The sequence below is a fragment of the Arvicanthis niloticus genome, chromosome 13 (genome assembly GCF_011762505.2).
Source record: "Arvicanthis niloticus isolate mArvNil1 chromosome 13, mArvNil1.pat.X, whole genome shotgun sequence".
NCBI lineage: Eukaryota > Metazoa > Chordata > Mammalia > Rodentia > Muridae > Arvicanthis > Arvicanthis niloticus.
Window position 1 is genome coordinate 51095035 of NC_047670.1, and position 118828 is coordinate 51213862.

The 118828-nt window shown below is 51.9% G+C and overlaps 7 protein-coding genes, 1 long non-coding RNA gene and 1 pseudogene across 32 annotated transcripts; 4 read left to right on the forward strand and 5 right to left on the reverse strand.

Annotated features, from left to right (window-relative positions):
• Positions 1 to 5698: 5698 nt before the first annotated feature.
• Ccdc166 (coiled-coil domain containing 166) lies at positions 5699 to 10380 on the reverse strand. The gene is made up of 2 exons (XM_034516019.2): positions 6976 to 10380; positions 5699 to 6859 (listed from the first exon to the last, which is right to left on the reverse strand). Exons 1-2 carry the CDS (start codon positions 7402 to 7404, stop codon positions 5918 to 5920), a joined length of 1371 nt encoding a protein of 456 aa, XP_034371910.1. The 5' UTR covers positions 7405 to 10380; the 3' UTR covers positions 5699 to 5917.
• Positions 10381 to 17169: 6789 nt separating this feature from the next.
• Positions 17170 to 24583, forward strand: Mapk15 (mitogen-activated protein kinase 15). 5 transcript variants are annotated; one of them, XM_034516896.2, is made up of 15 exons: positions 17172 to 17287; positions 17921 to 18284; positions 19311 to 19409; positions 19521 to 19550; positions 19683 to 19773; positions 21242 to 21372; positions 21459 to 21622; positions 21778 to 21917; positions 22543 to 22600; positions 23023 to 23160; positions 23254 to 23359; positions 23484 to 23688; positions 23796 to 23899; positions 23975 to 24103; positions 24210 to 24583. In XM_034516896.2, the coding sequence occupies exons 2-15, from the start codon at positions 18216 to 18218 to the stop codon at positions 24393 to 24395; spliced, it is 1650 nt and encodes a 549-aa protein (XP_034372787.1). In that variant the 5' UTR covers positions 17172 to 17287; positions 17921 to 18215; the 3' UTR covers positions 24396 to 24583. The 5 variants fall into 5 exon arrangements, with proteins under 5 accessions (XP_076768366.1, XP_076768367.1, XP_076768364.1 ...); XM_076912251.1 differs by having other exon boundaries at positions 17170 to 17287; positions 23796 to 24103; XM_076912252.1 differs by lacking the exon at positions 24210 to 24583 and having other exon boundaries at positions 17170 to 17287; positions 23484 to 23684; positions 23975 to 24110.
• A 1914-nt stretch (positions 24584 to 26497) lies between these two features.
• Fam83h (family with sequence similarity 83 member H) lies at positions 26498 to 39948 on the reverse strand. Of its 4 annotated transcripts, none has more exons than XM_076912232.1 (5): positions 39846 to 39948; positions 31712 to 32173; positions 30496 to 30660; positions 30302 to 30426; positions 26498 to 30107 (listed from the first exon to the last, which is right to left on the reverse strand). In XM_076912232.1, the coding sequence occupies exons 2-5, from the start codon at positions 32156 to 32158 to the stop codon at positions 27248 to 27250; spliced, it is 3597 nt and encodes a 1198-aa protein (XP_076768347.1). In that variant the 5' UTR covers positions 32159 to 32173; positions 39846 to 39948; the 3' UTR covers positions 26498 to 27247. The 4 variants fall into 4 exon arrangements, with proteins under 4 accessions (XP_076768347.1, XP_076768345.1, XP_076768346.1 ...); XM_076912230.1 differs by lacking the exon at positions 39846 to 39948 and adding an exon at positions 38400 to 39047; XM_076912231.1 differs by lacking the exon at positions 39846 to 39948 and adding an exon at positions 35353 to 35477.
• Iqank1 (IQ motif and ankyrin repeat containing 1) lies at positions 36617 to 70547 on the forward strand. The gene is made up of 13 exons (XM_034516040.2): positions 36617 to 37034; positions 40474 to 40560; positions 59229 to 59362; positions 59548 to 59712; positions 59823 to 60014; positions 60082 to 60207; positions 68850 to 68989; positions 69088 to 69142; positions 69258 to 69350; positions 69626 to 69734; positions 69838 to 69934; positions 70009 to 70143; positions 70214 to 70547. The coding sequence occupies exons 1-13, from the start codon at positions 36842 to 36844 to the stop codon at positions 70515 to 70517; spliced, it is 1830 nt and encodes a 609-aa protein (XP_034371931.2). The 5' UTR covers positions 36617 to 36841; the 3' UTR covers positions 70518 to 70547.
• LOC117718642 (cytochrome c oxidase subunit 7B, mitochondrial pseudogene) lies at positions 51785 to 52123 on the forward strand (annotated as a pseudogene).
• Positions 70548 to 70728: 181 nt separating the features above from the next.
• Scrib (scribble planar cell polarity protein) lies at positions 70729 to 93841 on the reverse strand. Of its 9 annotated transcripts, XM_034516847.2 has the most exons (38): positions 93306 to 93841; positions 91684 to 91801; positions 91496 to 91574; positions 91317 to 91406; positions 91172 to 91228; positions 91023 to 91086; positions 90854 to 90928; positions 90640 to 90784; positions 90090 to 90208; positions 89116 to 89315; positions 88873 to 89039; positions 88660 to 88790; positions 88439 to 88564; positions 87586 to 87747; positions 86654 to 87025; positions 85603 to 85665; positions 84970 to 85059; positions 84327 to 84404; positions 83219 to 83542; positions 83036 to 83116; positions 82700 to 82957; positions 81723 to 81833; positions 81328 to 81621; positions 81072 to 81260; positions 75326 to 75436; positions 75176 to 75232; positions 74959 to 75033; positions 73593 to 73655; positions 73034 to 73117; positions 72779 to 72877; positions 72506 to 72665; positions 72282 to 72429; positions 72014 to 72199; positions 71797 to 71939; positions 71686 to 71723; positions 71493 to 71567; positions 71187 to 71238; positions 70729 to 71103 (listed from the first exon to the last, which is right to left on the reverse strand). In XM_034516847.2, the coding sequence occupies exons 1-38, from the start codon at positions 93462 to 93464 to the stop codon at positions 70958 to 70960; spliced, it is 4989 nt and encodes a 1662-aa protein (XP_034372738.1). In that variant the 5' UTR covers positions 93465 to 93841; the 3' UTR covers positions 70729 to 70957. The 9 variants fall into 9 exon arrangements, 4 of the variants coding, with proteins under 4 accessions (XP_034372738.1, XP_034372743.1, XP_034372742.1 ...); XM_034516852.2 differs by lacking the exon at positions 73034 to 73117 and having other exon boundaries at positions 93306 to 93840; XM_034516851.2 differs by lacking the exon at positions 71493 to 71567 and having other exon boundaries at positions 93306 to 93840.
• A 419-nt stretch (positions 93842 to 94260) lies between these two features.
• On the reverse strand, positions 94261 to 105022 carry Puf60 (poly(U) binding splicing factor 60). 8 transcript variants are annotated; one of them, XM_034516857.2, is made up of 13 exons: positions 104928 to 104958; positions 103504 to 103623; positions 101702 to 101800; positions 99589 to 99684; positions 99394 to 99483; positions 98459 to 98509; positions 96301 to 96462; positions 96127 to 96219; positions 95798 to 96011; positions 95524 to 95714; positions 95253 to 95388; positions 94827 to 95062; positions 94261 to 94706 (listed from the first exon to the last, which is right to left on the reverse strand). In XM_034516857.2, the coding sequence occupies exons 2-13, from the start codon at positions 103504 to 103506 to the stop codon at positions 94407 to 94409; spliced, it is 1671 nt and encodes a 556-aa protein (XP_034372748.1). In that variant the 5' UTR covers positions 103507 to 103623; positions 104928 to 104958; the 3' UTR covers positions 94261 to 94406. The 8 variants fall into 8 exon arrangements, with proteins under 8 accessions (XP_034372748.1, XP_034372747.1, XP_076768373.1 ...); XM_034516856.2 differs by lacking the exon at positions 103504 to 103623 and having other exon boundaries at positions 104928 to 105022; XM_076912258.1 differs by lacking the exon at positions 103504 to 103623 and having other exon boundaries at positions 101702 to 101797; positions 104928 to 104978.
• LOC143434192 (uncharacterized) lies at positions 104966 to 108553 on the forward strand. Its single transcript, XR_013103532.1, has 2 exons — positions 104966 to 105501; positions 107980 to 108553. It is a non-coding gene; the product is annotated as an uncharacterized LOC143434192 (long non-coding RNA).
• A 3259-nt stretch (positions 108554 to 111812) lies between these two features.
• Nrbp2 (nuclear receptor binding protein 2) lies at positions 111813 to 117801 on the reverse strand. Of its 3 annotated transcripts, none has more exons than XM_076912274.1 (18): positions 117590 to 117801; positions 117035 to 117157; positions 116864 to 116965; positions 116679 to 116768; positions 116472 to 116512; positions 116274 to 116368; positions 116076 to 116099; positions 115923 to 116006; positions 115786 to 115841; positions 115614 to 115709; positions 115066 to 115198; positions 114851 to 114953; positions 114711 to 114761; positions 114497 to 114632; positions 113701 to 113754; positions 113553 to 113616; positions 113404 to 113467; positions 111813 to 113326 (listed from the first exon to the last, which is right to left on the reverse strand). In XM_076912274.1, exons 1-18 carry the CDS (start codon positions 117710 to 117712, stop codon positions 113308 to 113310), a joined length of 1458 nt encoding a protein of 485 aa, XP_076768389.1. In that variant the 5' UTR covers positions 117713 to 117801; the 3' UTR covers positions 111813 to 113307. The 3 variants fall into 3 exon arrangements, with proteins under 3 accessions (XP_076768389.1, XP_034372789.1, XP_034372791.1); XM_034516898.2 differs by having other exon boundaries at positions 113412 to 113467; positions 117590 to 117796; XM_034516900.2 differs by having other exon boundaries at positions 113412 to 113467; positions 116679 to 116733; positions 117590 to 117753.
• Between the last annotated feature and the right edge of the window lie 1027 nt (positions 117802 to 118828).

The window sequence follows — 118828 nt, forward strand, 5'->3', positions numbered from 1 at the left end:
ATCTATCTGTTTGGCTCTCTTGACTCAGAGCAGCCTGCAATTTACTCCTTGCATCTTTAAATCCTTTTTCATCTGTTTCTATTTACTTATTTCTTGCCCCGTTTTTGTTACTATGCAATCACCTTTGTTTCACTTCGGAATTCAGCCAGCTCCGTCAGTCGACTGGTTCTCCAGCGCAGGGTGTCTTCCACTGTATCCCGCTTACTGGAGTCCCTGTTCGGGTGCCACTAATGTTGAGGCCCACATTCTGCCTCAACACTTTTGCCTCAACACTTTGGTGCTAAGTGCTTTGGTTAAGAGAGAGTGTGGCTCTTGGGGCAAGAGACTCGAAGAATGGAGACAAGACAGGGTATGATTCAGTCTCTTCTATTTTCTCAAGTCTCCCTTATTGAAGGGAATTCTGAGGTATTTATATACACAAGTAGGAGAACACAGGTGAAAACATTTTACCACGTGCACCATACAGCTGAGGTCACTAAACAGCAAAACAAGCTATGTGGGATAAACAATATATCAGAGTGTGCTTCAGCTGTTATAGGCTTTTGACAACCAAGTCTTTTCATCAGGGTATATGGTTCCAGATGGCTGCAAAGTTGATCTAGCCGCTTTCTACTAAAGTTGGCTCCCAACATCTGCCTTCCACCTAAAGGCTGCCGGGCAGGTAGGTGTCTGTTTCTTGTCCAGTAGTTGGAGTTGGGAGGGGCTTTCATAGGTAGGAGCAGGCAGAAAGGTCTGCTTTGCCCTGTATCTGAGAAGTGGGGACTGACTTGAGTAGATTTGCTTGTGGTTCTGGAGATCTGAACCTAGCTAGAGCTAGGCAGGTGCTGAACTGCTTCCCCGGCCCTCTTTGAGACAGTCACATTGTCCAGGCTGATTCTGAATTTTCCATCCTCCTGTCTCAGTCCCCAAGTGGTTGGGATTACAAGCCTATATCACCAGTCCCTTGAGTTGAGTGCTTCTCCACAACAGCTGGCCTCTACCTGGTTGTGCGTGTGTGTGTGCGCGCGTGAGAGAGAGAGAGAGAGAGAGAGAGAGAGAGAGAGAGAGAGAGAGAGAGAGAATATGCTTGCTACATCTCTGCCCACTCACTACCTTCTCAGAGCTGAATATGGGACCAGCAAGTGTCAGGATTATGCCTATGACCTCTATCCCTGGCAATACTCAATTTGTTTAGCCAGCAAGTTATAAAACATGTGGCATTCACTGGTTACCTGAACCAAAGATAAGGTCCACAGAGCTAGGGAGAATACATCTCCAGTAGGACCAGCGCTGCCTCACCCACCCCAGCATCTGGAAGCCATGGCTAAGCAGGTTCCTTAGGTAGTATACCAATTAGACGAGGGTTTGGTGCCCATGGTAGTTGTGGCATATTGTTGGCTGTGTGTCAGTTTTGGAGAGTTTTAAATCCACAAGAACTTGGGGTGGAAGACCTACTTCTCAGCACATGTCTATCCCCTAACAGTCAAAAGCTTGTGTTTATATCTGGGACCTACATTGTGGGTCTCTAAATGACATAAAAAGAGTCGGCTCTTGGGTGACTGAATGTTGGAAGCACATTGGCTCTAAACTTGGATCAAATGTATCCTTTTCGAGGTGTCAATCACCTCTTCACAGTACTGTGGAAACCTGAGATCCACTCACAGTGGCGCCTTGGGATCATGGAAGGCTGGGGCCACCTCTCCACCCAGGTAGAGTTGATACTTCACTCAGGCATGTTGCTGCCTCTGCATACTTGTTAGGCATTTGACAACCTGCCTCAGTTGGCGATGCTATACAGGACCTACAGAGGTATTTCCCATTTCAAACCTGAGGCAAGACAAGCCTAAACCTACAATGACCCATCGCTTGCCAGCATGTTCACTGACTAAAGGTGGGCAACCACTGGAGCTTAGAATGTTTTGGTGGGTTTGTCACAGCTGGGATATTGTCACCAATGGGGATGGGAAGACACAGATGGCCAGCAGCACCTTACCCCTTTGTCCCACCTGTTTTACCCTATTTACAACTGCAAAGCCATTTCATCTCACTTGTTTTGAGATAGTCTCTTCTGTGTAGCCCAGGCTGGTCCTGAACTTGATTCTTTTGCCGCCTCAGCCCAAGTGCTGGGATCACAAGCCTGCACCACCACAGCCGTCGGCAGCAGATTGGCCAACTCAGCCTTCCTCATGCCCCTTTAATACAGCGCCTCATGTTGTGATGACCCTCAAACATAAAATTATTTTTGTTGCTACTTTGCAACTGTAGTTTTGCTACTCTTGTGAATTGTAATGTAAATATCTGTTCCCTGGTGGTAAGTAACCCCTGTGAAAGTCATTTGACCCCCAAAAAGACACAGGTTTGACAACCACTGATGACCTGAAGCTTCATCTAGCAATTGCTGTGGGCCAGCTGTTCCCAGTGCCCGTTATTGCTCCTATGCCTTCTCAGTCCACAGGCCATGTGGAAAACTACAAAACCCCACACCATACAAAGGAAGAGGAGAAACAGTACCTCTTGTTTAAAAAGGTACTTAAAAGGTGAGAAGGGACCTAGTGTCTCATGACTTTTGCTGGGATGCTGTAGTAGTCGCTTCTCTGTTGCCATGGTAACAGCAAGGCCAACAGCAGCTTAAGGAGAGTTTATTTTGACTCCGATCCAAAGAGATCAGAGTCCATCATGTCAGGGAAGCATGGCAGCAGGCAGGCATGGCAGCAGATGGAGGAACCTGAGAACATGCATCCTCAACCACACACACTAAGCAAAGACAGCACTGAAGGTAGGATGGGGTTCTTAATGGAAAAGTCCGCCCCCAGAGACACACTTCTCCATTGAAGAAGTGCCTCAAAAACATCACCGAAACAGCACCACTACCTGGAGGCCAAAGGCTTGAAATTTACCACAGAAGCCGTGGTACTCCCCCAACATTGACAACCACAGAGAGTTCCAAGGAAGGATTCCACTCAAGTGTAACCTGGTGAACCAATATTTTACTTTATGGAGAAGCTTCATGAAGCTTCACACGAGTTTCACCTTCAGTTAACACCCCACCTATACACTCAAGCACTTCTGAGAACTGCCTGCAGCTGGGCAATATCAGACAAGGTTGGGCGCTGGCAGCAGGGGGTGGCCATAATCTTAGCTATGGTCTGATGACCTACCCCCCCCACCACCACCCTTTGCAGAAAATGTAGGTAGGCTTGAGTTGGTGAGGATGTTTGGCTAACCGACTCAAATGGCAGTAATATCTAGTGAGTATTTCATACTCATGCGGTAGTATCTGAGGGTTGGGGGATGGCTCACTGGATAAAGCATGTGCTTACCTGCATGGGGGCCCAAGTTTAGATCCCTAGCACCCACGTAAAAAGCTGGATGAGCATGTAACCCACCCATAATGATAGAAACGGGATTCCTGGGGGCAAACTGGCCAGCTGGACTAAGTTCAGTCAGAGACCTTATTGATAGAGCAGAGGGTGATCAAGGAAGACCTCTGATGATGTTGAACTCTGACCTTCACAAGCACACCCACATTTATGCAGACATACATCTAGACATCTGCAACACACAGATGATTTCAGTATCTGCTGTTAGGTCTAATGGAAGAAGTCTGGTTTCTAAACGGGTCACAAGGCTGCTCTTGGACAGCAGGACATACACCCTTGTGGTCTTATAGGATTCCATGCAGGGAGCTGGGGAGACAGCTCAGTGACAAGCATTTGCTGCTCTTCCTGATGACCCAGCTTTAGTTCCACCCACACAATGGCTCACAAATATCTAACTCCAGTTCCGGGAATCGGACACCTCTCACCTCTGCAGGCACCAAGCATGCATATGGTACACACAGAAAACACCCATACACATACAAATCTAAAGTCTTTAAAGATTTATTTTCTGTATATGGGTGCTTTGCATGTACACATGAAGGCATCCAGTCCCATTGTCATGGTTATGAACACCGTGCAGATGCTCAGGATCTCTGGAAGAGCAGCCAGTTTTCTAAACTAAGATTCTATTTTTGAGACAGGGTTTCTTTGTGTAGCCCCTGGCTATCTTGTAATGCTCTCTGTAGACTAGGCTAGCTTCACCAGCCTTTGCTTCCTGAGTGCTGGGATTAAAGGCATGAGCCACCACCACCAAGCAAATATATATTTTTTTAAAAACAGCCTTATTAAACCCTAAAACTGTCTCCTGAGGTGTCTCTACCATTTGCATTATCCCTCAACAATGGGTGAGTGGGTGAGAAGGTTTGGTTAGTTATGCTAAAGAAAATCCACACTGACCTCTTGGGTGAGATGCCTCTACTTTGCTAGTCCCATCCAATCTTGTCCCAGAAACAGATGCATCAGAGTTCTAGCAAGTGTCTAGCCAACCTACCCTGGTCCAAACATGTGGAAGGTCCATGGTATTTCTGTCGATGACCATGTCTTTGAACACATGAAAGTGAGGATCCCCAAGGCAGTGGTAGAAGGTTGTGGGCTCCCTCATCTTGCACCTTGGGTCAGGAGGTATCACCTGCCCTGAACTTCCTGGACAGGAAAGGTGTCCAAAGCCAACACACTCCAAACCTCAGGTAAACTTTTTTTTGGGGGGGGGGGGGAGGTGAGGTCAAAACAGGGTTTCTCTGTATAGCCTGGGCTGTCCTGGAACTCACTCTATAGACCAGGCTGGCCTCGAACTCAAAAATCTGCCTGCCTCTGTCTCCCATGTGCTGGGATTAAAGGCGTGCGTCACCACTGCCCGGCAGAAGCATCTTAACGACTGGCTTTGCACATTAAGACAAAACGGGCTGCTCCTCCAGAGGTCCCAAGTCCAATCCCCAGCACCCACAACATGGTGCCTCAACAACCATCTGTAATGGGACCCAACGCCTTCTTCTGGTGTGTCCGAAGACAGCTACAGTGCGCTCATATACATAAAAAAAATTTTTTTAAAGAAGTTTAAAAAAAGAGACAAGACAAAGGGGCTGAGGTGGTGGTAGATGCCTTTAATTCCAGCACTGAAGAGGCAGAAGCAGGAGGATCTCTTGGTTTCAAGGCCAGCTTGGCCTACACAGAGACCCTTTCTAAAAAGAAAAGGTCAGACCAGCACAAGGGAATTTAAGACGTAAGGTCCATAGCTAGCTTCAGACACCACAGGGACAATCTGGCCAGTATGATTTAGTTTATAGTATTCTCTCCAAGATGCATTTCCTAATTTTAATCATGTCTTGAAGAAAGTTGGACAGGACTTGGGATGCAGCTCAAGATGTAGGGTTGTTTATCATCCATACAGCCTGGGTTCAACACCCAGCACCAGAAAAAAGCAGGTCAAAGTCCTATTCAGCAAACACACTGAATAGGGATGTATTTAAAATTAAGGGGCATAACTGTCTCCAACAGAATCCCAGAGTGCTGAAAGTACCAAATACATAAAATGCGTCCCTGTTCGTTCATTTAGATAGGTGACAACGGGAATTCCCAATAATTCTTGCAGTGTTCCCTAAATTGGAATATGTATATATGTATGTATGTGTGTATGTACGTATGTATATGTTTGTGTATATATGTGTGTGTATGTATGAATGTATGAATGTATGTATGTATGTATGTATGTATGTATGTATGTATTGGGAAAGCCCATTAACTTTCCCCTATACTGAGAAGAAAATCGGCTCTCTGCTGCTGAAACTACACTACCCAACTTCCCCTGAGCACCGCCTATGCCTGCCTTGCTGGCTGTTCGGTGGAAGATCATGTTTCCAGCAGCTAAGGAAACATCGAGCTCACTTGTAGCTCCAATGGCAGGCCCCTGCTCACTTGAAATACGGGGCCATCGACCCAGGCAAGAGCCAGAGCATTACAGAGTTTGTTTTACACTTTTATTAACATATTTATGCACCAAGAAATCTTCCAAGGTATGTCTCTCCACCCCATGCCCTACTGGCCTGCCCCCTCGTGTGTGTTCAGGCTTGCTCCAAGACAGTTTCTGTGCCCTCTTCAATGCTTTCTGTCTCCTCCAACTGTGGGCTGAGAGGGACCTGATCTTCCGACACAACAGAGAGAAGCTTGGAGCTGGACTTTGAAGGTGTGTCAATTTCTGGAGAGACCTCACGCAAGGAGGGCTGTGGAGAGATCCGAGAGCCCTCACGCGACCGCAAGGTACCTGAGGTCATGGATGGAACCCTGGAGCCCTTGCGTGACTGGGTCGTGGATGAGACCCGCGAGCCCCTGCGTGATGGAGTCAGAGATGAGACTCGAGATCCTGGACGTGATGGACTCCGGGGAGCAATCACAGACTCAGCCTTCCGAGACCGGGCGGGAAAAGACTCACTGGATAATATAGATGGAGTCTTGGAGGCTCGGTGTGACTGATCTACCGATGGGATCCGGGAGCCCGGAACTGATTGGGGCGTAGCCTGGGCTCTTAAAATGTGATAGGTTGAGTCCAGCGCGGTGGCAATTGACCCGATGCGCAAGTTGGGCTGGTGGCTTTGAGGTGGCTGCCAGAGTGGTGGCCCCCCGGGGCCCCTGTGCAACCAGCCGTGCATTTGCTCCAGGTTCTGGGTGTCCACGTGCTCCCGGCGCAGCTGCTCCCGCTGCTCTAGCAGCTGCTGTCGCATGTCCTGCAGTAGCTGGGTCCTCTGGAGAAGCCTCATGAGTTCTTGTCGGAGACGCCCATTGTCTGCCTTGAGGGCATGTGCGTGGGAAATGAGGGAACGCGCTGCCTCCCGCTCTGCGCGGCGCGTCATGGACTGCACGTGCAGGCGTGCCTCCCGCTCCAAAGCCGATTTGTCATCCAGGAAGCGTTGCTTCACCCGGTGGAGAAGCTGCGTGTGCTCCACGCGCATGTGCAGCAGCTCGCGCTCCAGGGTCCGGATTCGCGCCAGCTGCTCCAGCTGCAGCTCCTACATGGGGTGAGGTGGGGGTTGGGGTGGGGGGGTGCCGCCGGTCAACGCACCGGTAGGGAGCGCGCCCATCCCTCTCGACCCCGCCCGGTCCGCGCGGGGGCGCGCGCACTGGCCTTGTAAGGCTGAAGCTCCTGCACCTGCTGCGTCATGTCTTCCGCGCGCTTCTTCATCTCCTGCAGCTGTGCGCGCACCCCGTCCTCACGGCCGTGGTAGAAGGATGCCAGCTCGGCTCGCTGCCACCGGATCTGCGCCAGGTCTATGCGGTTCTGGTCCTCGAGGCGCACCACGGCGTTGGCGCAGCGCAGGGCGTGCGTGCTCACATAACTGGCAAAAAGCCGGTTCTCTTCGCGTAAGCGCTGCGCCTCGCCGTTCAGGAACGCGTTGTTCTGCAGGACCTGGTCTATCCGCTGCTCACAGGCCACCAGGCTCTCTGAGAGCAGCACATACTCGCGCTGTAAGTACTGCGCGTGTTCCGAGAGCGGTGGCTCCGCACTTTCCTGCTTGCGCCCGGCGTTTTGTCCGCGCTTCTTCTTGGGCGCCATGGCTTGAGGCCCAGGCCAACTGGACTCATGAGAGCACCGTGCTCCACCCGCTCCCCTAACTCAGTTACTCCCCCCCTCTTAACCCGAAAATTCTGAAGAACTACACCCCTAGGTTCAGAGAGATGTGTCTTCAGTTTATGAAGTTTCAGAGCAGGCAGGATTAAGGATCAGAGAGCACCGTGGCCAATCTGTATTTGAGCGCTCCCTCCAGACCACAGCTTTCGCATAATGATGTGTACCTCTAGGAATGTTGATGTCCAGCTTGCGCATCCTCTATGGAGACAGAACTTGGTCGCGGTGCCTCGACCCCACCCCATTCTGTTGCTCTGGCAACAGCTTGATTCAATATTTCGTTCCCTACCGTTTGTTATATCCATGCATGACCCTTCAGCCATAGCGTCCCAGTCAGGCAAAGCTTCAACTTCAAGACACTGAACTAACGTCCAAGTCCCCACCCTCAACTCGTCAGGGTCTCAGTGCTCTCACAGTCACTCCACCAGATGCTCTTCAGGTCCCACAGGACCAATCACAGATCCAGGAGGCAAAAGAGACCTTTAACATGATCAATTAGGCTGGGCAGTAGTGGCGCATGCCTTTAATCCCGAGGCAGAGGCAGGAGGATCTCTGAGTTCGATGCCAGCCTAGTCTACAGAGTGAGTTCCAGGACAGCCAGGGCTACACAGAGAAACCCTGTCTGGAAACAATGACAGCAACAAAGCGATGCTCAGAAACCCTACCTTGGGGATTTAAAAAAGACATTGATTAGAACCAGATTGGCTTCCTGAACAAGGAAGAATTGAGAATTTCATGGTCTATTTGCCTCACTGGGAAGAAATCCAGTTGGTGGATACCTGGATGCCACACTGAACTAGGTGTCAGGCTCCATCAGTGTCACCGTGTTCCTCAGTATATTTGGTGAGATGTCACCTGGCAACAAATCCTGAAGATGTCATTAGGAATGCTTTTGGTAGCTTGAATGAAGAAGCAGCTGGTCCAGAAAGACTACCATAGATAGTGGCTGACATCCCGGGGTGACTGTACAGAGGAGGAAGTGGGTGAGCTATACAGAGAAACCCTTGTTCACAAAAGTAGATTTCATCTACATGGAGTTCACACACAGCTTTCCAGAGGGAGCAAAAGACAAAGATGTCCAGATAAGCACACAGACAAACATTCCTGCTGCTGCTTGGGTTGTTTCTGAGATTTTTGTCCTTAGCATTACAGCTTTTTTTGCCTTCCTCATTTTGTACTCTTAACCGTTTGGGGGCATATGTGAAGGGACTCGGCCAGCTTGAGCTTGGTGAGCAAGTCTCACCAAGGCCTTGCCCTCCTTCCCTATTCCCTCTGCCTTGCTAAAAACCATTAGATTACGCCCCTATCAAGATATCAAGGTCTGTTCCCCTATTTGGCCACTTCCTCCTCCTGAGGCTGACTACCAAGGTCCAGCTATCAAAGAATTGAAATCCAGCAATCAAAAGCCCCCTTTGGCTCACCTAATTAACATGCACAATTAAAATTAAACATTTCATCCTAACACAGGGGATTCCCCCTTGTATCTTTATAAAACACAACTTTCCTATGTGCCACAACTGTCACCTCTATCCAGAGGCAGCCCTTTTTTTCTATTCCAGGACAAATAACCCTTCCCTCTCTCCTTTGTTCCTTGCCCTTCTCCCTCAGTCTCTGTCTCCTGTGTTTGACTCTCACTTCCTATCCTTCTGGGTCAAATAAATCTCCTTTGCAGGAGAACTGGGCCTTGGGGTGTCCTGAGCCAATACTTTTCCTTTCAGCATGTATCTTTATAATCAGACTGGAAACAGGACTTTCTGTTAGTTTCAGCCTTCCTGTCTCTCCCACATAACTACAGCCCATACAGAGCCTTTTTTTTTTTTTTTCAAAGAAAGTTCTTTACTGATTTTGTTTTTCCCTGAGTGATGAACTTTTTTAAATGGGAGTGTTTCTCTGGAGCCCTGTAAAGCACCGCCCTGGGGGCTATGTGTCTGTTTCTCCTCCAGCTAGAAGTCTCAGCCTTCAATACAGCTCTGACTGAAAACTTACATGTGTGCTGATTTTGCTTATTCTTGTCAGCATCAGAATTTCTGTTCAGGTTTATCCATGCTTACTTACACTCTTACAAATCTTATGGACAGATTTGAGGATCATTGAGTTTATGAAACCAAATATAAAAAAAAAAGATTTTAGTAACCCTCAAATTCTGTGACTCTTCCTGGGGAGACATGAACAAACCACCTCAAAATCTGTTCCACCTAAGTCTAGCTTCATGAACGACTGAGTTTACTGGGGTTACTTATAGGAACATAGACCATTCAAAGGCAACTGCATCACCAGAAGCCCACCCAGCACGTGTGAAGGAAATCTGCATCACTGGGAGTCCCTACAGGGCTTTCAGGCAGCCCAGTAGGTGAGACTTCTGGCCCTGAGTGAAGGCAACGTGGGGACATATATAACCTCGGGTGAATCTCACTGTGAATGGGCAGTGAGGCTTGAGTAACCTTGACTGGGGCTACTGAGAATCTTGTAAATTTCAGATTTCTGGTTTCTTTTACTTCCTGAGCTTCAGGAGTTGCCTCCTCTCTTCATGTTTCAATTTTGTGGAATTTGCTACACTCACTACAAAGCATTCTTACTGCTTTGAGAACTTACTGTTATTAGGCCTGGCTGGGTAGGTGTTGGGGGTCACCTCATAAAAAGTGTATAAGTACAACTGGGTGTCAAGGTTTGATCCTGTAATTTTAGCACTTGAAAGGTGGTGGCAGGGGTATCATGGAGCTAAAGACTAGCCTGGGCTACATAAGATCCTATCTCAAAAATAAAATTGTATACATAACTGGGTGGTGATGGCACAAGCCTTTAATCCCAACACTAGAGAGGCAGAGACAAGTGGATCTCTGAGTTTGAGGCCAGCTTGGTCTACGGAGCAAGTTCCAGGACAGCCAGACCTGAACAGAGAAAGCTTGTCTCAAAAAAAAAAAAAAAAAAAAAAAAAAAAAAAAAAAAAAAAAAAAGTAATCCCAGCATTGGAGAGGCAGAGGGGCCAGCCTGGTCTATGGAGCAAGTTCCAGGCCAGCCAAACCTGAACAGAGAAATCCCATCTCAAGAAAAAAAAAAAAAAGTATAAGTGAAATTACTAAGTGTGATGATTTGAAAAGGTATGGCTCCCACAGACTCCTGTGTTTGGTTAAGAGATGTGGCCTTGTTGGAGAGTGTGTTGAGTGTCACTATGGAAGCCAGCCTTGAGGTCTGTGCTCAAGCTACACCCAGTTGGCATACAGTCTCCTTCTGCTGCCTGCAGATCAAGATCTAGAACTCCCACCTCCATCTCCAGCACCAAATCTGCCTGCATGCTGCCATGCTTCCCACCGTGATGATAATGATAAACCTCTAAAAGCGTAGTCAGCCCCATTTAAATGCTGTCCTTTATAAGACTTGCCTTGGTCATGGTGCCTGTTCAACAGCAGTAAAACCCTAAGACACTGAATTTAGGGTCTGGTGAGATGGCTCAACAGGTTACGGCACTTGCCACCTAGGCTCATGACCAGACTTTGACTGTTGGAATCCATATACTGCAAGTTATCCTGTAACATTCTCACACTTGATACACATAAATAAAAAAATTACATTGAAAGACAAGGGAGAACCTGTTTTAGTATTAATATTTAAAGTAACTTGACTATGAGAGTCTTGTAAGGGAACTAGATGTTGGTCTTTAAATACTGTCTTTTAGGCTGAAGAGATGGCTCAGGGATTAAGAGAACTGACTGCTCTTCCAGAGGTCATGAGTTCAATACCCGACAACCACATGGTGGCTCACAACCATCTGTAATGGGATCCGATACCCTGTTCCAATGTGTGAGAAGGCAGCTACAGTGTACTCATATAAATAAAATGAATAAATCTTTTAAAAAATACTGTCTTTTACTATGAAAGTGTACTTTCATATGTAATCTGTTACAGAAAACTGCGAAAAGACAAAAACCATTAGGGAATTGATCAATCTACTCAGAATCTATGACCCAGCGGTTATATATGACTGACTGTCCTCTGAGTCAGCCACCTGTCATCCTCAGGAGTTCAGCCATGCCCAGTAGACCAGTCTAGCTGGGCTTCTTGTCTACATCCCCACAGAGAGGGACAAGGATAGTCATGGGACCCTCACCTGAGTCTGTAGCAACTGGCTGTCTTCAACTCTGCCTTAAGTGCACATGGCCTAAGGGAGGAGCTGTAGGGATGGAAAGGATGAGGACAGAGGCCTTAGTCTAAGGAGCTGTGGGAAATCTACCAATCCTGTTGAAGAGGACTTTCAAATGCACCCTTTTGGTGAGGGGCACACCCTCGCCCTGCTGAACAACCCCTTGTCCATGCTCGGTCAGGAAGTCCAATAAACCCAGTAGTCTTCCCCAGAGTAAACTTCAATAGACCTGTGCTTTGGTTTATCTTGGGATCATAGGAGGAGAGAGAGATGTTTGTGAGGTTGCCTCCAGAACAGAATTTTAGCAATAGGTGCTCTTAACATTTTATCTTCTCCTCATGACCTGTTCCCATGCAGATCAGGACAACTGATACATATACTAAGTAACTTTTGTGAACTTTTGACATCGCCTGTTAAGGTAGCTGCAGTTACATAAACAATAAAGACAAATCAGAATTCTAAGAGTCAAAGTACTTATCAGGCATGAATTGATATTTGAAAAAAAATATTGAAGAGAATGTGGAGCTGGAGAGATGATACCCCAAGGGGCAGCAGGAATGTTTGTCTGCCAATCTGGAACCCAGTCATCTTTGTCTTTTGCTCTGTCTTGAAAGCTGTATGTGAAATCCATGTAGCTGGAATCCCTTTTGGTCAACAGCTCAATAGCTCACCCACTTGAGACAACTTACAGAAGGAGGGTTTATTTGGGGCTTCTTGTTTCAGAGGGTTGAAGACCATGGTGCATTAACAAGGGAAGGCAGCAGGCATCCATTGAAAGTGCACACATCTTCTGGGGTTTTCTGGGTTAGGACTTTTTTTTTTTTTTTTTTTTTTTTTTTTTTTTTTTTTTTTTTTTTTGAGTCAAGGTCTCACTATATCGCTTGGCTGGCCTGGCATTTGTTGTGTAGACCAGATTGTCTTCATATAGATCAGCCTGCCTGTGTCTCCCCAAGTGCTGGGATTAAAGGCATGTGCCAACACCACTGGCCTGAGAGCTCTGACATGCCTCCTTCAGAAAAGTCATACCTCTTAATCCTTCCCAAACAGTTCAACCTCCCGAAGAATCAGGTATTCTAATGCCTAAGGCTTATGGGAAACATCTCGTTCAAACCACACACTCTTTAAAAAGAAACAAAACAAAACAAAACCATCTTTTCTTGCCTGTGTGTCCTCTAGTCTACAAGACATGAGGCATATTGCAATTAACCAACCGAATTTGTAATTAGTGACCCCATGATCAAAGAATGGGCTGAAACCCTGGCAGAACAGAGGAAAGATGTATGCCCTTCCCTTCTGAGTATCAGATTGATCAGATTGTAGTTATTTTTACTTAAAATATTGGGATATTTAATAGGCATGCAGAAGTTGGAGCCTGAAGTTGGCTGCCAAAGAAAAGGGGGAAAATCCCACAAACCCTTCTGTTTTACATCTGGTGGACCTTGGAACAAAGAACTCTGCCAAGTTCAGGAAGGATGAGGATTTACACAGGTTACTACAAACTTCTGCGACTTCATTCTCTTTTGAACATGGAGGAGTCTTTAAGACAGTGTCTATCCTATCTCCTTCAGGCCCAGACTTGAACAAGAACCTGTGAGACCATAGAGGCGACCAGGAACCCAGCTACCATTTCCCTAAACAACGATCAGCTAAGCTGTCCCTCAGTGAGGCCAGCGTCAGAGAAGGAACTTGAAGCCTTGAACATCATGCTGGTGTGTGCCCGGAGTTCAGTTTCTGGAGGCAGAAACTGAAGCAAAAGCCACGGAGGAGGCTGCTTGCTGGCTTGCTCCCATGGTTTGCTCAGCCTGCTTCCTTATAGGACTCAGAACCATCAGCCCAGGGGTGGCACCGCCCACTGTGAGCTGGGCCCTCCCACATCTATCATCAATCAAGAAAATGCCCCACAGGCACACATAGAAGCCAATCTGATAGAAGCACGTTCTCAATTAAGATTCCCTCTTCCCAATGGCTCTAGTTTGTGTTAGGTTGACAAAAGAAAAAAAAAAAATAACCTACACTGAATATTCATTCATTTCTGTTCCTTAATTTTTTTTTTTTTTTTTTTTTTTTTTTTTTTTTTTTTTTTTGTGACACAAGAAAACTCAGGTGATGTGCGAGGGAACCAGAGTGCATGGCAAGAATCTGAAAGCCCACCCCTGTGTTTTGTCAGTTTCCTGTCCTACAGTAGAAGAGAACAAATCCACCAGTGACTGACACAGAGGGAATCCAGGCAGGTGGAAAGCCAGGTCTCTGGGCAAAGCTGCACGGTCAGCTATGGCATCAGCTGTCTTGGCTCGAATATACTGATATCCCCTTTAGTGTACAACTATCATCCCCTCCCCCTTTTTTTTCGGGGAACAATTATGCCCTGAAACTGTTTGAGAATAAGTTGATGGCATGAAGATCTTTTCATACGTAGATTTTACTGCCAGCATGGCCCCTGAGAAGGTGCCAGAATTTGGTACATAAGATTGATGAATTGAAAAAAATATAAGGAAAGGACCTGACTTCCCCTAGGTATGGTGGAGGTGTTTATTATAGATATATAGGAGAACATAGCCCAAGGCAGATACAACTGGAAGAGTCCAGAGTGGTCATGACCCTGAACCATATGGGAGAAGGGGAGGGGAGAGCACTGTAAGTACAGCAGCCAGGAGGCCAAAGGTACAAAAGGAGAGCAGTAATCAAAATATCTGGATTACAGAGGGAAGAGCCTCTGGAGGAAGGGCAGCCCAGCCCCTGGGCTGGAGAGTTTAGGGGTAGAGGGTGGGGTATGCCAGCCACACACTGTAACTGGTAGGGACTGAAGTATGTTAAATAGACTACCCAGCTGCTTGCCCCTCCCCCTTTTTTTTTGAAATTAGAAACTCACAAACTGAAGAAGGTGCCAAATCTACCCTCATTTTTTTTCTCAAGGCCAAAGAAATGGGTCAGTAGTTAAGAACACTTGCTGTTCTTGTAAAAGACCTGAGTCTGGTTCCTAGCATGCAAATGATAACTCACAATCATCTGTAATTTTAGTTCCAGTGACTCTTGTGCCCATTTTGGTTGGCTTCTGCAGGCACCAGGCACACATGCAGTACACATACAAACATTCAGAAAAAACACTCATACACATAAAATAAAATAAAAAAATAAAAAACCAAATACATCTTTAAACAAAACCCACCAGGGTCTCTCTATTTAGTCCTGGCACTTACATGTAAATCAGGCTGGATTCAAACTCACAGAGATTTTCCTGCCTTCCCAGTGCTGGGATTAAAAGTGTGTGCTACCATACTCAGTGAAAATAAATAAATCCTTTAAAAAGTTCCTATATTTTGGGACTGGTGAGATGGTGCAGTGGTTAAGAGCACTGACTACTCTTCTGGAGATCCTGAGTTCAAATCCCAGCAATCACATGGTGGCTCACAACCGTCTGTAATGAGATCTGATGCCCTCTTATGGGGTGTCTGAAGACAGCTACAGTGTACGTACATAAATAAATACAAAAGGCTTTGGGCAGGAGCGAGCAGGTCTGGGGCAAGCAAAAAAAAAAAAAAAAAAAAAAGTGCCTATATTTTAAGTAAGGAAACTTGCACTGTTACTTTAGAAACACTTCCCCCAATTTTCTCCGAATGCACTATTTCCTGTGTTCCACCTAACAAACTTGGAGATCCCAGTACAACCATGCTTGTGGGGTCCTCTCTCTCTCTCTGTGTAGAATTTCTGGGTGTATTTATGTGTGTGTTCATGTCTGTGCAGGTGCTTATGTGTGCCACTGCCTATGCAAATGTGTCTGCACATGTGCACATGTATGTAGGTAGACCAGAGGTTAGTGCCTTAAGAGATCTCCATTTTGTTTTTTGAGACAGGGTCTCTCAGTGGGACCTGGAACTTAATTAAGCCAGGCAGGCTAGCCAGCAAGCTCTGGGGATCCACCTAAGCTCTGCTTTCAGGCAACGGGACTGGTTCTTCTGTGCTGGGGACCACACTCAGATCCTTTTGTCACACTCAGATTCTTTTGTCCTCACATCTGCCTGGGTACTGAGGCAGGAAGTGAGATTTTACTACAAGCACCTGGGGAATAACAATGAAACAAATTTTCATAACAGTGTACATCCAGTTCTGGCTTAAGCCCAAAGAGAAATTGGACTTGGACAGAAATACTTTGCAGCTAACATGGATTTTTAAACGAGAAGATTCCACACTTGGACTTATCCATAAGTCTCTTTCAGGTCCCAGCCTCGAGTTATACTTTGAGCAATTATACATGGTTTGCAGAGACTGCAAACTTGGCCATTTTGGACAAAGGGGAGATTGACGCAGCAAAGATAGTTCCCAGCTATTTTGAGATAGATCATTGTTGTTTCTAGGTCATTGTTAAGCAGAGTCATCCTGCCTGACAGGATTACACTCCTTTTGATATAGAAACAGATCCTAATGGGCAGTCTTGTGAACAAAACCTAACAAAAATATACCCCACCACCACCACCACCACCCTCCCCCTTACCTTAAGTACACAAGAGTATGGCTCTACATTTCTTATCTTTCTGTAGTTCTTAAGAGGTCAGGTTAGTTCACTACTTACCTTCCAGTCATATTGGAAGCAGGGTTCCTTAGCTAAACTCTACTTTTATTTAATGATATATCCTAAGCATGTTTATTGGTAGATCCTTTTTAAGTTCAGCTTATTATTTTCTGTCATCACAACCTCCTGAGCTATCTCTCCAGCCCCAGTGGGGCATTTATTACTCCCCAGGATGCAGGAGGAGCACACCATTCCTGCCAGTGGTCAGTGTGTATGGCAGACATCCCAGCAACTGAGTAGTCACACCTCACAGTGCCACCAGATATGCATTATACTTTGGCCACTAGTTACTTTGGCCACTTAGTTGCCACAGGCCTGACGTATCTGCTACCACGATGGATGATAGACATTTAGTGAAGCAAGGCAGAAAGGACCGAAAAGCCGAAAGCTCTTTCTTCTTCTTATTTTTTTTTTAATTTTATGTGTTTTGCCTGCATGTATAACTGTATGAGGGTGTTGGGATCCCCTGGAACTGGTGTCATAGACAGTTGGAACTGAGCTGCCACGTGGGTGCTAGGAATTGAACCTGGACCCTGCAGAAGAGCAGTCAGTGCAACTGAGGAATCTCTCCAGCCTTAAGAAACTCTTCAAAAGCTGCAGCACTGGGTGATTTAACTACCCAACCCAGAAACTCAATGATCATGATGATGGTTTCTTTTAAGTTTGAGGTTGGCATATTTTTGGTAGTTCACATTCAATGTATTTTACACAACATTTTGTGTAAATATTTTACACAAATATTTATCTCCAACAGATATAAATTATGCTAAAAAGGCTGGTCCCTAGGCGTGCTGGCCATTTGACAGTGAATGTGAAAGCCTGAATCAGCTCTGCCTGGCTTCTACTGTCCCCAAGTGGCATTCTAGTCCAATACCTCTGTGTCACCGGCTCCCTCCACCATCTAATCTCTCTAACACACACAAAGTAACTCATATACACCCAGGCGCACATAATTCCTGCCCTTATTCTAGGTACCACTCAGGCTTGGTGGGCCCTGCTTATGTGACCCTGAGCCATGCTGATGGAAATGGTCCTTCACTCTCAGTGACTACAGTGGACCAGGCCTCTCCAGAGCATCTGGTGGAAACAAGAGAAGGGTCCTTGAAGTAGGTGACTGACAGGTGGGAGGAGCAATGGGATTACTCTCCCTGTGGCTTGGGGGGTTGGGTGGGAGAGAGTGTGCCCTGGTTGGATACTTGCCTTCAAGGATGAGGTCCCTGGGTCTCACCTAGTTTTCTTAAGGAAATTGAGGCATAGGAAACTGGGGGATGCATAATCGGCATCTTTGATCTTCCATCTTCGTTTTGTTGGGCATGCTAGGGATGGAACTCTGGTCTTCGGGCATGCTAGCTAGGCAAGCACTCTGCCACTGAGCCACATAGCTTGCATTCTGGGTCTCTCTGGTCAGCCCAGGCTTGCCATCCTTCCCACATCCTAGCAAAGTCCCGGATCTAGTTCCACACACTGTTCCTGCTCTTGTGTGGTGTTTCCAGCCCCGCATAATCGCTACCTCCTGGCCCCTGGCAACCTCTTCCCTCTCATCAATGTGCCCAGTGTTTTGGTCCTCTGGGTGGCCCATGCCTTTGGGCTCCATCCAACTCCCCTGCCAAGCAGGCCTGGGGCCTCAAAGCGCTGGGCTCACTTTCCCGGTCACCTACTCTAGTGCTCTTCCACCAGGGTCTAGGGCACCCGCCACACCCTGATCTCGCTAACTTTTCATTCACTATTGCATCCAACAGCTTCGCTCCTGAGAGAGCCTGGCTCTGAATCCCCGATACTTAGCACTCCCTTGTACCCTGAGACACGAACAGCCCAGAGGCTGGCAGAGCTGCCTCCCCACCTCAACCTCCAACCCGCGTGCAGCACTGACCAGGGGAAACCAAGCGGACAGGAGGGGCTGGCTGTAGACCCCGCCCATTGGCGCAGGCGCAAGGGAGGAGCATCGCGGCTGCCGGTTCCCAAGCCAACGGATCAACAGGTCCAGCTTCAAGGAAAGAATCGGTAGACTCCAAGAGCCAGCGTCTGCCTCTCGCCATGTGTGCTGCCGAGGTGGACCGTCATGTAGCCCAGAGATACCTGATCAAGCGGAGGCTTGGGAAGGGGGTGAGCGCGGGGACCCCCGGTCATCTGAGGGACAGTGCAGTCACTTGCGGGTCTGATCAACCCTCTCAAGATCTAGTTCTTCTGACACTCCTGGGCTTGAGTCCTGCCTCGTCCGAGGCTCCTGTACCCCTGTTTCCATAAGGAAACTAGGTAGCATTCGAGAATCTCTCCCTGAAAGGCAGGCTCAGGAAGGTCTGAGTGGATATGAGTAGAATGAGAGCAGGGATTGTGTGTGAGCATGGCTGTATTCGTGATTGTCCTGGGTCTGAGCATATGGGGTTATATGTGTGAATGTGTGTGATTGTACACGTGTTTTCTGTGTATCATGGAGAGGAGCAAGCAAACAGCAATTGCAAAGGCCCTGAAGCAAAGACCTGTTGGCTGTTGGAGACACTACATTTTTATGCATAGAGCCAGAAGGAGTTAGGATATAGTGACAGTGTCAGTTCCCATGGTGTGGAAGGGATCTGGGCAACCTTCAAGACTTTAATTGATGAAATGTAGCACTTGTGGGTAACACTTTACAAAGCTCACCCTGTTTACTCTGGTGAGGCTCTGGGGTGGTAATGGGTGGGAGTGGCTGAGAGAGTGGAGAGCCAACCCATAAGCGGGGCTGGAAGCTTGGGCCAGTTTTTGGAGTAGATAGGAGAGAGGGAAGCCGGCCGGACCTGGATAAGTTCTGAAGGTAAATCAACAGGATTTGCTAAGTAGGTGGGATGGGGTTGTAGAAAAAGAGAGAATGTGTGGGGAGCTGGAAGGGTTAAAGGTCATTCCTGAGACAACAGGTCCTGCCCAGTAGTGCCCACTTGTGGCTTCACGTCCACATGGGGACCTCGCTAGCTCTCATGCCCTTTCTCACTCCAGAACATGATACAATTAGTTGTTGTGGGCTCTGTCACTCCAGATCTGTTGCACTCTGACCTCTCCCAGTATCCAGAGGTGGATGGGGCAACCTGACTGGCTGGAATACATATGTGTGTGTAGTAGAGGGCCCATGTTCCACAAGCTGAGCCTTGTGTTCCTCAGGCCTACGGCATTGTGTGGAAGGCCATGGACCGGAGGACTGGCGAGGTAGTGGCCATCAAGAAAATCTTTGATGCCTTTAGGGACCAGATAGATGCTCAGGTAAGTGAACAGGGAGGAAGTGTGGGGAGTATGGGGGTGTGGGAGGGCCCGTCACAGCAGGATTCCTGGCATTTCTGGGCCAGCCCTGCTGGGCATTTCTGTTTCTTACAGAGGACCTTCCGTGAAATCATGCTTCTCCAGGTAAGTGGCCCAGGCCATCCTGCCACAGCATCCCTTCCCTGGGTGTAGGTCCCCACAGACAAGGGAGAAGCTGGCCCCGGTGGCCTAGAGCACAGGCCTGATTTCCCCTGCAGCAACAGTCTGTCTTCCTAGGAATTTGGGGGTCATCCCAACATCATCCGCCTGCTTGATGTGATCCCAGCAAAGAATGACAGGGATATTTACCTGGTGTTTGAGTCCATGGGTGAGTGAGGCTTTGGCCAGACCGAAGTCCTATGTGAGTGGCCTGGCCCCTGCTGTATCTCTCACTCTCATCTGTCCCCTGAACTTGAGCACAACACTGGTGACCACTGACCTTCAAAGCCTGGACATGAGCCCCCTGCCCCCTTACCTGCCTGCACTGGCCTGACGGCGACCCATCCTCCCCATCCTCCCCATCCTCCCCATCCTCCCCATCCTCCCATTCTCCCATCCTCCCATCCTCCCCATCCTCTCCATCCTCCCCATCCTCCCATCCTCCCCATCCTCCCCATCCTCCCCATCCTCCCATTCTCCCATCCTCCCATCCTCCCCATCCTCTCCATCCTCCCCATCCTCCCATCTTCCCCATCTTCCCATCCTCCCCATTTTCTCATCCTCTCCATCCTCCCCATCCTCCCCTCCTTCCCTCCTCCCATCCTCCCCATCCTTCCCATCCTCCCCTTCTCCCATCCTCCCCATCCTCCCATCCTCCCATCCTCTCCTCCTCCCTTCCTCCTATCCTCCCCATCCTCCCCTCCTTCCCTCCTCCCCTCCTCCCATCCTCTCCATCCTTCCCATCCTCCCATCCTCCTCATCCTCCCATCCTCCCCATCCTCCCATCCTCCCCATCCTCCCATTCTCCCCATCCTCCCATCCTCTCCTCCTCCCCTCCTCCCCATCCTCCCATCCTTCCCATCCTCCCCATCCTCTCCATCCTCCCATCCTCCCCATCCTCCCATCCTCCCATCCTCCCCATCCTCCCATCCTCCCCATCCTCCCATCCTCCTCATCTTATCCATCCTCCCATCCTCCCCATCCTCCCATCCTCCCCATCCTCCCATCCTCTCCTCCTCCCCTCCTCCCCTCCTCCCCATCCTCCCATCCTTCCCATCCTCCCCATCCTCTCCATCCTCCCATCCTCCCATCCTCCCAGTCCTCCCATCCTCCCCATCCTCCCATCCTCCCATCCTCCCCATCCTCCCATCCTCCCCATCCTCCCCATCCTCCCATCCTCCTCATCTTACCCATCCTCCCATCCTCCCCATCCTCCCCATCCTCCCCATCCTCCTCATCCTCCCATCCTCCCCATCCTCCTCATCATCCCATCCTCCCCATCCTCCCCATCCTCCCCATCCTCCCATCCTCCCCATCCTCCCATCCTCCCCATCCTCCCCATCCTCCCCATCCTCCCCATCCTCCCCACCCTCCCCATCCCTCTTGCACAGAATTCTTGCTCTGCCTTCATTCTCTCTGTTCTGCTCAGCGAGTATACCAAGAACAATGGAATGAGAGCAATTCCATGGACCATTATGGTTCTGCTGACAGTGAAGACAAACACAATGGCTGGGTAGCATGGCAGAGAGAGCCCAGGATGGGCTGAGGGCTGGTGCAGGCTCAAAGTGGTACAGACCTGCACTCTTCACCCTCCAGACTGACCTGCGTCTCCTTCCCCGGCTCCTGCCTCTTCCCAGACACCGACCTGAATGCAGTCATCCAGAAGGGCAGACTACGGGAGGATATCCACAAGCGTTGCATCTTTTACCAGCTCCTGAGAGCCACCAAGTTTATCCATTCAGGGCGTGTCATCCACCGGGATCAGAAGGTTGGGTCCATGCTGTGCTCACAGGTCCCTGGCTCTCTCTCCTGTGCATCTGGCCCACTGGGTCTGAAGTCCATTCCTCTTTCCAGCCAGCCAATGTTCTATTGGATTCTGCTTGCCGGGTGAAACTCTGTGACTTTGGCCTGGCACGCTCCCTCAGTGACCTCCCCGAGGGGCCTGGGGGCCAGGCCCTGACAGAGTATGTGGCCACACGCTGGTACCGGGCTCCAGAGGTGCTTCTGTCCTCTCGATGGTAACAGCTGGACACCCAACCTACCTTCTCCCTTCCGGTCCCTGTGTCCTGGTCCTGCTTGAGCCCACCTGAGTACTCACTGCCCTATCCCTGAACTCCCAATCTGCCTCTGTCCCTTTGCTCCCTGCCCTTGCACATACCCCTTCCTGCCCCAGGTATACCCCTGGGGTGGACATGTGGAGCCTGGGCTGCATACTGGGAGAGATGCTTCGAGGGCAGCCACTGTTTCCGGGCACATCTACTTTCAACCAGCTGGAGCTGATCCTGGAGACCATCCCGTTGCCCTCCATGGAGGGTGAGCATGCACACCAGCCTCATGTCCCAACCTCAGCAGCCTGTCCCTAGGCATAGGATAATGAGTCAGAGGGGACAGCCTTGGAGACAAGCCCCAATATTGTGCATAGAAGAGAGTCCTTTGCCTCAGGAGAACTGAGAGGACCCTGTGGATGGGAGGGCCCAGAGAGCAGCTGCTGGGGGTGGCTGGTGCAGAGAGGTAGAATTGGCCACAGGGACAGAGGAAGTGAAAAGGTAACAGGAAGGGGCTGACTGCAGAGGGCCAGCGGAAGAGGAGTGAGGTGTCTGCCCTGGCTGCTGAGAGCATCGGTTATGGAGAGGGACATAGCAAGAGAGAGACACCTCAAGGCCCAGCAGGGGTGCCTCTGTTCTCACAGCAAAGACCTGGTTTGGGGGTAGAAGCAAAGGGAGGTGTGACCCCCTCTCCCCCCAGCATCCTCTGAGCATGTTAACAATGTGTGGTTTCCAGGTAAGGCACAACTATGGACACCCATAGGCTCAGACAGGACAAACAGCTACCTTTTAGGGGTCTGTGCCCTTCTAGACCACAAACTCTGTGCAGAAGAGATGGCTGGCCCCTCTACCAAACCTGCTTGCTCATACCTCCTTCCTCCACCCACCTACAGAGCTCCAGGGCCTTGGCTCAGACTACAGTACTTTGATTCTGCAGAATCTTGGGTCAAGGTGAGTGGAATGCTTAGGTGTGGGGGAGGGGTGGCAGGAGGGGGCTGCCATCTTGCAGCTGGCACAGGAGCCAGTTTGTACCTGTGTGGTACAAACCTGTGAGCTCTGCGCTTAACCCCAGCCTCTTAAAGCTTAGTTATGAAGGGGGGGGGGGGTTGGGGAGAAGCAAAATCTAGGAGATAGACAAGGAAAAGAGAAAAATAAGAAGAAAACTAAGACATCCCCCAGAAATGAGAGCACCCCGGCCTTAGAAAAGAGGAGAACGTCCCACTGCGCGGGGAGGAGGGGGTGAAGAGGTGACCACCTCGGAAAGAGGACTCGAGGAGCAGGGTTTACACAAGCAGAAAAGCAGAGGTCATGCCACAGACAGAAGGTTCTGCGGGTGGGGCCCTAGAGAGGAGACGACAGGCGGCTGCCCGCAGGCCACGGCAGACGCTGGACGCCCTCCTGCCGCCAGACACCCCCCCAGAAGCCCTGGACCTCCTCAAGCGACTCTTGGCGTTTGCTCCGGACAAGCGGCTTAGTGCTGAGCAGGCACTGCAACACCCCTACGTGCAGAGGTAGGATGAGAAGAGGGAGGACCTCGGGGTGAACAGCAGGGTTTGCTAGTGGTTTGCTCTCCTGCCTGCATCCATTTTTTTCTGGCCCCACAGATTCCATTGCCCCGACCGCGAGTGGACACGGGGGTCCGACGTGCGGCTCCCGGTACACGAAGGAGACCAGCTCTCTGCACCAGAGTATCGCAACCGCCTGTACCAGGTGATGGAGGCTGAGGACTCCCATCGTCCGCTTTCCACGGACACCCTTGACCACTGTGTTCCCGGGGCACTGCAGCGACACCAGTATTGTCCGGCTTCCTCTGAGCGCCCCTCCCATCCCGCAGATGATTCTGGAGCGGATGGGGAACAGCCGTAGCCCTCGAGAGGAAGCCCTGGGGGTTGTGGCCTCGCGGGCAGAGCTCAGGACTTCTCCGGCCCGGACGCAATCACTCAAGCAGGAAGTCCTCCCCCAGGTCCTGGCTGAGACGCCTGTGCGGAAACGGGGACCCAAACCTCAGAGTAGCCCTGGTCATGATCCCGAGCATGTGGGTGAGCTTTGCCTGCCTCCCACGCACCCTTGGCCCCTTCTGTGTAGGGCCACCAACGTGTGCAGCAGCGGGGATCTAACTCCAGGGGTTGCTCTTACGACCCCACAGAAGTTCGCAGGCAGAGCTCAGACCCCCTGTTCCAACTTCCGCCGCCAGGCAGGGGGGAAAGGCCCCCAGGGGCCACAGGGCAGCCACCCTCCGCACCCTCAGGGGTAAGTCGAGGCTGGGTGGGCACCGAAGAGCCTCTTGCGGTCCCTCTCCGTGACCCTGTGGCTCACCCCTTCCAGGTGAAGACTCAAGTGAGGGCGATGGCGCCCTCCCTGACTTCACAGGCCGTGGCTCAGGCGGCCAATAAGGCTCTGATTCGTAGTGATCCGGCCCGGGGCGGTGGGCCAAGGGCGGTCGGCGCACGACGGGTGAGCCCGGCCCCGGCCCTTCCCAGCTCCCTCCAGTGCGGTTCGTACCCCCCAGATCCCTGCTCCACTCTTCCCCCTCCTGAACAAGACCCTCGCCTGCGTGCAGGTCCCTTCCCGCCTGCCCCGGGAGGCCCCGGAACCCCGACCCGGCCGAAGGATGTTTGGCATCTCGGTCTCGCAGGGGGCCCAGGGCGCAGCCAGAGCTGCTCTTGGCGGCTACTCTCAGGCCTACGGGACCGTGTGCCGCTCGGCGCTGGGCCGCCTGCCCCTGCTCCCCGGACCGCGTGCGTGAGCCGCCCATCCACCTCCTTGCGGCAACCTGGTGCCGTTCCCCAGCCCTTAGCGCATCATCTCCCTCCTCTGCTTTCCTGCTTTCGAATTCCGGGAGGGTTCTCTGAGCCTCTCTCCCCTAAGGGGGAATAGATGGAGGTTTTCACTCCACCCCCAACAATTTCTTCCAATAAAGTTTTATCTTTACTAGCCCAGCTAAGCCATCTTTCACCCACTACCATCCGAGGATTCCCTTTCTAGGTCCTTTTGACACCCATTCTCCGGAGTGCTCCGCATTTGAATCTTGTGCTCTGCACAAAGTTGAATGGCCATGTCTGCTCTCTCAGAGGCGTCTGCCCACTCAGCCTAGTCCTGTGGGACAGGGAACATGGATCCATTCCCCACCCAGGTGCAAGTTAGCAGGTCTGAGACCCGAGCCACAAAGAAAAGGGTCTTGGCCCAAAAGGTTCTTGCTACCTTTTGTGAGTGCAGCCTGTGCTGTAACCGCCCTCCCCTCACGTTCCCTCCGCCCCAGAGTGACCGACACCTGGCCTGTCTCCAGGTGTTGGTAAGAAAAAGAACAGGAAGACACCTTGAAGATCTTGTGGGGTACTGTGCAAAGGGCTTGCTGTGGGTTCAGATCAGACTCGTATAGGAGCCCAAGAACTCCACACAGTCTTTGAAGCTGGGCTGGAGTAGACCACAGGAAAGCCATCCCCCCCACCCCCACACACACCCTGACTGGAGGAGCTGTCTAAAGCTGCTGGCCACTGTAGGGCAGATGTTGAAAGGGACAAGGTGTGGGTAGGGTAAGCTGGGCAGAGTTGGTGCCTGCATAGCCATGGTAACTGAGTGAAATGAGACAGATTTCAGAAATCAACTGAGTACAGGAGAGGGTGGGGTATGATTCCAACATGGCGGTGAGCCAGTCAGAACTGGAGCCAAAAGGTTTGTCTCCTGCGGTGGCTAACTGCCAGCAGGGTCAGCGCGTGGTTTCAAGAGTCTGAGTCACAACTCCAAGTTGCTGACAAACAGAACAAAGGAGTCTGTGAGGGCAAACGCCGGAAGCCAGTGTGCCTACAAGGCCAGACTGTCTATCAGGGCAGGAAGGGCTCGGGCTGGACAGGAGCTCTGAAGATAAGGGTTGAGAGGGGTCTGTTGACTTTGAAGACTGGCGACCCAGATGCGTGTGGATGGTCCAACTAGCCAGGGCTTTGTATGGGGTTGGCAGGTATGGGAGAGGTCTTTGTATGGACACAGAGGCACAGGACTCAATGGTTTTCCAAAAAAGGAAACTAGGAAGGCCACAGGGTGAAAGACTGGCATACATTGGATAGTTACACGCTGACTTTCCCAACCCCCACTTTTATTTATTTTTGCTTAGGATCTCACTGTGTAGCCCTGGGTGGTCAGGAACTTGCGGTTCCAGGCTGCCTCAGAACATAGACCAGCTCACTTCTGCCTCCCACAGTGGATTGTGTTGGAGTTTGTGCGTTGTGTTTATCGTTAGTGCCAGAACACAGGACACAGTGCTTCAGGAAATGTCCTTCTCAGAAAGGTGTGAAGGGCCCAGCCAGAGAGCCCCAGGAAGGGTCCAAGGAAGGACCGCCGGCCTTCACTTTTCCATTGCAGAGCTCAACAGGTCTGAGCATGAGCAGTGACGCACAGAACACCAGACCACGTGCCCTGAGAAGAGCTAAGCAGTGAGCATGTCAAGACTAGGAAACACTCCAGCTCATCTGGTTCCCAGGGGACCATATGCACTTGGCCGGGAACTTGGGGATTTTTGAGTGAAATGTTACAGCAAATTGAGTCACTGCCCAAGTCCCAGGGAGTCAGAAGTATTTACTGTGGCTTTGTTCTCCTGTCTTTGCCCTCTTGGGATTCCATAGACACCGGCATAAAACTATTTGGAAAGAATAGCAGACAGCAGAAACATATTTCTCAGTGCCTGTGTGTGTGTGGGGGGGCTGTCTTTATGGGTCTGGTGTCATTCCAGATCAAAATTAATCCTTATGGGGGGGGGGGAGAAGTAACCAGGGGCCTTCTTCTGCCTTTTGCTGAGGACACACTATACACAGCCTCTTTTCAGACTTTGGCTTAGGAATTTACTGAGGCTTGGGGTCACAGAAAGTCTATCCAGATTCCTTTATTGTACTGCAAAGTCCAGTGCTCCCCAGTCTTGGCTCCTCTTCAAGTGCTACCCAGAAAATTGCTGGAGAGGGCAGACAGACGTGGCTTGAGATGGGGGGGGGGGGGGGGAGGTGTTTGGCAACTACTTTCCAATGGTCTGTCCGACCCAGCATCCCTTTCTTCCCTTAAACTGCCCGAAGCCAACTCTGCCATCCGCACAGCAAGAGCGCAGATGCCAAGAAAGTGCTAGGAGGCAGTGAGGAGACAGTGGGAGCAGGCAAGATGTGTTCCAGAGAGAGATGGAGATGAGAGGATGGGAGGAGGCTGTCACCAGAGGGAGAGGACCAGGAGCTGTGAGATGCAAACCCTGAGAAAAAGCCCCGAGATAAAGGGCCTTAAGAGGGAACTGAGGCACAAATCAATAGAGTTCTTGAAAAACTGGGGCATAAGGCAGAGAGATGGATCCCTGAGGTGAAATAAGACCCAAAGTAGACCTGATCCCAGGAGATGGTGGAGGCGATTAGAAAAATGCACCAGGATTAGGAGGGGCTGAGCCCCTTGTGAAAAAGCCAAGAGTGAGAGGCAGTGCAGCCGCTGGGCGAATTCAAGTGGAGTTCAGTTCAGGTGGTTGTCAGCCAGGTCCCAAACTGCTTTGACACCAACTGGCAGCCACCACTCCAGATGGGTACTGTAGGTTCAGTATGGCAGTGATGCAGAGTCCTGGCCTCCAAGACCAGGAGATCATTTTTTGCTTTTGAATGTGCCCAGGATCTTGGGAACAAATTTGCCCATTTTACTGTCCCTGGTGTCCTCGTCTGCCAAGTTGTCTCCTGCTCCACTACTGCCAGCGTCTTCCTTTTTGCAGAAGACTTCGAAGCGACTGTAGACACGTTTCTCTTTGCGCATGCTCTCCATGCGGCGAAGGAGTCGGTCTCGCTCCTCTGCGCTGGCTGGCAGGGTGCGGCTGAGCCGGCCTTGTGTCCCTAGGCTGTCTGAGCGGAAGATGGCGGAACACTTGTCCTTATCGGACATGTCTGGGGCCAAATCTCCTGCAGTTGCTGGACGACCTACATCAGGACTGTTGTGGGCTGGACCTGGAGCAGGGACTGTGCGGTGCTTCTGGCCGTGGGCACTGATTTGCTCCAGAATGGCCTTCGTGTCGTCGCGCAGGTTGCTGCTGTACAGTGCATTGGCGGTAGCTGAAGCTAGGCGGACCCTTGAGCTTCTCTCCTCTGCAGCAGCCTCTGTGCTGTCACCCCGATTCAGCGAGGGCCGCCGGGGGCTCTCAGGCTGCCCGTTTTCCTGCGGAGCTGGGAAGCTGCCTTCATCCTCCCCACGCCGCTCACTCTTGGGGCTCAGCAGCTGCCTGAGGCGGAGAGAACCCTTTCGCAGGACTTCCATGGGGCCGCCAGATGCCTCCTCCGTAGGCCCAGTCTTCGAAGACTCCCCAGCGAAGGTGAGACTGCCTCTGCGCTCGGGCACAGGGGGTACTGGACTACCCCTGCGCTCAGGCACCGGGGGCACCGGGCTGCCCTTACGTTCTGGGTAGGTCGAGGTGGGATTTCCCTTCTGCTCCATCAATCCTGTGGTTGGGCTGCCCCTTCGATTGGGAAATCCAGACGTGGGGCTCCCCTTGCGCTCAGGATAGGCTGGGGTGGGACTTCCCTTGCGCTCAGGGTAAGCTGGGGTGGGGCTTCCCTTGCGCTCAGGGTAAGCTGGAGTGGGGCTCCCCTTGCGCTCAGGGTAGGCTGGGGTGGAGCTCCCTTTTGGCTCAGAATAAGGCAGCTGGTGTGTCCCAAGCCCTTCTGGCGGAGGGCTATCGCGACCTTGTGGAGACAAGGAGCGGCCCTGGGAGGAGAGGAAGCGTGATGGCAGGCGGTCTGTGCTGCCCAGCGTGTCGAGCAATTGCGCTGCAGTTAGCGAAGCGGCTCCTGGGTGTCGCTCTGCCTCTTGATGCAACTGCTGAGCAAAGGAGTCGCGCAGGTCAAGCAAGCAACTCTCAAGGCTGCGGCGCTCAGTTCCCGCTCCTCCCGGTGCTACCACCTCCTCCCGCCATGCCTGAGACACTACAGCCTTGCTGTGGCTGGAGGAAGTGACGGCACCCCCTGCACCGCCAGGGTCCCGGGCAGGGCCCTTGTATTTCTCCAGTAACTCTGCTACTTTGGCCGAGGCGCTGGAGCGAACAGCCTCTCCGCTGGGACCCAGAGTTTCACTGACTGTTTGCTCTTTGTGCATCAGCTGTACTTTTTCAGTGGTGGCTGCTGTGGTCCCAACAGCACCCTCAGCCTGTGACGCAAAGATGAGTGATGAGCGCAACCTGGAGCTGCGCTGGATGAGCGGGTTCAAGCGTGAGCGGAAGGAGTCCTGCTTAGCCAGGCTTGTCTCTTCTGGGCCCTCTCGCTCGGAGCTGTCACCACCACCGCTTCCTGAGCCTGGCTTTGATCCCTTAGCTGGGAAGGCTGCAGGAGTGCGGAAAGCGGAGGGGAGCAGGTCCCGACCTCCAGGAGCCAGCACTTCATCTTCACATGCCTCAGCCTCCATGGGTAGACCCTCCTCCCCACCATCACCGTGGCAGCCGCTTAGGTAGGAGGCAAGGCGCCAGTGACGCAGCCCAGCTCGGCCCTCGGGTCCGCCCCTGCGCTCAGGCTCTGCCTCCGGAGCGGTGTCCAGGCCTTGCCTCAAGGTTGCTTGGCATGGAAAACGCTGGCCCAGATTGGGACGCGAGGCTCCACTGGGCTCCAGACCACGGGGGCTGGGTCCAAAGGCGGGATCCGAGCCGTGGCGTACCTCCCGAGATGCGCTGGATGGCACATATTCCAGCCGTTGGTGCACATCAGCACCGAGTTCTGGGAAGCGGTGACCAGCACCTAGTGCAAAGTCGTCAGTGTCCCCAAAGCCAGGTCGACCTCCACGAAGCTTCTCGAAGAGGCCCTGTGGGCGCGCAGGAGCAAACTGTGGGTCCCATTGGTAATGCTGCTGGTAGAGCTGGTCCCTTTGGAAGTGGCTGGTCTGGAACCGGAAGTCATCACCATGACTGAGGAATGTTTGTCTTGACACCTGCCGTGCAGCTGCAAAGTTCTCCACTGCTCCAGCTCCATCGGCTGCTGTGTAGCTGTGCCGCTTGAAGGCATCCATTTCCAGGTGTCGTGACTGGAAGAGGCCCCGGGGACCCGCGAGCTCTCCGAGCGGCCCAGCCTCAGTTGGACGCGCCAGTGGCCGGAGCCCTGGGTGAGGCTCCAGCGCACCCCCAGGCATCCGCTGCAGCTCCTCTCGGCGGAAAGCCGATAGGAAGTGGCGGTCAGGGTCTAGGAAAGAGGGGAAGCCCAGGCCTTCTTCCCTAGGCGGTGGGAACAGGAGGTGCGCCCGTTTAGGGAAAGAAAAAGGTGTTGGTGCTCCAACCCCGGGGACGCCCACCAGGGGCCCAGCCCCAGAGTATGGAGCAAGTGCATAAGCATCCATGCGGGCTAGCGCCCCAGCTGAGGGCACCAGTGGCTCTGACTGTGCGAAGAGAATGCGGAACTCCTCGTCGAAGCTGGAGACCAACTCTCCCTGGAACACATGAGCCAGGCTGCGGTGGATTTTCTCGAAGGACCACATGAAGCTGTGGACAAGATGGCAGGAGTCAGAGAGAGGAAGAGGGGCCGCAAAGGCTAAAGGCACCAGTTGGATAATCTGGGATCTGTAAGGGTTTGAGCTGGTGGTCTGTGGCAAGGAAAGCTCTATGGGAAGGAAGTGGGACCCCGGAGGAGGACTAGGTGGGAAGGGCCGGGACTATGGGAAACCCACTGGGCATACCTATAACTCCCGCTCATCACTACGGCACAGTCCACAAGCAAGAACTTCTCCTTCAGATGGCCCTTGAAAGACTTCCCAGTGCGACAGTAGTAAGTAGGACCTGCCACTGTGCGCACACGCAGGAACTGGAAGAGAAGGGAGTCAGGTCTTCACCAAAGGTACTTTCCCTCCACTCCCCTGGCTTGGTCACTCACATCCACATGGTGCAGGTTGACGCGACACTTGTTGGCCATGTCTAGGAAGTGTTGGGCGTTCATTTCATCCAGCAGAATGTAGACCGGAACTCGCCTGGCAGCAGCCTCTAGCACTTCACTGAGCAGATCCACATCAGTGAACATGTCCATCACCACAGCTACCACCTGGGAGGTGGGTATCAGGTCAGCGGAGAGGGAAGGGCCCTGCCATTCTGCCCATCTCGGGCCACATGCTTTACCCACAAGCAGTGTAAAATGACCATTAGCCTGCCCCAGGAGAGAGTGGCCATGAATGGGAGGGTGGTAAAACAGACCCAGCAGAGGGACACAAAACAATTGACACTTGGTAGTCCTTAAGGTAGACCTTAAGTCCCAAGAGCAGGAGCTATGCTTTTAGGGTGCTTCATTCAGAGGGGAGAAGCTGCAGCTCTTTGAGTTCAGATCCCAAGGTGTCAAGGCAGGTATCAGTAGACTCTAGCTTGATGGGCCTGGGGGTTTAATCAACTTCTTGGAGCAGGGGCAGAAGCTCGGCCTTTACCATCTGGCTTTGCTACCTCTCTCTAATATTCCTGGGTTTTGTGGGAGAGTTTCTGTTTCTTTTTTTGTTTTGTTTTTTGTTTTTTAAATATTTATTTATCTTATGTATACGAGTACACTGTTGTTGTCTTCAGACACACTTCAGATCCCATTACAGATGGTTGTGAGCTACCATGTGGTTGCTGGGAATTGAACTTAGGACCTTTGGAAGAGCAGTCGGTGCCCTTAACCACTGAGCCATCTCACTAGCCCCGTGTTTCTGTTTCCTAACACAAGACTGGTCTGTTACTGTGTAGTTCAGGCTGGCCTCTACCTCCCTGAGCCCTAGGATTACCAGCATGAACCAGTCTTCTCGGCTTAAACACTTGGTTTTGTTTTTTCCAGTTTATCAACTGCCTGGTGTGTGTGTATGTGTGTGTGTGTGCTCTCAGCTGGGCAAGGCCCTGAGCTTCTTGGTACTGACCATGATCCTAGGACAAGCAAATGTCTACAGAGCCCACTAACCAAGTCCCAGCTGACAATGAAGAGACTACAGATCAACCCTACTGCTGAGGTCTGGCTGGCCAGCCCCGACATCTCAAGCACCAGAAATGTTTTTATATCTCCCACACCCTCCTATTCATGCTTTAAAACCCAGCGCAGGCGCCTTTCACCATCCAATGAGCCCATGAGAATGCACCTGCTGTGCGGAGCGGATCATCCTCCGAGCTTCGTCTTTGATGCTGGGGCTGTCGGGCGGTGGCGGCTGTACCAGTGTGGTAACCTCTGTGCCTTGGAAGCCAAATGTCATGGGCCAGCCCAGGTCCAGCTCAGGCACAGCCTGGTCTGAGTTCACTGGCCAGTAGGTCCCTGAAGAACCGTCCATGTCCACATCAGGAGGGGTGCCTTCAGGGGGTTCCCGGGCCACATATTGTGGGGGCTGCAGGTGGCGGCTCACGTGTTCCAGCTCCTCAGGGCACAGGAAGTCAGGTGCCCCCTCAGATGCCAAGAAGCGGTTGTAGGCTTCTGGCCCACCCTCAGTCAATGCGTCCACCGCTAGGCGGTAATATTCTTTGTAGTGAGGTGGCAGGTACCCAGGTGCCAATGGGTTGTCCCCCTGCGAGCTGCTCTGGGAGCGACGGGCCATGTTGGGGCCAGGGGCCTGGAGGGGCAGGAAAATGCATTAACTAGGAACAGTAGGACCCACTTACCTCACTCCACAAGTGGACACATAGTTGATGCAACTGCTTAGATCTTGGGTTTAGCTTATGCCTGGGAGCTCTTTCAGGCCCCAAGGAAGACAGGCTCAGAAGCAGCCGCTACAGGCCACAGCACACCCTTAGCGGGGAAGACGTGGGCCAACGGTTCTCAGCCCTAAATCCCCTTCCTGGGGCTGACACCTTGTTTGCATCAGTCTCAGGGACTGCCAGTGTTTACCCCCATTCATTACAGGTAAGAGGTCCCACCTACCCTTACTTTAGAATCAGGACACTCACGGCCCAGTTACTCTGTGGCTCCCTTTTCCTCTAAACGTAAGTTTTGGTTAAGATACAAATGCAACCGGGTTAAAGCGATTATTCCTTTCTTTGTCAAGAGTCTCCACCGCCTTAAGATCCTGGGCAGTGCTCTGGCCTGTTACTTTCACTGCACAGAGCAGGGAGGGGTGGTGAGACACCCTACCTGGCCCACGTGAGCACAGTGGAGTGCAGATTGACTCATCCAAGGGTGATGGCCTTAAGCCCCACCCACACCTCTTTCCTCAGTCCACACCTGCATCTGCCCCACAGTACCTTCCCTGATCTCCCTGCCTGGACTCCTCAACCTCTCTAAAAAACTTCACCCTTTGCTACGTCTCACCTCAGCTAAAACCTCCCCGGGCCAACGCAGTTCCTTAGGACAAGCCCCTCCCTGTAGGGTCTCTCCTTTACACCCTCCTAGACTCACCCATCCTGATGGCAACAGAGACATTTCCTGAGTCACCACCATCTCCCCAATACACTAAGAATGAAGGGAGAGCCTTTGCTACAAGCCTTGTCCCAAGTTCTCGGTCAGTGTCCCCTTTCACGGGTGCCTCAGTATCACACTGTTCTTGTTCTCTGGTGGCTGTGGTATGTGTGAGAGTGTGCGTGCACACACACACATGACCTCTGAGCCTTGAAAGCCAAATGTCAGGGGCCAGCCCAGGTCCAGCTCAGGTCCAACCTGGTCTGAATCACTGGCCAGTAGGCGCCTGAGGAACCACCCATGTCCACATCAGAAGGTTCCTGCACCACGAGTGTGCATAGCAGAAGCTTGTGGCTGAAGAAAGCATTAGAAGTGACAAGCAAACACCTGGAAACCTGCTAGCCTCTGGCCTGGAAGTTGCCTTAGGGCAGGCTTGCACTATTCCCCAGTGTTCCTCAGGTCTGAAATGGCTTGGGACTCACAGCCTGTCTAGTACACAGGTTCCTGGATGTTAGTCCAAACTTGAAAACTATTTCTGCCCAGGAAGAGGAGTGGCATGAGGAGTGGGCCAGTGATGCTGACAGGATGACAGCTCTGGTATTAGAGGACACTTGCCCAATGATGTTGGGGGTCAGCGGGACTCTGCTGTTGTATGACCCTGGGAGCTATGGCATCTGCCACCCCTAGGGGCATGGTGTAACACATTAGCGAGTCCAAGTGTGACAGAGATTGGAGGTGGGGACACTCCTATGTCTACTGGCCCTAAGAAAGGAGCTCTGACTTCCCTCTGGGACACTGCCTTGACTGGAGGCCGTTGGGTTTTCCTTCCTGTCTGCAGTGTGAGGTGTGGCACACTGTTCTGAAGAGACCAAGGCAGTACACCTAGGGTCTAATGCTGGCCTGCTACTTGGCAAGGTCTTATACTGCACCCAGCCTTTGTAGGCAGCATTCCCACGCTATCCGGGTCACCAGCATGCTCACTCAGAGGGAGGGACATTTCCTGGTACAAGGAAGATTGAGAACTGACACCGTCCAGCCTATAGACTTCTATGAGGGACCCTCAGAGAAATATGGGCTGGAAAGGGGTCTTAGTCCTGGGTGGCCACTGTGGTACTCGACCTTGCAGCAGTCACACACAACCTTAAATGCCCTTATACTCTTCCACTGGTACACAACGCCCCTTGACTATAGACCGGGTGGTGACCACTCCTACCAGCAATGAATCCAACAGTCTGCTCACTGACATCTGCCTATCCAAGTGGGGCCCTGCTTAAGGAAGGAGCCTATCCCACCCAAACCAGTGACTCAGCAGGAATTTTTTGTTCCTAACCTCCTACCTGAAGCTAGTCCCCCAGGCCCTTCACCACTAACAGAACAAGAAAATGACCTTTCCCCCTCCTATCTGGCGGGAGGTAGTAGTGTTTCTGTGTCTGGAAGGGGGATTCTATGGGGAAGGACCTTAGGCTACTACTCAAAGAAGATGACTGTGATCAAGTAGGATTCAGGTGGAAGGGGACAAGAAGCTGGGAGGTGGGATTCGGCTCAAAGACCGGAAGTCGATGAATTATACAGCTCTCGGGTTAGGCACTGCAAGGCCCAAGGGTGTTACTGTACCCCAGGAAGTTAGCGGCTACCCAGGTCAGGTATCTTATCTGCCAATCCAATCCAGGGATATGAGATCAGGAGTTAGGAGAGTCCAGTTTACCCTGCGCTCCACACAAGGATCCAGCCCTAGACACCTAGATTCATGGCGGCTTGGGGAGAGGCTCCGGGAAAGGTACAGGTCATGTCCTGACAACACCTACGCCGCCAGAGCGAATCGCACTCTCCTGACTCCTACTTGCCAGCGTGCCCCTGAGAAGCCCCTCACCCAGTGCCCCTGAGCGCAGTCCCCCTGTCTCCGACCCAGCCCCACACACGCGCTCACTGCACCGCCCGGCCCAGGTCCAGAGACCAGACCCAGGTGCCACCGCGCGGAGGCCCAAGCCTCCCGTCCTGTGCGCCTCGCCCCGCCGTGCGGTGCCCGGCCCGCTCCGGGGAGGGAGCCCTACCTGGCCAGGTGAGCAGCGTTTCGGCACAGGGGCAGCAAGAGCCCACCGCCGCCCAGCGGCCTCGCGGTCCGGTCCGTCCGACAGCCACTCCCCGCCGCGGCCCGCCCGCCCGTTCGGCCTGATTCACGCGCCCGCCCCCGCCCCGCCCGCGCTCTGCCTCCTGCCTGCCCGGGCAGCACCTGGGCGGGGCGGCCCCACCCCGACGCGCCCGCATTCCTGCGCCCTCCGCGCCCCGGACCCCGGCCGCGATCCTGGGTCCCCAGTGTGGCCTCACTGGCGCCCCCAGCCCACACCCCAACCCCGACCCCCGATCGCTCTGGTGGAGCCCCAGAGTTGCGCTCCGGACCCTGGCCAGCGCCACTCCGGACTGCTAGAGCCTCTTCTTTCAGGACGCCGAAGCCCCTTGAACCCATTTGCAAACCGATCGCTCAAAGCCCCTACTGCCGACCCCTGACCCTCGCCCCGGAAGTTGGGGTGACTCGGAAGTTCCGGCTTAGTCGCTAGGAAACTGGCCAGCTCGACGCGGGGGGCGGAGCTTCTGGCCTCTGTGTTGCGAGAGGCAGGTGAGGCAGGTGAGGTCGCAGACCGGGGGGCCTGGGTACCCAACTCACTCAGGTGACCGCCCTACCGTACGCAGGCACACCTCTGGTTTCTCCAGTCTACTCCCCGGAGGCTCATCTTCGCACATGAGACCGACAGAACAGTAACTCCACGGGCCTCCCCACTCATATGCCCAACTATATAGGGTCCTGCGCACACACCCATACCCATGGGACCCTTCAGGCACAAGGGAATCTGGGGTGATCCACAAGCAGAACCTCCTTTGCTACACAGAATCCCGCAAACCAATTCCCCCCATCCCCGCATCTCACTTGAGGATCACTCTCTAAACTGCCCCAACAGTGGTCGGCCCTGGCACCAGTGATCGTTTCCTTGTGCACACCAACTGAAGGCACAGAGGTCCCTGTCTTCACACATTCATATTAAAGCGTCTGCACCCACGGTGCTGCAAGTACTGGATCCTCTACAGACAGGGACCCTCATGCTCATATCAACCCTAACACATCACAGGGACACCTAAGGACTTGCTTCCTCCTAGGTCCCTAGTCTACCCAGCCCTCCCTCCAACCCACTCCTCTACTTATGCCCTACCCTGAACTTAGTCATATATCCAAGCCTTATCTACCACTTCTACCCCAAATTCTCGATGTCTGCCACCTGCCTGAACATTTTCTGTAAGACAGCTTATTTTCAGTCCCTTTCTGGGTCCTGTTTTTAGGATAACATTTCATTAACTCCATTCCCAAATGCACTCTGGTACCCTGTGGCCCCAGCCTAGTGGGCACACAGGTGTATGGAGTCAAAGATTGCACTACCCGGTTTTCCTATTCATTGGCCCTGTGAGGGTTTCCAGGCTACTGGAAGACCCTACTACCTACAACAGGAGTGAAAAGAAAGTTCTTCCGAGGGGAATGAATGGGGGCCTGCCTTGTATACTAGGGAGAAGGGCATTGCTTCCAGAACCAGAACCAGCAGAGTTTCCCAAGGCCAAGAAGAAAGAGGGAGGGGTTGTGTTCAGCAGACCCAAGTTGACAATAGTTGAAGGCAAGTCTGCAGAACCCAGGCTGTTGGGTTTCTAGCCCAGCGATTTAGAGAATGGTGCTAGAACACAGCAGGACAGGCAGAGCCAGAACTGTAGAGGACGGGCACACCAGCACAAAGGGAGACATTCTCTTTCTTGCTACGCATCCTTCTTCAAGCTACTGGGCACACACTCAGACAGCCAGGGGCAGGCAGGTGGACCAGGAAGCTGGCTGGGGAACGTGTGGAGGTCTATGCTTCTGCTGTGTGTTCATCCAGGGCCAGGGCAGTATGTCCACTGCCTTGTCTTCTGCCCTCCTGAATGTACCATCCCCGGACTTTTCCTTCCCACCCCCAGGAAAATGAGCACTAAGAAGGGGGGGCCCAAAGCTGCAGCGGGGAAGGGGCAGGCGCCTCTCCCTGGGTCCAAGCTTCGAGCTGCTGCTGGTGAGTGCCCCCTCTGACCTCCAGGGCACTACCCCAACACTGACCACTAAGTATTTAGGCCTCCTCAGAAACCCTTTCTCTCCAAGTGGTCTCCAAGAGCTCTTTCAGTTGGGCATAGGTATGATAGTTTGTAAGCTCAAAGCTCAGATGTCCACTGCACCCCAAACCTCTAGAGCTGGGGTAGGGTGTGGGTACAGTGCTCAGGAGGGTACAATGTTAGGGGAAGGGGTCAGGAGGAAACCCGAGGGGCAAACAGCTTAAAAACAATATTGAAGCAGGTCGTCAGTGGCGCACACTTTTAATCCCAGCACTCAGGAGGCAGAGGCAGGCAGATTTCTGAGTTCGAGGCCAGCCTGGTCTATAAGTGAGTTTCCAGGACAGCCAGGGCTACACAGAGAAATCCTGTCTCTAAATGAGGACGGCAGCAACAAAGCAATATTGAAAAGGCAGCCTTGAGTCCGAGTTGGGAATCTTGATGCTAAGTGGTTGTCGATTCACCGTTCCACAATCCTGCCTTCCCCTTCAGACTGTCTCTCCATAAGTAGCCCCAGGATGAAAGGTTACAACTAGCCTGGGCTGCCTCCTGCAGAGCATCAGAAAAGGGACTCCCTCTCCCGTGCCTACCTTCCTGCAGCTTTTATGGCCCCTCTGCCCTGAGTCCTATTCATTCTACCAGAGCTGTGAACATCTTTCCAGACTGTCTCTTGCACCCAAGTTTGCCTGGCGTCTGTGCCTGCTGCAAGAGTCCCCACACGCAGCCCTGTATCTTAGATTCTCTGGAGCTGGCAGGCAGTGGTGACTCCACACTACGCTAGGGTGAGATCCTAGTTGCCCAAAATAGCCCCAGCGGCGTCTGAGGCCAGTCTTCCTCCTGGAATGAGGATAATGGGCACCAGCATTGCGTTCTGCCTCTGTGATCTCAAGCCCTGGGCACCAAGCTGCAGTAAACATGGGGCAGGGCGGGTGGACCAGATGAGAAGTTGTCCAGGATACTTGGGGTGGGGACTGTTCCTTGGTTTTGATGTTGTCTATCAGCTGTGCACCCAGCCCTCATCCCACACCCTACTATGTGTACGCCCTGGACAGCTCCTGTAGCTACTTATCCTGGTCCCCTGACACCTGCATCCCCAAACAAGTTCCCTCCCTCAATGGCCTTGCCTACCAAGCATTGTGTGGTCTAAGCAGGCTTGCTGTCCTTCATCTGGGCAACATTCTATGTAGTGACCACTGGCCCCTCTTGGTGTGCAGGCCCACAGATGTCCTACACCAACCTGGCCTCCCAAACTTCACACATCTATAAGATGCTTGAGTGTCCACGGTACCGTCACTGCCCAAGCCCCTGCCCAATACCCCTCTAGGCCTTACCTGGCCTTGGGTTTGCAGTGCCTCGAGGCCCTCACTCCGGAGCTGCTCCAGGGCCACAGCCAGCTGCAGCCCCTCCATGTGCACCCAGGCCTGTTCCTCCTGCAGCTGCTGCAGCCACAGCTGCTCCTCCTGCAGCTGCTGCAGCCACAGCTGCTCCTCCTGCCACAGCTGCATCTGCAGCTGGACTTGCCGCCTCCGGTCCTCCAGCAGCAGCTGCTCCTGGGCTAGGCACAGCTGGACTTCGTGGAGTCTCAGCAGTTCAGGGCCCAGGGCTGGCATGGGGGCCCCAGCTTCACAGCCCTCCATGTGCTCAGGGGCCAGCACCAGCTCGGATTCCAAAGCAGCGGCCTGAACTGGCCTCCAGGCTGCCTGTAGCTGCTCTGGCCTGGTGGCCCTGGAGTGTCCCTGAGGAGCCGGCTGAGTGCTGGTCACGTGCTCTGTCAGAGCCACCCCCACCTGGTCCTGAGGGCCCCCTGTGTTGGGGGGCGGGGGCTCAGCCTCAGGGCCCTGCTGTCCAGCTCCCCGCTGGGCCCTGCCCACCCTCTTGCCTCTGGGCTTTCGAGCTCGCCCCCGCCCTCGTTTCCCAGACATGGCCCTGGATCCAGTGCCTCTTTCACCAGATGTCTGCTCCCCAGGGGCCTGGCTCATCAACTGGCCTGGTAGGGGAGCTCAGAGGACATCCCAGAGGCCTCAGTAGGTTGCTTGCTCTCAGCCAGGTTCAGCCCTCTGCTCCTGCTGTCCCAAATGGTTGTGCTGCCCCTTGGCTGATCTCGGCACCACGGCAGCAGAGACCAGGGCCCTGGCTCTGCCTGTAGGCCTCACAGGTCCCACTCTGTGGCACTGGGCCACACCAGAGAGTTTATAGAGACTTTGGCGGCACAGTGGCTCACCCTAGCTGAGGAGGCTGACTAACATGCTGACACAGGGTGCGGGACTTTACAGGCCACAGACTTCACTGGCCAGACTGGGAGGGAGACTGGGAAACTGGGGGCGGCTCTCAGTAGCTAAACTACTGTTTGAGGACTTGCCTGGTCCTGCCTGGGCGTCACCAAGCCCCCCCCCCTTTACCCCACCCTCAGTCTCTAGTCGCGGGAAACTCAAACTGGCCACAGAGCCAAGAGCTGCATCCCAAATGCACTGGCCCTAACTGCCCAGACCCTCACTGGCCATAGACCATCCCAACCCAGCTGACCATTGGAGCCCCAGGCCTACCCAGATGAACCTTTGCTGGGCAGGAGCTTGCCAGAGATGAAGGGCCACCATAGCCCCAGCATGAAGCACTTGAACCACACCATGGGCTGGTGAAGACACTGAGCCTTCAAACGCCTAGACAAAAGTCTAGCTTGACTCCTGGGATGGGGTGTGGGACCTGACGACGGTCATGACTGGGAGTCCAGCATCCCCTTTAAATCAAAGCAAGGCCTAAGGCACCCTCACACGGCCCACCTGTTAGTCCCAGGGGTGGAGCTGGGGGTCCAGGACCAAGTCTCATCTGAGGCTTCCTTCCCAGGCCTCCTGTTTCGAGGAGTCGCTCCAGGTGACATCCTCCCCAGTGGTTCCCCAGTCCTAGCCCGCTGACTCACACCCACGCCCAGAGCCTCATCCCAGCCAACTCTGCTTCACTGGCCAGACTGGTTTTCCTGGCCCAGCCCTGCCCAGCACACACACACACCCCCATCCACCCTGTCCTTGCCCAGAAACCCCAGGAGCAGACTGAGAGCACCTGTCTGGAGCAGAATAGGAAAGAGGCTTTGATGAAGGGCTTGGAAAACGGCAGGGGCGTTATTTGGATGGGAGACAGCAGTCAGGACTACGAGGGGCACACTGTTCAGGGGCTTCCACATGCCCAGGCCTGGGGTTTTGGTTCCAGATACAGGTTGGTTCTTGACAGTCCCAGGCTAAGGTGAATTTGCTGTTGGAAGATGATGTTCTTTAAAGTTGCTGCATGTGCTGGCCTCGTGAGTCTTTCCCTAATAGCCTGGGAACAAGCCTAGCTGCTGTCCCATAAATGCCACCTAAAGTTGATGGGCTAAGGAACCTCTCACATCCTTACACTTCTGCTACCTTCCTTCAGGGAAGCCGAGAGAGAGTCGCCAGCTGCATAGAAAGCCAAGTCGTCCAAGCAAAGGGTCCTTCTCTGAGAACCCCGAGGCCCCTGCAGGTGAGAACCTGGGTGTCCTGCATTTGGTGGGGGACTGGGGGAGGGGACTGGCAGGAAGGGGACTGCCCTGGGCCCAGATATGCATGGTATGCATGAGTGTACATGTGCACACGTGTGTATGCATGGATGAGCAAAAGCATACATGTCTACGTGTACACGTGTGTGTGTGCTTGTATAGTCTATGCAGCAGGCCAGAAACAGGCAGAGAATCTCTCTTCCTGTCTTGCTAGCCCCTGGCTCCAGACTACCTCTCAAAGGTCTTACTGAATCTCCTGTCCCGAGCCTGTCGCCCTCTGGTGGCAGTAAAATGATCCAGCCATAGCTGTGCCTGGGGAGTCCCACCATGGAGTCCAGAGTCCTGTGCCAGCTTCCTGGGCACCAGTGCTTATTTATGGACAGGAGGGACCAGGTCTGGCCAGCCAGCTCGCCTCCTGGCTCCAGTCCCAGCTCTGCGTTCCCAAGGCATAGTTAGGTTAAGATCTCAGTGTCCCAACCCCATCTTCAGATGCCCCCTACCTACTCTTTGGGTGTCTTGAACCCAACACAAGCTCCTCCAGGCTCATTCCGGTGTCCCTCCATCCACGATGCTCCCAGTGGCTGGTGCCTGGACTAACTTCAGATGGCCCTGGTGTTCCATACTTTCCCTGCCTGGTTTCTGGGTCTACTTAAGCTTCAGATGCCTGCTTTCATTGGCCACTCTGCCTTGCCTTGCCCTTTGCCTCTCTCTCCCTCCCAAAGTTCTCTCTGTGCAGCTCTCGGAACACCCGATCAGGATTGCCTGATGCCGGGATCAGGAGACCCAGCCTTACCCCGAGAACAGGATGCTCGTGAGGTCTGCAGAGTGTTCTAATGTAGTTAAGTTTGCCTAATTCATTGACTTGGGTTCTGCATAGCTCAGGGCCAGACAGTCCTGAGACTCATCAGAGATGGATGTGTGGGGATGCAGTCCCCAGTAGAGACTCGAGGCAGAGGGGATGCCAGGTGGGAGGATCCAGGATCCTCTAAAAGGACTAGTGCTGTTTCCCACAGTGTAGCAACGCCTCTGTTGCCCCTGGGCCCAGATATGCATGGTATGCATGAGTGTACATATGCACACATGTGTATGCATGAACATGTGAAAGTATACATGCCTACATGTATACATGTATGTGTGCTCATATAGTGTTGGGTTCTTGCATATCCTGAGAAGACCTTCAGTGGCTGGGCAGGGCAGCCTCAGGAATATTACTGCTGGGGTGCCAGGAGTGCATTTGGGGTTTTCTAGAAGAGACCTTCACTTAGTGCAGGGTAATGATGGCTCCTTCACAATGTCTGGTGCTGGCTCAGAGCCGGGCAATGGAGGAGAGTGAGTGTGGGCTCCACCTGAAGCCAAGGCTCCTGGGCTTATGAGTGGTGGGAACAAGTTCTTCTATCCACGTGCTGACTCTATCTTCGATGCAGAATGGACAGCTGGCTGCTATCCCAACCTGTTGCTATCCCAGAGCTACTCCAAGAGACCCTGAGAGCATACCGTTTCCTGGCCTTCCTTTTGCTGCTCAACACCAGTCACTATGGCTTTCTGATTACTCTCTGGGCTATCAGCCAGAGCTGATGGCCTGGGAAGAAAGGCGTGTTTGGCATGGGTCGTCTGGTCCAGGTTAATCTTACAAGAAGGATGCATGTTGGGATACAATCACCTCCACCACAGCCACTCTGTTCACAGCCTCCTGCCTGGGGTTCACAGGATGGTTGACAGGTGTCCCCAGATTGTAGATCCTCTCTAGGGATGTCACTCTACATGCCACTGTCCCTACAAACCTGTACCCCAACTTTCCTCAGACCTCTCCTCCAATCACTGTTTCTAGGCTGATTCCTCTCAGTATTCCCAGGAGGCCACCTTCGACTAGAGCCCACTTAGGATACACTTCTTGCCCAGAGCAGTGGTGGGCAAGTGTTCCTAAAGGGGACTGTGTCTCCCTGCCATGTCTCAGGAACTTCTGACATAGGGCAGAAGTTGGCAGTTCATCTGGATCCAGGTATATACCACACCTGACCTGCCTTACCACCATCCACTCCCACCCAGAGGCACAGATGAACCACAGAAGACACCCATGTCTAGGTCTGGGTTGGGTCAGAGCTGATTAAATGGAGCTGTGGATATGACAGTCTCTCTTCTAACTTAGGGTATCTGTGTGTGTCCCAGACCTGTGGACTCCAGAGCCCCAGTCCAGATGTTCAAGGACTCTGTTGAGCTGTCTCCTTGTGCTGCAAGGACCATTACCACCAGTGGAGATTCTTACAATATGCAATATGCATACATGTTTGCTATCCAGAAGTCCTGTGGGTTGGCAGCCAGCTGGATAGCCAGACCAGCAGGTGGCACGGAGCCTGTTCCTTCTAATGACATTGTGACCAAATCTGTTTTTTGTTCCTTCTCCCAGCTTTAAGACCCCTGCCCTGCTAGAGGACTTCTGCTCTCTTTTCTGAGTAGAGGCTACCCGCCCCCGCCCCTCCCCCTGTTGTATTCTTTGCCTTCACCTCCCTGTGTGCACACTGGGTCTCTGTGAAGACTGGTGCATCATTTCTTGTATCAGTCACTTTTCCTGTTGCTCTGACGAAAATCAACTTCAGGGAGGAAGGGTTTATTCTTTTGTCTTATGGTTTAAGAAAATCGCAGTCCATCATAGCAGGAAAGGCATGAGAGCAAGAGCCCAAGGCAGCTGATCATGTTCGTAGCCACAGTCAAGAAGCAGAGAGGGATGAATGGGTCTGGCAGCTGGTGGCGCAGGCCTTTCATCCCAGCCTTTGGAAGGCAAAGGCAGGCAGATCTCTGAGTTTGAGGCCAGCCAGGGCTAAGAGTAGATAATCCGCCTCAAAAAATAAAGTAAAACAAAACCAACCAAACAAAGAGAGGCCAGGGTGGCAGGAGAATGCCTGGTGTTCTTTCCCTTTCTCTTTTTCATCCAGCCAGTGACCCTGGCCCACTGTATGATGCCACCAACATTCAGGGTGTGTCTTGAACAAATGTCTCCAGAAACTACCTCACAGACACACCCAGAGGTGTATATCCTGGGAGACCCAAAATCCTGTCAAGTTGTCAAGAGTAACCATCCCATTTCCTTGCTGGTCAGCAACCTGAGGTCACCGGCACCTTGATCTCCTTCTGGCCATAAACTCAACATAACTGACCTGTTCCAGAGACCAGGACACAGGCATCCTTTGGGAGGTGTTGTTAGGCCTGCCTAGGCCTTCATGAACTATACCCCAACAACAGAGACGCTTTGAGTAGCCTCACCCTGAGGAGGGAGAGGGGGAGTCTATCATTGTCTGTACCGCACGAGGCTCGGCCACCTTTACTCTTCCTCAGGACATAGAAAAGGAGAGTGTTTGCACCTTAGCAGTCAGCCATCAACAACCAGGAGTGTGTGTGGATCCGCCCAGGAATCGCCTCCTGTGATCAACTGATTTCCATCAAAGTTGATTTGCTTTTTGCAGGGGCCAGAGAAGTGGATTTGAGCGGAGGTGGTGGTATCCATGATTCTTCCCAAGGAACACACTTTGTATAGGCTCACTCCTGGAAGGGAGGATGTTCCTTGGGTTCTCACTTGGCCCCACCTCCCATGACGACCCTTGCTCCACCGACCAGTGAGTGCTGAGTGGAGTGGGCCACTAAGTCTGCCCATTCCTATGTACAGGACAGCCCCAGTACTCTTTTGGACCCACTGGAACTGGGCCTAGTCACAGTGCCGCCTGCCCTGCCCTCTACTCTATACACAGGGCCACTTTGAAACCCCACTGTATAAACAGAATCGGTTTCGAATCTGCTTATTAGTTCTCACAAGACTTTGGTGGCCTACTTAGTGTTTTCAGGCTCTGAAGGCATGTTGTCCTTCCTCTCCTACCTGACACCTTTTTTACTTTTTGCTCACCCAGTTCTGGGTTATATGAAAAAGAAGCTGACTTTCTTTTCCCTAGTCTCTTTTATCTTCATTTTTTTTTTTTTTATTAAAAAACTATTTGACTCGTATTGGTGTTTTTCCTGCATATAGCTTTGTGGAGGTCAGAAGAATAAACTAGATCCCCTGGAAATGGGGTTAGAGGTGGCTGCTATCACCTTTTTGGTTGCTGGGGATCGAACCTGGGTCCTCTGGAAGAGCAGCCAGTGCTTTTGACTGCTGAGCCATCTTTCCATCCCATGTTTTTGATTGTTTAAATAGGGTCTCTCCACATAGCCATGGCTGTCCTGGCTATGATGTAGACCAGGCTGGCGGCAAACTCACAGAGGCCCATCTGCCTCTGCCTCCTGGGGGCTGGGATTAAAGATGTGGGCCGCCACACCTGACATTTCTCCCTCATCTTACAGGAAAAGCGTTTGGTCTTTTGCTGATGACTATGATGCTCCTCGCCACAGGGTTTTCGTACGAGCCTTTATCCATGTCTAACATGTTAAATGTCTTGAAAACCTGCTTTCTTTCCACATTTTTCTGTATCATCTGGGGTGATTATACGTTTCTTCCCTCATTCTCTTGGAGAGGTTTATCGAATTTGTCAGTTTTCATATACTGAATCATCCTCACAGCCCAGCAATAAATCCGACTTATTGCTGGATCACGGTGGAGAAGACTTGGTTAGGCTACTGAACTCAGCTTGCTGGCGTGTGGTGGAGGGACTCCGTATTCATGTTCCTAAGAGCTGCTGACCTGGATTTTCTTGTGGTTGCCTTGCCTGGCTTTAGTATCAGAGGACTTTGGCCTCTAGACTAAAGAGGAAGCGCTCCCTACTCTTTACCACACGGGAAAAGCTGAGGCAGGTGGGCACCAGCTCTTTACCTGAATCCAGAATCCAGCAGGAAGCACCGTGTCTAGGTCTTTTCTTTATCGGTTTTTTTTTTTTCCCTTCAGATTTATTTTTTTTTTTTCGTATGTGTATGCCTGCCTACATTTCCGGTACCCTGTGCACACAGGTGGCTGCTGATTTCAGAGGGCCCGGGATTCCCCAGAACTGAAACAGGTCGTAAGACACCTGATGTGGGTGCTAAGAACCAAGCCTGGGTCCTCTGGAAGAGCAGGAATGGCTCTTAACTGTGGCCCCCTTACCCTTTAAGAATTTATTTTGATTATTTAAAACTATGAGCATGTGGGTGTGGGGTGTGTATGTAAGTGAGGTGCCCACAGAGACCAGAGGCCTTGGACCTCTGAGGCTGTGGTTATCAGTCGTTGTGACTCCCCCACACGACTGCTGGGAAACAAGCTCAAGTCTTCTGGAAGACCAGTAGGTGCTCCTAACTATTGAACTATTTCTTCAGACCCTGCCGGGAGAGAGAGACATCAATCTCTTCTCTACCCATTGGTCTACCCTACCTTACACCCATATTCCCATACAGTTACCCTTTTTTTATTTTAATTTTATCATTTTTTTTTCAGAATCAGTAGTATGATCCCCCTTTCATTTCTCCTGTTAAAATGATTTTAGTTTTTATTTTTCAGTTATGGGTATGTATCTTCGTTTATGTGTGCATAAAGTTACCTAAAATGACCAGGAAAGGGTGATGGGTCATCCCCTGGAGCTAGGATTACAGGCAGTTGTGAGAGACCTGGAGTGGGTGCTGGGAGCCAAACCCGGCTCTTCTGCCAGAGCAGCAAGTGCTTTCTGCTTTTTTTTTTTTTTTTTTCCATTTTGTTTCTGTCTAATCTTCATTTCCTCTCCTCTGCTGTCTTTGGGTCTAGTTTTCCTTTTGTCATTCTTTAAGTCATAAAGGTGGGCTGCTGGTCTTGTTTCCTAGTGTAATAGTAAATTCCTAATTCCCTCCAGCACTGCTTTACCAGCCCTGGCTGATTTTCCTGTGCTGTGTCTTCACCCATCCCTGAGACTTTCCTAATCTCTTTGTGATTCTGTCCCTGATCCCTTGGTTAAGACGGTAGAGCACATGCTCTGCAAAGGAGTCTCGGAGACCCCTGCCCTGTGTTCCAAGATAACACCCCCTGTGCCCTTGGACAGCATGTGCATGTGTTAGGTAGCCCTGGCTTTCTTGGTGGGGGGGGGTCCCCCAGGCTTTCTTGTGTTACATGTATTCTTTCTCCACTTCCTTCTGTCTGGTGTTCCGCCCGTGTTAGGGACACAGCAGCTTCAGGCTATTGCCGTAGAGTCGTTTGTTTCATCCTCGATGCTGAGATTCTTTTTTTCTGCACATCAATGGTTGGCCATTGCACGCGTGCATCGCAGAACTGGTGTGTAGTACAACTTTTGATTGTATAATGTCCCTTCTTTTAAACCTTTTTTGTGTGTTTATTATCATATGTTACTCATAGATAATTATATAATAATTGTACATTCTAACATTTGTGCATAAATATGTAATGTTATCTTGATGTACCCTCGTGACTCTCTGTCCCCCTCCCACCTCCCCCATCCCTGCCGTCTTTCCGACCAGTCCTCTTCTATTTTCATATGGCGAGGGGGACACATTTCACAGTGTTACTTATAGGAGTGTGGGTGCGGGACTAGTTACAGGAGCATGGCCACCTCATCAGTGGCTACACCAATGAATAAAATGTCTCTCGTTTCCCTAGCAACCACTAACTGACCACAGGTCTCAGGGTGGAGCCTTGTGATTCCCCTTCCCCCACAGCATGGGGGAAGAATGTTGGTGGACCCAGTCTTGAGCAGGTCTCCTGTAGATATCCACTGCTGTGAGTTTAAGATGATAACAATCCACGTCCTGCCTGGAAAACAGCATCGTACAGCAGGCTACCCCTTTTCCTTGATCATCTTATTTCTTCCATCTCGTCTGCAATGTTCCCCGAGCCTTGCCGAGGACCATGTAGATGTCTCATTTATGGCTGAGCATCCAATAACCTCAGCACAGGAACTTCTATAGATACTGCTGCCCACAACAACAACAACAACAACAACAACAACGTTTCTAACTAAGGCTGACAGCAGCGCTCTGTGCAAACATAATTATTCAGTCACATCATACCTATTTAGCCAAACAACAGCAGCATCTTCCACGCTGGCGTCCATGACCTCACAGGCCAGGCTTTTGGCCAGGTCTACAGCACCAGATGAGAGCTCCCTCCTGTGGATCAGGCCTCAGGTCCAACCAGAAAGCACTGGGCTACTATACAACAGACTTGCTACGGTTGCACCAAAGGACACGTCTTGCTGGACAGTCAGTGGTGTCGTAGTTAGGGTCCACAGCTGTGAGAGAGGATGACAATCCTCCCCAAGAAGCCTGCACAGCGCCCTCCACCACTAGGAGGGCGAACCAGCGTGGAGGGAGCGTGCTCAGCTGCGGCTTGATTTCTCTGTGTCCTGTGACCACGATACACGGTGTCTTCAGCATTAATCCATGTGTACACATATGGGCGTTTGAAGACAGTTTTTAGAAGTTCACTCTCCTTCTACTATTTAGGTTTCAGTGATCAAACTCAGACTGTCAGACTTGGTGGCAAGCTCCCTTACCCACAAAGCCACCTTGCTATCAGCCCCTTCCCTTTCTTTTGGTTACTGGCTGTCATGGTTTGAAAGAAAATGTCCCCCATAGGCCCATAGGGAGTGGCACTATTAGGAGGTGTGGCCTTGTTAGGGTAGGTGAGCCTTGTTGGAGGAGGTGTGCCACTAGAGGGTGGGCTTTGAGATCTCGGAAGCTTCAGAGAGTCTCAACTTAGAGCCACCTGTCAAACAGACTCCAGATAAGTACTCCCGTCAATCAACAGCCTAAGCTTCTCTGTCTACTGCCCAAACCTGAAGATGAGGTCCATCTCTGTCTCCCCTCCCACAACCCTAATTACCAAGGTCACAGGCCTGGATGTTTCCAGTATACACCTAGGGTAAACATTTTCCTCTGAGGTGCTTAACTTTATCTTCTGCTCCTAGTCTATATCTGTCCCAACAGATTTCCAATTAACTGCAAACTGCTCCAAAACAGCCTCCAACACATGTGCCAGCCATGGTCATCATGTCTCTTCATGGCAGTAAAACCCCAGCTGAGACACTGACTGCCATGAAGTTCTGAATGGATATGGGTTGTTGACAGGGGTGCAGCCATGATAATGACCAAGGCCTCATGGGAAATGGACAAAGCCTATATCCCCATATGAGTTAGGAGACAGTGAAGGCTTCTTTTCTGTGGTTGAAGTATGCCTGTGTACAAAGGCACAACTGGCCTGAGTGTGTAAAACTAGCAACCACAGCTTTGTCCTCCTGGTGTTTACAGTCCAAGACTAGCTAGCCCCTTCCTCGTCGTGCTGCACATAATAATCACGCTGAGGTCCAGGTTATAGCCACAGTAGGTTGAGCTCCGCCAGAGCAACTGCTCACCTGACCCCAGTTTTTCTGCATGTGTGTCTCTATCCTTTCTTCATCCCCTTAGTGGCTCTAGCCAGGGTGCCAGGGCAGAGCTGCACAGGATGTGGCGCCTTTTTCTATCATTTTACAAAGAGAGAGAACGTTTTAGATCAGTTAGCATCACTGCTGTGTGTAATATGCACTGACATCCTCGTTGTAGGAGAAGCAGTTAACCAGTGTCTGCAAGCAGCTGGAGTACACTCATGCCTTTGAGCCACTGCAAAAACTTGGGGACCCCCAAAATGATTTTGGGTTAAAAGCATGAACGCTCTTTCCTCTGTCCAGGGCTGGGTATACAGATTGGTCAATGACGTTTTCAGCACAAAGGGAGACACTCAGTCTATACTTAGAAAATAGCCAAAGGACATTTTAAAAATTGAGCTTGTGACTATGATAATATTAGCAGTGCTTTACCAGGGCTAGATTGATTAATAGCTTATCATAACTCCACTGATTAATGCCCAAACCTTAAACTTTTGAATTCTTAATATAACAATAGCATATAGAAAGGGGAAGAAACCTGAACCATTTCTCATTTTTCATAAACCTTAAATCACTTCCTCCGACCTTTACAGTTTGCATTTATATACCTTAAATGACTTTCTTAGACCATCAGAACTTACAAACCTCAAACCTTCTCTCTTTTCACCCAGTCATTTACCAGGAGACAAAAGTGGCTGATCACTGTCAACAACTACTGCAGAACAAGCTTCTTTACATAGAGGAACAGTAAAGACTGATCCTAAAACCTGTTTAGGAAGTTTATCTCTTTTCAGAATGAAGTCTGCCAGCAAGGCAAACTGTCTGTGAGTCTCATTTTTATATATAAAATGGATTGACCAGGCAGCTGCACCCTTGGGTAGTGGGGAACTGGGTGCTTGCTGCTACTAAACTGTTAAGCCTAGCCATCAACATCATCAGAGATCTGAGAAGGATAAATTAGAGCAAGAATTTCAATCCAAATGGCCTCTGCATTAGTTAGAATGGCAGAGACTTAGCTGATCCTGGACAGTTACCCTGGGTTCCCTCATGGTAATCTCAATGATTTCACTGGGGGTGGAGTTTGTCTGTCTTTGTCAGTCACAGAGAACAGTATTAGCCTTCAGCTGCCAGACCCTGAAGGTCTGAGAGATGTCCCTGTGGAGGAGAAACTTGGGAAAACTGATCTGATCTACCTTGGCGAGGAGGAGGAGGGTAGTCAACCCAACAGTGACTACAGTGTGGGCAGGGCAGTTCTTTTCCCAGTGGTTAGTATTAACACAGTCTGGGTGTGCATGTGCCTGTGTGATCTGTTCCTATGGTCATCTTTGGAGACCTTAGGGTTGCCACTAGCAGCTGGCATTTCTGTCTATCACAGGAAGGTTTTTTTTCCCCAGACACTTTAAATGCCATATGTAGCAGATCTCCAGGAGGCGACGATAACATCTATTAGGTTTAATGAACTTTTCTTATTTTTATTTACTTGTTCAGCGTTAACCTTGAAAACATTCAGGAGGTTAAAGCTCATCCCTGTAACGAATTGTATTTGTACTTAGCGTGACCATGTGCTTGGTTCTGAGCACATTAAAGAATTTGATCATTTACAAAGTGACTGGCCATAAACATGTATGTCTTAACCTTATCTCCAGAAGGTTACTCATTAGTTGTTTTTACAAGATCACGATTTTATCCTTGTTAAGTTTGAGTTGAAGATTTAACTGAAGAGCCTTTAGCACCAAACTAAAAATGTAAACCACAAACACAGTTCACAGAGAGACTGGGAACTTTATTCTTTTTGGTCCTTTCATAGTGTACCTTTAAAGAATACCACAATTTCTTTCATTTGTTTCATTTTTTTTTTTTTTCATTTTTTTTCTTTTTCAAGACAGGGTTTCTCTGTGTAGCCCTGGCTGTCCTGGAACTCACTCTGTAGACCAGGCTGGCCTCTGCCTCCCAAGTGCTGGGATTAAAGGCGTGCGCCACCACTGCCCGGCTATATCAGTTTCTTATATGACTCAGTTTATTCAAATAGCTAAAGACCAACAAAATTAGCAAAAACAAAGAGGCTAGACACGTATCTTCAAGTCAGTTACTGCTAGCCTGAGTAAACCTTAGGAATTCACAGCAAACATGCCTTATTTATCAAACATGTTGTTCCCTATTTAAAAATTTCTAGAATCATGGATTGAACACTGCAAAGGCAGGAGAGATTAGCTGTAAATCTCTTAGTCAGCCTTTCTTAACCTGAGTAGACCTCTTTGTAACCTTAGGAATTTATCACCATACAAAACTCCATTCTAATCCAATATATTTTGGAGACCTGTGTCTCTTTAGTTTAAAAAGGAGACATAACGTTGAGCAGAAGGCTCAGGAGGACTAAGAAGGTTCAGGGGTGCTGCCTTAGTTGGCTTATACCACATGGTCATCTTACATGTGAAGTTACATGGCATGTACTCTCCTTTTAACCTTAGTAAAACATGGTTTCCAGCCACATGGTCGCTGTCACGATGAGGTCATCAGCTGAGCCGGAGGCAAGCAACAGCATTGCTGTTTTAAAATACCTGTTTTCTCAAATAAGAGTTTAACTCAGGGCTGGAGAGGTGGCTCAGCGGTTAAGAGCACTGACTGCTCTTCCAGAGGTCCTGAGTTCAATTCCCAGTAACCACATGGTGCTCACAACCATTTGTGATGGGGTCTGATGCTCTTTTCTGGTGTGTCTCAAGACAGCTACAGTGTACTCATATACATAAAATAAATAAACCTTAAAAAAAAAGAGTTTAACTCAGGGGTTGGGGATTTAGGTCAGTAGTAGAGTCTTGGCCCCAGGCTAAAAAAAAAAAAGAGGCAAGGGTAGCTGGGGTGAATTTGCACCAAGGCAGCAGCTGTAGTCACCGAAGTTACATCTTTCCTCCTCAAGATGTTGCCCTTGGCCAAAAATGCACGAAGCCATCTCCAAGTTGGATACATTCAGCAAGTGATGGCAAGGCAGAGTCATCAGAAGAGGACACCTAATTTCCATGACAAATATGGAAATGCTATATTAGCAGGTGGAGGCATCTTCTGTGTTTCTACATGGACATATACAGCCACACAAAGTGGAATAGAGTGGAACCTGTCCCCTCTTGGCAGAGTCGCCCCAAAGGAACGGAGAGATCAGTCATGTCAGCTGGTACAATAATCAAGGAATTGTTTCAAAACCAACTCATAAGTGAATGCCAAGTCAACGAGTCATGTAGTCATTAAACTATGGCAGACTGAAGAACAAATAAAGAAATAAAAGTACCTTGAAATCTTAATATATACATATATAATATTATATATTAACATTACATAATTATATAATATTATATATATTAACAAAAAATGCCTTGCATGAAGGTTGTGGCGCATACTTTTAAACCCAGCACTTTAGAGGCAGAGACAGAGGCAGGAAAATCTCAGAGTTCCAGAACAGCCTGCTCTACAAAGCGAGTTCCAAGACAGCCAGGGCCACACAGAGAAACCCTGTCTCCAAAACCAAAACAACTTCTCCACCAAAAAACAAAAAAAAAAAACAAAAAAACAAAAAAAAAATCAACAACCAGAGATAGAGAATTTACATAATAGTCTTAAGAGATTTGGTTTGGTTTTGGTTTGAGAGCAGAGAACCAAGAAATCACAGAGAGAAAAAGATTTTTAAGAGTGGAGAGGAGGAAAAGCTTAGAGATAAGAGACTTTGGGGATTATTGGTTGGTGCAATGGCATACATTGTTAAGACCTGCAAGAATTTGGAAACAGAGTGTGCCACTTTGTAGCCCTCACCCAGGAAATCAGGCCAACAATTGACAAATGGAATCTCAAGCCATCAACCTGCTTCTTACAGCAGAGGAAACAGTGGAGAGAATTGGTGGCCTATGGGATGGGAGAAAACCCTTGTCAGCTAGGCATCAGACAAAGGACCAGTACTTTCGAATATATAAAGAATTCAGGAAACTAAACATCAAGACAACAAATGACCCAGCACAAAATGGGCTACCGGATTGAACAGAGTGTTCTTAAAAGAAGAAATATGTCCAGGACAGCCAGAGACACACAGAGAGACCCCGTATTAAAAACAAAAACAAACATCCCCCCAAAAAACAAACAAACAAAAAACAGTCAACAAATATTTTTAAAAGTGTTTAACATCAGTAGCCATCAAGGAAATGAAAACTAGAACTATTCTATCCCATCTCAAGCCAATCAAAATGGCAAAGTGGCTACCATCAAGAAAACAAATGATAAATGCCAAGGGGGGATGTGTAGCCACTAAATTAAAAATAGAACTACTGTCTGCCCAGCCATAACACTGTTTGGTACAAACCTGTATCCAACCACAGGGACACTTGCAAATCCACATTTACTGCTGCTTGAGTCATTCCCACCAGGTAGAGAATGGGATGAGCCTAGATGTTCATCAAGTGATGAATGGATAATGGAGACGTGGTACCTGTACACAGTAGAATCTTATTCAGCTATACAGAAAAATGGAATCTGGAAGGAAATGGGTGTAACTGGAAAATAATACATTAAGTCAGCTAACCCAGGTTCAGAAACAAAGCATATTCTCTTGTATGCATGTTCTTCCTTCTAATTTGAAAAGTTATTTTATGTACTCATATGTGTTTCCCCTGCATGTATTCCTGTGCACCACGTGGTGTCCATGGAGGTCAAAGGAGGGCATTAGATCCTCGGGAACTGGAGTTACAGATGGTTGTAGGCTACCATGTGGATGCAAGTCTATATCCTCTGGAAAAGCAGTCAGTCCTCTTAACTACCAAGCCATCTCTCTAGCCCCCGCCTTCTAATTTTTATATATGTACATTTATGTGGAAGTGAGTGTGTTTAAGGCCAAGAAACTAGAAAGGAGCCCATGAGAGGGGGAGAAAAGAGGCTTTAGGTTGTGGGTACGAGGGCAACAAAACACATGCGATACGAAGGTGAAAGGAATGCTCAGGGTTAATGGCGGAAATGGAGAGGGAACAGGAAGACGGAGTAGGAGCAGCAGATGAACCAAAACTGAGGCTGTGTGGAAAAGCCACAGGGAAACTGATACTTGCTCATTTAATTCAAACCCGACATTTCCCCTTTTTAAAGAGGAGTTTGAGGACTGGTGAGGCGGCTCAGAGGTTAGGAGCACTGGTGGTTCTGAGTTCAATTCCCAGCAACCACATGGACGCTCACAACCATACTGGGATCTGGTGCCCTCTTCTGGCCTGCAGGCAAAATACTGTATATATAACAAATTAAGAAAGAAAGAGGAGGAGGAGGAAGAGGAGGAGGGGGAGGGGGAGAGGGAGGGGGAGGAGAGAGAGAGAGAGAGAGAGAGAGAGAGAGAGAGAGAGAGAGAGAGAGAATGAGAATGAATATGAATTTGAATGGCGGACCCTGAGTGCTTAGATAAAACTGCTTCCAGAAGCTATGTATTGTTAAATAAAAATTCCTGTGCCAGAGGTGAGCCACCACCCAATGATTTGCAGGTCATGGAGGCCCCACAATAATACTTGCAAATGCCACTGCAGTTGGCTGCCACCAGAGATAGATGTTAAGAACCTAGTGCTAAGACTTATTTTCTCTAAAGACACAGAACTCAAGCTGGGGACTGAGCTGGAAGCTCCCTCCCTGCTAGCTCACCCTCTTAGTGCTAGAAAGGGCCATACAGGCTGCTGGGTGAGGATTGCCACTAAGAGTCTAGCACAGCTGTGGACCCTAACCATGACACTGCTGACTGTCCAGGCAAGACATGTCCATTGGTGCAAGTCTGTTCTGGAGTAACCAACTGCTTTCTGGTTGGACCTGAGGCCTGATCCACAGGAGGGAGATCATATCTGGTGCTGTAGACCTGGCCAAAAGCCATGGCCTGTGAGGTCATGGATGCCAGCGTGGAAGATGCTGCTGTTGTTTTGCTAAATGGGTATGATGTGACGAAGTAGCTATGTTTATGCATAGATGAGCACTGTTGTCAGAATTTGTTAGCGTCTTAGTCACAGTTCTGTTGCTGTGACAAGACACCATGACCAAGACCGAAGCAATTCTTATTTCTTAAAAAAAGCATTTCATTGAGGGCTGACACACAGTTTCAGAGGGTCAGTCCATTCTCATCATGGCAGGAAGCACGGTGGCAGGCAGATAGAGACGGTGCTGGAGAAGGAGACCATCCTGATTTGTAGGCTGAGAGAGACACTGGGTCTAGCATGGGCTTTTAAAACCTCCAAGTCCACCTGTAGTGGACTTTGACAAATGGAAGACCAGGCACCTTAATCCTTCCTTTCAATCAGTTCTATTTTCCAGTGACTAAGCACTCAAATAGGTGAGCCTAGTGGCCCCATTCTTATGCAAACTACCACAGCTAGAAGACATTTTGTTGTTTTGTAGCAGGCAGCAACAACTGCAGAGACTCACAATTGGCCAAAATCCTGAGACTAAAGTGGTTGCTGAAACTCAAGCCATAAGCATCCGTGTCAGCCTCTTGCAAGGCTCAGGGAACATGCTGGAAGCACCATGAGATGGGTGGAGTTTTATAGAATGCAGTGTCTTTCTCATATGCCGTGTGTGTGTGTGTGTGTGTGTGTGTGTGTGTGTGTGTGTGTGTGTGTTGGGGTCCACACTAGCCCCACGTTGGGGCGGCCAAAAAATGTCTCGGCCCAAGCAAAATGTCTCGGCCAGGGCCGACCCACGTTTGGGTGGCCACTGTATTCCGGCCCAAGCTGTTGCTCAGGTCCTCGGGTCGGGGTTCAGCAAGAGAGAGAGTGAGGTCGGACTCGAAGAATGGAGACCAGACAGTGTGTTTCAATCCCCTTTATTCTTCAGTCTCTTCTTAGTCTAAGTCCTAAGTCTTGAGTTCCTAGTCCCTAGTTCCTAGTCCCTAGTGCCTCCAAGTTCCAAGTTACTTCTTCCAAGTTCTCTTCCAAGTGCCCTGCTACCTGTCTTCTCTCTGCTGTGTCTGGTTCTCTCCTCTGTGTCTCCCTAATGTCTGATAACTAACTCCAAGTTGTACTCCAAGTTGTACTCTCTGAAGTGTCTGATTTTCTCTAGAGCCAAGTGTCTTCTACCTAATGTCTGATGTGTCTGATTCTGATCTGTTCTGTCTCTGCCTTTTATATGTCTCACTTCTAAGCCACGCCTTTTGGTCACACCTTTAATCATGCCCTTAGGTCTTGTCTCTAACTCTGATCTCTATACTTCTAAATTATACTCTTAAATTACGCACCTTTAATCTCAAGGTATCTAAACCAAGATTATCAGAGTGTGCTCAGCTGTTGTAGGCTATTGTAATCCAAGTCTCATGTCAGGGTATATGGCTCAAGATGGCTGCAAAGCTGATAGCCGCTTTCTGCTAAAAGTCGGTCCCCAACGTGTGTGTGTGTGTGTGTGTGTGTGTGTGTGTGTGTGTATTGTCTAGAAACTGCATTACTGTTTTGTACATGTTTATTCACACATCTGTCTTCTTGCATACTTCATTCTTTCTCGAGTCTAATTTGTCAGAGCTCCCTTCTATGGGAAGCATACCTTTTTTGTACAAAGGCACACACATGCCGCGGCTTTGTATTAATGCTTTTAAATAAAGTTACTGCTTCTTGCATATATCTTTTTTCCCCTTTAGCTTTGACAATTTTCTCTAGCTCTATAGTTTTGTGTGTGTGCTTGCTAACTTTCATATTTACCATTGCATCTCACAGTTGTGGCTTGATGTCTTTTATTAACTTTCAAAGATCTCTTCCAGTCAAATAAAAGAGCTCAACTAGGCAGTTCATGGTGGTACACTCCTCTAATCTCAGCACTGGGGAGACAGAGGCAGGCAGATCTCTGTGAGTTCAAAGCCAGGCTGGTCTGCAACTCAAGTTCTATAGGACAGCCTGTTGGAAAGAGAAACAGACAGAGAAACCATGTCTCAAAATGCTCTCTTCCAACGTGGATAATCTATGTGTTATTCCAACTCTACCTGCATTAAGCCATTTTCTTTTGTCTCTGTCTTTTTCCAAATAGTTTATTTGTATTGTGTTCTGGGTTACTGATTCTGCCTTCAGCTCTTTCTATTATGCTGTTACACTTATCCACTAAGTTCTTAATTTGATATGTTTTGTTTTTGAGACAGGGCCTCACTACATAGCCCCTGCTGGGCTGGGAAACTCACTATGGATAGCAGGCTGGCCTTGAACTCACAGATTCACCTGTCTGGGTCTAGTCTCCAAATGCTGGGATTAAAGTATGAGCCACTATGTCCAGCCCCAGCTGAACTCTTAAGAGTTTTGTTTGCTTATACTCATAAGTTTATAACTGGGTCCTGTTCTCTGACAAATGTTTTCAATCTTACCTTAATTCCACAAACATCTTTATGTTCTTATCATTATCCCATGCCTAAGAACACTCTTATTATTGTGTTCTAAATCTATTTCTAATTTTGGGGTTTTTTTGAGACAGGGTTTCTTTGTGTAAGCCTGACTGTCCTGGAACTCATTCTAGACCAGGCTGGCCTTGAACTCAGAGATCCATCCATCTGCCTCTGACTCCTGAGCGATGGGACTAAAGGCATGTGCCACCACACCCAGCTACCATTTTATTTAAAAAAAAAAAAAAAAAAAAAAACACATCTTCTTTCTTCAGTTGTCTACTTTGGATTGCCCATAAAACATTTGGAGGAATGTTAAATATCGTCTTGCTGCAACCTATCTCAAAATAAAATAAAATAAAATAAAAATAAAATAGGGCCTGGACATAGCTTGCTTAGCAGAATCAAAAGATTCATGTCTGGAGACCAGGAGATGGCTCATTCAGCAAAGAGCTTGCTACACATGTACGAGGACCTGACTTCAATCCTGAAAACCACACAGTTCCAGTCCCAGAGAGACAGAAACAAGGACCCCTAGGGCTCACTGGTTATTCAGCCAAGCCCACCTGCACACACATGAACACAGATTAACTTCAGGGTTTTCTTCTTCTTTGGGGAAATGGTTGAGAGAGGCTCTCACTGTGTTGCCCAGGTTAGCCTCCAACCCCTGGGATCAAGTGACCTTCCTATCTCTGTTCCTGGAGTACCTGGTTCTGCAGTGTGTGCCTCAGGGGTGGCTCCGTTTCAGGTTTTTTTGTTTTTGTTTTTTGTTTTTTTTTGTTTTGTTTTGTTTTTTGATGCTCTAAGCGAGGTCCTTTCTGTCCACCATCTGCCCGTGTCCTGGAGATACCAGGTTATCAGGTGACTTTGCTGTCTGTGCCTTGCTCTGGTCTCTTCCTCCTGCCTTCTGCTCCATGCTATTTATTCCTGGACTGGATTACCTGGGACCTCCCTTCTCCACCCACCACACAGTGCCCACTCTTCTTGCTTTTCATGTCTGTCGAGCTACATCTTGTTTTCCATTTCCTTCCTTGTCTGTCCTGACTCATTTTTCACTTAGAGTCCCTGTTAGATAAGACTTGCATCTATCTCTTGTGCAGATGGTACTCCTGACACTTGGCTTGTTGCTTGCCTTTTTTCAGCTCTTCAGCTTTCTGCAAATGCTGCTGATATCACTGTTGTGGCCCTACCATGGCAGACAGACAGGCAGAAAGACAGACAGACAGACAGACAGACAGACAGACAGACACACACACACACAAATGGACAGAGACTCCTGTGGGGTGAAACAGCCCCCATGGCTTTACTCATCGGTGGTCAGCTAGTGACAGGAGGGACTGCATGGTATCTTCCTGACCCCTGCTCCTGGAAGCCACTGTGCCAGGCCAGCACATAGACCTCTGTAAAATGGTCTGAATATGGGGCTATGCCCACGTTCTAGATTCTCGCCTTCGAACGTCTGAGTGTCCTGGGCCGTGGGCTGCGAGCACTTGAGAACATCCTCTACTTGGAGAAGTTTACAGCTGCGCCCCACCAGGCTTTGAGGATCTGTTGGGCCAAGCCCAGTAGGAGCTGCTGGCTCTGGTGGGTGAGCCCTGAGGACCAGGGGCTGTTTTTCTGTCGTTCCTACTGGGCTTCCTACAACTTCTTTCTAGCCATAGATTTCTAGAGATTTTCAGGCCCTGAGGACGTGGACTTCCTGCTCATTCATGTCTGGCTCTCTTCTTCCCTGGCTCTACTGAAGGAACATCATTGAGGCTCAGCTGTTGAGGAATTTTTATCACTGTTGTTGAGACTGTGTCTACCATTTAGCCCTGGCTGGTTTTAAACCATTGGACTCCGTGGGTCCTCCTGCTTCAGCCTCCTGAGTGCTGAGAGACAGGCATGACAGTCACTGCATCTGTCCTCTATGCTTTCTGAGAACCGCGTGGGTCCTCTCGGTGGGCCCAGTAGCTGCATGGGTGGTGGCTAGGAAGGAGCACTGGAGTCCAAATCCCTACTCTTCTCACTCCAGCGCCAACCGCAGAGGACAAAGCTGCCACTGTCATCCAGTGTGCCATCCGGCAATATCTGGCGCGAAAGGAGCTGGCCCACCGTCGGCAGGAGCTCCGGGAGTACCTGGATGAGATGGAGAAGCTGCAGAGAGAGGTGAGCAGGGCCTAGCCACAAGACCCCGAGTGCCAAGAGTGTGGAGCGAAGCCGTGACCTTGGGTTTTTGGCGGGGACCTCAAGGCTATGTGCATGATGTCTGGGCTACAGGGTAACCGTGAGCTGCGGACACTGCGGCAGTGTTCTGGGCGCTGGGGACGGTGACCGCAGGCCACGTCTTGCAGGCGTACCTGGCCTTGGTGCGCCGGGAGCAGGATGCGGCTCGGCGGCAGCGCGAGAAGGAGGAGGCGGAGGAGCGCGCCCGGCGGGAGGAGCTGCAGCGCCGGCGTCGCCTGCTGGAGGCCGCCTTCGAAGGGGACGTGGGCGAGATCCGCCAAGTGCTCAAGGAGGTCTGTGCTTCCGCAGCGGGTGGGCGGGGCGGGGCGCGCGGTGGGCGGGGCGCGCGGTGGGCGGGGCGCCGGGCGGGGCGGAGGCCGAGATGACACTGCCCTGCGCCCAGGTGGAGCAGCTGATGACCCGCGAAGGCGTGGGCTACGACGAGGCCGGCAAGGCTCGGCGGCTGCAGAGGCGCCTGGCCATCGTGGAGTGCGAGGACAGCCACGGGAACACGCCTCTCTCCGAGGCGGCGGCGGGCGGGCAGGCCAGGGCCATCCAGCTGCTGGCGGAGCTGGGTGCCAACCCCAACAGCAAGGTGGGCGCGGTGCGCCCAGCAGGGCGGGGCCTGGTCCCCGCACGTGCTCAGGAATTCCCTTCCGCAGGGCGCTTTCGGCCGCACGCCACTCTACCGGGCAGCTTTTGGGGGCCACCTGGAAGCCGTGGAGGTGCTTCTGAAGATTGGAGCAGACCCCCGGGTGTACGCGGATGATGGGAGCACTCCGGAGCAGGTGTGGCCCTGGCATGAGCATGCCCACTCCAAAGGTTTCTGGTCTGGTGGTGGTGCACGTCTGTAATCCCAGCACTGGGTAGGTCGATTAACAGAAGTTCACGGCCAGAAGCCTGATAGAGACCCTGTCTCATAAGGAAAACAAACGCCATGATCCTGGGACCCCTAGATTCTGCATCTGGTTCCATCTCACCAACCAAATAGCTGTCTGCCAGGAACACCTTCTGCGCGGGTTTTGTCTTAGCCCCTCCAGTGCTCTGACCACCTGATGGTAGATTACTGGCTACTGTGATGGAAACAGTCCTCAGAGACTGGCCAGGTATCACAGGTGCTAACAACTTGGGATGTGCCCTCTGATCTTGGTCTGTTCCTGTTTCTTCCCTTGCAGTCAGTGGAACTGCCTCCCCGCCGGAAGGAGTACTCTGGTCCCTTTGCTGACCACTGGGAACTGTCTGTGCGTCCAGGAGGTTGCTAGAGAGGCTCACTCAGCAGCAGGGGCAACTTTGAGAAGCCAGGCTAGGAAGTGCCCCACCTTCTATTTGTTTCTTTACACACACACATGCCTGCATGTGTACACACACACACACACACACACACAGACACACACTTCATAGTCCAGTTTGGCTGGGAACTAACCCTGATTCTTCTGCCTCAGAATCTCCAGTTCTGGGGTCACAGGGGTTTGATACCACACCCAGAGTTACCTTTATTACCTTTAAGTCACCAGAATTTAATTCTGGTTATCCAGACCCCTTAACGCTGAGGGTGCCATCAGAAACGGTGGGATAGGTGTCAGGCCTGCTGGCAAACATTTGCTTCTGTACCCACCCCTGAGGAAGGAACACCAGAGTCTTTGCCCAGCCTGGGACCCCCAGCCTCGGGTGCCACTCCCAGATTTGCCTTCTGTGGACATTTCTGTGGGCCTAGCCTATTCCCTCTCCCTCTTGGGCTAGCAGGTAAAAGTGGTGTCAGCCAGAGTCAGGGAGTTCAGAGAGTGCTCCAAGAGCCAGAGCCTCTTGGGGGACATAGAGGCCAGAGGACAGCTGGGCAGCCACAGGGCGGGTAACTGGGAGGCTGTGGTAGTAGGGAGGTACCCTAAATTCTAGCTGCCAGGAAGGACACTCAACACAAAATACCGGAGCCACTGGCAACCCACAGGTCAACAAACGAGTTCTGACCTGATTCTCAGACCTGACACAAAATTAACCCAACAGACCTGAGATTTCAGCACAAACAGTGACGTGTTATCCCTTTAGAAATAGGGAAAGACCTCTGGGCCCTAGGGCATGTTGAAGCATTCTTAGACAACACACCAAGAAGACAAAAGAAAAGTTGAGCCTCACCAAGATGAGAAACTTCCCTGAACACACCTACCTGCCAGGGGAGACGCCTGTGGTCCTGAGGGTGGTTTTCCCAGGGCGAGGCTTCTCCTTGGCATTTCACATGTGCTGACCTCTGTGATTTCCCTAAATCTGGGAAACAAGTGCACTGTGGTACTGTGGGTACTGTGTTCACAGTCTCCCCTGGAAACGGGGAGAAGGAAGGGAAGAGGAAGGAAGAAAGGAAGGAAGGAAAGAGGAAAGAAGAAAGGGGGAAGGAAGGAAAGAATGAAAGAAGGAAGGAAAGAAGGAACAAAGGCAGGCAGGCTTTCCTTCACAAGACCCAGATAAGGAGCAATGGCCAGCTATGGGGAGAGGCCGATCACAAGTAATATACCTGACCAAAGATACCTCCCTGGGGTATAGAAGCAAATCTGATCTCAGCAGCAAAGAAACCTGATGTCCAGCCATGATGGACAGGGATGTGTTGTTTCTCCATGATGGGGAAGGGGAGGGATGGTCCTGCAGAGGAAGTAATGTCTGCAGACCAGCCCAGAACCAGAGTGTCCTGAATAAGATCACACCACGACCGCTTGAGTGAAGGGAGGAGTGAACCCGGTGCTTTGAGAGTGTAGACAAACTGGATTCCCACACCTTGCTGCAAACAGGAACAAGGGCTCCTCCCTCTCCAGACTTTGAAGATCCAAGCACACTGTGTCCCTCAGCAATTATGTTCTTGGACACTTAGCCCAGCAGAGTGAAGCTTATGTCCACATAATAATGTCCACTGGAGCCTGCATGGTAACAGCCTGAAACTGGACACAGCCCAGATACAGATATCCTTTCCTGGTGAAGGTTGGAACGCACGCAGTGTGGACCACCTTTCAGTTACAGAGGACGGAGGTCGTGGTTATGTCAGCGACCCACAGAGCTCTCCAGGACACTGTGAAAGAGAGAGCCCCTGCCACGAAGCACATCCTTCCGTCTCCAAACAGCAAAATGACAAAATGGAAGACAGATCGCTGGTTTTTACAGGAAGGAAAGGAGAGGTAGGTGTGGCAATCGGGGAAGGACAGCAGGACTACGACTTGGTGGGACCAAAGCTTATGTTAAGTGAATCTATCAGCTCATTCTTACATATGCTGGACTCAGGCATTGGTTAACTGAGCTAACACACCACTTGCTGTGCGCTGTGTCTTCCTTTCGGTGAGCTGCTTCTTCATCAACACTCAGCTACTGATTGGCTCGTGTGACACCCGTCAGCTCCGGCTCACCACGTCACCCTCTTGTACTCTCTCTGGTTTCCGTTGATTACAGCTCTTCCACCCACAGACCAACCCTCAAGTTCATAAGCTGTTTCCACACCCCAGAAGATAACAGCCCAGCTCTGCAGGACTAGAGATAGCCGTCAAGTTCCTTGGCAAAATCATGCACATGGTTCTCAATAAATACTCTTTGAGATAAATACCCATGATTTATTTAATATCTGAACTTGTGGCTCACACAGATAGATGATTGTCCACCCGTGTGAGCATATACCCAAGCATTCATCCCTTCTCTTGCCTTGCATCCACTTCTCTGTCTACCCTTTGATTTTTATTCATTTTGGATCTTATTTTGTAAAATACAGATCACTAGCTGGACATTAAATGCATCAAAGTTGTGTGTGTGGCTCTGTGGCTCACCACGACAAACACCCAGTGGAAACCTGCCATAGTGCCAGAGCCCCACCTCCTGCCCAGGAAACTACGTGGGAGATTTTAGAGGAAAACCTTCCTTGATTCTCTTGTCCCACTATTTACTCTATATTTAAGCCACCATTCATTTGTTCATTCATTCATTCATTCATTCATCCATTCACCCATTTAGTTGCCCATGTATCCATTTTTAGGCCCAAATGTCCAGACACAGTAGCTTAGTCCCACTGTTTTGAATCTTACGCACATAAGTTCATGCAGCACTGTTCCTCTGACATCTCTGGTCATAAACTGTGTCTGTGAGAGTCAGTCGTTTGCACAGAGTTGAATTCTACCCCCCTTTACTGGGACGGAGAAATGAGTTCACTGGTCTAAATCTTGAATTATTTGATGCCTTGTGCTGGGCTTGGAGTTCCAGGCATGGCTGCGGTGTGCTGCCTGCATCCCTGAGTGTCTGCCGCGCACACTCACACAGTTCCACGGCTGTAGCTGCCCATTCACTCCTACCAGCACTGCCTTGAGGTCCCGGTGCTCAGTATTCATTCCCGTGATGCGACTCTTGTGAACTTTGAAGGCCCGTGTATTAGTTGTATTAGTTGCTTTGTTGCTGCTGTGATGAGATACCATGACCAAAGCAACTTAAAGAAGAAAGAGTTCCATGGACCTTGGTTCGAGGGGACTAGCATCCATCATGGGGAAGGCACGTCATGGCAGCAGGAACAGGAGGCTGCCTGATCACGTTTTTATCCACTCACAGGAAGGAGAAAGGATAAGAAGTGGGATGAGACCACAGTCCCTCAAAGCCCAACCCCAGCAATGTACTTCTGTACCCTTACCTCCCCAAACAGCACCAGCTACTAAGGACCAAGTGTTCAGTACATGAACCTATAGAGGACAGTTCTTCAAACAACCTCATTATCTCCTGACCCCACATAGGCTCACGGCCATCTCATGATGCAAAGTGTAGTATTCCAACTTCAGAAGTACCCATAGTCTTTCACAATCCCAACATTGTTTAAAAGCCCAAAGTGTCCGACAGTGAGGACTTGGTGCAGCAGCTAGGGAGACTCCTGTGCTCAACGTGGCCAACAAGAAGCCCAAGGAAGGAGTCAAGACTGAGAATACCAGTCACGTTAATTTAAAGGGAGTGGGCAGGGTGGTTGCGTGGTGCAGTTTTAGGCGAGGAGACAGACAGCACTTAGTGAACTAACAGGAGCTTAGTGTGAAGAGCAAAGCTTGCCAGTAAGGCAGGTCAGACCCCTGTTTGATGGGAAACAGACATACCCGAGCAGCTGGAGATAGAGGGTGAAGAGCCGATGGGTGTGTTCTAGCAGCAGACAGAAGATATCTACTAACGAGGGAGGCTGATACGTCTATTCTGGAATTTTGTTATAAACCAAGAATACCTTCTCAATGAGAAAGCTGCCACCCTGGTCCCAGCACACCCTGGCTACTTCCCTGCGGTTTTCTCTATCTTTTCCTTTTCTAGTCTCTCATTGGATACAATGATATACAATGTATCCTCATTGGATACAATACCTGGTGTGTGAGCACACCACACATCAAGCTTTTTCATTTCTTTTTTGTCTTTTGTTTATTTTCAGGACAGGGTTCCTTTGTGTAGCCCTGGCTGTCCTGGAATGCACTCTGTAGACCAGGCTGGCCTAGAACTCGGAGATCCGCCTGCCTCTGCCTCTCCAGTGCTGAGGTTAAAGGCGTGCGCCACCACCACCAGACTTGAACTTTTTCTCTTAAACTAAATGGCCGATGTATTTGGCTGGCCTCAGATGGTGATGGTCTGGGGAGAGCTCTATGAAAATACCCCTTCCTGTCATTAGCACCATGCTTACTCGGCTCTGATCGTCAGAGTCTAGAAAGTTATCTTGCTCTCATTGTTTTAGCAGAAGAACCCAAACAATGTAACACTTTCTGCACAGCTTCTTCAGTCTGAGAACCTCAATGTCTTTCCTTCATCACTGTAAAACTAAGGATAATTTTGTAACCTTTCTGTACTCGCTGTTACATGTAAGACCATCTGTCTTTGAGTAGGGATAGATTATTCTTGAACAAACTGTTCCTAGATAATTTGCCTTTCAAGTCAAGCATTTTGTTTAAATAAACTTCTTGTTTAAAACAAAAACAACCCCCCTCCCAAATTCATCATCTCTGCTGAGACTCAAGGCAATTTCTAAACATGACCCCACTGTTAAATCAAATCAAAACAAAACAAAATAACATGCTTTCAATGTATGATGGCAAGGGATGTGTGCTGTCGTTCCAACATGGAGGAATGAGAGCACAGTGAGGAAGTCTTGGACCAAAGCAAGATTGAAACCCAGCAGGGAAATCATGACTGCCTGGACCTCTGTGCCCTCTTTCTGGAACTTAAACTGCAGAGGGCTCAGATGACTCCTGCAGCTTTGCAGACTGCAACATAGAGCAGCAGCGTAGATCAGGCTGCTTCTGCACTGCTCCACTCAGCAGATGTCTCACAGCTCTGGCATCTCCAGCATCTCAGAGTCTCCACTGCAACCCAGTTTTCACCATCACACCTTCATTCATTGGCCTCTCAGAGCCCCCTCGTAAGGACTTCAACACACACACTGCCTGGACTCAGCAGCTCTCATGGCACGAAGAAAGAAAAACATTAATAACAATAATTACACAACTTGATGATGAATGGCTGTCACAAAACTAAATGACACATAGAATCAAAATAAGTTGACTGCAAATCTACGGGGAAACTCTAGGGTTTGGCACAGGTGGTGCATACCTTTGATCCCAGCACTCGGGAGGCAGAGGCAGCAGGATCTCTGTGAATGTGAGGCCAGCGTGGTCTATATAGCAAGCTCCAGGAGAGCCATGGGGTTATAGAGAGAGAACCTGTCTCGAAACAATAAACAGACAGACAGACAGACAGACAGACAGAAAATCTAAAGGAGTGTGAGGCTATGAAAAGGTTTACAGATCCCACAAACATCACCATCTAAAGGGTGGAAAAGCTTTGGAGTCTTGGAGTCTTCCCGTGAGGAAGATCAAGGTAACCAGAGTTATATACATAACTCTTATACGAGAGACGGCTCTACATACCTACTGATGAGGGAAATAAATCAGACAACCCAAGAGAGAAGTAGAAACTCGCCAGAAAGCACTTCTTTCCAAAGATGTGTAAGCCTGGGCTGACAAGATTACTCGGTGGGCAAAGGTGGCTTACTACGAAGCTTGACATCCTGGGTTTGATCCCTGGGACAGGGTGGAAGGAGAACAGCAACTCTCATAAGCTGCCCTCTGCCCACACACACAAGCACACACACAAGATAAACTTAAGCAGCACAGATATACCCTTTAAATAGTGGCGCATGTCTGCAATTCCAGCACCCACATGGTGGTTCATACAGTCAGAGTGGCAAGTAACCATAAGACAGATTTCTCACCAATATTAACAGGGAAATGCACGTTAAAATCATAACTGCAACTGTTGTGGTTTGAGTGAGAATCAATTATTCTCATAGGTTCATGTATTTAACACTTGATCCACAGTTGGTGGGGCTCAGTCGCTGAAATCAGGGGTCACAAATGGGGCCCAGGTATACATGCAGACAAAACACCCATACATATAAAATTACATTATACAGCCAGTCACCCAAGCCTCAGGGAACATTTTAGAATAGGGGACAGAAAGAGTTTGCTCTGAGATTGTGTCTCCTTGGAATGTCAGAAGATAGAGCCACACGATCTCACCACACAACCACCCAAACTTGAGCTGAACAAGGACAACAATAGATATGCTAATGGGGACAAGGAAAGGCCTACAAGGCCTCAGCCCACACAGAGAACTCCAGGCAACGGAGGAATGCCTAGAGAGCAGGAGAAACAGCCTTCCCCAGGGAAGAGCACACCACTGGTTACCCAACACTGAATGGTCAGCCCTGAACACACACGTACAAGTAACACTTACACAGACTGAGCAGGCTGTATTTGGGAATATATGTGTATGTAACACCTGCATGTCACAACTAAAGACAAAAGAGGCCATGAGTTTGAAAGAGCGAGGGATTATGGGAAGGTTTGGAAGGAAGAGAAGTGATACATGAGATAATCTCAAAACCATCATATATATTCATTCATAAATTCCTCCAGTTATCCACGTATCCATTCAACTGTCTGCCCATCTATGCATTTCTCTATACGTTAACTTATGGATGAGTCTTCCCACATGGCCATCTTTCCCATGTCATCTATCCATTCATGTCAATACGTTTAAATGCACATCAGTAGACTCCTCCGTTCACTGATTCACCTGGCCACTGAACTGACAAAACATTTGTGCTCGGCAGCATCCTAGGTGCTTGGGGGGAAACTCTTCAACAAGTGTCCAATGGATAGTTATTCCACAATGTAAATGCCCTGAGGCAGTGGGGCAGTCCACTCAGGTGGTCAGGCATGTGGTAGTGGTTTCAAGGTGTCCACATCTGGGATATCTCTCTCCAGGGAAGTGTCATGCAGGAGAGATTCGGAGGTAAGGGTTGAGCACCGTGAATGTCCAAGGATTGGCACGAAACGGAAGGCCCTTCCTGAAAGGAAGGCTGCTGCCTTGGGGAAAATAGGAGGAGCAGGTGCGGGGAGCCTCCGGATTGGAGCTGATCAAGGAGGGAACTGGACAAAAGGTGTCAGCGGCATACCGTCTGCAGGCGGTGGACCAGTGCCATCATGCCACTCAGCACCAAGGGAGCTCAGAGCCGTGAAGGACAATGATGGTCATGAAAGGCCCAGGCAGCCCTTGGCTTTGTCTTGACTGAGGCCCTACAGCGATTGGGTGGTGATTTGTAGGGTACGAGAAGCAGGCAGGCAGTCTCTTGAGTTTCTAAAACTAAACTCAGGGTACACTTAAAGCAGTTGGATGTGACAGATTTTGCATTTGTCTCTACTAGACCTTGAGCCAATATGAAGCCAATGAGACGGGCTGACTTTCCAGCCCGAAGGGGCTGGAGAGATGTACTCTGTATGGGTCAGCCATGTCCCTAGCCTTACAGAGGAGGCTCACAGCCCTCTACTGTAAACCCTTCTCCATCTCTCCTCCATTATCAGTGGGTGATGGCCATGTTTGCCAGGTCCCATCATCCCCGTTCTCACTGTGAGGCGCCCCCCCGCTCCCCCCCAAGTGTCATCTCAGGCAAGGACGCAAGTGTCAGGATTACAAGTGTACATTATCACTCCCAGAAAAGCTCGGGTCTTTGTGGCTCTTAAGACCTATGTCCTAGAAGGATAGATCTTCAAGTGGACAGCAGATGAAAACAGCTGCAGACAGTGCTGTCTGTGCCTGTCCTGTAGGTAGACTAGAGGCCTTGGTGGCTTTTGCAACGAGTGGGAGATAGAGACAAGGAGCTTGGTTGGTGGGCAGATGGAAAGGGCCTAAAGTGGCCTTGGAGGCTCTGCCACTGGAGCTGGGTCTGCTTGAATCTGGATAGTGAGCCCAGGGGGCCCGTGGCCTTGGCCTGTGGTCTATCAGTTACCAGCCATGAAACCCTCACCTTTGCAAATCTTCTGAAATGGAAGTGCCTCCTTCCTAGGTTGGCAGAACTCTCAGGACACATAGTGGCTCTAAGCATCAAATGCCCTGTCATTAGGTGGCCTCACTGGCCGCGGTGGCCAGCGTGCTGCAGTCGTGGGACCTGAGCCTCACAGAAGTTATGCTCCAGAACATGGAGGCAGAGCAGCTCCGCCGTGCTCAGGAGGTTCAAAAGCACAAGGAGAACGAGGCCAAGCGGTGAGCAGAAGGGAGGGCATGCCTGGGGTCGGGTTGGAGGTATGTGGAGGACAGTGACATGGATGACTCTGACCAGCCTGCCTCTCTTTCCTCTGCAGCATCAATATCAAGGTTCAGCAGCTCGCTAAGGAGCAGCAGAGGTGTCACAAGGAGGTGATCTGTGACCCAGGCCTCCCTGCAGGAAGGAGACCCTCAGGGAGGGCCTGAGAGCTGAGGGATCGGGGTGGGGGTGAGTTGCTGGGGTCTGCAAGGCCTGTCTGCTCACCAGCTCCAGCAGGCCTACTGTGAGCTCAATCGGAGGATCATGGAACACGACAAGTGTGAGAGGAAGGGCATGGGCAAGACTGAACTCACACTAGAGGTGGGGCTCTCAGAGACATTGTGTTCCCTACATCTCCCCCTGCCCTGCGTCAGTCTTGAGGGCTCCTCTTCCAAGGGAATTTCAGGCATCTCTGCCCTCTAAACCTAACGGATCACTTAGCAGCAGTGGCTTCCCTGGGGGCATGGGTAGAGCCAGGTCCTGGCAGGCACTAACCTCATGTGTCTGGGCAGCCAACCCCACCTCTACCCTTCCACGAGTACTTGGTAGCTCTGAGGGGAAAGGGAGAGCCATGGTCAGCACGACCCCTTCTTTAGGCCATCAAGGATGCAGAAGCCCAAGTGGACAGGTTACGGCAAGAGGCGCAGAAGGCTGAGGAGACACTGGCCATGGCCAGGCTGGAGCTGCGGGAACAGACCCAGGAGGGTGGGCAGGGCTGTGGTGGGGGAGCTGGGGGACCTGAAGAGGCAATGCCAGGGAGGGACTTAGCAGTGGGATCTCCCATGCTCTGCAACTAACACCTCCACAGATGAGGAGATGACAGAACCTGGGCTGAAGTGCCGGGTTGCGGAGCTTCACGACGTGCTGATGAAGGATGTAGGTGACCGCATCCGTACCGATGGACGGTCAGTACCCAGGCTGGGTGTGGGTATGAGTCAGAGGTGCCCATAGACTGCAGTGACCAGGTGGCTGCCTTCAGGTGGCCTCTTGTCATCGACCCTTCTGGCCAGGCAGGCACTTTCTTGAGATACCAGGACACCAACTATGTGGACACCGTAAATCCAGAGCACTTGAGACCTGAGAGGATTCGGCTGGCTCTCCTGGGGGCACTCAGGTGTGTCAGGCAGGGCCCAGGACAGCCCCATCCTGGGCCTTACATGCCTCCTCACCAGACACGCCTACAGGTACGGGAAGCCACTGGTGTTTGACCTGCGAGAAGTGGACCTGTTCCCAGTAGTACAGCAACAGCTGGAGGCAGTGCAGCCTGGCCTGGCAGAGGCTCTGTTGAATCGTGGGCTGCTGGCAAAGGAAGGGTATCTGTCACTGCTTCGGCCAACAGATGGACCTGAGTATGACCCCTCCCAGTTCCAAGAGGCTCGCCTAGAGAATTTCCGCCTCTTCTTTGTCACCCAAGTTCAGTGGCCATCAGCTGATCAGCTGCAGATTCTGCTCCCAGTGCGTGTGCAGCTGCCCACTGGAGGATTCTAGTCACACCCCAATAAAGCATGTGCCCAAGGCATTTCTGTGCACAGTTCTATACCCCAGCCAGTCTGGACCCAAGCTAGAGGACAGCAGCTTTTAAATCCCCTAGGGAACTGGTACCAGGATAAGGGAGGGCATGGGAAGGTAGCCATGAACACTGGGGCTCACAGGGCAGGAGGGTCAGTATGAGCCGGAAGGACAAAAGGACAACAGGAGGTAAAATGTAGTTACTTTATTCTTCTTAAACCACAAAATAGAGTCTTTGGTTGTACAAACATCACTAGTTACAGTCTCGCCACGAATCCCGGCTACGGGGGCAGTTAATCAGAAGCCATAACTCCTGAGGGGTCTCTTTAAAATGCTAACATCAAGGCTAAAAGACTTGGGGTAAGAGAGGTGATGAAGCTGGCAGGCTCCCCACCCTAAGTCTGGGGAAACCCCTGGCCCTAGGAGGGCACAGGGCCCAGGCCCCGGCGTCCTGGCCGCACAGCCCGACGGCTACTGCACAGCGTCATGTCTTCAGGGCCCACAGCGCCAGGTGAGGGCCTGCCAAGGAGCACCAGAGCCACTTCTCCATCTTCTTCCTGTGGGCCTGACAGAGGGGTAGGAAAGCCATTAGCCAAGGGTGTCAGAACTCTGGGTGCCCGGCACTCACCCAGACAGCTGACAACTCACCAGGACTGGGAGATGGTTCCAAAGACCTCAGTTCCTCCACAAAATCTGGTGACTGACGGGGAGACAAGCTGGTCAGGGTAGGTCCCAGACCTGCCTGAACTTACCCATGCAGGCGTGGCTGTCTGGGGCTAGGCCCACAGAGCCTAGCTCATGGTCAGAGCACACTGGGCTGAAACCAAGGTGGGTAGGGAGGCCCCACATACAGTTAACAGAGTAGGAAGCACACAGAAAGGAGTGGAGGAAGGTGGGTAACAGGCAAGGATGGGCTGGTAGAAGCGTGCAGATGGGCCAAGTGGCCCCCAGTACCTGGATGTCATACACAGGTCTGGAAGAGGGCAGGGCTGCGAAGGCCCTGTAGTCAAACTTCTTTCCAGACAAAGGCTTGAAAAGACAGCATGAGGGGAAAGGCAGAGTGCAAGGGAGGTGAGGCTGGGTAGTCTAGAGCCCTGGGCCTCAGGCACAGTACGGGAAAGAAGGGTCCTAGATGCAGGTTCCTTACCAAGCGTCCAGGGGAGGCACTGGTCTGGAGGCCGAAGTCTAGGGGAACAAGAAGAGACTTAGGCGTTCTCACAGCAGGTGGAGCCCTCCACTGGCCCCTGGAAACACATACCTTCTAATGGGGTGGGTTTTGGGGTGGGTGCAGGTGAAGGGGCCTCAGCCAGCCGCTCCAAGGGCCCTCTCTTGCCACGGCCTTCCTGGGACTTGCTGAGGACCATCTGTGCACGGAGGGCATCCTGCTCCAGAGACTTCATTCTGTGGAACCGAAGGGGATGCTGAGTGGCTCCTGTGTGCGTGGGTAGGTCTGGTAGGTGGTAGGAGGCGCTCACCTCGCTGCCCTCCACAGCGCTCGCTTCTCTGCCTCTAGAGCCCGTCGCTCTGCAGGAGACAGGGCCCGCTCCGGGGCAGGGGTCTCGGGGCTCTGCATGCGCAGCCGTTCCTGATGGCGTCTCTCAGCTTTGGCCGTCCTCACAGGTGCGCTGCCTCCCAGGGGTGGGGGTGATGACGGGCTAGGGCTGGAGACAACAGGACACATGTGGGAAAGGGGATGCAGCAGCAGGCAGCGCCGGGTAGTGGGGCTTAGCCTCCTGTACTCACTCTCCTGCATGGCTTGGCACAGCCCAGGGCTGCTCAGCCTCCTGCTGATCATCTGGGGACTCCCTGTCTGAGGCGAGCCCCATGTCAGGCCCTGAGGTTACTGCTTCTTCCCGAAGCATCTGTGCCCTCTTCTGCTGCAGCTTGCGAGCTGTGGGCAGGCAGACATATCAGACAAGGCTAGGTCATGACTCCACCCAGGCCTCTCCTCAAGTTAGGCTCCTCACCTTCCTCCTCCTGCATCTTCCGCAAGTCATCAGCACCCACCAGGGACACACGCTTTGGGGGACCCTCTGCTTGAGGCACCCGTACCTCCAGCTCGAAGTATTTTTGTCGTTCACGGAAGGACAGCTGCTCTGGGGAGGCTGCAGGGCCAGGTGTTGGAGGCTAGAGGGGGAGGAGCAGGCCCTCAGATTTGGCTGTTGTTTTCTCTTGGGGGCACTCACCTTGGTCACCCACGCTATAGAGCACACAGCAGCAGAGGGTACCACTGCACATACCTGGGTAGCACTGTTGTCAGGAGGATGCACGGTGGGTACAGCTGCAAAGGCCCTATACGCCTGCTTCACGTTGGCTGGCAGCTCATCAGGGGAGGGCGGCTGGGGGAATACCTACAAGTGAGGCTGGGGCAGCTGTCCCTGTGCAGCCACTGCCCAGACCCACTGCCATATCCTCCAACCGCCTCTGACCCACACCCCCATCCTGCTCTGGAAGAAACTTTGTCACCCTCACCCACTGTGGAACAGGACACTCACAGAAGTGGGACCACCTCTGCCCCTGCGGGCTGGGGAGTCCTTTGGCCAGGCCTGAGCCAATGGCTGGATCACCCCCGGTTTTGTCTGCAAAGGTGAAGGGGATAGTGGTAGAGGAGCAGGATCAGAGGTCCAGGAGTGAAAGCAGGGAAAGATAGCAGGAGGAGGAGAGGGAGAGACAAAGAGAGAGCTGGAGACAAGGTAGGCTACAAGGGGACATTCATCCAGATATCTGTCTTGGCAGGGTTGAGGCTAGGCGCTGGGAATGACCCTGTGCCCAACCCCACCCTCTAATGCACTGTCAGGAATGCTGTTCTAAGAAGTGGGGAAGTTGGGAGTAGGCGGGAACCACAGATAAGAAGGGCAACTGTACAGCAAAGATCTCATGCTTTTCTTTCAGAACGCCTGAACTCCAGCAGTGTCCCTGCCTTCATCAAGGCCAGGTTTCATCAGAAAGGTTTCCCTGGACAAAAAAATATAAGACAACACTACCCCAAGGGCCCCTGCTGCATCTAGTACCCATCTGCCGCCCCAGCGGGGCACCTGAAACTGGGACACTCACGTGCTGACTGCCCGGGGACCAGGGAGCTTCAGTCATCTTCCCTCCAGTGGTCGCAGATGGTCCCTTGAGGAAGAGAGCAGTGGCTGGGAAGGAGAGTCACCTTCGCTAGCAGTGCACCAGGGAAGGAACAGCTCTGGGTGTTTATCTTGGCAGCATAGAGAGAGCTCCTGTGTGCCCTAACCTGACCACAGTCCAGGGATGCCACCAATTAGGTTTGGATGACCAGGAGGCCTCCATAAAGGACTTTCCTTCCCCAAGGCCCTCGGCCTCTTCTGCTCTCCCCAGGGCCTGGTGGACAGTGCCTGCTCACAGCAGTGGGTTACTGCCAAGGAGAGCTACGAACAGATGGACAGATTGAAACCAGACCCGAAAGCCCACCCACCCACCAGGACCTGACCCAGGCTTGTCTCAACCATAAATGAGCCAGAGAAGCATTTCAGCCTAGACCCGTTCCCTTTCTCAAACCATGCTGGCTTCTCTGCTAGGGCTGCTGGGGAGGGAGACACGGTACCCAAAATCCAAACGTGTTACTTCCACATCCAGGCCCTTCCTGACCTTTCTACCTCCTCCCATGCTCAATGTCCTGGCCAAGCCCACCCCTTAAGCACTCACATTCTGGCAATGGCCTCCCAGCATCTTCAGAGAGTAACAGTTTTAAGACCCTCCCGGAGAACAATGAAGACCAAATGTCCTTTCTGCCTGTCCTCAGGCCCACAACTTTCTTGAAGGCCGCACCCCTAGCTGAGGCGCAATGGCCACTCCCAGACCAGCTGTTAGTGCTGCATCTCCCCTACCCACGAGGCCTCCTTCCATAGGCTGCAGCTGCTGCTTCAGCCCACCCGCTCCATGGTGACCATGTACATGAGACCCCTCCAGGATGGTTGTAAGGAGTGACAGCTGCCTCATCTTCCTGGCAGCCTGCCTACAGCAGGTTAAGCTCTGCCAGGCCAACTATTTGGGGGTAGATATTAGGGAAGAAAGAGGTTAGGGGCTTTTGAAGGCCATCCTCTTTGCACCTATGAGAGGGAATCATAGCAACTACAAAGATAGGCCAAAAGCTCGACAGACAAGGGCTGGACACTGAGGTCAGGGGTAGGGTGCTTGACTATTGCATTCAGGAGGCTCCATCTTGTATCCCCAGCACTGCCAAACAAGAACAAAAATCTCAAATGTTGCCTAGCTGGGAGGTAGAACTCCAGCACTGATATCCACAAGTCATGCCTGATCCAAGACAAAAGTTCTCTGCATGATGACCTTGGGACTCAAGCAGCAGCAGTAGCTTCCACAGGGAAGGCAGAATAACATTAAGACAAGGAAGAGACTGACAGGCAGGTGATAGATAGGGCAGTCAGCGTGCACCACTTACTCTGTGCAAACTCCCAGCACTGGGCACGGCAGCCAGGACACGGTAGTCCAGCTTTAGGGGCTCCAGATTCCGACCCTGGAGAACAGAGTAGACCACAGTGCTGAGATTCATGTCCCAGGCATGTGGGTACCTGCCACTTGTGGGATGTGTTTACCACTGCAATGTCCTGACAGGAGAGTCTACCCTGGGCTCAGAGCTGGGCCCGTGTGGGACTCACCGTGGTCTCTGCAGACTCAGGCTCCCAGGGCTGTGTTTGACTGGCCAACTCTTTCTCCTGTAAGCAGAGCAGACACGGTCAGGAACTAGTAGCGTAGAGCCAGTCCCAGCTTAGAGCCAGTCCCAGGCTGCCGGCCACTTTGATCCTGACCTTGCCTGGGCCTTCAGGACTCAGTTCCCGGTCAATGGATGAAATGCTTTCCAGACTGTTCCTATGGCCAAGGCCTGCTGCAAATGGGTTGGCAATGACACCTGGGGATACCTGAAAGGAAAGAAGTAGGCTGAGAGAAGAGACCTGCTGGCAAGGTCCCACTTCTGAGGCAGGCTGAGGCCTGGACTCAGGACCCCACATCCTCAACAACCTGTTGGTCCACCCATGACCCTTGGGGACCTGTCCCCAGCCTTCCAGGGACAAAGAGTAGTTGTGGCCCTAGGTTCATGGAGTCACTGTGAGTATTGGTCATGACAATTGTCTGTACATGACAGCAATGTAAAGCAGCTATACTCGGTCACACTGCTTGGCATGGGGATAAAATAAGCTGAGTGTGGTCACTCTGGGAAGAAAGGAGGAATGGCCATTACGAAGGGATTAGGGAGGGAGAAGCCAAAGGCGGTGAGCTTGGCAGTCACTCCCAGATGGGTAAGCTGCATCAGAAGGTGGAGTCTGTGTGCTGGGTAAGACTTCACAAACACTGTAAGGGGAAACTCAACTGGCTCTGGGGCTGGAAATGTGGGAAGGAGAGGGGGAGGGGGAGGGAAGGGGAGGGGAGGGAGAGGGAGAAGAGGGAAAGGGGGGAAAAGGGACAGGAAGGGGGAGAGGAAGGGGGAGGGGGAGGGGAAGAGAGAGGGAGAGGGAGAAGAGGGAAAGGGGGGAAAAGGGACAGGAAGGGGGAGAGGGAGGGGGAGCGGGAGGGGAAGGGAGAGGGAGGAGAGGGAGGAGAGGGAGGAGGAGGAGGAGAGGGAGGAGGAGGAGAGGGAGGAGAGGGAGGAGGAGGAGGAGAGGGAGAGGGAGAATGAATGAATATGAATATGCACATGAGTGTCTGCTGTGAATGATGCTGGACAGGGAGCAGGCACCCGAGAGCACGTGGCCTAACTGTGCTTAGATCAAGGGTAGACACAGGTGATGCAGGTGTGTGACAATGCCTGCCTTCTAGACCACAAAGCACAAGGGACTAGCTCAGTCCTCTCTCACCAGGACAGGAGTAGGAGACAGCAGAGCCAAAGGCAAGACAACAGCACATGGCCACCTTGAGTGGTCCTACTATGCAGTGTGGCCTCAGACATAAACCCAGCTGCTCAGAGAGCACTGAAATGAGATCAAGGGAACAAACTGAAAGCACGGAGCAGCTGCTCACAGCTGGGAGGATGGAGCAAGAGGCCAAGAGTGACAAGCAGGGACATGAGCAGCAGAAAGTGCATTTACAGAGGTCCACTGATCACACATTGTAAACACTGAACACACAAGCAGCTAAAACAGAGAGCAGGGTCACTGGAAATAAGAACACGGGGTAAGAACACTCACAATGGGAGACGAATTTCGCTCTCTCGGACTCTGACAAAACTACTAGGTCAAACAATAAACAAGGTGCCTCCCTTCTTAATTTCTGGAATAATTTAGTCAAAAAGACACTGGGGAGGCCGAAGAGAGGCTGGCTCAGTGGGGTGGGAAGGACTGCCACACAGAGGGACTGAGCAGAAGGTACAAACAGCAAGGGCAAAGAAGGCAGGTTTCTCACGACAGCAAAGGCCACTCAGTAAGGCTGACCTATGGTGTTGACTGGAAAGATGGACAATGCCCTGAAGTGACCTGAGGCTTCCTATGGCCCCAGAAATAACCAAACAGTAACTATTCACACACTGTCTCTCTATCTCTGACAATACCCCAAGAGCACTGCACTAGACCCTGGCTTCTAAACGTTACTGCTCACTAAAAGAACTCACAACCCCAAGTGGCCAACCCCAGGGCTGGGCAGAGTGTGGGGCAAGTCTGAGAGTCAGGAAGTGCTGGAACAGATGGATGGGACCAGCCGCAGCCTTCCCTGAGACCACACTGAAACAATCTGACCATTAGATAACGGTGACTGGGGCTGAAGAGATGGCTCAGCAGGAAAACCAACTGCAGAGGAAGGACCTGGGTTCAGTTCCCAGCATCCACATGGAAGCTCACACCTGCCTAAACTCAGTTCTAGAGGAATCCTAAGGCCTCTCTGATTTCCATGGGCTCATGCACGCATGCTGTGAACATACATTCATGTAAACTAAACAAAACAGTCATGCATACAACATGATAAATCTTAAATGAAACAAAACTGTGACGAATACACAGTACACCTGTGGAAAGGCAAGTCTGGGCTGACAGGCAAGAAGATGGGAGTCAGACATCACTAGGATGGAGCCAGTCCTTAGGGCAAATACTCAGGACAGGCACAAGAGCAAGCTGAGAGGTCTCACTCACGCACCAACACAGGCGTTCAGACTGACTGGAGGGTGAGGACAGGAGAGGCAGGTGTTCTTCAAGGTAGCTCTAGCTGGGGCAGGGGTGGTGAAGCAGTTTCTACTGTGGACATCACTGCTGCAACCACTGTCAAGTCACAAAGCCCTGAGTCCAACCACTGCAAGTCAAGCACCATCTGGATTGGAAAGATAGGCCGGTGTGATGAGAAAGATGAAAAAGTGACCCTCAGGGAGCATTAGAGAAGCAACAGAGAATATTCTCTTTACACCAAACACATGGTAAAGCAAAATAACACGTTTCCTTTGAGAAACCACATGGCTTAGGCCTCTAAGGCGGTACTGAGGTGGGGGGAGCTTGAGCTAGCCTGTGGCATTTCTTTCAGGACCCGCCAGCTGCTGTGGGGAGCCTAGGAAGTCCAACAGCTGCAGTCTGACAGCAAGCAAAAGCCTACATCTAGGTACCCTGCAGGAGCCCAGAGAACACCAGTCCTTCGCATAGGGCAGGCAAGAGAGAGCCAGCACCCAAAAGCCTGAGGGAGGCAGAAGGGTGCAGGAAGAAGCCACTGAACAGCTGGCAAACTGATCCCACAGGTCAAACAAGCCGGATGACTCAAGTGGGTATTTTGAGAAAAGTGAAGTGCCAGGCCAGTAAGACGGCTGGGGGGTGGGGGGTGGGGGGTGGGGGGTGTGGGGTGAGAAAAGCACCTGCTACCAAGGCTGACGACCAGAGTTCACTCCCCAGGACTGACAGGGTGGAGACAAGTAACTCCCACAAATGTCCCTCAAAGGACCAGGACAAGATACTTATCTCTTCAGCCTAACTTGACTTAGGACATGAAAACAGTCAGTTCACAAACACTGTAACTCTAAAGGAAACACTGGCTTCCTTGTTAATGTACAGTCAGCTACCAACAGCATAGAAGAAAAGCTGGGAAATGCTGGGCGATGGGGCACACCTTTAATCTCAGAACTCAGGAGGTAGACAGATCGCTGTGAGTTCAAGGCCAGCCTGGCCTATAGTTGAGTTCTGGGATAGCCATGGCTACCCCTGTCTTAAAAAATTAAGGAGAAGAGGGAAAGTTTCTCTAAGAAAAACCAGCTGAGAATTGAATGAAGCAGAGGGGTCAACTAATCTGGGCCCATGGAGGTTCACAGAGACTGAGCCACCAACCAAAGAGCATGCAGGGGCTAGACATAGGCCTCCCACACGTTTATAGCAAGTGTGCAGCTTGGTCGTCATGTGGGCCCCCTAACTATTGAAGTGGAGGCCGTCTTGGACTGTTGCCTGGCACTGGGTCCCTCTCACTTATCTGGACTTCCTGGTTGGGCCTCAGTGGAAGAGGATGTGCCTAGTCCTGTTGGGACTAGATGCCCCATGGGGTGGGGAGACAATAGGGGGAGGGACTTGTAAGGGTGGGACTGGGATGGGAGGAGTGATCAGGATGTAAAGTGAAAAGAAATTATTGAAAAAGAAAGAAAAGAGAAAAAACAAACAAACAAACAAAAAAACAGCTGGGTATGCTAGGGATATGTTTAATCCCAGCACCTGGGAGGCAGAGGCAGGTGGGTCTTGGTGAGCTCAAGGTCACTCTGGTCTACATAATGAGTTCTAGGACAACCAGAGCTACATGTGAGATCCTACTTTTTTAGACATCAAAACAAAAATAAAAACAGAACCCATACACAGTCCTAAAGGAAAAGCCTTAATTCATAAAATCTGTAAATGTTTGCAACCAAAGAGTGCCATCCAAAAAGGGCAGCAAAACCACAGGCTGGATATAATGGTACACAAATGTAACTCTATCACCTGAGAGGGTCTTAGGGGACTGTCAACCTCGGCTACACAGTGAGACCTGTTTCAAACAAACTCTGGAGCTAGAAGCATCCAGAAAGAAAACGCTCAGTGGAGTCAAACAGCTTCATGCTGGGAAGCACAAGACTGTCTCAGGGCTGGCGGTGGGGAGCGGACTGCAGACTATGTGACGGTGGTGTGCACTTGCAACTAAAGAGCAGCCAAGGCATCTTGAGATGACAGATGGAGGGGACAGTGGTCACAGCAGACACTGCTGGGTCAGGAAGGGGCTCCTCAAAGGTCAGCTGCCCGGGGCCCACAGCTTCTCACTAGCCTTGCTCCTCAGACAGGATTCAGATGAAGATCCTGCCAAGACAGGCTTTGGCAGGACTCAGCACATGTAGATATGCAGCTTCCCTACAATTCTGAGCCACCCAGGTACTGTAGGCACAGCCTAGGTTACAACAGCAGGGACCAGATGCATAGCCAAGGGGACCCAGAACCACACCAGCCCTCCAGGACTGAAGCCCCTGCTCTCCGCAGAGAGCTTCATTCTAAACTCAAAAACTGAAGTCTGCACGAAGCAGCACACTGTTAACTATGTGTGCTAATGGCAACCAACAAAAGCACGTTTTCTCTAGGGTAAAGTCACCCAAAATACTTCTCCAGGACACAGTACTCCCCTGGGGAGAAGTGGGACAAGGGCCACCCTTAAGCCCAAGGGAGTAGCACCTCACACAGGCTCCATCTAGCCCAGTAATCTATCTAGGTGAGAAGACAAAGTAACCTGTGTCTAACCCAAGCGATGCTCACAAGCTAGTGCAGGGTTTGCGGCCGGCCAGGGGCTATCTTTCCGCCAGCATCTAACAGAAGGTCACTAATCCAAAGATTTGCTGCAAAAGAAGACCAACCAACCTAGGATAGCTGCCTGTCCCTAAGGCTGAAACAATAAAAGCCACAGTGAAGCAGCTGCCAACACACTAGCGACCAGCATGGCTCCCAAGGATGTCTGGGAACAGCAGGCAGTGCACATAAAGATCCCTTCAAGACTCACTTGGACCTACAGGTGAAGATGTTGAGGGGTCCCAAGGATTGCAAGTAGAAAGCAGGACAATGATGAAGCATGAACCCAGAGAGGCTAGAGGGAGACTTGGTTCAGAGTGCTTGCCTCTTGGGCCTAGTTCTGAGGCTTGGATCCTCTTGTTCTGCTCCAGGGAACAGGAGAGCAGCAGACGCTCTACCCTGTGCCCATGCCCTGTGGCATACAGAAAGACGCTCCACCAAGGAACTGCCAGAAGGGCACCCTAAAGGCCAGCAGAGCTGGGAAGCTGCCTTCCTGCTTTGGAGGTTTGGTTCAGGGGGACTGAGTAGGGCTCCTTGTCCTTTCAGCTAGCTGCCACATGCTCTCAAGTACTGCCTTCTCAGAGCCCTTCCTTCAGGACCTGATCACACAGGGACAGACACACCCACCTCTGTACTGCCTACCTGCCCAGACCACAGCCTCCAGTACAGTGACCAGAAAGGGACCTACGAAACACAGTACCCACCATTCCCACAAGCTCAGTACTTTCCAGACTGAAGCAGAGAGACCGTAGACTATAAAGGTCAATGCCAGGACAGCACCTAGGTCCCAGGGTAGGCAACTAACCTCCAGGGCTGTGGTGGTGCCGGTGTCAAAGCCATCACAGACAAGCACGGTAAGGGTGTCCCCCACACTGCGCAGCAGCTGCACAGCCTCAGCATGGGTGAGGCCTAGCAGGCTCTGCTGGTTTACTTCTAGCAGCCGCAGCCCCACACGCAGCCTCCCATCACGCCCAGCAGCTCCTGTAGGGCTCACCTATAGGGAGAACAGTGTGAGACCAGCACAAGGCACCTATTCAGTCCCAGGAAGAAAGAGCCCTCACCTTGGAGATAAAGATGCCCTCATCTGTAGGATCACAGGGGTTCCCTGCATGACCCTTGGCGCCTCCTCGAATGCTGATACCCAGCTTCTCCCCAGGGGCCTTCTGGATGCAGAGTTCCCGCATGCCTGGGGGTGGTGGGTCCCTCCGCACAAGCAGACACAGCTCCAGGCAGGGCCTGAGCAGGGCACTAACTGCCTCTTGATGTGTGGCCTCCCGAACATCCTGCCCATTCACTGCTAGGATGCGGTCCCCAACCCGAAGGCCACAGCGAGCAGCTAGGCCCCGAGGAAGCACCTGCAGGGTAGAACAAATCCAATAGACCCAGCTGCACTGATGGCTGCCCCAAGTGCCTGGGCTGGCTGCTTCCTGCTGAATTGCCTGCCAGGTCTACTTACCTTGGAGATGAATACACCAGGATCCTGGACACCAAACGGGTGGCTGGAGTGATCAGAACCTCCTACAATGCTAAGTCCCAATGGGCCACCAGCCCTGGGCAGGCAGATTTCCTGGGGGCATAGGGTGGGTCTCAGTGAGAACAGGGCAAGGGTTAAAGGGACTAACATACTGGCCATGGGCTCTGCAAGGAGGGGATGGATGGGCCTATGCTGCCCCATCTAAGGTGGGGCAGTCTGCTACCCAGATATGCACACAGCCTGACATCTATACATCCTTACAGCATGTCACAGAGCAGGCTACTGATAGAAGACTATGCTAGGGCAGATAGGAAACACCATGGAGGCTGACTGGATGCCTTAGCTTCTTGGATTCGTGTAGAAAGGCTGTGTACTAAGGGGTCAAGGACACCACAAGGCAAGAGCCCACAGAATCAACTAACCAGGGCTCAGAAGGGTTCACAGGAAGTGAACCCTTCAGACCCTGTGGGTCTGAGCTAGTTGTATAGCTTAGTTGTAGCTTAATGTTTTTATGGGACTCATAACAACAGGAGTAGGGGCTGTGTTTGACTTTTGCCTGCTTTTGGGACCTCTTTCCTCCCGAGTTGCCTCCTCAAGTCTTAATGTGAGGGGATGAACCTAGTCTTATTGCTACTTGATATGCCATACATTACTTGTTATCCTTGGGAGGCCTGCCCTTTTCTGAAGGAAAAAGGAAAAGGACTGGGTGGAGGGGAGATACGAAGAGGTGAGGGAGGGACTGGGAGAGGAAACTACTGTTGGAATGCAATATACAAAAATAATAAATAGTAAAAAAAAAAACAAAAACAAAAACTGAAATTAAAAAAGAAGAAGAAAGGCTGTGTATTACTCTCTGCCTAGAGTGGCCACACCGCTTATGACCAGACAAGCCTGGGAAGACTTGTGCTCTACACCTGAAGCTGAGAGGATACTGAGCAGGATATGGGCAGGTGTCTCACCTCTACAGGGTACGGTCCTTCCAAGGCAGTGGCCAAGAGGCTAGGGGACAGCCTAGGTAGCAGAGGTTCCCCAGGGACGGCAGTGGTCATGGTAGCAGCAACAGTAGCGACAGGGGTTGGGGAGGAATGTGGTGGGGGGCTAGGTGGGTAAGTCCCTCCAGTCTCCCTCTCCAGAAGCAGGGAGATGGTAGGGGAAGCAGCAGTCAGCAGCGAGACAGCATGATCGTGCCTTGCCTCAGTCATGTCCACTCCATTGATCTGCAGGGACACTCATATCAGAGAGGGTAAGTAGGAAAAACAAAAGGCATTAGTTAGGCCATACCTGGCCCTACTCACCGAGAGGACACGGTCGCCAACCTGTAGAGTGCCTGCCCGGTGGGCAGCCCCTCCTTCTGCAATGCGAGATATAAAGATGCCCTGTAAGGATGGAGAAGCCACACTAAAGCCATGATACTAGAGACCTGACATGCCTCTGCTCATCAAGAATAGCTCCCTGTATGCCCCAAACCATTGTCTCACCCCATCTCCAGCCCGGTAAGGTGTGGAGCCCTTTCCACCAGCAATGCTGAAGCCCAGCCCCTTTTCACTGCGCACAAGACAGGCAGCATGGCGCTGGCGGAGGGGTACAGGAGTCTCAGGCTGAAGCAGGGGCAGGCGCAGGCCACCACCCCGCCACTCCCGGGGACTATAGTCATCTTCAGGGCGTAGGGGGGTGATGGTGACCGCATTCTCAGGTTCCACCATTCTTTCCCTCCACACTCGCATCTGCACAGCAGCACCTGCCCCCCGAAGTGCTTCCACAGCCTGATGGTGTTCCGCATCCTGCAAGGCCACACCATTCACCTGTGGGTGACAGAAGACAATGGGCACAATTCAGCGCCCAGGCCTAGGCAGCCTAACATCAGACTGTGCGCTTATGATCTTTCTGTTTGTTTCCATGCCATAGTCCAGGCTAGTCATTATATCCTGGTGCTCTCATTCTCAGTAAGTGTCACCTGCCTAGCAGGGAACATGCAACGTACTGAGTTGCCAACTCCATGTGCTCCAGGCAGAGCTGGGATTAGATCTGTGCAGGAAAGCATGAGGAACAGCAGCTTCCCCTTTAGAAGCCCAGAGCCCTCTCTACTTCACGCATCCTTGTCTCCATAGGAAGACCAAAACTTTCCAGTGAGTTCACCAACGGCCAAGGAGCCAGGCAGAAACCTCTAGGGCTTCCACAGAGGGACCAATTCCCACCAGGACTACTGAGGTCTGACCCCACCAGGCTACTTAGAATCTGCCTGGTGCCTCTTGTCTAGCCCAAGGACTGCTTCTTTTTCCACACCCCATCCTCTGCAGAACTGGAGATGAAACCCAAAGAATCATGGGTGGTAAGCCAGTGATCTCCCACTGACCTGTATCCCTAGACCCAGATGGAGAGGGCACTCTCGGCATGGAGGACTTCCAAGCCTATTGTTTAAGAGCTCAATAGCCTTACCCAGTTATCTTTGGGCCCTGGGCTTCTGAATGGGGAAAATAGGGGCCCTACCTTCTGATGAGGACAGCTAAGTGTCTCAATAATCAGGACTATGAGGAACTTGGAGGGCACAGCTGTCCCCTGCTACAAGGCAAGAGGGTCACTACTTACCTCGAGAAGTTTGTCACCAACTCGGACTCCAGCACGGGCTGCAGGGCCCTCCTCAGACACACGAGAGATGAAAATACCCTAGAGGACAAGTGGGGACTAGTCCACAAGAGCACAAGCAGAGGCAGGCACCTTCTCCTTATGGGTGTGGAAGGTGCAGTGGCCACTGGACAGTGAGAAAACTACCTCCTACAAAGACAGCCCTGGCCTGCCCTCTGGAGAGGATCCAAAGACCCTAAACACATTAAGAACAGCAGGCTTCGAAGCCAGAAGGGCTGTTTCTCAGGTACTGGGAAGGCTCTAGCTCATGAAGCTAGAATATACAAGCCGAGCTTAGAAGAAACTTTTTTGACCCCTAGAGCTGTCATGAGAAAATGGGGAAGGAAAACCTGTCTGTAGAGGGAACAGCTCAGCTGCCCTGTTAGCTGTTCTCAGACTCCTAACATCCTGCCTGATGACCACCCACTAATCTGCCACCCTGGGGTGACCCATGCAGCACATTCTAAAGGATACTAAGCAGGACATCTGGAGTGACCACTGACATCCCTTAGAGAAAAAGGAAGTTTCCTGAGACAAGATTGGCAGGTGTGCACAGGAGAGAGTTCATGGAGACTGGAGACTGCTTACTGACATGGCGGCTGCTCACCTCGTCGTCTCCTTTGTAGGGAGTGGAGCCTTTTCCCCCTGCGATACTGATGCCCAGGCCCCCTGTCTGCCGCACGATCGTGAGTGTTAACTGGAAATAAGAGTGGACAGAGATACCTGAAAAGACCTGGGATGCCCTGGGGCTTGCAGCAGCAAGAAGGGCTGGCTGTAGACACTGCACTCATCCCTAGGTATTTGAGCCCATATGGGTAGCAGAGGGAAGCAGGGAGGGAGGCTCCTGCGATTCAAGGGCAGGCACAACTTCTGTGAGCTAGCCCATGAAGGTAGTTGTCCTCCAGAAAGTGAAGCCTGGCCTTGCTCCTGTACATACAGATACCTCAAGGTTCATAGTAGGATATAAAAATGGCCCAAATACCTCCACTCATCCCCTATAAAGCAGGCTGCCCCCCCCCCCCCCCCCCCCAGTGTGGAGACATGCTTGCCCTGCCAGGGGACCAGGAAGCCCTAGGCAAGTGGAACCAGAGCCCCAGTTCTGTGGCAGCTGTCAGGAACTCTCTGGGAGAGGGTGTGAGTCGGAGCCATGGAGGTGGGGAGAAGTGAGAACCCGCAGCCCGGGAAGCAAAAGTCAGCAGCAGCCCTGGGCCCAGAGCAGAGAGCAGCGAGCAGTACAGACCTCTTCCTCCTCAATGCGAGCAGGCTCTATCAGCAGGTTATTGGCCTGGTCAAACGACACCCCCTGTTAGGACAGGAGCAGCGAGGCATGCAGGTTAGCCACCGCTGGGAACTGCCACCACCTTCCCCAGCCCTCACCATGAGTAGACAGGACAGAGGAAGATCCATCAAGCCCCTGTGATCTGGGAACTGCCACCACCTCCTCAGCCCTCACCATGAGTAGACAGGACAGAGGAAGATCCGTCAAGCCCCTGTGATCTGAGTCAGACCTTGGCCCCTAGGTCCCCCAAGACTGCAAAATCATAAGCAGACCACATATATGGTACGGCTTGGCTGGCTAGGATCAAGGCTCCAGACGCCCAGGTCTATTCCTGGCTGTCTTTGACTTAAGCCCAAAATTGTCCCAGAGATCCTATGCCAACAGTCTATACTCTCAGAGAATGGATTAGACTTTTAATAGCTGGGGCTTCCTCTGGCCTCGAGGAGTCCCCAAAGAGTGGGTAAGCTCTTTTTGCGCCATCAAAATCAAACACGAGGATAAGGAAGAGATGCCACTGTCCTATAGATTTGCCTGGATCCCAAAAAGACTTGACAAGGCACAAGAGCTTCTACCAGACCCACAGGATGGGCTGTGGGTCAGCAGCAAGGCCTCAAGGCTGGTCACTTCCTGAGGCAGAAAGGATCCTGTGAGAGCCAGCAGCTCCTGAGGAAGACCTTGTCCAAGATTCCCCCCCCCAAACACAGGGGATACAGAGGGACCCTCAGCTTCCAAGTGCCCTTGGCCTTCCACCCCACTAGGTGGGGTGCCGAGAACTTGAAAGATCAATGGCAGGGAATCCTGGGACTAAACGGTGAGCACACAGTGACGGCAAGGCCAATCACAGCAAACACATTCATTACGCTTCTCCTGACAGCCAAGGAGTCTGGACCAGGATCTGACTGTGCCTGTCAGATGAGGGCTGGATATCCTCCGGGTGTTACCCACCAGGTTCCAAAGCAGCCTGCTAACAAGCCAGCAGAGCCTGGGTCAGACAGGGGTATGGATGACAAACCTTGACAGAGGGAGCAGAAGCCACAGCCTCTTCTCTGTCGTCTTCTTCCGTGGTGGCCTCGCCTTCTTCCTCATCCCTGTTCTCTTCCTCCTCTTCCTCCTCATGGGCTCGAGGAGCCCAGGGTGTGTGGGGGCCATTGTGCCACCCTGTGGTGGGACCCTCCCTTTCTGTCTGCACCCCTTGCAGCAGTGCCACAACTGCTTCCGGCTGTGGGAGCTTGGAGATCTTGAAGTGCTTCTTGTAGTGGGGTGTGTCTTTGCGGATAAGCCTCTGCCGGCCACTGGGCAGCGGCCAGGGAGCCTCAGGCTGCCCCTCTTCACTTTCACCGTCTTCCCTAGGGATCAGTGTGTCCTCTGCAAAGTGCACTGTGGGCTAAATGGGAAGAAAGATGAGGGTGGCAGCCTGGCCCTGGCTCAATCCTCCCAGGGCCCAGTTATGGAGCTGACAGGCTCAGCCCTGCAACTAACAGCTTGAGGCCGACCAGTTCCCTGCTGAACATGTAGAAATAGAAAGAAAATTCAGCTGCTAAGATCAGAAGATGATCAGAAGATGCTGCTCTAGCCGAGACATGCGGTAACGCAAATGGAAACTTAACAACATATAAAGACCTAGCAGGAGGGAGCGTTACACGGGCACCAGTAAAGTGGGGGCCAGCATCTGGGGAGAGCACATAGGTGCTAAATCTAACGGTACTCAGCCTGCTTGAGAAGTGAAGCTTACCCTACCCCGGAACCTCTTTCCCAGGAACCCAGGACCACTGCCCTGTACTGCACTTTGCAAAACTGCCTGAGGAAGCCCTTTAATATCTCGTTATTGCTCAACCAGTAATTGGCGTGGCCCCAATCACACAGCTCTGGAAGACATATAGGATGAGCAGAACTGACCCCCGAAAGCCCTTCTGCCCCACATGCTCTCTTCCTGTCTGCTCTTACCTCATTATAGTCCTCCTCTGTATATTCCTCCTGTCCAGGCATGGCCTCATGCTGGCCCAGCCCTCGCACCTCAGCGGGGATTTCAGGCTCACCTTCAGAGGCCGTGCTTGCTGATGGGACAGAGCCTCCACTCAAGGCAGACTCTGCACTCAGCCTCTTCTCCTGCAGCAAGTGGTGATGTCAGGCTGCACAGAAGTTTGTTACCCAGAGGCTACCCCTGTGTGGCCCTGGCCGTAACACCCCCAGCAGGCTCACTTCTTACAATCACTCCCCGTCTGAATCCAGTCATGCACGGTCATGGCTCTATGGCTCACACCTTGGCAATGCCTTCTCCCAGATTCAGGAGAATAAATACAACCTGAAGTGAGTTCTATCCCTAAGTGAGGAAGTAGCCATGCATAGTCAGTATACGCCCTGTTCATCTAGTCACTATGTCTAGATACCTAGAAACATGCCACAGCCCCAATGACAGAATTTTTGTAATAAGGAAACCACCTGCCCTGTTCTAGCACCTAACTCCTTCCCAGGTACAGGTGGGAAATGAAGGTAACAGAGCCTTCCTTCAGCCCCATTCCTGGCCAACCTCCATCATTTGCCACCATGGCATGCCTAGCACTTGGCCCTGGGAACCCCAGCCCTGGCTCTGCCTTACTCTGACTCCACAGGGAGGGACTACGTGAGAGCCACCCACCTGCATCCTTTGTCCAGGATAACCCTCAGCAGTCGCCTGCCCGTGTGGTTCCAGTTCCATCCCCCAGCTCATCTGCAGGCCCCTCCCCCACAAAGCCTCTGCCCTCAGCTCCCTCTGCCAGGATGAATGGACATCCAGGGCTCCTAATCCTTCCTCGCGTACCTCCTCTGAAGGTGAGGGTGGGCTAGGGTCAGGCTTGCAGACAAAGGCCTCGTTCCGGCGCTCTTCAATGCCCCTCTTCATCACCTTGAGCTCACTGGGATGAGGTGTGGCCCTACGCTGTAGGCCCTGCCATGGGGACAGGGATGAGGAACAGAGGCCGGGAAGGGGTCAGGCAGGGATGAGACAGAAGTGCACAGCCCATAGACCCCACCCCTCCATACCCGCTTCTCAGCTGCAGCTTCCTCAGCATCCTCTTCACCTTCAAGGGGGTCCTCGAACTGGATGACACTGACACGGCTCAGAGGGGCATCACTACAGCTCTCTGAGGGACTGCTCTGCTGTCCTGGGTCTTCTGTGGAAGGCAAGAGTCAGAGACCCATGCTGATCTCTATTTCCAGCACCCACCACTCAAGGCCTAGCCAACAGCAACCTACCGAGACTTGGCAAGGGCTGCTGGGGCAGCAGGTAGCAGGTAAGCACCTTTTCACCAGTCTGGGCATCGTCTTCAGTCTGGAAGCGGAGCATGGGTTGTGCCTGGTTCTCAGCCAGCCACAGTGCCTTGAGGTTGAGGTGGGTGAGCGCAAACGGCAAACTCCGCAGCCTGGAGGCCAGGCAGGCATAATCAGCACACTTAAGGATGCCGCCTGCACCACCCCAAGGGTCACACAGACACTCACCGGTTCCCAGCTACGTCCAGCACATGCAGCTCAGCTGTGTGGGCAAGCTCAGGAGGAAGGACAGCCAGGCGGTTGTCTCTCAGAGACAGAACACTAAGGGCTACACAGCCTCCAATTTCAGGTGGCAGCACCTCAAGATGATTCCGGTCCACATTAAGATTAGTCAGTTTGGTCAGCTTGCCCAAGGAGCGGGGTAAGGCCTGGCCGGAAAAAGGAAGGATCTGAGGCTGACAGAAACCCCCTAGGTAGTTGGAAGAGAGAGGCCTTGGGAAAGTAAAGGTCTCCCTTAAGGTAAACTCCTTAGGTCATCAGTGTTCCCCAGAGCCCATAGGAACGATGGTTAGGGGATCCAGACAGAACCAGTTGCTACCCCCTTCCTCTTTCCCCCCTTAAGGACAGCATAACACCCTGCCAGGCTACTTGAGACCCCAGACTGTCCTCTCTGGCCCTCTCCCAAAGCCACCCAGCTCAATCTACCAAGGTCATGTTTCTGTAACTCTTCCTCCTGCCCCTTTGTTTCCACACCACTCTCTCCTCTCACTAACGTGATTGTGGGTACCCCAATACAGGAAAACTCCACACTACTGCCTCTCAGTCTGAGACTCACACTACCCCAGACATCTCTAGTTTGGGCCCTAGAACTTCTGCTCACCCTAGTTATATGGAGCAGCAAACATGCTCCTGTCCGATTTGCCTTTGCCTTCTTTCCAGTCCTCCCGGAGCCCATAGAGCATGTCTGAAAAAGCACACCCTGAGCTCTCTAACCCCTATAGGGTCCCATAGGTTGGAGACAATCTCATATGCCAGTGAGCTCTTTCTCCTGACCCCAAGAATGCCCTAGCAAGCACATCCCCAGGGAAAAGCCACCAGCAGCACATGCCATTGCCATCAGGTACTTGTTGCTGCCACACACTAGCACTGACTGCACTCATCACACCTGAAGAGGCTAGCTCGGTGCCTCAGGGCTGCCCTACCGTTAACAGGTTCTCTGTGAGGATCAGTTCTGAGAGGTTCTCACAGTCCCCTATGGCCTCGGTGACCTCGCACAGCCGGTTCTGGTCCACCTTCAGGATGGAGAGCTGCCTCAGCTGACCTGGCGGCAGGAGACATAGTGACTGGATTCAATCAGGTCAAGGGCACCTGTGTGTATGTGGTTTCTCTGAATGGCCATAGACTGGTCCCACATTCCAGTGACAGTGGATTCTCTGGGTCTCCAAGATTTCCTATGCTTACCATGCCCCCATCCCATTTACTACAGACTTGCTCAGCTTCCAAGACTCTTCCCCACCCACTAACCCTTGTAAATCTATATTCTCAACTCTTGTCAACACATACTACCCTGATGTTTGAGTAATTAGTTGGATGATCGGGTACCTGATTTCAGTGTTATTTTACTTAACCTGCCTTCTCTGGATACCTCCAGCCTGGGTCAAGTCAGGTCCTAACCCAACCCCCTCTTTGGCACCTCAACAAGGCCACTGATGATGACAGTGGCAGTCCCCAGGACCCTCTGGGCACACTGACCGATGCCCTCTGGCAGCCGCTGAAGCAAGTTCTGGGAAAGCAGCAGATCTGTGAGCAGTGCCAGCCCACCCAACTCCACAGGTAGCTCCTCCAGTCTGTTCTCTGATACATCCAGGCATACCAGCCGTCGCAGATTGCCTAGCTCCTGAAGAAAGACAAAATGTCAAAGGGCAGCAGGTAGGAGATAAAGCCAGTCCCTCCCACCCTCACTTACCGGGGGCAGCGCTGACAGCTGGTTTCGGTCTAGCCACAGCTCCCGTAGGTTAGGCAGAGCCCCCAGAGTGTCAGGCTGCAAGAAGGGGCAACACAGGAGAGACCAGTGTGACACCCTCTAGCAGCAGCGCCCCACACCACACCTGCTCCCCCAGGCAGCCCTCACGCACCAGCACTTCCAGATCATTGCCTCCCAGATCCAGCTGTTCTAGCTTCACCAGGAAAGACAGGGACCTACAGAAGAAAACATCTAGATGTGGCCACTCAGGCCAAGACCCAGCATAGCTCTACCACAGTCTGGCTGGGGCCCCAAACTTACGCAGGGAGAGATTTAAGCAGATTCTCCCGGAGTTCCAGGGTCACCAAATTGGCCAGGCTGAAAGAGACCAAGGGCCAAGGCTAAGGAAGGCAGGGCAAGACAAGTGTTCCTTATACACAGATCCACTCATCAAGGGGACACTCACTTGCCCACATCTCCGGGCAGGGCCTGCAGGGACACATCATTCAGGGCCAGGTGAGCCAGGCTGCGCAGCTGTGTGAAGCCATCTGGAAGCCTGGAGAAACAAAGTACCAGGCTTCAGATGCCCACCATCTAGAACTTCCACTGGTCAAGAGCCAACCCCCACTACGGGGTGACACATACCTGGATAGGGGGTTCCCGCTAAAGTCTGCAATCTCCAGAGCCTTACAGAACTTTATGCTCTCAGGTATCTCAGGAATATCTGTGTGTGAAGAGGGGTTTGCCATGAGGATGGCACAACTCAGGAGCTCCCAAGAGCCCCCATGCTCCATTCCATTTTCACAGATTGCTACCCTGGCCTGCCTGCCTACCATTCCGGGACACATCCAGCTCCACCAGTTGCATAAAGTTAGCCACTTCAGGAGGCAGCCGCTGGATCTCATTGTCACTGAGGCCCAACTTTCTCAAGTTCAATAGCCGGAAGAAGGGCTGTGGGTAGAAGATGTGATCAGGTGAGCAGGCTCTACAGCTAAAGTCCTAAGGGCAGAGAAGAGCTTCTAAACCAGGAGGATCATGGCCACAGGTTCCCGGACCTCTGTGTGTCCCAGGTCACACAAGATTCTGGGGGGGTCTAGCCATGATACCCAGTGTGCTAAAAACCAGACAAAGAGACCTGCAAAACGCACCTCTGCCCACCCGATGCCTGGTCTTTCTTGTGTCATTTGTCACATGTAACATCACTGTTCTGCAACGATACTCTCCAAGTGCTGAGTGGGACTCTACTAAGATCTAATCAGTCACCAGCAGAGAGCCGACCTCTCACTGTTACCCAGATGTCACCCAGATAACATGCCCCAGGTGAGACATCATCCGCTCCCAAATAGATCATCCTGCCCTCTGCCCTGTAGACCACTCTCAGTATCCTACCTACTACCCAAACTGCCTCTTCCAAAAGAGTTTGGAGCTCTTCAGGACCCCACAGTAAACAGTAAGAGCTTGACAAAGAGAGAACAACAATAAAAGCACAGGAGAGCACCAGGGTAGGTTGTGTGTGTGTGTGTGGGGGGGGGGGGGTTGGTGTTTGCACATCTTTAGTCCCCACAGAGGCAGGTGGATTTCCTGAGTTCTAGGCCAGCCTGGTCTACACAGTGAGTTCCAGGATAATCAGGGCTACAAAGGGGAAACGCTATCTCAAAAAACCAACAGAACAAAAAAGCAATAGCAACAACAAAAGGCACCAGAAAAAAAAACCAAAAAAACAAAAACAAAAAACCACAAGCGCAAAATATCCAAGATTCACACACGGATACCCTAAAGGTCCCTGAAGAATGGAGCTGTCACAGACACACCCAGAGTGCCACCAGCCGTCAAGAATATCAGACCACTCAGCCCCCTATCTCAGAAAAGTAAATAACTTCATAACCTGCCTCCTTTGGTCTCCTTTCTAGTATGGCCTCAGAACAACAACAAAACCTAACAACAAACGGACAGGAAGGAACACAGACAGTGAGAGGTGGGCTCTCCGCAGAGAGATGACAGAATAGATCTGACACCGCAAGTATCTTAGGAGAGTCCCATCCAGGACTGCAACCTCCTTCCTCCCAAAACGAAGGCACAACACAGTGCAAGAAAACCAAGTTCCTACCCTTAAAGCAGCCCAACTAGCTGCAACAATTGCTAGCCCAGACCGGCCTTGCACCCTGGACTCATCCTCCTCCTGTGCTCTCACGGGTTTCTCTGTTGGCTCCCCTTTTAGGTTCAGTATCCACCCAGTCCCCAGACCGGCTGCCACCAGGTGCCAACACAGGCAGCTGGGGGAGGGTGGGGCTGGCTGGGGCGGGGTTCTGACCAGTAGGAACCTGCAGGGCCGGCTGGAGGTTGCGGTGCCTATCCCGGGCAGCGCCTGCTGAGGTCTCGCTTCAGCCGGCTGCCCCAGAAGTCATACACTACCCAGAGAACTGAGCGCGGGGCAGCAGGTGCGGCGGCCGCTCACCTTAGGTAGCTCGCGCAGCTGGTTGGCGTCGAGGAGCAGCTCCTCGAGGCTACGACTGTAGCGATAAATCTCCTCTGGCACAACCTGCAGCGAGCAATGCCGCTTATCCACCGACTCCACGTGCCGGTTGCAACGCCAGAGCGGGATGCACTTCAGCATGATGCGGGCGGGCAGTGAGCGCGGGCTCGGGAGGCGCTCGGCGGGCTCGGGCCGGGGGGCGGGGCTCGGCCCGCATGAGCGCCGAGCGCGGGCGGAGCGGCGCTCGCGGGGGTGGGGCGGGCAGCCGGGACCGGGACTGAGGCCGGGGTCGTCGCTAGGCTCGGCCCGCGTTCAGTACGAGCTGTAGGCTCGGACGGCGGCACACAGATGGCGGCGCGGCCTGACCCGGCAGCGCTTTCTTAGGCGCTGGGGGCGCGGCGGCGGCTCCGCATCCCGCCCGGCCTGCTCACCTAGCAGCTCATCCGCCCGCAGCACCGCAGCCGGAACCGCCGCCGCTGCCCGCGACAACCGCCCAGCCGCGCAGCCCGCCGGGAAGCCTAGACCCGCCCTCTCTGCTCAAAACTACAGCTCCCGAAGTGCCCCGCGGCATGGCATCTCCGACGACCCGTAACGGCCTCGCGCAGGGCATGTCGGGACTTCCGGCCCAGCTCTGGCGTGACCCACGGTAGCAGCTGTAATATCTTATTCCCGACCGCCCGCAAAATCCTCTTGGTCCTGTATCCTACAGATCTCAGATCCAGGCTGCTCTCAGCACCATTCACGTGAGCAAGGGCTGCAAGCCAGCACTCGCCCCAAGAGGAGATAAAGCAACGCCGGTCCCAAGCCTTGGTCCCTCCTGTTCACCCCTGCACAGCATGCTTAACACCCTCCTTGTCACTCACTGGCCTTGGAACACAGATAAGACATTCCACACACAAGCAGCCTGGGTCACGGGACCAACTTCAGACACAGGGACTTCAGGGCCAGCAGAATCTGTATCTTTATGTACACTACAGGGTGGGCTGGGCAGAATGCCTGGTCCCAGGGACACACCACTTTTAACACTTTACAAAACCCAAAGGAAGTAAGGGACAAGTGCAAGTCCAGGAAATGAGGCCAAAGTCACGCAGAGAGGTCGCTGTTATCAAAACGCTCCTGGTCATATACTTCAGCCACCACCTTGCGACCACCAAACCAGCGCCCATTGAGGGCCTGGATGGCCTTGTGAGTCTCTGAGGCCATGGAAAATTCCACAAAAATCTTGACAATGATTTCTGCATCTTCCTCCTCGCCCTGTTTTTCTTGGTAGATAATGACCCGGTTCACAGCACCAAATTTGCCACACTCCTCTGTCACCTCTCCCTCCAGATCATCATCGATGTCCTTGGGGTCCACCATGTTTCGGAGAACCATCACTGTAGACTGTGGGAAAGAAGACAAGTGACTGCTGTGACCATCACCACATCCCACTACATGCACGCTGCCCTACAGCGGCACAGCCCCAGGACACCAACCCATCCGGTGCCAGCCCACCTGACCCACCTCCTGCTTCCTGAGGAGCTTCTGCATGACCATGTGACGAGCACTGCTGCCAGAGATGCTCATGTGCTCCTGCTCACTCAACATCTCGGGCCGCTCCGACTCAGGAAACAGCTCCTCCTCTTCCTTCTCCTTCTTGGGTTCCAACAAACCCAGTGTTGGTGGGCTGGCTAGGATGGGGTTCACCACGCCCACAGAGGGGATGGTGACCGGAATAGGAGGGCGAGCTGGTGTCACACCTGCAGCAAAACCAACCAAGTTTAATAGCCACACATACACTGTCCTTCTTGGGAAGGAGCAGAGAGAGACGGTGGGCTATAGGCAGCCCTGTGTTCAAGGGATTACACTGAAGCATGGGATGGGACACTGAAGACAGACCCGAGGAGAGGGGGAAAGGAATGGTGGAGAACCGGATCCACTCAGACTCACCTGTGATGACTCCAGGGGCCTGGGCAGCCATGACAGCCTGGGGTAGGGCCCCTAAGGGCTGGGCCAGTGTCAGTGCTGGGGAAACTAGTCCTGGCGTGGCTAAAGTACCCAGCACTGCTGCTCCAGCCACTGCTTCCTGCAACCAAAAGGCAACCATAGTCAGTTTCTAGTCTTGGTCCTCTACCCAAAACCATCTAAGGAGCCAGTTCCCAAAGGATTAGTGGGTCTATCCACCCACTGTCAAAACACACATCACTGTGCCAGCTCTCACCTGAGCTGTAATCTTGGCTGTGGCTGCAGCTGCGGCCACAGCAGCAGCAGGCGGGAGACCTCCAGGCGTGGCAGGTGTTAGCAGGGGCATGGGGGGTGTGACGGCCTTGCCCACCCTCAAGTACTGGCCACCCAGATCAAAGAGGTTCATGGAGGACACAGCATCCTGGGACGACTGGGCCTTCTCATATTCTGCAGGGCAGGATGAGCAGTGAGAAAAGCCAGCCCCAGTACGAGGTGGGCTCCCTCTTCTCCTTGGCCCCTCCCACACTCACCGATAAAACCATAGCCCTTGTGCTTGCCGGTTGTGGGGTCCCGGGCCAGCGTACAAGACTTGATCTTGCCAAAGGCTTCAAACACACTCTTGATGTCATCATCAGACAGGTCCTGATGTACAGAGGCCACATATATTCGGTTGAAAGCCCTAGCCTCCTCAGCCAGCTGGTCTATGATAGGCTGGGCTTGTCCGATGTTGCTAGGTCTTCCCACCTGAAGAAAGTCAAGAACAAACATCAGCCTGGGCCTGTGGTGACTGCTTGTATGTATGTAACTTCGCAAAGCACTCAGTGACTGTAGGCCCAAGACCAGACGTTCTTGTCCTTACCTTGATGTTTCTGCCCCCAAGCATCACAGAGTTCATCTGCTCCAAAGCCAGCTGTGCAGCCTCTGGGACCTCATACTCCACGAAGGCAAAGCCCTAAATACAGGAAGAGGTTATAAGGCAAGGAGCAGATAGAAGGGCAAGCTAGGGCACGGGGGGGATCTCTGATCTGCTTACCTTATGCTTCATGGTAACGGAGTCCCAGGACATATCAATGCTCTTGATGGGGCCAAAGGGAGCAAAGGCCTGGCGAATAGTGTCTTCTCCCAGCTCATAGTAGATGGAACCCACATAGACCCGGCACATGATAGCCAGTGCCCGCTGCCGCTGAGCTGCCATCTGCAGCAGGACAGAAGGAGAGAGCCACTGGCTTGTCAGGAAGGCGGGAGACTCAGCAGCCCTCTCCCCATCCTGGCCCACCCACCCAACTCTGCTGTGGGAAGGACTCCCCACGCAGCAGTAAGGTGCAGGCTGGGCCCTTACAGCCAGGGTTTAGGGGTCAACAGGACCCCACCCCAATGAAGGCCAGGCCCAACAGCAGGACATGGAAGTACCCAGCCCACCCAGGTCCCAGACAGACTTTGGCAGCAGAGCTGACAGGTGGTCAGAAGGCAAGGCTGAATGACCTATAATTCAGCCCACTTCTGTAGTCTGGAGGCCAGGTACCTGGGCTAGGCTGGGAGATCCTCCCACTAGCCCAGCCAAGTATTGGGACAGAAGAGGGAAGGAGGAGCTGTCCAAGCCAGACACACCTACTGGCATGGAGGCCAGAAGAGAGGGTGGCAGAAGACAGGGCAGCCATTGCCCAGAAGAGATCCCAGGGAAAGAATTTGGGAGCCCAGAAAGGGGCTCTCTGGAGAGAACAAGGAGCAAGTGCTCATGCAGGGAGACATAGGTGAGGACTCAGTGTGCTCTATACTTTCCCCATCCCAACACCTCCCACAAAAAAAGAGCTGCTGGGAGCACATGACTGTAGCCACAAGAGCTGGCCCAGGTAAGAGCACCACAAGGCAGCAGAGAACCCAATGAAGAAGCCTCAGGGATCCTTAGGGCTGGGAAGCTGGCAGGACTAGCAGTGAGCTGGGCCACTGTAATGAGGGACCATCCATGCCCTGGGAAAGGCTCCTTGCAACACTTCACAGATATGCCAGGCAGGGGGTTCTAGAGCCACACATAAAGGGGCCACAGGTAGGGCCCCATGGGCCAGGGCCTTCCTCCTTAACACAAACAAGGGCTCCTCTCACCCTAACAAAGGTCCCAGTGGCAAGTGACCAATTTACTTCTTCAGACATTAGCAGGCCTAGGACAGCCCAGTCTCCCTAAGAGAGAGGACTAAAAGGTCCACCAACACAAGTCATCCAGGTGGGGCCTATCTTTCCTCACATTAGGAGCTCCCTGAATTTGGGATCACAGCCTCAAGCTGGCTGCTAACCAGACTCAGGTTACTGTCTAGATGAAGGGCCAATGGGAGAGCCGCCCTTTTTCTAAGCCCCACACAGACATGAAGCCACATCTGTCCTTCAGGTCACAGTTTGACAAGAGTATCTCCCAGGACTCCACAGAGGGTCAACAGTTCCCTTTCAGACATGCTTTCCAGAGCAGACAGAGTATGTCTCAAATATGAGGACAACTCATCCAGGGGTGGCCCTCCAAGTGGACACCTCAGAGAAAGGGCCATGTCTTTCCCACAGGATCTCCCCAGGATAGGGCCTGGCCACTTCAACTTGCCTCTGGGCAAGGAAGAGCCATCTCCTTCCCAGACTCCTCTGCTTAATGCAGCCATGGCCATGTGACCTCTACCCCTTGCTGAGAGCTAGGTCTATGACCCAAGTTATCGTGTGCCCTTCCCTCTCTTGCTCACTCAGGGCCCCAGCCCCCATCCCATCCATCCATCCTCCCTCCAGAGCATGATGGGGCCACAGTTAGGACCCCTCTCTTATCAAGGAGCTTGACCCCAACCCAAGAGCCTGGGCAGCCTGGAGACTGTCGGAGCTGGAGGCCCACAGGTCCATCCCTCACATGGGGTGGCAAGGCACAGATGAGCCTGGCACTGGCAGCTACCCTCCCTGGCTGGCTGCCGCGGCTGCCCTCCGCAGTTACCTGGCCGGTTAGTTTTAAGGTGGGCCCTCAGAGCAGATGGAGGCCTCCCCAGGGGCGGTCCCGGGGTGAGTGCCCACACCACTGGCCCCACCATGCCTGGCGCTCTGCTGTGCTCGTCCAGAGCTGGCGGGCAGGGCCGGCCAGGGGAGCAAGGTCCCCAGCAGTGGGCTGCACTGCCCCCCTCTAGCCCTGACTAAGGACATGAGCCCCAGAAGAAGTGAGCATTTCTATTGACCGATTGCAAAGGTGAGAGAGGATCTCCAAAGCCCATTGTCACTGCTGCCATCTGAAAGACAGTAAAGACAGAGTTCAGTCTGTTGGAGCCGAGCAGTCTCCCGCTCTTGTCAACACCTCACGCAGACAGCAGCAAGGCGCGGAGTCCCCGCCCTGCCAGGGAGGCCCGCCTGCCTTCCCACACTGCTGGCCACTCTGGCTGGTCACTGGCACCTGCCCAGGGGGGCTTCAGAGCCCCAGGTGCCCCGCCCCACAGCCTTTGCAGCAGGACCGGCGAGGGCAGAAGGAAGGGAGGTAGGAGAGGGATGGACAGAGCACAGTGAACAGCCAGTATGAATATCTGAGGGTTGGACCTGGGGGTGGGGAAGGCTCAAGGCCCAGGAACCTGTCAGCTTTAAATAGGCTTCTTCCCATAGATATCACAGCCTCCAGCCTAGAGTAGGGCCCAGTGGAGCACACCCCTAGAATGCCCCTTCAATAGAGGGCCCCAGGGATAAAGGCCTGACCATAGGGGCAGGGAGGATCACAATCTACATGCCACCATTATGGCTGTACACAGCCTGGGTGACAAGGGTTTGGTAAGACCCAGAGGCACTAGTGGGAAGACCAAGAAGGAGAACTGGGCAGAGCTACAGAGAAGGAGTGGGAAGGGGGTGGAGAAGGGGCCTTATCAAGCAACCAGAGGAAAGGCCAGGCCACTCATGCCTCAGAGAGGACCCTGGTGGTCCAGAGAATGAATCCTGAGAGTCTGAGAGTGATAACACCTTCTGGGGGCAGTCGGCCACAGGCACAGGAGGAGGCAGAGAAGAGGAGGAGATGGTGGAGGTAGTGGGGAGGGGCAGTGGAGGCTTCCTGGCCCAGGCTGGGCAGAAGGGCCTCCAGCAGAGCCAGCCCCAAGACAGTGGCTGTGGCGTGCAGGAGGGTGGTAGGGCTCACCTGCAGATTGGTGAGCTGCTGCTGCTGGTGCGCGATGGTCTGCTTCACCAGCACACTCTTGATGCTCTGCTCCATTGCATATTTCTTGGCCTGCAAGAGATGGCAGTGAGGAGCACTGGGGGGCCCAGCCTGCAGGGGAGTGGCCTGCCTTTCCAACCCCAGTTAGGCAGCTGTGCCCAGGAGATGCACTCTCACCTTCTGGAGGGCCTCCTGCTGTTCGGGCGTCAGGGGAGGCAGCCCCAGCTTGGTGCCTGTGCTTTGCCCATTTTCCATCTTGATGGATTCTGTGCCCTGGAGTAGGAAACAGGGGAGCTGTTCAGCAGCAAACTCTAGATTTTCTCATGTGGTCCCAGAAACCTCACAGGTTGTTTATCCCTAGTCTCTTAAGCCAAAGTAAGATATAAGCTCCAATACAAACTACCTCCTGCCCAGCTAGAATGCAGGCCTTCCCTTTAGACACTGCTGTACCCACCCAGGCCTTTGTCACAGACATGACTCGTGATTGGGACATATTAAACTAGGCAGGTACCCTGTAGGGCAACACAATGGCCTCTTCATGCAACACAGGAGAGCAGTCTGCCTGCTTTGTTGACAATTTGATCCTAGAGTCTATGTCTCAAGTCTTGTAGAAGAGCCAACCTTTATTGTTCTCCAGAGCCCAGAAAACAGAACCAGGACCAAAGACTCTACTCATAGGCTACCAGGCACTCTAGCCTCTTGGTTTCCTCAAGAGGCCTTACCAGGGCCTCAGGCCACCCCAGAACAAGTAAAGGTGAGGGACCTTCCCTCCAACAATGGCCATTTCAGGCCTGAAGACATTCTTTCAAAAAACACCTCCCAGAGGGTGTTGCCCCTCAGTTCATGAGCCCCACAAGGGGCTATAGCCTACTTCCTAGCCAAATTAATGTAGAACAGGCAGAGCTGGCCAGAGGGGAGAGCTTGACATGTGAATGCTACTAGAATTGTGTTTAAGTTCCTATCAAAGCCATTTCCAAGTTGTTTGCAGGAAAGGAAGATAAACATGCAAACAGGGAAAGCACAATGTCAGAGACAGCAGATCCTGAGAGTAATAGACAGAGCCAGGCTTTGTAAATACTAATAAAAAATACCTCTTATTACTCTTCTCGGCTTTAAGACACAACCTTTGAGAGCGACAGTAGAGAAAGGAAGACCCTCAGCATAGGAGCAACAGACAAGAACTAAACACAAAGAAGACAGACCAGGTCTGACAGACGAAAACCCCATGGACCCTATCATGGATGCCAGAGTGCTGAGTTTCTGTTCAAGGTCAAAAGGTAGGAAGCTTATAAGGCCCCTGTGGGGCAGTATCAAGAAGACCCTAAAGTCCCTCAAGAGCTGTCAATGGATGGGACCAAGGGCTGCAGTCTGGCTCATACTAGATCTGTCCTCTGCCCTCTCAGCTGGCCCCAAGCCTATAAGACTGTGACACTAGAGTAGGCTGTCACCATGGAGATCAATGCCAGTGCTTCTCAGCCCCCTAGAAACTTTTCAATCTCTTCTTTGTCTTGGTGAACAAAAGGCCCTTCTCCCACCAACCAACAGCACCCTGGCCAACCAGTCAGGACAGAGCTTCAGCCCCCACAATTTCCCAAGATCCATCGATGCATACCAATATCTGTATGCACCCCCGCTCCCCCCACACACACCAGTGCCTGGAGGGCTTAGCCAGAGGCCAGCACAGTATCTTGTTGAAACCTTATGGGACTCTTGTGGAGGCGGGAATAAAGAATCTATCACCTAGCAACAATAGAGCCCAGCTTCACATCCCAGAAGATTTATTCCCATGGGCCAGTAACTAGAGAACAAAATCCATCCATACCCACCCTTAACTCCAGAGGAGATGGGGGGGGGGGTTCTCTAACACACATATGCTTTTGACTTACATGTTATTTTGCTGTTTTACTTACATGAAAACAAAGAGCTAAAATACAAATCCCTATTTCTAGCTCTAGACACAACACCGCCATTCTGAAACAAGAGGGCCAATGCTGCACAATGCTAATGGTTCAGAGCCAGCGCCACTCAGGGCTGACCGTGCTTATTTCCATCAGCCCCATCTCTTCCCCCTGCTGCCTGGCTAGCCAACTGTTGGGCCCTGCCAGGCTTAGGCTAGATGGACTCTCACAGAAAAGAAACCAAACAGAAGCAGGCTGAGGAGGGGGCAGGGCTAGGCCCCAAGATTTCCCCACCCAAATCTTTAACTTGGCCCAATCAGGTCACTCTAGGCCTAGAAATGCATTGGCAGGCAGGCAGGCAGGCGAGGGAAAATCACGTTTAAGATTAATACCTGTGGAGGTTTCCATTTGTCTCCTGCTGCCACCACTGCCGCCGCCGCTGCAGCCGCTGCTGCTGGCTCCGACCCCCCTCCTTGTTGGCCATTGACCTGCTGCAGGCAGGAAGGAAATATAAATAGTCATACAACCTATCACCCAGACCCTCTCCTCTTCAGAAGTGGAAGGTTGCCTTTCCATCTAGAATAAGGGAAGCTGGCTGAGGGCTCAAAAAGGCCCACTGAGTACTTACTCCCAGAGTCACTCCCACCTTACATTGCCCTTATCCCCTCTAGCCTGCCAGCACACACACAGCTCCCAGGGTACCAAGAGAAAGCAGAGCAACAGCTGGGCCAGGCCCAAGTTGACAGTCTCCCACCAAGAGACAAGAAAAGCACAGAAGCAAGCAGTATTCTAGCCCAAGGCCAAAGAAAGCCACCCTTTTCTGCTGACAGACAGAGCCAGACTAGATGACAGGGTGACCAGCTGGCCGTGTCCTCCCATCCTTCCCAAGGAAGCAGGAACACTGCTTCCATCACTTGGGCTGGGCCTCTCTCAGCTTATTTATTCCAGTCATTCCATGAACTCTGGGCAAACGCAGGCCTCCCTCACTCAGCAGGCAAAGTGAAAAAACTGTCCTAGGATGATAATGACAGCTGAGAACTTGGTTCTCACCATCAGAAGGGATACAGAGTCTCTCATCCAAAGGCAGCCCTCAGGAGATGGAGCTCTTATCAGGTCTGTGGTGTGCTCCCTGCCACCCAATAGACCTTAGGTAGAGGTGGGCAGTGTGGTAAGGAGTGGGGGGATGTGATGGAAGGGCCCTAAAACCCACCCCAACTTCTCAGAAGACTGCAGTAACAGAAGAATGTGCTTACCCTACCATCAGCTAAAGTACATGATCCACACTATCAAAAGACATAGAGATGGTTGTGTCCATTCTTAGAAACAAAGCCAGAGGCTGGCAATTTGGACAAAGTCTTTCAGGTCATCAGGCTACTGAAGGAGGGATTAGCAGTACGACCTAATGCACTGCGAAGACCTTGTGATGGAACTGGAAACAATGGCTAACACGGCCTACACGTGGAGCTCCTCCTGGTGCTACCAACATGAATGTGCACTACCGTCTGTCTTTGCACCGCTGTCACTCAGAAATGCTGTCCGAGAGAAAACTAGAGGAGTGGTGACTCCTGTGGCACCAGCATCCACAGAACAGAGGCTGCCTCTCAACACCCACAGTGAAAGCATGCCTCAGGCACTAGCCAGACACCAGTGAGAATGCTGACCCTGGAGCACATGCATAACTTTCTGCCTCTCCAAATGACTAGCAACCCAGGGACAGGAATAGTGCTGAAAGCAGCAGACAATGCATATGCACAATTCCAGAGAAAGCTCACCTGTGGACACTACATAGGACAAACCACAGCAGAGAGTTCTCCAATACAGACTCTAAAATTCTGCTCTAACCAGTCACTGGGAGAGCCTAGAGAAAATCTGTTATTACAGTTGGCCACTAATATGTACTTCAGCCGTGGTGAATCGAGAGAGGGAAAGATCCCTTGTGGGATTTGCTGCTGAGTGTCTCAGGTACACAAGCCAAGCTCTGCCCTTCACCAGCTCAGAATAAAGAGTTACTTCCATTACAAAACATATTAAATAACCTGAGCAAATCACCTAAAATCTAGGCCTGAAGTTCCTCTTGTGCAGGGGCATGGCCTATCTCTCAGGCAGCAGCGAAGATTTACAGAATCAATTTCCATGAAGTCCCTTAAGTCTCTGCATATGGAAAGCAAGACACAGGTTCTAGCAACATTTGTACCATGGAGAGCAGTGCCAGACCTCAAGGATAGGACTGGCTGAAGGATGCTGTCTTCCATCTGTTCAGGTCCCTTCACAGGGTGTAGTGCTACTTCCTGGGTAGCCAGGCTTGTACTGAGCACTGTGGATGCAGCAAAACAAGAGAGAGAGAGAGACAATTCTCTGGGCCTCATGATCAGATGCTGGCAAAGACTATTCCAGCTGCTTCAGTGGTGAGACGTATTGCTCAGGACCATCTCAATGACACTACCTGTAGAGCATTGAGCTAACCTTTCAGTCTGCACGAACACCAGGGGCTACCCAGAAACGAGGCATCCGCTCTCCTCTGGTGCTGTTCAAAGTATCTTACACCCTGCCCTCCCCCTTTCTGCTATAATCTGACAGCCACCTAAGGGCAGTTATTACGTCCTCAATACTCTGGCTGTCTTTATGCAAAGACAATTTACACCAGTAGCCTCAAGCAGCAGAGCATGATTTTTTAAAAAGGTGGTCCTGATGTGAGTGCTACACACTAGATCTATCACTCACAAGCTAGAGCGAGTGCCCCTCTCCCAATGTGAAGGTGCAGTTCCCAGCTAGTCTGTGTGCACTACTTGACACTCCCGTTTATGTGTGGCCTCCAGGCACCTGCTTAAGTGGTCTCAGACCTTGCCTTATCCCTCTGGATGAGGGTGGCAGCTAATAAAAGGTTGGACTGCAGTGGGGTTAGGTCCAAGAGATAAGTAGTTCCTAAAGCAAGTGGGGAGGAAGACTTGTGGAAGTTACTCCCAGAACATTCCTGACTGACCAGGTCAGAACGAAGTTCAGCCCTTGGATCGTCCAGCACAAGACAAGGGGTTAGCAAAGTCCACCAGACCAGTGAGCAAGGCAGGCACTGACTGTCGGGTTCTCCAACAGAGCCAGGGACAGAATGACTGTTTGAAAGGTGTGTGTGGGGGGGGGGGGGGGATGTTCTTCCCCTACTACGTGGTAACAGAATGGGAAACCCGCTTCTCTGTGCACCATGGCGTAGAGCAAATACCAGTGGGTCCGCCCCTTCCGCGTCCCCAACACGGGGCGTAGTGGCGCAGGTCTGGAGCAGGCGCCAGGGCTCCCAGACGCCACCGAACGCCTAGACAGCTGTCGCCCAGCATCAGCAAGGAGGACCGCCCCGCGGGGATCTAGCTGGGCAGCCCGCAGCCGGCCCACCCCGCCCAGCAGCCGGAAACTGGAGTCCTCGAGCCGGAAGCTGCAGCCAAGCCACAGCCACGGCCGCAGCCGCGCGCTCCCGCTCCGCCTCCGCCCCGCGTGCCGGGGACCGCAGGAAAGTCCGTATGAGGCCCCATCAAGCCGCTGCGCACCCAGGGGCCCCTCCGCACCTTGTCCCAGCCTACGACTCCCTCCTACTAGCTGACGGCCGCCCCCGGCCGCGAGGGACTCACTTACGAGAGCTATAGTCGCCGTCGCCATCTTGCGTCCGTCGCGGCCGCCGCGCGCGCCACAAGCACCAGCCCCCTTCGCAGTCTCGCGCGATCTGGGCGCCGGACGCGGAATTCTCGCGATATACGACGTAGTTACGTGAGCGGAAACCGGAACGCATTTCCGGGGATGGGTCGGGGGGAGGGGAGTGGTCAGTTAATGTACCGGATGAGGACGGGGCGGGCCGGAGTTTTGGAGTCGGCACCCAGAGAGCCCTCCCTTGTTCGGGCGTCAACACTCACTGAAAGCGGGAAAGAGAGGCCGATTTCTTCTCTTCGTAGACAGTGAGACAGAAGACAAAAAGACTGCATCATCTTTGCGCTGCCCATCTAAAGTCAGGAATCCTCATTTATTTTAAAATATGATCTCTTTCCTAGTGAGAGAGTAGCCTTTTTAGAACTATTGATTGACAAGGAGGTAGCCCCAAAAGACGGTTCCCCAGGCGGTCCTGTGGTTACAGTCCTGTGGGCATAAATGTGCACGCTCGTCCCCAATGTCCTGAGCTGTATGTTCATCTGTGCTGTGTGAGGAGCTGCACTCAGTAAGTACCAAGACCCTAAGGCTGCCTGCAAGACACCAACCACATTTGTAAGCTCAAAGCCCCTTCAAACTACATTCTGTTTTCCACCCCTGAATTTTTCAGAATTTAATATAGAGATCTCTAGCAAAATACGGCACAATATTTTCCTCCCCTTCCAAACCCCCTTTAAACAGGAAAGGAACATTGAAAGCAAAGCCTAGGTTGGCAGAGAAGTGGAACGCTGGGGAATCAGGGGAGAGCCTTAGTAGACTGGTTTGTGATGCTTGTGTCTGGAATTCTCCGAAAAAGATGAGATGGGGGGGGGGGGGGGGGAAAGTAGGTGCCTCCAGATTTCTATCCCTACATGATGCTAGTCGTTCTGGCTTTGCCAACAGTGGCTGGAAATTAGCTTCACTCTGGGAAAGAAGCATTGAGACCCAGCTTAGCGTCTCACTCTAAAGCACAAGTGACCAGCCAGAATCACCAAGCACGAGAGCATGAGGAAATGTGACACAGAAGAAACTAATCCAATAAAGGAAATGGGAGCCCGGCAGTGGTGGCGCACGCCTTTAATCCCAGCACTCAGGAGGTAGAGGCAGGTGGATCTCTGTGAGTTTGAGGCGAGCTTAGTCTACAGAGTGAGCTCCAGTACAGCCAGGACTACACAGGAAAATCCTGTCTCAAAATAAAATAAAACAACAAAGATGTAGGGAAGAATACAAATGACAAGAGTAATCTAAGTCAACAAGAGAAATGAGATTGTGGGATGCCAGCTAGTAAAAACTTTAGATTTATCAGACAGGCCACCCTGGGAAGTAATGAAGGATCTTGTCTAGGGGGTCATTTAGAAGGAAATTGACACAGAGAAACCAGATATGATGTCATATGCTTATAGTCCCAAACTTGGGAAGTTGATGCAGAAGAATCTCAAGTTGGAGGCCAGCTTGGGTACATAAAAGACTGTCAAAAACAAACAAGCAAACAACAGAAAAAGCAAAGCTGAAGTTAGGATAGAGATGTCACTCCAAGGACCCCAGGGCAAGGAAATAAAGTGGTGAAAGGAAAAACATGGATCAAGGGTTGGGGAGGAAGCATGAAGCTAGGCCTCAGAAAATAGCACTAGACAGACAAGGTTGGCCGGGCAGTGCTGGCGCACGCCTTTAATCCCAGCACTTGGGAGGCAGAGGCAGGCGGATTTCTGAGTTCGAGACCAGCCTGGTCTACAGAGTGAGTTCCAGGACAGCCAGGACTACACAGAGAAACCCTGTCTCAAAAAACCAGATAGACAGATAGACAGATAGATAGATAGACAGATAGACAGATAGATGAAATGGGAGAACAAGAATAGAAACAGAGAAAGCAATATCATCAAATATACCCACAGATGTTGCATCCCCAAAACAAGGAAATAAAGACCATGAACTTAAATTTCTTCCCAATTAAAAAAATAAAATAAAAATGGCCAGGTGGTGGTCCTTTAATCCCAGCACTTGGAAGGCAGAGGCAGATCTCTGAGTTTGAGGCCAGCCTGGTCTACATAGGTCAGGACAGCCAGGGCCACACAGAGAAACCCTTGTCTCGAAAAACAACCCCTCCCCAAACAAAAAATCTGAAAATAAGCAATTCAATAAGTTGAGCACTTATTTCTCAGCACTCCAGAGGCAGGGGCAAGGAGGGTCTCTGTGAGATGGAGGCCAGCCTGGTCTACCTTTCCAAGTAGTTCCAAGCAACTTCCAAAGCAGCCAAGACTACATAGAGAGATCCTGTAAACAAAATACAAAACAAAAATCCCCTAAAGTCGAAAGCTCCAAGAAGACAAATTATAATAATCACATTGGTCACTATTCTTTGAGAAAAATGGGCCCACTAGAGCCTCTGAAAATACACACACACACAGAGGAATGCACCAGGAGGGTCGGAGGATGTTGAGTGGGCTGGGTCTCACCACCACCACCAGGGGGAACCCCAGGCACCACCCTCTGATAGCGTCAGACCTTGCTTTTCAGAAAAATGTCTGGCAAGCCGATAAAAACTTTAAAGCTCTTTGAGATGTCGAATCTGTCTTCTCTAGAAGAACTAGTCAGAGGCCAGACTGCATGGTGACAGTATTTGGCTGTTTTAGATAGCTTGTGAATCAAGAGTGAAGAGTCAATGATTTTTATTTAGCAAACACCACTTCTGAGTGCCCATTCCAAGCATGAGCAAGGCGGATCTCTGTGAGTTGGAGGCCCTCCTGGTCTACCTTTCCACTTAGTTCCAAGCAACTTCTAAGACAGTCCTGACTCCATAGCAAGATCCTGTTTCAGAAAAACAAAACAGATGAGGTTGGCCTTAAACTCTGAGATTCCCCTGTCTCTGCCTCCAGAGAGTGTGTACCGCCACAACTGGCACAGACCAGCTTGGACTGGGTTCTTGGAGTCCTGTTCCTGTAAGACACCAGAACCCCAGGGATTCACAGAGTTGCTTTTGGAAATAAGTTTTGTCTCTCTGCTCTACCAGAGGCCACACCTGCCAACAGAAGTCCAGATGAACACCTAGGATACTTGTCATCACACACGACTCTGCCAGCAGCTGATGGAACACAGACCCACAGCTAAACATTAGGTGGAGAGAGAGCCCGAACTGGAGATTTATACCCGCAGATTCAACTAAGCTGGGCTCACAAGGTCTATGCTAGACCCTCTACATAAATGTTATGGTTGTTAGCTTGGTGGGTATGGGGGTGTCTCTCTTTTTCTTGCACTTAGGACCCCTTTTCACCTCCTGGGTTGCCTCATCCAGCCCTGATATGAGGGTTTGTGCCTCATGGCCTATCTAGTTATGCTATGTTGGGCTGATATCCCTGGGAGACCTGCTCGTTTCTAAAGGAAAACAGGAGAGTGGACATGAAGGGGGAGGGGAAACTGGGTGGGGTGGAAGGGGAAATTGTGATTGGGATGTACTGAAAACAAAATTAATAAAGAAAAAAAAAGAAAAATTCTTCACTATGCCCTTGAGCCCTCTCACGGGAGCTCCTACATGTGTTTACCCATAACCACCTGAGAAATAAATGTAAAACAATAGAAAATACAAATCCAACATCTCAATAATTTATCCAGGAAATAGAGAAGTCAATAAACAATTCAAGAAAAATGTCATATTTCTCTCTCTCTCTCTCTCTCTCTCTCTCTCTCTCTCTCTCTCTCTCTCTCTCTTTTACTGTGGCAGGTCACTGAAAATTTCCAAAACACTAGGCAAAGAAAAGATGAGGAGAAACAGAAGAGCTCTTACACAAAAGGTCAGAATTGAGAAGCGTGGCAATTCCTGGAACTAGAAGAATGTAACATGACACCCTTAAGTCCTGAGGAGAGAGGGTTTTCAGCTAAACAAACTTCTTGCACCTTGGTACATTTCAAACGTCTAAGATTCTAATAAGAATAAACAGGCAAAGATTCCATAATTTCCCATCCATTCTTCTCTGGAAATCTGAAGGCTGTTTCTTTTCAAGTGGGGTAAATGAAGAGGAATGCATGGGACGCAGAGGGAAGAGAGAAGCATGCAGCCAGATCCTGCTCCAGGGCAACGCACACTGAACCACGACACAGGAACAAGCAGCAGGCTCACTCGGTTGAGACCCAGTAAGAGAAGAGTGATAAGTTGTGCTTGATCCTAAATATTGAAAGGAGCCCAAAGATGAATTAATGGCAAACATGTATCAGAAAGTAAGGAGCAGAGCTATGGAGTGGCTCAGCGGTTAAGGGGGCTTGCCACCAAGCCTGATATCTGAGTTCAATCCCTTGAGCTCACATGATGGAAAAAAAAAAAAACCCAAAACCCTAACTCCTACAGGTTGCTGTCTGACCTCATGAGCTGTAGGGAGCCGTGTAGCGCCCCCGCTAGATCAGCAAGGAAGACGCGACAAACCGGATCCTTCTCAACAGCCTTTATTGGAATCGCTCTTTTAGATTTCTGGGAGAGACTGCCTCGAATGCCCAGAAAGGGCTGCTTATATACCCCCAGCCCTGGGCGTGGCAAAGCGCATGGAGGTGTCCGATTGGTCAATTTGCAATGCCTCATTAGCATACTCATTAGCATACCCCGCCCAGGAGGGGGTAATTGGTCAGGTACCCTAGTGGTACCTCATTTGCATGCCCCGTTCTGGAGGGGCTGGAGTCAAATTCCTAAGTGCATGCCCAGTGCACTGGTAGTTCTACCTGAGCCTAAGCAGCCGCCATCTTGGATTGTGCGTCAGAGCGGCTGACGTGGGAATGCTAGTCAAAGCGGCAGCGCTGTCAGCTTTGAGGCAGCAGCTCCGCTTCCCTCAGCTGGCAGCCGCTTTTAGTCAGCTGTGCTGCGAGTCAAAGCGGGCAGCCTCTTTGAGTCGGGGGTGCCACTTTACTAAGCCGACAGACCTGCGGTGCCTTTAGTCAGCCGTCAGTTCTGCGGCTCAGTTTAGCCCGCAGTCAGGTCGGCTGCTTACAGAGCCAAAGGCAGCTATCATCCTTGCAGCCATCTTGAGCCATATATCCTGACAAGAGACTTGTTTACAACAGCCTATAACAGCTGAGCACACTCTGATAACATCTTGTTTTAGATACCCAGGATCTTCCCTTGGGTGTGTGAGACTTAAAGGTGTGTGACTTAAAGGTGTGATTTAGAAGTGAGACATATAAAAGTCAAGAGGCAGACAGAAGAAAGCACTTGAGACTCGAGATTAAAACTTGGAACTGGGAAAGAGACTAGCAACTTAGAACTGGAATTAGGACTTGAGACTTGGTGCTAGGAACTAGGACTTGGAACTTGGGACTTGGAGAGAAGAGAGACTGAAGAATAAACGGGATTGAATCACACTCTGTCTGGTCTCCATTCTTTGCATCTGTCCTCACTCTCTTGCTGAACCCCAACCCGTGGACTGGAGCATCGGGGGCAGTGCAGGCTCTAACAACTTAGCCCCCAAGGCCTTTTGACAGTGCGGCTTCCAACATTGATAGAGCGGTCCCCGACATTTTGGCCCCCCAACGTGGGGCAGAGCAGTCTGTGACAATGAGCCATGGAGAGCACACGTGCGCGCGCACACACACAATGTTTAAAAGAACTGAAAAGGAAAATTATTAACTTCAGAGAAAACAAAAAATTGTGCAAGAGAAAATATAATGCAGAACACGTTGTTCTCTGCTAAAACCTACGCTGATGGAACTGTTAATACTTATCCGTGAGGCCCATCAAACTGGGATGATGCTGGGGTAGAGGGCAGGTGACTAGCCCTAAAGACTGCCATGTGGGGGCACCTACCATATAAAAATCAATAAAAAGGACTAAAAGCATGCTTGTGACTAGGCACTGTGGCACAGGCTTTTAATTCCAGCATTTTGTGAAATTGAAACAAGCCTGGTCTATGTAGTGAGTTCCAGGCTGTGATGGCTATTTCTGGTTGTCAAAATAGCTACATCTGGAATGAACTCCAATCCAGAAAAGGAGGACACACCTGTGATCCATATCTTGCAGTTGGAAGACACAGGCTTCTGACTGGATCTTGACATGGAGTTATTGAGGCACAGGTGGCCATGGAAAGCTTAGGTCTGGGCAAGGTAGAACATGACTTTAATCCCAGAGACTGATGCAAGCAGATCTCTGAGTTTAAGGCCATCCTGGGACAAAGTAAGACCAGCACATCTGTTAGAACCTACTTCTTCAGGATTCCAGCTTATACAGAGACCAGCTAAAACTAGCCTCATGGGTCTGAGCAATTACTAGATTTTTGGACTTCCCATCCACAGCTGCCCATTGTTAAGTTACTTGGACTACAGACTATAAGACAATAAATTCCCTTACTATATACATTCCAAAAGTTCTGTGACTCTAGAGAACTCTGACTAATACACAGGCTAAGGCTAAGAGATTTGAATTTGTGTAAAATCAGGGTAGAAGATTGCATTTGTTATTCACTATTGACCCTTCCCAGTGGGTCAACTTTTAAAACAGTATGTTTGCACTAAGGCACAATGGCTTACACCTATAATCACAGCACCAGCCTGCTCTCAATACTGAATTCCAGGCAAGCAGAGCTGAATAGCAAGACTGTATCTCTAAAGATAAACTGAACAGCCGGATGGTGGCACAGGCCTTTAATCCCAGCACTTGGGAGGCAGAGGCAGACAGATGTCTGAGTTCAAAGTCAGCCTTGTCTACAAAGTGAGTTCCAGGACAGCCAGAGCTACACAGAGAAACCCTATCATGAAAAATCAAAACAAACAAACAAAAGAAGCTAAAGGACAGCACTGATGCTCTCAAGTTCAGTTTAATTACCTCTATAATCTGTTGTAGATTTTAAAAATAAACTACATAAGACCATGCATAATCAGAGTTCATTTATTAGGTGTCCCATGACAGATTTGCTTTATTTTAGGTTTTGGTTTCAGTTAGGATGGCATGGTAGGTGACACAGCAACAACACCCACAGCCCATGGTCATTCTCTAAGCACCAAGACCCAGGTTGATTAGTCTTGACAGCAAAAGGTACTGTGCAGGTGTGGTTAATCTACAGACCCTGAGAAGGAGCGCATCCTAGGTTATCCAGGTGAGTCTGACCTACTCACAAAAGGCCCCAACACTTCCTAGCAGTGGAAAACCAGACAGCTAGTCCATGGCAAAGATTCAACTTGACGCTGCTGGTCTTGAAGTGGGGAGGAAGAAGAGCTAAGAAAAGTTGGTGGCCTCTGGAAGCTGAGAAGGGCTTAGATGGCAGCTGTTAAGAAAACAGGAATTTCTGCCTTACCATTGCAGGGAAGTGAATTCTGCCAACAGCTTGAAGGAGCAGGAGGTGAGCCCCAACTTCCAGAAAGGAACTTAGCCTGGGTATTAATTTACTGAGAGTCCATATCAAACTTTTGATGTACAGAACTGTATGTGTGTTGTCTCAAACCACTGGATTTTATAATATGTGTTAACAGCAGCAATGTGGAACTATTAATAATACAATAGTGAGCTTTCCTGGTTTCACACACGATGTGTTTAAAAAAGAACGTGAATGCATTAAATTTATATATACATTTAAAAACGTTTAAGACTTTAAATTTGAAGTTCAAAGAGAGGCAGTTCAAGAACCAAGAAACCAGGGTGGTTCTGAGGGGAAGAATTACCAGGACTTTGAACCAAGTAAGACTGACAGACAAGTTGGGTTGGGGAAAAAGAGGGAGCCAGGAACCCACATCCTCACACTCAAACACACAATTTCCCCAGGGAGGAGATGCAGAGGATGCCTGACCTCTGAGCCCCTAGACCAGAGGGATGATGAAGAGAAATCTCCTGCCCACAAGAGCTTTGGGGAGGACACAGGTTCTGGTCTCAGGTGTGTGGAAGATCAGAGAGAGGGCTCAAGGCAGTTCTGGTCTGAGTGGGACCATGGAATTTCCTGGCCATGGGTCCAGCTCCAAGCTCTCTAGTCTATGGTTCTCCAATCAGGTCAGCTCTGCTCTGCCTGATGTTTGCCATCTGAAGGGGCTCTATTACTTTTGAGTCCAGGCTTCTTCCCCAGGTTTCTATACCACTTGAAGGCATGGGTGTTGTCCAGACCAGATGGAGTGGTTCCCCTAACTGACCTGTATCCACTCCCATCCAGGCTCAGGGCTCCATCACCACCCCAGGGTCCCACACTGCTGCAGAAAGCTGGGGGATGGAGGAGTCTTCACTAGCAGGGCCTGTGTTCAGTTCCAGGGAACACAGGCAGAAGGCAGCTCTGAGCAGTGTGGGGCTCTTTGCCAAGTGGACAACCCTGAGCCCTGGTATCTCTGCTGGGCTGTCATGCTTGTGTCCCACGGTACTTGAGAAAAGTGGTCTCCAGAAAGGCTGCTAGCTTTGTCCGGTCATCCTGCAGTGGATGGGTGGGAAGCATGGTAGTACTGGGCAGCTCCGCCGACCCTGCACCTTTCCAAACCCGAAGCGTACCCGCCCACCTCGTGCAGGAAGCCATAGTGCACTAGCTCGGCGGCGAGGTCCTGGGCACTGTCGGCTGAAGCGAGAACACAGAACACATGAGTTGTAGCACTAGCCAGTGCCTGAGCCCCCGCCCACCACCTGACCCCCTACCAGCCTACTTGGGAGCAGATCATAGGTCAGCTGCCGGTGTAGACGGTCCTCAAGCACCAAAAGTAGAGTAAGCTGTGAAGGGAAGGGCGTGGTCAGGGCTGCGCCAGAGTTGATTCGTCCCCATCTTTCCTAGTCCCACCCAGGGCCCTTGCTCACGTGCCACCGAGCCTTGTCCTCGCTTCTTTCCAGGTTGCACTGCATCTGGACTACCTGAGGGCAGGGAAGTTGTATTAGCCACAGACTACTACTTAACAAAGGAGCCCAGAAGGATCGGCTGCGACCCAAAGATGGTAAACATCTCCAAGGGAATTCCGGAAAGCACATCTTACTGAACCAGCCCGGAGGTATTAGGGAAGGCTTCCAAGAGTAGGCCTTCTGTTTGGGTACTGAAGGATGAATAGAAAGCCAGAGAGAGAGACAGAGAGACCAAGACAGAGACATAGACAGGCAGAGACAGACAGAGAAAGAGAACTGTGGAAAGCAAAGAAATGTTGTGTCCTAGGGTGTGACTGTACAGAAAAGCAAAGTGCCACCAGGAGCAGGACAGGAGACTGGGCCTTAGGCTTGTTTCCACCAGCTCTCTGGGCAGCTGGGATCCAGGACTCGTAGACTACTGGCATTTGAATTTAGGGTGTACTGAGGAAGGAAGGAAGCTAGGAGGAGGGAGACTGGAGTGATGGTTCTGAATCCAGATGGAGCATGGAGGTGGCCAAAGCCTCTGGAACAGAGCATGCAACAGGATGAGGGAAGGACTGTAAAAGCAAGAAGCCTCTGAGGAAAATGGTGGTCTTGGTTTGGTTACAGCTTCCATAAAGGTGTCAGCTTGGATTTGGTCTCTGGCAGCCTGGAGGAGAGCTTGGATGGGGAGAGACAGGTCCTCAGAGAAAGGCATCCATTCCCTGGTTGTGGTCAACTCTGAGAGACAGCATAGTACAGCAGGGTTGGGATTCACCTTCCTGGTCTCCGAGTCAAAGGGTTCTGGCGTTGGAGTTTTGGCCTTTTGGGCCTCCTCTGGGGGAGGGGCCAACACACGGGGAAGTCCCAAGGGCCGAGCAGCTGCAAAATTCATCAGTGGATAGATCCCGTTCCTGGAGATAGATGAGGAGGTAGGTAGGTGGGGGCTCAGGCCTCATAGTGCTTTTCTTCAGTGTCATGCCAGTTCTCACCTGACATCTTCTAGGAATTTGTCCAGCTCCAAGAAGGAGACCTCTGAGTACCTAGAATGGCATGGAAGATACATGAGAGGCATCAGGCCAAAGGCTAGCCAAGCAGCTAGGAGGGGAGGCCTCATTTGGCCATCACTCACCGCCACTGCATTGGGGGTCCATGGGGCTGGGGCATCTCAGCCAAAACTGCGTGGAGGTCCATGGCCTTGGTCTTTTCCTCTACCACATTTTCAGGCATGAGGTCTGCGAACCACAAAAATACTCATGGGGATGGCCCCAACCTAAGGGTCCTGCAAAGACCCTTCCATGATCTGACCCCAGGATCCTGGTCCATCCCGGCCCTTCTGGCCCTCACACTGGTGCTGGATGAAGCAGTGGGCTGCCAGTAGCTTCAGTGAGTGCACCTCGAAGAGCACTCGGTGGAAGAGGAGGTTGTGGGCTGAAGGCCGACGGGCAGGGTCCCGGGCCAGGCAGGACAGGATGAATTCCTAGGTGGTGAAGAAGAAAGGCACTTGGTGGGTAGAAAAATCCTAGTTCTAGAGGAGGTCCTTGAAGACCCTAGACCCCATGGGTCCAATTACCACAACCTCCCACCTCAGAGATGCTGGAGGAGCCTTCCTGTATGAATCCCATTAGTTCAGGATCTGATTCTGTAAACTTGAGGATAGGCAGGCCTTGGGCTCCAGACACCTATGCCCTACTTCCATTCACCCTTGTGGAATTCATGAGCTTCTAGAAGAGTCTTCCTTTCAGGTGGACCTTAGTCCACCTGCTACATTTTCAGATGCTAACACTTTCAGATGTACTGACCAGGCTACCCGTCTAGCCTGCCTATAGCAAGCACTTCAAAGGCAAGCTGAAGCACCTGCAGCCAGCCCTAGAGGGGCAAGGTAAGCTGCTCACCCTCATGTTGGGGTCACTCAGGGAGTGCCTGGCTCGAGCAATGGCCTCTTCTGTGACTCGGGTATCCCCATTGGCTTGGATCTCCAGTACAGCCATCTGGGTGCAGGGACAAGTTGGAATGGCAGGATGAAGGAGAGCCCGGAGCAGAGGCTATAAGGAGAGTGGACAGTACCTCCAGTGCACACATCCCAAAGGAGAAGATGTCCACAGCGGTCCCATCATTGACTTCTGGAACGGGAAAAGCAAGGCAGGGTTGATCAGTCTGATGTGCCAGCAGGTCAGATGCCTGAGAGGGGCTTAAGGACTCACCGCCATACTCTGGTGGGAAAAAGTGCAGGTTTCGGAGTTCCTCCCGTTCAGCTCGAATAGGGCTCCGGAGATCATCAGGAAGTGCTAAGGAAAAGCGTGGGGCTAAACAGACCAGTTTCTCCACGGCTCCCACCTCCCAGAGACTCCACACACCATTGGAGAAGATGCGGTACCACACTGCAACGGCCAACGCAGAGAGAAAGAGAGGGCGTCAGTGGGGCCCGGAGACTGGGCAGTCTCTGTCCTGGGCTCCCCGCAGGTTCCCTACCCCTGCCCCCGGCCCCCTGCCCCCTGCCCCCTGCCCCCTGCCCCCTGCCCCCTGCTCCCTGCCCCACCCCGCCTCGCCAGCACCAGAGCCAATCTTGATGAGGCCATTGTGCTGAATGAAGATGGTGTCGCTGGTCAGGTTCCCGTGGATGATGGGGGGACTGCAGGCGTGCAAAAAACTGCAAGCATAGAGGAAGGGAGGCAGGAAGAACCGGGTCAGAGAGCGAGCACGGGAAAGGTGCAGAGCAGGGGGCAAGCGTGTGGGCAAAGCCAGGCTCTCACCTGAGTGCAGACAGGATCTGCGTACACCAGCGCTTCCAGGCCTGGCAGCGGACGCACGACTCCGTCGGGTGGGCACCAAGAGGCTGCTGAGCCTGCGGAGCCCGCCCGCTACCCCACTCCTGATCCCAGGCCACTCGGAGTCCCCCGCCCCACCACTGTCCCTAAGTTCTGCTGGACTCCCTCCAGCCCCCAGCCCACTCCCCATACCCGGGCGTTCATGGCCTTGTGGTTCTTCTTGGTCTTTTTGAGGAACTGCTTGAGGCTGCCAGACGACACGTATTCTGTGATGAAGATGACCTGCGGGCAGGCGGGCTCCGCCGTTGCGGGTGGGTCCCCATGCTGCCCCACCCAGCCTGTGGCTTTACTCCGCCCTTCACCCGCCCCTAGCTCACCCTCGCGCGGGCCTCAGAGGCATCCAGCCAATACTTGTGCAGCTTGACGATGTTGGGGTGGTCCACCAGCGCCAGCTGCTCAAACATGGTCTGGATCTTCTCCTGGGGAAGGAGGATGGTCGTGGGGGGCAATCAACGGTATGGGGCAAAGGGGGTACAGACAGGCCTCACCTCATGGGCCGCAAAGGCCTTCCTATCCCCGAAGTGGAGTTCGTTCCACACCACTTCTACCCCCTCCTCCGTGTCCATGGCCAGAAAGGTGCTCTGGATCCCTGGCATGTTCCCTTGGTTCACCTAGGTGGAAAGAATGTGTGTCCTGATACGAATAGACCCAGGGTGTGGACGTGGTCTCTGCCATAACCTTCCCCCAGCTGTTAGCCCTGCCCAGCTCAGTGGGAGAGCTGGGGGTGGTAAGACTGGGGATCTAGAACCCAGGAAGAGAGGGGTGGTGCCCAGGGGCTGGGCCAGAAGGTAAAGCAGGTTTTAGAGGTTGGGGACGATCCCCAGAAGGGTAGTGGGGGATCCAAGAGCACGTGGAGGTGGTCCCAGGATGACACTGGTGTTCAAGGAATGGGGGGTTCTCACCAGGGCTTAGGGCCAAAGGGATCCAAGGGCCTCCAGAGGCCACAGCGTCCGGGGAGACCCTCACACTGGCTCGGCCCCACGGATCCCATGGCCTCCATCCTTAGGCTACGGGACGGCGGCGTCACCCGCACCCGTGCCCACCTGCTCCCGCCGCTTCTGCCAGCGGCCACACGGGCTCTCCTCCAGGATGTCGCTCTCGTCCTCGCTCTCGTCCTCCCTCTCGCGCTCCCGTCCTCTCCTCGGCGCCGGCTCCGGGGCCGCCATGGCTCGGCGAGCCCAGGCCGCCGCCCTCCGCGCAAGCCCTCGCCCCGCTCCCGCCCGCCCTGGCCCAGCGCCCGGCAGCCCAACCTGGAGCCCAGCGGAGCGGCCGCCGCGAGCCCTCTTCGGCTCCGGGAATTGGGAGGCGCGGGCTCGCAGCGGACCCGAGGGAGGAGCCGCCCCGCCCCTCCGGAGCCGCCTCTGCGGCCGGTGCTGGAGTGTAGATCGATCCAGGGCGGCAGAGCCCCGCCCCGGGCACGCCCCGCCCGCCCAAACCACTCCTGCTTCCCCAAAAGCTCCGCCTCAAACAGACGCGCCCCTCAAAGGCGCCACCCATTCCTGCGGAGGCCTCCCCAAGGTTTCCCAGGCGGCTGTGGTTCTCCTGGCAGACTTTGTCTGGCCTCTTCGGGAATCACTTCTGCCCAACTCTTGGAGCCAGTTCTTCCAGCACTGCATCCAGATCCTGCTCCGATGACAAATGTCTTGAATTCTGCCCGATAAAGAGAGTCTGGATGGGGCAGCAAGAGTCAAGGGCATCTGGGAGCAGCAGGCATTTCAGTGGTAGAAAGCCATACAGTCTCAGAAATGGGGCCGGTTTTCTCCTTAGGTAGCACGGAAAGCCTCACTAAAGATGGCACAGCAGCACAGACTGACAGGATGCACTTTAAATCCTGACCACCTGTCTCTTTCTGGCCCAGAATTCTGTGCTTCTCTTTCGGTGTACAAATCCACCTTTCATAATGGCAAGTTCCTCTTCTCTCCCCAAATGTGAACCTCTCCTTTCCACTATGGGCTCCCTTGAAGCAATGACTCCACGAAGAGGAGGCATTTCTCACTTGCCACATCCAGTGGAATTCCTGCCCCAAACCTCTATCTACCCCTCAACTGCCCTCACTCCTACAGCTGCCCTCTTACCCACCGTCACCTCCTCTTGCTATATAGAGACCCCATCTGTCCTCTGATTTTAAGTACCATCTGGCCCCTGACCAGCTTTATCCCCCCACTCCCACCCCTGACTTCTGTCATAGCCTGCTCAGAATGCTGCAGCTTGCTGTGCTTTTCTACCTATCCTAACCTGAGAAGGGTTAGCTAGTTTAGCAGATCAGGAGGGGTTTAACCCTA

Bases quoted from the DNA above. Each gene is read 5' to 3' on its own strand.
- Ccdc166 (XM_034516019.2), bottom strand. From the start codon at position 7,404: ATGGCGCCCAAGAAGAAGCGCGGACAAAACGCCGGGCGCAAGCAGGAA. The intron at 6,860-6,975 runs GCCAGTGCGCGC...CACCCCATGTAG, and splicing joins AGGAGCTTCAGCCTTACAAG to GAGCTGCAGCTGGAGCAGCT.
- Mapk15 (XM_076912249.1), top strand. From the start codon at position 18,216: ATGTGTGCTGCCGAGGTGGACCGTCATGTAGCCCAGAGATACCTGATC. The intron at 18,285-19,310 runs GTGAGCGCGGGG...TGTGTTCCTCAG, and splicing joins AGCGGAGGCTTGGGAAGGGG to GCCTACGGCATTGTGTGGAA. The intron at 19,774-21,241 runs GTGAGTGAGGCT...GCCTCTTCCCAG, and splicing joins CCTGGTGTTTGAGTCCATGG to ACACCGACCTGAATGCAGTC.
- Iqank1 (XM_034516040.2), top strand. From the start codon at position 36,842: ATGCTTCTGCTGTGTGTTCATCCAGGGCCAGGGCAGTATGTCCACTGC. The intron at 40,561-59,228 runs GTGAGAACCTGG...TTCTCACTCCAG, and splicing joins GAACCCCGAGGCCCCTGCAG to CGCCAACCGCAGAGGACAAA. The intron at 60,208-68,849 runs GTGTGGCCCTGG...CCCTGTCATTAG, and splicing joins ATGGGAGCACTCCGGAGCAG to GTGGCCTCACTGGCCGCGGT.
- Fam83h (XM_076912230.1), bottom strand. From the start codon at position 39,047: ATGAGCCAGGCCCCTGGGGAGCAGACATCTGGTGAAAGAGGCACTGGA. The intron at 30,661-31,711 runs GTGCATTCTCAT...CCCACCTCCCAG, and splicing joins TGATCCGCTCCGCACAGCAG to GTGGTAGCTGTGGTGATGGA. The intron at 30,427-30,495 runs GTGAGTGACCAA...CTTCTCTTCCAG, and splicing joins TCAACCTGCACCATGTGGAT to TTCCTGCGTGTGCGCACAGT.
- Scrib (XM_034516847.2), bottom strand. From the start codon at position 93,464: ATGCTGAAGTGCATCCCGCTCTGGCGTTGCAACCGGCACGTGGAGTCG. The intron at 90,929-91,022 runs GTGCGTGAGGGC...CCCTTCTTGCAG, and splicing joins GCAATGATCTGGAAGTGCTG to CCTGACACTCTGGGGGCTCT. The intron at 73,118-73,592 runs GTGAGTGTCCCA...TCACCTTTGCAG, and splicing joins GGTCCCCGGGCAGTCAGCAC to ACAAAACCGGGGGTGATCCA.
- Puf60 (XM_034516856.2), bottom strand. From the start codon at position 104,951: ATGGCGACGGCGACTATAGCTCTC. The intron at 99,484-99,588 runs GTGAGAGTGCAT...CATCTCTTGCAG, and splicing joins AGCAGGAGGCCCTCCAGAAG to GCCAAGAAATATGCAATGGA. The intron at 98,510-99,393 runs GTGAGCCCTACC...ACTGTCTTTCAG, and splicing joins AGCAGCTCACCAATCTGCAG to ATGGCAGCAGTGACAATGGG.
- Nrbp2 (XM_034516898.2), bottom strand. From the start codon at position 117,712: ATGGCGGCCCCGGAGCCGGCGCCGAGGAGAGGACGGGAGCGCGAGAGG. The intron at 116,769-116,863 runs GTGAGCTAGGGG...GCCTGCCCGCAG, and splicing joins CCTCTGAGGCCCGCGCGAGG to GTCATCTTCATCACAGAATA. The intron at 113,755-114,496 runs GTGAATCCCAAC...CCCTGCCCTCAG, and splicing joins TTGACTCGGAGACCAGGAAG to GTAGTCCAGATGCAGTGCAA.